The 144,179-nt window shown below is 37.4% G+C and overlaps 1 protein-coding gene across 1 annotated transcript; it reads left to right on the forward strand.

The window, feature by feature from the left end:
* Positions 1-7,983: 7,983 nt before the first annotated feature.
* On the forward strand, positions 7,984-79,922 carry LOC149200678 (uncharacterized). Its single transcript, XM_089401027.1, has 4 exons — positions 7,984-9,028; positions 78,065-78,162; positions 78,271-78,358; positions 79,669-79,922. The coding sequence occupies exons 1-4, from the start codon at positions 8,005-8,007 to the stop codon at positions 79,920-79,922; spliced, it is 1,464 nt and encodes a 487-aa protein (XP_089257153.1). The 5' UTR covers positions 7,984-8,004.
* The last annotated feature ends 64,257 nt before the right edge of the window (positions 79,923-144,179 follow it).

Below are 144,179 nucleotides of genomic sequence, written 5' to 3' on the forward strand. Positions count from 1 at the left end.
CCTGTTTGGAGCAGCGAAACCCTAGAATCCAAAGCTCTAATACCAAATGTTACGGAACCAACCCAAAAAAAGATAGAAAAGATAGATCAAGGTCTTATAATTTAGCCTCTTCGAGGGGGAAACCTCCTTTAAATTACGCAAATGAACAATTCTTGGATGATTCAAATAACAAAACCTCCTTTCTATATAGAGGAGTCAAAGGGGTCGCAATATAATCAAGCCAACCTAACAATAATAATATAAAAGCACAAAAATATCAATAGAGGGATTTTATGGGGCACAATAATAACAATATGAGACAATAGGGGCACAACAATAACAATAAAGGATATAACGACAATAGTAATGGGGGAATCACTAGTATTATAGGGACCTAACACATAAGCACATGACCATGCAACCATCATTCTAGCTAGGATCTAGTCATCAATGCATGATCTCAATAACAACATACACCACAACCTCATGCATGAAAACCACCATCATTGATTCACTATACACTTGACCATAGGCAAACATGAACATGAATAAGTGATGCATAACCATCCACACATATGCCTAAACACATTTGATCAAGCATGGGTGCACAATACTTGAAATCAAACCTACAAGAATGATACATGCAACTGAGCATATAATAATGTAACCAAACATAAAAGAATGTAACCAATCATACTACAACGATACATGTAAGTGAAATAAATCAACATGTAACCAGTCATATACTCATGACGATGCATTCCACAACAAAATATCAAGTTTCAAATGATGAGATCACTTAAACCATGAAAACCATCATGCCAATGCAACAAGTACATCGAATGCAAGTGTGAGAGAAACACATGAAATTAACATGCATTCATGACCAAAACATAGCCCATCAAGTTTGAGGGGTGAACCATGCTCTAATACCACTCTGTAACACCCTCGTACCACATCTACCCAAGCAACGGGCTAGCCAGGGTAAACATGCAACAAGAGGCCACTATGATATGACTTGACCTCCTAAGTCATGTTAAAGAAGTGAAACTGATGGAAACACACCATACAAACATTCAATATCAACTACATGACTCTCAGAAACCAATCCAATAATCTAGACAGCTTGCCCTTGGGTCCCACTGAACATCTAGACAACTTAAGCCTCGATCGCTCTCATGTTGTAGGCATGTCAGCGTCAAGAAACCGAAAATCACTCTGACAGGCTTACCTACTAGCGACCAGAGACTAAATTTGTCAGTGATATGCCAGCGACTTTGGGATTTGAGCCACCTTTTCAAGCCCAGAGCCTAGCTCACTTCCAAGAATTGAACCATCTCTTCATATCAGTAAAATAACATGGAAATGATAGTAGTAAAGCAAATACTTGTTCAAGACCTTCACTCAAACCCTACTAGCCATGACATGCATTTCATCAAACATATCGCGAATATGTAATCTACAGGTGTAAATAAGAGTTTTGAGCATAGGGGTCTCATACCTAGCTGGGAATCACTAAGAATCATTGATGACTCAACACATCAACTGCCATTCCATCCATTAGGTCATAGATACATTGATCATTCAATTGCAAGTAAAACCATGATGAGAGCCACACATGATTGCTGTTATAAAACACATACATAACCAACATAATAGGGACATAAATATCAATGAAATCATAGTCATATATACCACATATAATCCATCATAATACTCATAGAAATAAAAGGAGAAATAACCTTTCATTAATGATAAAAAATCCAAACTCGGGATGGGACTTCCACGTTCCACCCAATCCTAGAATGGCTAAGAAAAACCTCTCTTCATCCATTCACCCTTGTGCCATATTCTAAGCATGAATGTGGGATATCATAGAACACATCAATCAAAACCATCCAAGGCTTCCAGAGGTCATCCACCTCAACCCATCAAATAGTGATTCTACCTCACTATCATACATCACAAAACCATCATTAGATTGGTCTCCATCCAAGCCTTCCAGGGCTTCCAGAGCGTTTGTCCAACCAAGGCTTCTGATACTAGTAACTCAACCCACATATTATGTAGGGCTTCTAGGACTAGTAACTCAACCCACCTAGGGATTTTAGAGAATTTGTCCAACGAAGGCTTCTAGGACTAGTAACTTAGCCCAAGCTAAGGAAACATGAGAACCAACCGAAAACAAACAATGAAAGTAAACCCACAATCACCATGGATATCCAGGAAATGAAAATGCTAAGGAGTCCACTGTCAATCCTGGCCATCTTCCATGTTAACGATAAATCACAACCAAAAATCCACATTTATATGCGATGCATGCCAGAACTAGTGAAGGAAATATAGCAACTCGGTACCTGCAAGAAAATATGATGTAACTATTGATCCTGATTGCCTCTTGTTATTTCCTGCTCTTCCTTTACCTTCTTGATCCAAGAATCCAAGTATACCACACCCACCAAGAGTGCTCCAAGAAAACTCTAAGTCTCCAAGAGAGAGAGAGAATAATGAGAGAGTTCCAAAACTGAACTGACAAAAGGTTACCAATTGATCCTTAGAAGCCTTTTTATGAATGAGGCCTCTATTTTCTTCATTTTCCATTATTTCCCTTCAATTTTCTCCCCACATGCAACCCATGACCTTTCATCTCCCTTTTCTCCCAATTTCCATTATTTTCATAATTAAATGTGCCAAAAATGCCATTTTTCCTTTCCAAAGCCTTAGCCATTGCCTTTGCTAATTTCCTTAGCCATAAACAATCACAAGTGATCCCCATCACTAGGATTTTGACCAACATTCAACTTGGAATAAGTGTCCCATCATTTGTGGTTATTATTTTTCCTTTATTTACTTTTATTACATTGAATTTTCACTAGAGCTATTACAATATCTATGAATAACGAGGAGTATACTAGTAGGTTCTTGGATTTATTGAGGTATATACCTTGTCTTAAGGAGGAGAAACCTAATATTCAGAGATTCATCATTGGGTTGTCGGTAGCATTCAAGGACAAGATTTATATTGATGAGCCTAGATCACTAGAGGAAGCCATAAAAAATATAAAGTGTGGTTATGAGCAATCGAAATATATGTATGAATCCAAATAGGAGTGGAATTGTAATTAAAATGAAAAGGGAAAGTGGGATAAGAAGCGAGGAAGATTATCAGATACAAGAAACAAAGAGAATGTAGTGTCACATAAGAGGTTCAATACAATTGACAAAGGACAAGGATTTTAGTATGAGGAGTAGAACAAGGGTGATGACAGGAAGCCTTTACAATATTAGACTTGTGGCTAGGATCATCGTAGGAGAGATTGTGTGCAACATTAGGGTGGCATACTGCAGATTTACAGTGCTCAAGAAGCACAGACGGTTGGGGATGTTGGACAGAGTATTCCTCAAATTTATGCATCTTTGGATAATAAGTAGGTTGATCAACATGCATATATTATTGAGATGGAAGGTAATATTTGTGATCAAGTTGTTTCTATTTTGATTGACCCTAGATCTAACTATAGTTATATCAGTCATGACCTGGTGGATAAGCGTGGTTTGAATAAAGAAGTACATGCATATTCTTGGTTAGTGTAGTTGGCTACAGGTACTAAGAAATGATTTCATCATTGGGTAAGAGTTTGTGCATTTGAGTTGAATGGTATGTCTACATCAACGCATATGAATGTCCTTCCATTGGGTTCGTACAATATGCTTCTAGGTATGGATTGGTTGTATCTTCATAGTACTAAGGTAGACTGCTATGATAGGGATATTGAGTGCTTTGATGACAATGGAGAGTAGAGATTCTTGCATGATAAGAAGAAGGCGACACGGGTTAGAATGGTTACAGGTATGTAGGCAAAGCACAATTGTAGGAAAGGGTGTGTCTTATTTGTAGTGCATATTTCCAATGACAAAGGTAAGGATGTTGAGGATGCTGAGGTCTTGAACAGGTACCCAGTTTTACAACAATTTCAGGATGTATTCCCAACAAATATCTCAGAGTTATCGCCTCAAAGGAATCGTACAGGATGAGCACTCTAGAGTTAGTGGAATTGAAGTTGCAGTTGAAGGAAATTCTTGACAAGGATTACACTAGGCCAAGTGTGTTGCCTTGGGGTGCACCAATGTTGTTTGTGAAGAAGAAAGATGGTACCCTCAAGTTATTCATCGATTATGGGAAATTGATCAAGGTGACGATTAAGAATAGGTACCCTTTGTTGAGGATTGATGACTTGTTTGATCAGCTGAAGGGAGTGGCGTTGTTCTCAAATATTAAGGGTTAGTTTTTAACCCTCAATCGAGCTATTTTTTTAGCTCCCAAGGGCGCTTGAATGGATCGATTGAGCCATTTTTTTTCCACCAAAACATAACCTATTTCACCAAAAAAATTAACCCAGCTCCATGTTTTTGCCCATAATTGATATTAATACATCGCTTTATATAATTTACATGAATACATTAAAATAATTGTCGAGGCCACCTCAATATAATGATCTTCATCTATGTGTTTGCTGAGAAAAGCCGTAGGTAGCATGTAGAATCCCAATGAGGCATCAATTAATGGCTCCTCATTGAATGTGGATGGATTGATAGGATTGCAGTGAGCAAGTCGATGCATGGGTTTAGTACTGTGACCGATTACATACCTCAGTATATCTCTTGAAGTGTTTGTTTGGATGGGTTTCCTTGTAACACTGGTTGTCATGCTATTCGTTACATGAATGTTCTATGGGGGGGGGGGCGAACGGGGTGTTGCCAAGTCCCATCGATTCATCGGTTGGTGGGGAAATAAAAACACAAAATCGCCGCCCCCCCCCCCCCCCCCCCCCCCCCCCCCCAATTTTTCCACCTTAGTTACTCGATATGCAGAAAGTAAATACCCTATTTATTATTATTGAATAGTTGATTAATGTCAGTAAATTACATAGATCATAAATCTTAGGTTTCTATGTAATCATGTGATTCATGATGACTATATAAATGGGGTGGTACATTGTGATACATTGATATTGTATGGGGGTGATAACTCTAATATAAAATGGTATCAAAGTAAGAAGAGCCTATGAAATGGGAATAATAAAATAAAAATGAGGAAGAAAATGTTATGTTCATAGAGGATAAGATGATGTTGCGTAAGGAAGATTTGTTGCTAGACTTGTTGGAAATGTAACTACTTTCAGTCTTCATAATTGTTGTTGTACTCATTTCAATATGTATTCGATGTAACGAATAAGAAAAAAAATTAAGAAGTTATTCTAAAGCATAGGTTTCATGCTTATTATTGATGGTATTCTAGGTAAAAGCATGTTCGTTATGCTTCTAGGGTTTGTTAGGTCATAGAAGTTACTGTCACGAGTCAAGAAAGTCAACATCATGTTTATAAGACCCTTCTAGGAAAAATGTAATTAAATAAGGAATTATTTTTTAGTCTAGAAAGTCCTGGAAACTCCAAAAGTACACGTCAGTCTTGGCAGCTTCAAGTTAGCCTAAAGAAGGCAATTCAACCCCTTGTAAAGGCTATAAATACAAGTACTTCAACCCCATTTGTGACTTACTCACTCACAAGTTCGATTTGAAGAAGGAAGTTGGATCTATAGGTGGGAAGCAAGAGAAAAAGATAACAGAGGTCTAAAAGAAGAAAGGAAGGATGAAAATCTTGTGTTTGGGCTCTATTTCTCACACACATGCAAAGGATTAGGGTTTCTACAACTTCCAAGAAGGCCAAAATTGCAGGTTCGAGTTGCAGTATCAATTAGCTGGGAAAGAAAGATATTCTAGTTTGACTTCGTTGATCTTGGAAGGAGATGCCTTGATCAAGGAAGACTTCTTGAAGCGTTGACTTATATTTTCTGCAACAACTACAGGGCTAAAGTTGTAGGTCAAAGCAATAGTTCTAAAGCTGGAAAGTCGAAGTTGCAGTTTGAAGTTGGTTGGTGCTAGATTATGGAAAGACATGACTGGAAGGGCTGACTTGGTACTTGGAGGAGGACTTGGTCTAGGGATTGGGTCTTTGCTGTCCCATTTGAAGTAGATTCTATAAGAAGAGAAGATTTTTATGGGATTTTCCCTTCGAGGGGTTTTTTCCCTAGTTGAGAGCCTCATTTCTGCATTCTATGTTGCTACTATTTTTTTCTTGATATTTTTTTGATGAAAATATCTAAATAAAGAACACAAGAAGACTAACTAAATTCACAAGAAAATATTAAGGTTAAGGAAAATTGGAATTAATAGCTGCAACTTTACATTTTTCCAACAAAAATAAGAGAAGGGGAAGAAAATAACATTCATGAAGTGTTGGACATGGAAGTTGTAAGATGTAGGAACAATAGGAACCCATGAAGAAAGAAATGGTTGAAGAATGAAGAGACTAAAGAATGGTTGAGGCTACAATGCTCTTTGGCTTGACAACCCAATGATCTTTGAAATTTAGACAAAAAGGAAATTAAGGCTAGTTTTGTAATATTTATGTAGAAAATGATTAATAAATAAAGAAAAGAGGCTAATCAGATTGTTAGTTTTTTTTTCCTTCGAGTCTCCATATTTAATTTATTGTGTTTATATGATGATATCGTTATTTATTACAATAAATGATCTATCAATTTTTGTTGTGCATACGTAATTAACATCATTAAATGATATAGGTCATACATGTTGTTGGGGTTTTGTATAATCATATCATTTTAATATGACACATGTTAATATGACACTTTTTTTATTAATTATTTTAATAAAAAAATTAAAAATAGCATAACTACTTTTGAGATAAATCTCAATCTTTGTTTTGTTTTGTGATTCTTTTAAAATGTTTATGGAAGTTAAAATCATATCATTCAGTTAATAATTATTGATAATTAAATTAAAATATTAAAGTCTTATTCTAAATGCTATCACCATAATTATATAAAAGAAAACCCAATACCAATAATAAATTTGAGATTGATAAAAATATTTAAACTATGACATTATTCATAACTTAAGCATGAGTGTTAGTCAGATCATTTTTTTTCAACAAAATTGACGTTAGGAGTGCTTGAACCTTGTTTTTGATGGTGGAAATAGATTGAGCACCATAAAAAACTATTAGGGCACCCAAAATCTTGAAACTTGACAATAGTAACCTAAATTTCCAAAAAATCAATTAGATTTATAATCAAAATCATGCTGAAATTTCCATTATTTTTCTAACAAAAATGACACATCTCTAAACTATGCTATTATAAACTAAATACGCGACTAAACCTAAATCATGAAATATAAAACATTAAACAATGTCATTCTAAGTGAATCTAAAAGATTCAAGCTTACTTCTTTTAACCAATATTATTGTCTCAAGCTATTTTAATTAATATGATTATCTCTAGCTATTTAAAATAAATTAATTAACGCATTAACATTTATTTAAAACTTCAAATAGAACAAGTTATTTTGCTTATGGAACAAGTTATTATAAAAGCAAAATAAAATAAAAGTTGAATTAACACATTAACATTGATTTAAAACTTCAAATAGAACACGTTATTATAAAAGCAATATAAAATAAAAGTTGAAAGCATTTTGTTTTGAACGGACAAATGAAGACACAAACGAAACAGTATAAGATTAGAGATGTTATAAAATGTTTTAGTGTCATCTTTTCCTAATTTTTCCAATTCACAAAAAGACCGGAAGCTTAGCCGCATCTTTTCCCTAATCTTTCCAACTCACGAAAAGACCGGAAGCTTAGCCGCATCTTTTCCCTAATTTTTAGACACACGCCATTGTCTTTCTATCTCCCGCTCTATACGCCAATTTCCGCGCCTATCGCTGAAAAGACCGCCACTTCCTTCGCTCAATACGACAATTTCCGCGTCTATCGCTGCAAGACCAGCAGTCAATACAGCAACTTCCTTCACCCCTCCCCTCTCCTCTCCCTTCCTTCCGTGTTATTGCTGTGAGAGCCGCTCTCCTTATAAATATGTACATATATCTAGCAACACAACTCACTCAACTTTGCAGGGCGTTTTGAGTTTCTGAGACGGAGAAATGGATCCTAAAGGCGTTGTTATTGTGATGCTACCGTGCTTCCTATTCATGGTGGTCACTCTAACTGTAAGTGCAGCAGCTGTTAATTTGAGTAATGATTCTGCTTCTTCTGATGATTTTGCTTTTAATGGACGTGCTGTGCTGGACGAGAAAAGTGACAAATTCCGATCATCAATGGACCGTCACGAGAAAAGGGATATTGAAGCTCTTCTGGCTTTTAAAAGACACATCAAATCGGATCCATCTGGAATGTTGTCCAACTGGACAGCAGAGAACTCACAGCAGGTGTGCTCCTGGCATGGTATTACCTGCAGGAAACACACTAGAAGAGTTGTCGCTGTAATACTTCCTAATACCAGATTCGATGAGGATCACGGATTGAATGGTACCCTTTCCCCATTTCTGGCCAACCTCTCCTTATTGCACACGCTGGATCTCTCTGGTAATTATTTTACAGGAGGAATTCCAGCTGGATTCGCGCAGCTTAAAGCGCTGAGAATACTTGATCTTAGCGACAATCAGTACCTGGGAGGATCTATTCCAAAAGCACTGTCTAATTGCACACGCCTCAAAAGGATAGACCTTTCAGAAAGCAACTTCACAGGGACCATACCAGCAGACTTTGGTCGCCTGATCGAGTTGGAAGAGCTCAGCATCAATTCTAATTATCTGGGTGGAAGTATTCCAACTTCTTTGAGCAACTGCACATCTCTCCGTACATTATCCATTTCATTTAATAATTTTACAGGAGGAATTCCACCTGGATTCGGGCAGCTTAAAGCGCTGAGAATACTTGATCTTAGCCTAAATCAGTACCTGCAAGGATCTATTCCCAAAGCACTGTGTAATTGCACACGCCTCAAAAGGATCGACCTTTCAGCAAACAACTTCACAGGGACCATACCAGCGGACTTTGGTCGCCTGATCGAGTTGGAACAGCTCAGCATCTTTTCTAATCATCTGGGTGGAAGTATTCCAACTTCTTTGAGCAACTGCACATCTCTCCGTACATTATCCATTTCAGGTAACAATTTCAGTGGTCCATTCTTTTCCATTGTGGATTCAATGAGAAGCCTGTCTTATCTTGACCTCCCACTTAACAATTTCAGTGGTCCTCTCCCTTCCACCTTGGGTTCGCTGAGAAGCCTGTCTTATCTTGACCTCTCATTTAACAATTTCAATGGTCCTCTCCCTTCCACCTTAGGCTACATGAGAAACCTGTCTTCTCTTAACCTGCGGGGGAACAATTTCAGTGGTGCACTCCCTTCCACCTTGGGTTCGCTGGGAAACCTATATCATCTTGACCTTTCATATAATCATTTTAGTGGTCCAATCCCTTCGACTTTGGGTTACCTAAGAAACCTAGGTTATCTTTATCTTCAAAGCAATTATTTAAATGGTCACATCCCTATGCATTTGGGCAATTGCACTGCACTTACGTCCTTGTTTTTACATGATAATATTTTGGACGGTAGAATACCAAATGAATTGGGGTTGTTGCATAACTTAGAGGGCCTTAGTTTAGAAGAAAACAAATTGTTTGGGAGTATACCATTTCAATTGGGTAATTTGAGCAATCTTGTGGTTATGACATTGCAAAATAATAATTTTACTGGTGAAATTCCAAAGGAATTAGGAAATCTTCTCTCAATCGAAATTCTAAATTTAAATTCAAATAATTTAACTACCATCCCACATAGCATAGGTCAATTAAAATCTCTTACGGCTTTGTACATAAAGGATAACAATATTTATTGCCCTATTCCTAATACTATTATTGGTCTAGTTTCATTGAGGATTTTAGATCTATCTCAAAATAGTATAGAGGGACCAATTCCTAAGAGCTTTGGCAATTACACTTCTCTACAATGGCTAGATTTAAGTGCAAATAGGTTGACAGGGGAATTGCCTAATCACCTTGCATTATTCCATAACTTGGTTACATTAAATGCTAGTTATAATAATATCCATGGTGATATTCCTGAATGGATAACAAATCTCACAAAGTTGAGTTCCTTGGATTTATCCAACAATAAATTTAGTGGAAGAATGCCATTTCACCTTGAGAGACTTAGGGGATTTGCACCCAATGTATCTTCGCTTGGACAAAATAATGAAATAGGTGACATAGGCCTCATTCCATTTGAAGAATTACTATGCAAATGCGCTATCGAATCTTATGTGGAAAACACTTTCTTTGATTTGTCTAACAACAATCTTGTAGGAGAAATACCTGCAAGCATAGGGAGTATGAGCAGCTTGCGATGGCTAAATCTGTCTGGGAACCAATTTGAAGGGTCAATACCTACATCTCTTAGTAACATGTCTGCTTTGGAGGTGTTGGACTTGGCCAAAAATAATTTGAGTGGAAAAATTCCTCAAGAACTCTCTAACTTACACTGGTTGCGGGTACTAGATGTTTCATGTAACAGCTTATGTGGACCAATTCCAACAGGGACACAATTTTCAACTTTTGATGTGGCTTCATTTCAAGGTAATAAATGCTTATGGGGGTGTCCTATAGATCGATGTAGTAATCAAAAGGAAAACCCTATGATAGAGGGTAATAGTACTAGCAATAATCCTCATGTTAAAGTGGGATGGTTGAGTTGTGTAAATGAAAATATGTCATTGTTAGCATTGGCGATAGGAACAGGGATTGGATTTGGGGGAGTTGTTGCTATGTTCATATTGTGGGAGAAAGCTAGGTTTTGGGTGTTAGCTTTAACCCCAAAAAAGCCACAAGTCTTTTATGGAGTGTATAGACTCCCTACATAGTAAGTAAGACATTGTATCATTACATCAAAATATGAATAAAAAGAACTCGTAGCATGTGTTGCTATGTGCTATTAAGAAATATATATATTAACTTGTTAAAATAAAAAAGGCAAAATTATAACCAATAAGGAAAAAGGAAATTTTGCACAATTAAATTATTATGCAAATTATAATACATATAAAATTAGATATTTAAATTTTTCCAATTTAAAAGAAAAATAATTCTCATTTCTTAATACAAAATGATACTTATGAAACACAAAACTGTTGTCATTTTGATGTTTTATATAAATGTTTATATTATTAAATATAATATGGTCTAAATTTTTTTTGATAAGAAATAAAAAATATATATTTTAAGTGTTTGAAAAAATAAAATAATTTATAATTTATTGAAATAAATGATTTTATTCTTGCTTATATATTAGTTTTGAAATATTTAAACACTATAAAAAATATATATATAATTGAAATTTTAAAAAGGAAAAAAAAAAGTTGATTTATGTTTTTTCATTATAAAAAGATATATAATTTTCTTTTATAATTATTATGGATTTGAGAGACATATAATTCTCTCACTCCATCTGTCTCTGTACGTTCACTTGCCTTTACACATCCACTACTGCACCTGCACGGATTTACAACACCATTTTATCTGCACCTTATGTTTTCTTGCTCTAATGGCCATTTTCAAGCCTAATATATGCTCTCCAAAGCGGCTCTCAAGATTGCACTTTTTGTTTTCGGAATGCAATGAAAATGTTTTTACTTACCAAAAAATTAATAATTCAATGCCATTCACATATGGACTTCATAAATAAATGTCTGATTTACAACTGCCGTCAAAATTAAAATATTGCTAAGAAACCGCACAAAAAATTAACCTATTGTCTTCATTTATAACGAACCTCACAAATAGAAACATTTATAACGAACCTCACAAATAGAAACCTCCAACAATAGCAAAATCTTAATTAAAATCTTGCACATTAAATTTATTTTACAAAAAGATAGAAAATACAACATGGAAGGAAGAATAAAATGGAAGTAGGAACAAAAATGTAGGTTGGAATGAAATTGCATAACTAATACAAGGTAAATGTGTACTCATTGCTCTACTACCCTTGCCTTTACCCTTACTCAGGGCTCAGGGATTAACAATGCAATGGAATAATTTTAAAAATATTGGTATGATGAAAAACAAGATGGAAAGGAATATCTTAATTCCAGTGATTTGTTTTGATTTTATGGTCTCTGCATAGAGACATATCAATAGTTGATTTTCAGATAGACATGATCTCTACATAGAGACAGATCAATAGTGCAATATGAGAAGGATTTGTTTGATATCTTCCAAACTGAGTTGACCTTCTCACGGTAAAAGATGTTAATCACATTGTTGAGAATATATGACTCATTCTTAACATATTTCATAACATTTTACAGGCATTGAAGAGAAATATTACTAAAAATAACTTGAGTTTAAATACCCTCTAATGAATATAACTTGGGATTTTCATGTTCATCACAACTCTCTTTCTATATATATATAACAAATAAAAAAAAATTAACAATATTTTTTTTGGAACAACTCTCTTTCTATATATATAACAAATAAGCAAAAAATTAACAATATATATTTTTTTCTTTTTGGAAAAACCGCATTTGAACAAATTATGTATAGAGACAAACACCTGCATAACAAAGAGATTTTGCAATACGTATTCTTAGGGCAGTCTGTGATGTTGATTTCTCTTATGTTGATAGTTGCTTGTGTCATTCTTTTACTTGATTGATTAAATTTGTCTTTTGCTTATTATTATTATGTCCTTCATCATAAAACAAATACCAAAACATGAAGATCATCAAAGACAAATACACGCCAAATGTAGGCTATAAGTCAAGGCTAAAACCTCTCCTAGAGAGGAAAACCCAAACAAATCTCTTATTTTCTTTAGGAACCAAAAGAAATGAGACAACCAAGACCTTTTGACTAATAGTATGACCTCCAACAATCCACCAACTCAACTTCCAAAGAATACTAGTCAATATCTCAAAAGTCAACACGAATGCAGCTCCAATATCCAAGTCAAATGGAGTTTCGGCCTCTTCTGCAACTTCTGAAGTTCTAGGCCTATATCTTTAGTCCTACAACTTCACACATTTTCTTTAGTCATTCCACACGTGTGGATAGACCAAGAATAAATTCTAATTCTCTTCCACTTCGCTAGCCTTGTTTATTCTTGTAATGGAGTAGACCTTCCTTTCTAAGCATTTCACACTTCTTTCTTCCTTAAATTTCAGATTGAATTAGTTCACGAGATTGACGTCATACTAGTTATAAATCTCTACTTATATATAACCTATTGTGGGGTTGAATCATCTTTAATGGAGCCAACTTGCTTGATGAGGAAGCTGAGTTGCTTGATGAGGAAGATGACTTGGTGGAGGAGGAAATAGATACATTTTGATACACATACATTTTTCTTTCTTTGACATAAAGAGCCCAAGAAAGTTCTAAACATCAACAATAACTTATGAATCAACCCTATAAGCCTTCAATGGAGGCTTGAACTAGAAATAAAAATGCATAAAGCATGAAACCCATGCTTACGAATAAATTTTCTATTACAATAAATTTTCCTTTTTCTTTCTTTTGACAAATATATTACATCATGACCAAAATACAATTATGAAGACCGATGCTAGTTACATTTCTCAACACTCCCTCTTAACTAGGGAGGTATTCATAATTGTTCAACTCGTACTAGGTTGATATCAATTTGAAATGTTCTTAAAAAGAGTACAACAACATACATAATGCTTGGGATACCATCACTACCAAGGTATCCTCTCAACATGGGCTAAGGTGTCATCTAGGAAATTTCCACTATAGGTACCATCAGGCTACAACAATGGTATCCATCCAACAAGATATAGATACCATCTAGTCCTCCATGCCTTGACACCAACCCTTACAAGGATCCAGGTATCAATACTAAACCTGAGCTCCACATGATACCCTCCCTCTGGGATCTAGACATCAACTGAGATCTCAATATTAACTAGGCCATGCTATCCTCCCAAGTACCATCATATAGGCAGTTTTATGGTACTTCATCTCTCCTCTCAACCAAATTAGTGATATCCACCAATCTAAGCATTCTCCTAAACTAAACTAATTTCTTGTTGGGAAGAGATTTCATCAACACATCAATTACTTGTTCACTTTTTGGCACGTACAATAGCTTCACAACCCCAACCAATATCAAACTTTATTGTATCTGTTCTTGTATGCTAGCACAAAACTTTAGGGTCTTCAACTATTCTGATGTTACTTAGTTCATCATATTTTCACAAAATACTTCTTCTTCAACTTCTCCAACAACACCAAACTCAGCCTCAACACTTTTACAAAACATCCAATTCTTGTTCACAACTTCATCAATCACAAATTTATTAATCATGAATACAACTCATGAATTACCATCTGTAGTGTTGTAGCCTTTCTTTGATCTCACTCTTTCTCCAAGGTATTTACTATAGCTGTTACAATATTCCCTCCCTCTTAACTAGGGAGTTATACACTTTCTTTATCTGAGCTTCTTCTCTACTAGGGGATAAATCAATCAACAACTCAGCCACACATGCTTTATCATCATATCATTAGATAACTTTCAACCTTTCGGAAGATCATTCCTTCTCACATGGAAACAAGGTCATCTATTAATCATCAATGTACACTTTAATGCTATCAAGATTCTTACAACTCCCTATTTTCATCATGCTCAACATCATCATCAATTCATCAAGTACGTGGTAAGCATCTTCCATATCTTGAAGACTATGTACCTGCAAATCTTCATCAACAAGTACAACCAAGAAGAAATATATAGGAGCATGAAAAGTCAAACTAAGATTATCAAATTATAATAGAGAGAGCATCTAGGGTTACCAAAAAAACTTTGAACTCTAAATATCAAATTCTAAACTTAGATAGCAAAAAGAAAAGCAATCGACTAGGGTTACATTTTCATATCCTAGACTTCTCACAACAACCTTTGCTAGGGTTTTTGTCACAAGCCCTCGATTCCATCATCAAAACTAAACTTTAGATATCAATAATTTATTCCAATCATAATGAAAGCATTATTACATCTAGGGTTTCATTATCATTCCCGAGAGACTTATATCAATTTCTATTAGGGTTTTGACGTAAACCTTATATATTGATTGCCAAAGATACACAACAACTCAACCAAGTTAGGGTTTCAATCATATGGAAGCATATACACCTAGTGTTTCATTCCTAGGTTTAACAATCACAAGGGTTTTGTCATAAACCCTAATTCATCAAACCCTAAAAATCTAGGGTTTCATCATAAAATGTAGACAACGACAACAAACCCAAAAAAACTAGGGTTTTATATCAACAAATCTTAAACATCAAGAGATTAGGATTTCATTATATGTTCTAGATTTTACAACAAACCCTAAGTAGGAGAGGGTTTTATATTGAACCCTAAATATTATGGTTTTACCAAAGTTAACAAAGGATAGATAGTATGAGAAGGATTGATTTGATCTAAAGGTCAATTATCTTCAACAACATAAGAATATTTATAGTGAAACCTTAGACATGAAAGTTAGTAAAACTAAAACGATTGTGTGTTTTTATATGAAGAATATCTGCTACAAGTCTTTAAGCATTCCTTGAGTTGTTCCTTTCACAAACCTAGTAGGGTTTCTTCTGCAACAAGGCTTCTTTCATCATACAAGGTTTTCCTTTGAAATCTGCCTCTGAATCTATCCATAATCCCTATACCTGCAAGTTTAGTCCTTCCAAGGAAAGGATAATGATCAATTAACAAAGGTAAAGCTAAATATATAGGAAATAAAAAATAATAATTATATCTTATGATAATGTGGAATATTCTACTTGAATGATTCCTTTCCTACTATTTATATATCAACATTTCTATATGCGTCTTCAATATTTACTTGACAAGTACCAAAAGTATACAAGTACAAGAGTATGATCTAACAAACTCCAAACCCTAAGATATCAATTCTAGGGTTTCAAATTCAATTCTATACTTAGTAGGGCTTTTAATTTCTTTTGAGACTACCTACAAATCCTATAAACCAAAACTAGGGCTTCTATGAGGGAACAAAATAAAATAGGGTTAGGGTTTCTCAATTGACTAGGTTTTACAAGAACTTTGATGGCAACAACGTTTTCAATATTACAAGCACTAGAACCAAAAAAAGAGATTTCAAAACCCTAATATAATAAGGATTAGATAATTATATAATAAAAAAATTTATACGTACCTCAAGGATTTCTTACCTGAGCCCTCCATGTTTGTTGCAAAGGATTCTTCTAGATGCCTCTTATTGTTCTAATTTCATCCTTGAGGTATTTGTTCCAATCTTGATTTTTAATATGATCTTCAAGGTTCTTTAGTGCAATATCCTTGACGCTTCTTACATCACTTGATTCTTTTCAATGTTCCATAACTTGAATAATAAAGTTGATTTTAGCCTTGATTTATGGTTAGAGCGATCTTGTAGGTGCTACTATAAGCCTTCAAATAGACGTCTTCTTTCAGTGTTATAGATAAATATTTAATGATAGTCTTGTACTACCTTTGGAAGTAGATTTGGTCCCTTTTCTAGTTTTCAATACTTCTCCAAACAAGTACAATCTTCTAGACTTGAAGTGATTAGCATAGAATTGAGGTTGTAAACCCTTTAGATAGGGCTCCCACAACCATCGAAATAGATCTCTCAAGTGGCCCAATATACTTTACAAAAACACACTGTGATTTTTCTATTATTCCTAGGATGGCTTCTCTATCACTTATAGGTCTCAAACTCTTTATATATATGCACATTTCTCCTCAGATATTAGACCTCATATACTTCCTTCGCTGGTTTATGGAGCTATAATTTCGAATCCTTCAAAAGATGCTTCATGTATTCTTTAAATCATTCACTCCTCTCGCTAGGCCTCCGGCCCTAATCTTAGTGTTTATCACTTATGAAGATGCCCAAAATTATGATTTTTTAGTTTGGTCTTCAAATCTTATGAATCTAGTGGTCCTTTTGATACATTTTGAAGTTTCTTGTTCTCCAAACGGTGATCTTCTAGCTACCTTACTCCACTAACCTTAACTCTGATATATTGTTGGGAAATACCTAGGGAAACTTATTATGTTGATTTCTCTTAGCTTGATATTTTCTTGTGTCATTATTTTACATGATTGATCAAATTCTTCTTCTGCTTATTATTGTTGTGTTCTTGATCATGAAAAACAAGTGGACACCAAATGTAGCTAGAAGCCAAGGCCAAAACCTCTCTTGGAGAGGAAAACCAAAAAAATTCTCAGTTTTTCTTCAAGAACCAAAAGAAAAGAGACAACTAAGACATTTTGACCAATAGTATGACCGCATCCAATCCACCAAGTTAGCTTCCAAATAAGACTAGTCAATATCTCCAAAGTCAACAAGAATCCATCTCCAATATCCAAGTCAAATGGAGTTTCAGCCTCCTATGCAATTTCTGAACTTCTTGGCCTATATATTTAGTCCCATGACTTCACACATTTTCTTAAGTCCTTTCACACGTGTGGCTAGAACCAAGAATAAATTTTAATCCTCTTACACTTCACTAGACTTCTTTCTTCTTGTAATGGAGTAGACCTTCCTTTCCAATCATTTCACACTTCTTTCTTCCTTAAATTTTAGATTGAATTATTTCACAATATGGATTTCATACTAGGTCAAAATCTCTGCTTAAATATAACATTTTATGGGGTCGAATCATCTTTAATGGAGCCGACTTTCTTGATGGGGAAGCATACTTGGTGGAGGAGGAACTAGATACATTTTGATACACATATTTTTTTTCTTTGACATAGAGAGCCCAAGAAGGGTCTACACATTTACAATGAATTATGACTCAGCCCTAAAAGTCTTCAATGGGCACTTGACCTAGAAACAAAAATACATAAACCACTCGTGCTTATAAATAAATTTTATTTTATAATTTTTTTTCCCTTTTCTTACTTTTGCTAAATATATAACATCATGACTCAAATACAATTATGAAGACTGATACTAGTTACATTTCTCAACGGTTGCTTGGATTGAAATTCTAACAAATAAATATGAAGCCTTTAGGAAACACAAATTAAAAATATTCTTAAATATAATATGGAGTTTCATAATCTAATAATATTATTCATAGTCACAAAGATAAAGTTCGTCAGTCGCCAATAGGCCATAGTATTTCTCAGAAGCAATCATTAAGCTTTGTGGATGTTTTAAAAATAATTAAATTCTTTTCCACAAATAAAGAGAAAGTGTTCACCCACCCAATTAACCAACAGAAGACATGTTCTTCTTAGGCTCTTTTGGTACCATCATATTCTAGTATGGAAAGATTGATCAATAAATTTTAATTTATTTTTACATATACAACACGCAATTCAATATTTTCCATGAAAAATCTCTCTTCTATGACTGATCCAAAATGGATCCTAGAACACTTTCTAAGTTTTCATGAACTCTTTAAAAATCATACCAAAGATTCAAGTCTTAAAAAGTTCAAGCTATCGGGAGGAATCCTCATGAAAATTGCGAATTGTGATCAACGCGGATCAACGAGGGCCGTCGATCTAGCGCATAGAACGACGGACCATGGTAATGCACATTGACACCAACTAGCAAATGTAGGGATAATTTTAAGCAACAGAAGTAGTTTCCGATATGGGAAAACCTCTCAGAGAAGGAAAGCCCCTAGCACCCAGACCTGAAATAACTATAAAATGCGGAAAATAATGTTTCAGTTCCACCGAAGCAGGATTCCACAAAACGATAGGATATCAGAAGGGCTTCGAGCGGTAAGCGGTTTCAACTGAGTTCCACCCGATGCCATACAACGATTGCCACGCATCCCGGGGAAGAGAGAGAGAACCGCTCACATTGGACGGGTAAACATCATGCTACTCAGCTGCCTGATATGAACGACGATCGTAGGATCTGGGGTCCCCAGATCAACGGTGGAGACGTGTTCTAATGGATGACCAGATTTGACAAGATTATAAAGCAAGGTCACATAGGATTTGAAGTCCGATATGGATGATTCATTGGCAGAAGGTTGTGTTTCGTGGGCATTCTTGGAGTTAACGGAAAAAATGGTCGTTTCAAATATGTCCAAGAGAACTGACACTCATCCATTAGGAAATAGGTGGCCACCTCCCTGTGAGGCGTTATACAATGACTGATGACGCAAGACAAAGGGATTCAAATGGACAGAGGTAGTGGAACCGGAAAGCCGGGAAGCGGAAATGAATAGTCAGGAAGCAGATTGGCTTAAAAGCCACAAACTGACAGAGAGAGAAGTTAAGTTAAGTTAAGGGCAGTAAGCCGAAAGCAGATAGAAGAAGCCGAGCTGACCTATAAAAGCAAAGGCAGCATTGAGCCAGAGTTTAGGTCAAAGACAGAGAGAGTCAGAGAGTTTGTGTACTCCAGAGAAGGCTTGAGAGGTTCAAGCACACCCCTCTGTAATTCCTGTCATGTATGAGTCTCAGATTGGACTCATACTATTGTGACCAATAGAGGTCAAGAGTCAGTGAGGAGAGTCTGTGTACTCCAGAGACTTGGGGGATCCAAGTACAATTTTACGGATTTATACTTGTTGGGTGAGACTCAAATTGAGCTCACCATTGTAAAAACTCTACTTAGAAAACATAATAGAGTGGCCACCATTGAAGGCTGGACTAGGAGACGTAGCCCAGGAGTATTGGGTGAACTCCTTATTAAACTTGTTGTGTTTATATATGTTGCTTATTATGTTTTCCTTAACTACTTCATTGACTATGTATTTCGCAATCTTATCGATCCGTTTCATAAAATAACATAGGCACATCTATGCACATGAGTCTGTAATACCTTATTGTTTGTCTTAGATCAATTTCGGATCAAGTGGTATCAGAGCTTTAGGTTGCTAAGGTTAGACAAGCTTGTGCTAGATTTTTTTGTTGAATGCTAACTAGGACAAAGCTCAAATTAGGAGAAGGAGAATTGGTTGAAGCTAACCTAGAAATTGGAAGAGTCTATCCTAAGAGGAAAATGGCAAAAGAAATTCCCTTGGAATCAGACTCCCAGTTCATGTATAGTTTCATGACCATGAGAGCCATGGTAGAAGAAATGTATAGAGAATTTAAGAAAGGTAGAGATGAAGATTCATCAACCTCCAAAGGAGATAAAGGAACAGAAGAATCTCTCCTCAATGACCATTCTAAAGGCAAAGGGAAAGAAGAAAAGCTTCCCACACATCCTAATAGCCCTAAAAATAAAAAGAAAACATCTTTGATTAAATTACATGTTAAATTTGATTTGTCGATATATGATGGAGAGTTGAATACAAAGAAGTTGGATAATTGGATTAGACAGATTGATGTGTATTGTAGGGTGTATAGCATTGATTCAGACAAAAGTAAGATTCAGCTGACCAACCTATGCCTTGGAGGCACTACCTTGGTATGGTGGGAAGGCAAAACACAAGTTGACATGAAGAAGCATGGTAAAATCCTTTCTATCTGGAGTGAATTTGTTTCTGCAATTAAAAAAAAATTCTATCCACTAGCTTATATGCAACAAGCTATGATGAGTTGGCAAACTCTTCGCCAATTAAAAGAGCAAAGTGTACAAGGCTACACCCAAGAATTTAGAAAAAGAGCTTTGATTCTAGGCATTTCTTTATAGTCACCTGAAACTCTGCTGAAGTATATAGGTGATCTACACAACTATTTAAAGCACACCATTCTCATGTTTAATCCTACTAGCATAGTTGAGGTATCTGTTCAGGATACACATCTAGAGGCTAGAGGCAAGAATGTGAACCCGGAAGTTGGGGGATCATCAAAACCCACTGCAAGCAAGAACAAGGAAAAGAGAAAGAAGAAATGGAAATAGAGGAAGACAAATGTTGTACAAAAGACCAAACCTTCATGCACTCACTGCAAGAAGGATGGGCATGATGACGAACACTGTTGGATTCTGCATCTAGAGCTGAGGCCCAAGAAGTTCGATGGAAAAAAGAAGAAGGCTTCTGCAACTATTAAGAAAGATTTGGTGTTAGACTTAGGGGATGAAACAACAATCACAACCACAGGTATAAAAGGTAAAAATTTTGAAGCATCTACTAGTAATTTTGCACAATGCACTGATAATGAAGAAAATGAGAGGAAAAGACATGAGCTTTTTCATATTAGAGTTATTTCCAAGCATCAAAAGATTGATACTTTGTTTGATAGTGGCTCACAAGTAAACTTAATTTCTGAAGCAATCGTAAAGAAGTTGGGATTACTAACCACACCTCACAAGAAGCCATATCCATTGGGTTGGTTATGTGATAAAGCAAAGCTACAAGTGACTTGACAATGTAAACTTAGGTTTTCTTTTGGGTCAGCATTTGTAGATGAGGTTGAGTTAGATATAGTTCCTCTAGATATATGTGGAATTGTTTTAGGAAGTCCTTACTTGTATGATAGAAAATCCATTTTCTATAGAGCTGAAAACAAGTATCAACTCGTTAAAGATGGAATTGAATATATTGTAAGAGCTCATAAACTCAATAATAACTATACTCTCATAAACTCAGGGCAGATGAAAAGAATTGTAAATTCATGCAAACAATTTTTATTGATGGTTGTAAAGGAAAAGAAACCTGATAAAACCAATGTATTTGAAGGCTGTAATGCTAAACAACAATCTGATTTAGAAAAAGTTGTTTCAGAATATGATATGCTATTTCACTAACCTAAAGGTCTGCCACCCAAAAAGGAAATAGTACATGATATTAATTTGTAGCAAGATGCTCCATTGCCTAACATCGGAATGTACAGGTTGTCCGCTTTAGAGAATGTATAAGTCAAGAAGCAGGTATAGGAGCTGCTCGAGAAAGGGTTCAAAAGACCTAGCACATCACCATGTGGGTCTCCAATTATCTTGGTGAAAAAGAAAGATGGCTCATGGAGAATGTGCATTGACTACCGAGCACTGACTAAGATAACGATCAAAAATCGTTATCCCCTTCCTCGCATAGATGATCTATTAGATCAGTTGAAAGAAGCTGTTTACTTTTCCAAGTTGGACTTGCATAGTGGCTACCATCATGTCAGAGTTGCAGAGCAAGATGCATGGAAGACTGCTTTCAAAACAAAGCAGGGATTGTATGAGTGGCTAGTTATGCCTTTTGGCTTAACTAATGCTCCTGCTACTTTCATGAGAGTAATGAATGATGTACTCAGGCCTTTTATTGATGATTTTGTCATTGTATATCTAGATGACATTCTTATATTTAGTAAAACATGGGAAGAACATTTGAAGCATGTAAATCAGACTCTAGATGTTTTGAAAAAAGAAAAGCTTTATGTTAAGCTATCAAAATGTGAATTTGGCAAAACGTCTTTGAATTATTTGGGTCATATTGTAGGGGGTGGTGAATTGAAGATAAATCCCTCTAAGGTTGCAGTGATTGTGAACTGGCCTAAGCCCAAATCTGTTACCGAAGTTAGAAGCTTCCTAGGAGCAGCACAATATTGGAGAAAGTTTATTGCTAACTTTTCCTTGATTGTAGCTCCCTTACATGCTTTAACAGGATTGAACAAGGTGTTTCAGTGGGGAGGCAAATAGCAAAAATCATTCAACACCTTAAAAGAAAAGATTAGTACAGAACCAACACTAGCACTGCCCGATCTTCAAAGATCCTTTGAGATTGAAATGGATGCCAGTGACTATGCCATGGGAGTAGCGTTGATGCAGCACGGTAAACCCATATGTTATCATTCTGAGACATTTAATTCTGCAGTAGTTAATTATCCCACATATGATAAAAAATTGTATGCATTAGTACAAAGTGTGAAAAAGTGGAAACATTATTTAATGGGCAAAGAGACAATTATACATACTGATCATCAACCACTTCAATATTTACACTCACAAACTAAGTTGCAGCAATCAAGACACTATAGGTGGATGGGTTTTCTACAACAGTTTCATCTTGTCATCAGATATAAAAAGGATATACACAATAAAGTTGCAGATATGTTGTACAGACCAATCGTAAATGCATCTACTATACTTAAGCATAACTCAGTATTGCATGAAAGCTACATTGAATAGTATGCTCAAGATATAGATTTCAAAGATATATATGCAACTTTAAGTCATGGCAAACAAGTAGAAGAATTAGATTATCATGTTAAGGACCAACTCTTGTATCATTTTGGAAATTTATGCATTCCTCAAACCGAAAGAGTAAAGATAATTCGAGAAGCACACACTTCTCTATTATCAGATTACTTTGGGGTTACTAAGTAAAACAGTTGCACAACTGCAAAGATTTTGTTATTGGCCAAAAATGAATGAAACCGTTTCTAGATATGTAAGAGGGTGTACCATGTGTGCTAAAATCAATCCCAACAATAGAAAACTAGGCTTGTACACTCCACTATCAGTTCCTTCTCATTCTTGGGAAAGTGTTTCCATGGACCTTGTTGGGGGAATGCCTAAATCTAGAAAAGGTCATGACTTTTTATATGTTATTGTGGATAGGTTTAGCAAAATGTGTATTTTAATACCTTGTAACAAATAGATTACAGCTGAACAAACAAAAAAGTTGTTCTTTCAGCATGTATTGGTTCATTTTGGATTACCCACTTCCATTGTATCCGATCGAGATTCCCGATTTTTTGGGAAGTTTTGGTCAAGTCTATGGGAATTTATGGACACCAAACTGAAGAAGAGCACAACCTTTCATCCACAAACAGGTGGCCAAACAAAGGTGGTCAACTGGACAGTGATCCAGTTACTCAGAGGCTATTGCAACAAGCATCCCAAGCTTTGGGATGAACATTTATGTTATGTGCAACATTCTTACAACCATGCTAAACATTCTTCTACATAGAGATCTCCTTTTGAGACCTTCTTTGGTTTCACACCAAGGTCTCCCTTGGATTTTGTCTTTGGTAAAGACATAGTGGTTGATGGACATAGTGATGTGGACAAGGCAACCAAGTTCATTGAACAAATCCAAGAGATTCACTAGGTAGTACAGGAACAGCTGGAAAAGAGCCAAGCCATGTACAAGGCAAGGCATGATAAGCATCGGATTGAGCATAGTTTCCAAGTTGGTGATCAAGTTTGGCTATATATCAACAAAGACAGAATGCAAGGTGAAGGTAAGAAGCTGAAGCCAATAAGGTATGGACCTTTCAAGATTCTTGAGAAAATCAGTGAAAATTCTTTTCGCCTTGATTTTCCAGCTTACATGCACATCTATTCAGTAGTTAATGCAGAAAGCTTGAGAATATTTGAACCTTCATTGATTGAAGATCCCAAAGAGTAGAGTCAATTGCCTTATATTAATGATCTGTTGCCTGAATATCTCAATGAATTGTAGGAAGATACAGTTCTGGACAAGAAGGTAAGAACTATGCATAGAGGGGATGTTGAGTACCTCAGGATTGGACTCAAAGGTTCAAAACCAAGCAATGCAAGATGGATAGAAATTGGGCAAGTGAGGAATATATACCCTCACTTGATTGATGCTTAAAAACCAACTTTTGGTGGTCCAAAAGCTTTTTCAGTGGGAAGGCGTGATCTAAAATGGATCCTAGAACACTCTCTAAGTTTTCATGAACTCTTTAAAAATCATACCAAAGATTCAAGTCTTAAAAATATCAAGCTATCGTGAGGAATCTGCATAACAGTTGTGAATTGTGATCAATGCAGATCAACGAGCGTCGTTGATTTAGCGCGTAGAACGACAGAACATGGTAACGTGCGCTGACACCAACCAGCAAATGCAGGGATAATTTTAAGCAACCGAGGTAGTTTCAAATATGCGATTAGCTAATCGCATATCACAGGGCAAACCTCTCAGAGAAGGAAGGCCCCGAGCACCAAGACCCGAAATAACTATAAAATGTGGAAAATAATGTTTTGGTTTTGTCGGAGTGGGATTCCACAAAACCAACAGGATATCAGAAGAATTCGAGCAGTAAGTGGTTTCAACCGAGTTCCGCCCGATGCCATACAATGATTGCCACGTGTCCCAGGGAAGAGAGAGAAAACCGCTCACATCGGATGGGTAAACATCATGCTACTCAGCCGCCCGATATGAACGAAAACTATAGGATCTGGGGCCCCCAGATCAATGGCGGAGACGTGTTCCGATGGATGACTAGATTTGACAAAGATTATAAAGCAAGGTCACATAGGATTTGAAGTCTGATATGTATGATGCATTGGCAAAAGGTCGTGTTTTGCGGGCATTCTTGGAGTTAACAGAAAAAACTGCTGTTTCAAATATGTCCAAGAGAACTGACACTCATCCATTACGAAATAGGTGGCCACCTCCGTGTGAGACATTGTGTAGTGACTGATGATGTAGGATAGAGGAATTCAAATGGACAGAGGCAGGGGAACCGAAAAGCCAGGAAGCGGAAACGAATAGTCAGGAAGCAAATTGGCTTAAAAGCCACAATCTGACAGAGAGAGAAGTTAAGTTAAGGGCAGTAAGTTGAAAGCAGAGAGAAAAAGCTGAGCTGACCTACAGAAGCAAAGGAAGCATCGAGCTAGAGTTTAGGATAGAGACAGAGAGAGTCAGAGAGTCTGTGTACTCCAAAGAAGGCTTGAGAGGTTCAAGCGCACCCCTCTGTAATGCCTGTCATGTATGAGTCTCAGATTGGACTCATACTACTGTGACCAATAGAGGTCAAGAGTCAGTAAGGAGAGTCTGTGTACTCTAGAGACTTGGGGGATCCAAGTACAGTCTTACCAATTTATACTTGTTGAGTGAGACTCAAATTGAGCTCACCATTGTAAAAGCTCTTCTTAGAAAACATAATAGAGAGGCCACCATTGAAGGCTAAACCAGGAGACATAGCCTAGGAGTATTGGGTGAACTCCTTATTAAACTTGTTGTGTTTATATGTGTTGCTTATTATGCTTTCCTTAATTGCTTCATTTCCTGTGTATTTCACAATCTTATCGATCCGTTGCATAAAATAACATAGGCACATCTATGTACATGAGTCTGTAATACCTTATTTTTTGTCTTAGATCAATTTTGGATCAATGACGAAATTACTAAATCATCATTGAAGATAAAATTCATCAGATCGACAACCCATGGTTTACTCACCTAGCTATCAGCTATTCTATTTGGCATAAGAAAATATATAGAGAGAAGGCATGTTAGATCCCTATACTACTAGTGTAACCCATTATTGTTATTAGTACAACCCCGTTATTATATTGTTGTGCCCATGCAATCCCCATATTGTTATTATTGTGCCCCATAGAAGCCCACTATTGTTATTATTGTGCCCTTACATTATTATTGTTATGTCAGCTCTGATTATATTATGACCCCTTAGACTCCTATATATAGAAAGGAGGTCTTGTCATTTGTATCATCCAAGAATTGTTCATTTGTGTAATGTAAAGGAGGTTTCCCCATCAAAGAGGCTTATTTTGAAGGCATTTGTCTATCTTTTCTATCTTTTTGTGAGTTGGTTTCATAACAAGGAACCTCGTCTGATGATGATCAAGCCACTTATCTAGGAAATTCCTATGAAATATATGATGGCAATTTCACAATTCTTTATATGCTCCTTTTCCTCAAAGGAGTTCAAGAAGAAAGCACACATGAGATCATCCCCTATTAATTCACATAATCTTTCTGCAAACTTCTTGAAGGTAACAACAGACAAGTTGTGTCTAATTATATCAGCATGGATCGAAAGAACAATCAAAGAGGAATTGGTGTCCATACCTGAGCTATTTCTAGCAAGAGAACCACAACCAACAATAACCTCTCTAAGTCGCTAAACATGATAGCCGTATTGAGAAGTGACAAAGGATAAAGAAAACGAAGCAATAACTCATTTTTGTTGTTACACAAAAGGAAATAATGTGTTCTATTGGTTTCAAAATTGTAAAGCTCAAGAGCGATAGACATAGAAACAATAAAATCAAACTTATCTCTTGTACTAAAAACTGTCACGTATGAGCAAGTGGTAACATGAAAGCAGAGTACTTCGAGCCACTGAAAGAGTTATTTCCAAAAGCATGCTGGTTGTAAATACTGGGTTAACAAAATTTATCAGTGACATGGGACATATGACACCAAGCCTACAATAAAAGATCCAATTTTTTGTCCAATTAAATGTTAACAAATTATTTTTTTCAATAATAAGAAAAAATAATTTATTCATTTTTAAAGTTAAATCTTATAATTTGCACTAGTCAATGCTAAACAAATAATGATCAAAAGACGAATAAATCGCTAGAGTCATGCCTAGGGAGAGGGATTGATAAGAAGGTGGTCGAAATGTCTAATAAATTTTCTCCTTATTCGTAAAGATAAGGATTTTTGGATATGTGGTATTAGTGAACCATGGTATTGGCCCATGGTATTGTAATTAAACATATTTATAAAATAATAATCTTCATGATAAAGTGAGAGCGAATCTTCATAATTACAAATCTTGCTTCATGATTTTTTTCAATATACATATAACTTGTATATATTTTATAATAGTAATAATAATGATAAAATTTAATTTAATAAAAAAATAAAAACATAAAATATATCATAAAATATATATTTTGATATTTACTAATATTTATTGATTATTTAATTTATATTAATATTAAATATATATGAAAAAAATTATAACATTTTTAATCTTATAATATCAAGTTTATGATATCTCTAATCATATAATGTATAATTTATGATCAATGGATGGATGGATGATCATGTATATATCTCTTATTTTCCAAATATATTTAAGGATGACTGTGATGTGTATTTATTTGTTCGTGGAAAGCAAAATGTTTCTATTTTTATTTATTTATTATAATAATAATATATATATTTTTTTAAATTCAAAAAACAGTGTTAAGCGTTAATTATTTTAATTTATATAACTTTGGAGAATAATATTGGATGAAAAAGTGAAACTTAGATTCACTTAGAAATGAGGTTGATTAATGTTTTAGATCTAATAATTTAGGTTTATTTGATATATTTATTTTACAAATTTTACCAAAAACAAGAATAAGAGAAGGAAATAAAAAATTTGTATAAATAATGTTATATTATTATTATTATTATTATTAGGTGGATGATATAAATTTAATTTTTATAAATATTTTAGAATACTTTTAGCACCAACCACAAATTAAAGGTCGATAATTATCTCAAATCTAGTTATGCTCTTTTTCATTTTTAATTAAATTGATTAATTAAAAAGAGGGTCAAATGAGCATATATCATATTAACATTAGTTATAGTTTTTGGGCATATAGTATTAGTAAGCCATGGTATTGGCCTCATGGTATTGTAACAAATTCTATTTATATGCTACGACTTTCCATGGTAAATTTGCGGTGAATCCCTATGGTTAAGAATCTTGTGCTTGTTTTTTCTTAAATGTATATATGTTTAACTCATATATTAATTATTTTTATAATTAATGATAATAATAATCTAAAACAAAGTTATAATTTAGTTAGTTCTTACGATTTTCTTAAAGTTTAGCAACATGATAAGTATCATTAGGTAAGTGTTTTAATACCTATATACATTTTCCAACCTTTTGATTTATATAGATACACTAGTAGCAAATGTCTTTTGATATAACTGTGAGAAAATCATAGAAAACTAAAGGAACTACTCTTATAAAGGAAATTTTAAAGCGAGTTGAAAAATACAAAGGAAAACATAGAGAAAGGAAAATGATGTTATTGAATTAAGTACAAATGTATAAAATTCAAAGAAAATCAACTACTTCAAATGTAACTTAATATAAAATGTTTAAGGAAATAGTGGTACTAATTATGTGTAGGTGTGAGAAAGTGATGTAGGAGGAACCATCCCATACAATGTCAAAGTTTTATAATGGACCACTTCTACACATTCTTCATGAATCACATGACTATACAAAAACCCAATAATAACTATGACCTATATCATTTAATAATGTTAATGAACTATACACAACAAAAAATGATAGATCATTTGTTGTAAAATAAACAATGATATCATCATATAAACACGAGAAATTAAATGTGGAGGCTTGAAGGTAAAAAACACTAACAATGTGCTTAACCATTTTTTATTCATTAATCTTTTTCTAGATAAATATTACAAATCTAGCCTCAATGGCATCTTCATCTAATTTTCAAATATCCTTGCTATATCAAACCAAAGACCATTGTAGTGATTGATGCCTGTGCATGGTGTTGGAGCATCCTTTCAGTTGGAGTTGATAAAGTCAGGGTGTTGGAGCATGGACAGTCAGTTGGAGTTGATAAACCAAGGGGTCAGAGCCTCCTTCTAGTCATTACTAGTAAACCAAGGGGTTAATGCCTCTTTTAATTGGTGTTGTAAATCTTGGAAGTTGGTGCTTCCTGTTGATGTAATTTTTCAAGACATATATTAAAAGGATTCTGTGGTTTTTGTCCCGAAAAGGTTTCTACCTAAAAATTATTGTGTACTATTCATGTCATGTGATGCTTATTTATGTTTTGATATGATGTTAATGATATTTAATTCTCTAAAGTTAAAAATTAACTAATCGAAGTGAAATATTGATTCACCCCCTCTTAGTATTTCGAACATAAACAAGTTGGCCAACAAGCTTTCAAGGTCACCCACATTAAAGATCACAACTTTGGGAACTCTAATGCACATGGATTCATTCACCTATGATGCATATAAAGAGGCATATTAAGAGGATAAGGACTTCAAGGAGGTGTTTCAACAGTTGTAGAGTCAAAGTCATGTGCACAATGGTGACAAAACTGTTAACTACCATCTTTAGGACAAGTTACTCTATAGGTTGGATAAGTTATGTATTCGTAAAGGTTAAAGATTGTATCCAGTTAGAGAGGCTCACTCATCCAAGGTTTTAGGTGTAACACCCCCTCCTCCTAGGTATACCTAAGAAACCAACCATCCAGGGTAAACATGTGATGAGAGAGGTCACTATAAGGGATTCAGCGTCGTTGGTGACCTTAAGGAAATGGAATCAACGGAACACTTCAACCAAACCCATCCACATCAACAACAACAACCTCATGAGACATGCCAGCCACTCAGACATCCTGTCCCTAAGTCCCACTGATGTTTTAAACCTTTTAACCCCTAATATCTCTCATGCTATAGGCATGACAATGTCCAGAACCCAAAGTCGCTCTCACAAGGCTATGTGCCAATGTCCATGGACTCTTTTCAATAGACTTGTTCTAGTGTCCTCAAGATTTTAGCCACTTTTCTAGCCCAGAATCTCGGCCTGTGCCCAAAAATTGTTATACCCTCCATACTTCATCAAGGACATGATGAAAATACTAATAAATCAAAATCAACCTCAGGATTAGGTCTGAGCATCCCCAGCTGGGACTAACATTCTGTCAAACACTTATCATCAATGCAACCTATAGATCTAGGATACAAGACAAAGGATGAATGACTGAAAGCACTTATGAAATATAACTAGAAGGATCACCACCTTATCCATTGAACAATTATAACATCAATTAGGTCTTGCATCTAACAATTTAGCAATTAAAAGTAAATACATGAAATAACCATGACATGAACCAGTCATATAACCATGGTTATAACCATCATAAAACCATACAAATATCATAGATGTCACAACCACTAAATCCATATATATACAAGTGAAAAAGTAAGAGAATTTAGCTTTTATTAATCATAGGAAAATCTGACTAGGTTTGGGACTTCCACCTACCACCCGACAGTAGACATGGCAGAACCAAATCTCTCTTTTAGCAAGTCACACTCATGCCATATTCCAAGCATGAATGTGGGCTCTCACAAAAGAACCAATCCTAGAATATCTAAGGGAATCCAATGGTTAAACCACCTCCACCCTCATCAAACGATGATCACACTAAAATCTGTGTTCCGATCACAACCAAACCGAACTTGGAATGCCATCTAGAATCCATCACTATCCTTGAGGAATTTTCTATGTTCTTATCTCTTAGGCTTTACAACAATCTAATCTTGGATCACTAGGCCCTAAACTGAGACTAGTCTCTCAAGGTTTACTGCAATCCAAACCCAGATCACTAGGTCGTAAATCGAGATTTCTCCCTCAGGCTTTACTGTGTATCCCGCCAAAAATGGTCAAGGGATTCCTAGGCCTTTGGGAGTGAAACTTGAAACCACCTCCACCCCAGATTCTGAAATCCATCGGACAAACCAAAGCTAAAAAACCGAAGTAAACATCCCAACACCATGGCATCAGAAAAAGGAAAGGATAGGCTAAAAACCATTGTCATAGCCCGACAAAACCATGCCACCGACATCAAGAGAACCATACACCAACATGCAAATCCATGCATGTCCAAACCAGCTAGGAAATCATGCATGCAAATTTAGGTTACCTACAAGTATTCTTGTTGAAGTTGTCTAATCCTTGTAACAAGCCCGGTGAAAATTCCATGGAATAAAAGCTAATAAATGAAAAATAATAACCATGATTGATGGGACACTTATTCCAATCTGGATGTTGGGAAAAATCCTAGTGATGGGATCACTTATGATTGTTAATGGCTAGGGAGATTGACAAAGGCAATGTCTAAGATTTTGGAAAGGAAAAATGGCATCTTTGACACAATTATTTATGAAAATAATGGAAATAATGGAAATTAGGAGAAAAAGGAAGTGAAAGGTCACGGGTTGCATGTGAGGATGAAAATGAAGGAAAATAAAGAAAATAGAGGCCTCGTCCATAAAAAGGCTTCTGAGGATCAATTGGTAACCTTTTGTCATTTCATCATTGGGGCTCTCTCTCATTATTTTCTCTCTCTCTCATACTCTTGGATACTTATAGTTTTCTTGGAGAACTCTTGGAGGGTGTGGCATACTTAGATTTTTGGAGCAAGAAGGCAAAGGAAGAGCAGGAAAGCACAAGAAGGCATCGAGATCAACATCTACATCATATTTGGTTGCAGTTACCAAGTTGCATGTATGATTTCTTCACTAGTTTTGGCATGCATGGCATATGGATGTGGTTTCTTAGTTGTGATCTGTCATTGGAATGGAGGATTTCCTCAATCGACAGTGGATTTCCTAGCCTTGCAATTTCCCAGATAGCCATGGTGATTGTGGGTTTACTTTCATTGTTTGTTGTTGGTTGGTTCTCATGTTTCCTTAGCTTGGGTTGAGTTATTAGTTCATGGAATCCCTGTAATAGTTTGGGTTGAGTTACTAGTCCTAGAAGCCTTGGTTGGAAAAATGCTCTGGAATCCCTTGGTGGGTTGAGTTACTAGACCTGGAAGCCTTGGTTGGACAAACACTCTAGAAGCCTGGCACCAGTTGTGAGTTGAGTTACTAGTCCTAGAAGCCTTGGTTGGAAAAAACAATCTGGAATTCGTGGAAGGATTGGATGGAGATCAATCTAATGATGGTGTTGTGATGTCCTATTGTGAGGAGGAATCACTATTTGATGGGTTGAGGTGGATTTCCTTTGGAAGCCCTAGATGAGTTTTGATTGATGTGTTCTATGAGGTCCCACATTCATGCTTGGAATATGGCAGGAGGGTGAATGGATGAAGAGATATTTGGCTCAACCATTCTATGGTTGGGTGGAACGTGGTAGTCCCATCTCGGGTTGGTTCATTTCATTCATTAATGAGAAATTCATACCCTTGATTTTCATGTGTAAATGTACTGATGTATATGTGGATTTGGATGGTTGATATGTTTATGTTATTTTTGTTCTTATTATGCTGGTGTTGACAATGTTGGACCCGCCAACATGTCAGGGGATATCCCTGGTAAGAAGTCCCAACTAAACCTCAGATCATTTGGAGTAGGAGTCCCAGTAGTGGGTAGTACAATAATGCCTTAATTGCAGTAGCATGCAGAGGTAAGTGTGATATATTTGTCGGAAGCAAGTTTATGACCTTGCGACAAGTCAAGAGAGATGCATGGGGGGTTATGACAGATGAAGGGGAAAAGGAAGTGTGTCCCTTAGAAGCATGTAATAGTACATAACTTGAAAGGAACACATGAGAAGAAGGACATCACGGGATGGAAGTGGAGTAGTCCACAATCCAAGGTGATGAGTTAAACCAACAACACGTCTCCAACAAGATTCATACAATTATATACAAAATAGTTCATAAAAGAATGTGTAAGTTAAATAACATACATTGCTAAAGCAACCAAAATAGTCCAACTGCAATAACAACATATGCATGAAAACGTGTTGGCTATATTATATTATATAAAGTGAAAGTTCCATCCATACATACACCATGACAACCACTAACCCCAATAGTGGAACATTACAATCAACGCTGCCTACTCCTCCAAAGAGATGTACTCGCTCTGAACTGTGGATAAGACAAGGCTCGTCGCAATACTCTCCAAGCCTTCTCTAAGCAATGCCTAGTCAAAATCTTGGCTCCCAAAAGACTCTACTATGAGTTATGAGGTTATATATATAACAAAAGGGGAGACAATTGACATTCCCCTTTGACTCTTTGACTTACCTCATGACTCTTGTTGGGATAGGATCGCATGGGTCAGTTTTGGGGTTAAAAACCCAAGTCTTGATGTAAATTTTGGTAAAAAGATGTAATGTCTCCGCAATTTGTGGATGCACGACACATAGATAGTTAGAAATCAAAAGGGGTTTAGCCCCTTGTCTATGTAAAGTCAAGTCGGTTTTGAGATCCACCCATGGTCCAAGGACCATGGGATTGTGTGCAAAAAGCTATAAATAGGTGTGTCTTAGAAAGTCTAAGCATAATAAAAAGAATATAGATGTAATGGGTCAATAGAAGATAGCATAGAGAAGTGAGTTGTAGAGAAGGAAAAGGCTCTACAGCTGAGTACGCAGAGGCCTAGAGTAGAGTCCGCAACTGAGTGCGCAGACCCCTGCAACTGAGTGCGCAGGGAAGTTTGAGTTTGTAACCTCATATTGAATATCAATAAAGAAGACTGTTGGAGAAATTCATGTGTTCATCTGTTTACTTCTGTTATTTATGTTCGCGATATATGTTGTGATAAAATAATGCCTCAATGAAATAATAACGTATTGATGCGCAACTTTATCGGATAAGTCTTATTAACTAATTGCAATGCATGTTAAGTATTTACGCGAAGATTATAATATATTCTATTATGTTTATTAAGCTCTTAAATAGATCTGTGTGAACACAGATCTAGGGTTAATTTATGGTGTGCATAAGTAGTTAATTCTCCTGTTAAGGATCCACAAAGACCTATCGTAGACCTACGTGAAGGTCTAGAAGCTGTTTAAAGGGAGTTGCAGTGGTGAGCCCTAGGGTCTTATAGATTTGCGTGAAGGCAAATATAGGGCAATAGGAGACATCACATTGATCTCTGGATGCAGAAACTTGGTTCTAGCATCCCCCTATACTACTTCGGGTGAGACTTCAGCTTGCGCTACATGGGTTAATACCGAAAGAGCCAGTAGTGTAGGGTTTTGTTTGGCACAATTAAATCTGAACCTGGGTCAGGAACCATTAAGCCAAAAAATGGTTTTGTTTCCAGGACTGGGATTTGCATAAGGAGATGTGTGATGTCGCATCACTGGAATCCAACCAAGAAGGAAATTGAGAAGTGGTTGGATATGAAGATCCACAAACTCACAGCGCAAGAGAACATAAATCCACACTTGACAAAAAAGCAGTGGCTGGACAGATATTTGTACACATAAATACAAAAAATGTTCTTTTGTACCTTTGTTATTGAACTATACGAGCAGATAGCTAAGTTGGCAGACGGCCAAGGAAGGTGGAGGGTTCATGGTCCAGTAGTGTGGACTCTAGAGCTAGTGCAAAGGTTGGAAGCTTCTGAAGATAAGATCATGCGCGCTGTTGATCACTGGCTTGACCTGATTATAGGAGGATTTGTTACAGAGTTCACAGTTGATACCTTAGTCAGTTACAACGAAGTAGAGTGATGCTTCTTCAAGGGACCATGAGGTAAGTATCTGAGGTCTTTGAATACCTAGATTAAGATGTTATTATGAGAGAAAAGGGTTATGTCGTTGCCTTGATGTTTGGAGCTATGCGAAGTGGGCAAATATTTATAAATCAAGAGAAAACAGGTCCTGAATATAGCCCATTGATTGGACCTCCTTTGAGTGACAACGAGGGAGCATTATGTGCCTCACCATGGAGTGTTGTCCAACTGATAAGACATGGGTTTTTGTGGATACATCATCCATCCACTCCACCTCCACCCTCACCTCCATAACATACACCTTTGCCCACACCACCGCCACCACCACCATCATTCAACATGTTGAATTCAATAAATCTGCCAATTTTCAAGGGTATAGGAAGCAATGATATAGATCAGTTCTGGTTTGTTGCAAATGCTATGGACCACGCAGCAGATCACTGATGATAACATAAAGAAGGTACATTTAGTTACTACCCTGTAGGACTACACGCTGACATGGTATATTAAGTATTGTACTGACCATCCTTTAGCAATGCTAGCAGAGACTAATGATGCTTTAAATAAGGAGTTTAGTAGGCCCAAGTCTGACTCGTAGTCAGTCTTTCAATTTAAGGAAATCACGATGAGCGCTGGTGAAACACCTTGGGAGTTAGATCAAAGGTTAAAGTGTGTGATCTGTGAAGCTAATATGCAGCTCACAGATGGCCAACACCTTGAGTGGTTTATAGCCTCGCTTCTGCCCCACCTAAGGATTTATTTGTCACAACAAAAGATAGGAAGTCAAGTGGAAGCCTTGGAAATTGCGATGAGATTGCATGAGACACCTATTTAGGATGCAACTTTGGGATTCCAGCAAATTTGCTCACATTTGTAGAACCTCTGCTTGGAATTGCATAGCTTGAAAAAAGAGAAGGAGGCTAGGTCAGAAGTGCATGAGGAAGTCTGGTGCCTCAAGTGTAAGAGCCAAGGGCATGATAAAGTCCACTACCCTATCTTCACGAATTATCTTATAGGGGGGACCGATTCCCCTGAGGTAGGAAGCTCTAGCAGGACCAAGTGTGAGGCCCATGATATGGTGCATATTTGCCAGGTGGCTTTAAAAAATGAAATGGATAATTGTAATTTTCTGCAAAAGTTCATTCATAAACCATAACACTGGTTTTGTGAATTCTGAAAACCAGTGGGCCGCGATGAGCGCCACCTTCGTAGCTACAAATTGATGATGGAAAGAATTCCTACCTATCAAATGCAAGTGGAAACTCAGCCCCCAGATTAGGGCACTAGGGGAGCATGTGGAGGATATCAAGGGTGAGGATGAGGCCGAGGAGGAGGAGGACTAGATAGAGGTCACAGAGAGTTTATTTGTTATAAGTGTGGGACACTAGGGCACTACGTGTAGGAGTGTCAGAATAAGACATGCTCATCTTGTCAATACTACAACCAGCCAGTTTGACCACACTATCGAAGAATGCCCTGTGCTGATAGCCAAGATGCAAGAGAAGAAGGCACAACCTCAACAACCTACACATAAATTACATGATGAGAGCCGAATGTGAATATCGTGCAGAGAAGCGTAGTGACAACTGGGGATAATAAGGAAAAATAGCTTGAAGAGAGTGGATGGGTCTGCAAGGCTCCAAAAAAGGAAAGCGAGTTTGATCTAGAGCGCACGAAGGAAACGTTTATGGAAGCCAAGAAAAGCTTCGCTGAGGCATCTACCTCTCGGAGTAAGAACCAGGTACCAGAAACCCATGTGCCTACAGAGATTGGTCCCTCTGTACTCACCATGTTCTTGGAAACTTGCATGAAAATTCTGCATGATAGCAAGGCTGTGAAAGACCTGAAGGAGTTGATAAACAAATGTGCTGGTAAGGAAAATTCTCTTGAAGGACACCATGTAGTCAGAAAGATTAACAAGCATAAATCAAGAACAAGGTGCAAGATGAGGCTCACTGCACAGATAAGCGATTATGAGATGGATCAGGTTATTCTGGATCTGGGGTCTAACACAAACGTTTTGCCTAAACAGACCTGGGAGAGAATGGGGAGACCTGTGTTGCAGTGGTATTCGATCCAACTTAGAATGTCCAACTAGCAAAAGATCATCCCTATGGGATGACTACATGGAGTAATAGTGGATATAGAAGGTGCGAGCATGCTACCCGATTTTGAGGTAATAGAAATTTTTGACAACAACAATACATACCCTATGCTCCTCAGAATTGACTGAGCCAATTGATATGAATGGAGTCATCAACTTGAAGAAAAGAACAATGTCATTCGAAAGGAAATCGCTTCAGGTTGTAGTATTGTTGGACCCTGTAGAAGGACCATGCTATACTGAACCATTCTATGACTATGAAGAAAATGATGATGATTTGGATCAGATTTATAAGATAACTGCGCGAGATCAAGACTGGATTAATCCAACAGTTGATGGAAAAATTGCATGGGACCGGGAAAGTTCTTGTACTTCAGATTTGGATGAAGTATTGGAGCAATGGCAGAATAGGCTGCATGAAGTATCTACATTGTGCTACAACATGATGACTAAATTGTTGTGCTTTGTGTCATTGGAGGTAAGGAATTTACTCTATTATGATGGTTTAATTGACAAAGATAAGTTTTTAGATGCCTTTGAATGAGAAGTTCCTGAGGATCATCGCTTCCAAGCACTATATTTTCACTGCGTGCTACATTCGCACGATGGTGGGGTATGCACAAAGATAACTTTGGTGAATGAAAAGATTACAGAAGGACGATGAGGTTTCGATTTGGTCATCCAAAATTTCGACTGACTAAGAAGTATGATGGGAGAAATGATCTACATGATCATTTTCCAAAATGCACTAAAGCCTATGGAAGAGAGCCGCAGCCGGAGTGGGTGCACCTATTCTATCATACTTTGGATACAATCCCTATGAATTGGTACCTGCAAACCAAGCTCTGCCATGGCACCACAAAGTGGGATATATTAAGGGAAGGATTCTTAATGACCTTCATCTTTGAAGATGGGTTTGAGAGCATTGATGAAGCTCTGTAGGAGGTTAAGCTAGCCATCTTCATAATACCGTAGGATCCTTTGGAGTTGGTTCAGCCAGACTGGAGCACCTAGCTACACCATGCGCTGGAATGCTATAATGTGACTACTGAGGGGGAGGATGAGGATCTAAGAAATATCAATATTCTAGAGGAAAAAGGCCATCACGAAGTTGAAGGTCTGCAAATAGAGAATCCAAACATCACCACGCTATTGAAAACCAAGCAAGTAAACATTGGTACTAAAGCAAAGCCGAAATTCGCAAAGATCGAAGATTACTGGGATGATGTCATAGTAGATAAAGTTGCTAAGATACTTTGCAAGTATTAGGATCTTTTTCCTATGAAGTTTTCGGACTTGAAAGGCATCATAGGTGATTTGGGTGTGATGAAAATCACTTTGAAACTAGATGCGAAGCCCATTAAGCAGGGCGGTATCGCCTTAATCCCAAATACAAGGAAATGGTCTACTTGGAGTTGGATAAGATGCTTGAGGTAGGCATTATCGAACTTGTGGAAGAATCTGATTAGGTGAGCCCGATGGTGGTTCAAGAAAAGAAACAGAAGGGGTAATTAAGGATTTGCGTAGATCTAAGGAAGCTTAATGATGCCTACGTCCACGACCCTTTTCTGACACCATTTACTGATGAGGTATTGGAAAATGTTGGGGGAAGGAGGCCTACTCATTCACTGATGGGTTTTCAAAGCACCATCAGATCAATATTGCACCCTAGGATAGGAGCAAAACAACCTTCACAATTGAATTAGGTTGCTTTCAGTACACTGTCATGCCATTTGGACTTAAAAATGCGCCTGCAATATTCTCTCACATGGTTATAGCAGCATTTAAAAAGTTTATTCATAAGTTCTTGGAGGTGTAATTTGATGACTAGATGATGTTCGGTCTAGTAAAGTGCCACTTAGCAAGTCTGTGCCTGACACTGGATACGTGCTGCAGATACCAGATTCCACTAAATATGAAGAAATGTCTATTTTGTGTCCCCTTTGGGATCTTGTTGGGTCATGTGGTGTGCAAACAAGGATTGATGGTGGACCCTACCAAGATTGAGGTAATTGTGAATTTGGAGGCCCCAAGAAGTGTAAAAAAAGCTGCGTGAAATGCTTGGACATACATGATATTACAGAAAGTTCATCAAGGCTTATGCTCAGATTACCGCGCCCATGAAGAAACTGCTGAAGACGGATGCTACATTCTGTTGGGATGAAGAATGTCAGTGTAATTTAGATGTATTGAAGGAGAAGATGGTCACTGTGCCGATTTTTGTCTTCCCAAATTGGAAAAAAGAATTCCATGTACATGTTGATGCCTCTTACATTGCGTTGGGCACAATGCTAACATAGGCCAGTGAAGGAGAGATGGACCACCCTACAACCTTCACAAGTAGGAAATTTTCAAAGGCCAAGAAGAATTACTCAATGTCAGAGCGCGAAGGTTTGGCTATGTTGAAAATGCAACAAGATGATGGAGCTTAGTGGAAAGAAGTCGCCTTCACTAAGTGGGCCCGCGGGCTATTTTTGGCACAAAGTCTATTTTTAGACATATGGATCATGGTCTATGAGTTGCAGGATGCTATTTGTGGATGATTGGTCATGTTGGTAAAAATAGATGGACTTCTATTTTTAGACATATGGGCAGATTCTATTTTTAGACTGCCAGGCTAAAAATAGAACAGTCGAATATTATTAGCTCTTAATAATATTTAGACTATAAACATTATCTTATCCTCTTGGAGCACTTAAGTTCGAGCTACGGATGTGGCACATGCAACTGTCAGAAGGAAATACGCTTTTCTTGTGGGTCAGTTGAGCTATTGCATGCAGGACTTCAGTTAGAACTCATGTGGTTGAGTTTTGGTGGAGTTGATTGAGGAGTTGATGGAGTTGTGTTCAATTTGACTTAGTTGAACTAGTTGTATTTAGTCTAACTGCAGAATACACTAGTGATGAGTGATGTGAATTAATTATTAATTAATTCACTAATTATTAACTCATAAAGCAACTAAAGAATACATCAGTTAACTCAGTGCATGGACAGTTCAGTGGAGACAGGTGTTAGAGGTGAGTGAAAGGGCAAGACAGCTGTCAGTTGTGACTATAGTTGTGCATGAGATTTGCACATGCATGGATCGAGTATTGCCAATGAGGATTACGTGGTTAAGCCAAGGAAAATGAGTTTGGATCAGCCATTCATCATTATTCTCATGCAGGATTGCGCAGTGGAGGCAGGCAAGCAGCAGAGGAGATTTGAACCTGTGATTGATTCAGATCTAAGCTAGTTTGTGTGTAGCAGGTGGAGATAGTATTGAGTACTTGTGAGGAGTATTGTACTATGTATTGTTACATGTTCTCAATCATTATAATATACAGATAGTTGGGGGTTTTCGGCTGTATGCTTTCCCCGTGATATACTGTGTTAATATGTGTGATTGATGCTTCAATGTGCGCATGCAATTGTTTCTGAATACTGCAAATTGATGATCAATAGTAGAGGAGGTTATGTATTATGCATGCATTCCGCAAATAGTGCATAATCAAGATAATCTCTGTGAATAAGTGTCATATTATTCAAAATTTCTACATGGTATCAGAGGAGAGTTGATCATCAGATCTATTATTCAGAAAGTGATTACATTTTATTTCTTCAGGCAGAGTCTGTAATCGGGCCAGGTAGCCTCTGGATTCATCCTTCTTTTGGAAGGTGAGATATCCGGTGAATGCCCATACATTCAATCTCTGTACGAGAAATACTTTGTTCTCATGAATTTTAGATCAGAAGCGGTTGAGTTTTGAGCTGGTGGAATTCGAATTTGCAGCAGTGTTTTCTTGGTGTCAAAGTTGAAATGTCTTTCAACGGATTGCGATTGGAGTATGCCCTTGAAGGCAGCTCGAATTATATTGCATGGAAAGACAGGATGAAGGCGGTGTTAGATGACAATGGGTTGAAGGAGTTCATAGATGTTGAGGTCCCAAAGCCTACTGATGCTGCTCACAATGAGGCTTGGAAAAAGAAGACAGCAAAGTGTCGAAGGATTCTGTTGGAGGGCATGAAGGATCACATTGTATCCAGCCTGCATGGAAAGGCTCTCCATACTTGATGTGGAAAGCATTGACAGATCTATTCCAAAGCAAGAGCGACCAGAGGAAGTTGGCGCTCAAGGATAAACTCAGAAACATTAAGTGTGAGAAAGGAGACAGTATGCCCAAGTATCTCACAAAGTTCACTCAATGCCGGGATGAGCTGGGAAGTGTAGGGGTGACTGTTGATGATGAGGACTTGGTGAGCTTGGCTCTCCTTGGTCTTTCGAAGAGTTGGCATTCCTATCAGGACTCTGTCAATGGTTGGGAGAAATTGCAAGGATGGGAGAGACTTTGGTCGGATCTTGTGCAAGAGGAGATCAGGCAGAATACCAGGGACGGATCTTCATCAAAGGCATCTGATGAAGAAAATTGTGCTTTGGATGCTGTCACACGGAATGAGTCGATCTTGCGGACAAGATAGACCTTCCTAGAATCTAACGATATCTAGTGACAAGCAAGCCAATCAAAAACTATATTTCTCTAAATATGCATTTATAAACAAAGGCAAACAAGTGTTTAGGCCTACCTTGGGTCCAATGCAAATTTGTGGAAGCCTCGCTCCTTTGATCCAAATGAGCTCCCTTGTTGCGAATCTGCAAACACAAACAAGAAAACAAATTAAATAGCACCTGAAAAGCCAATATCATAAAGCATACCTAACATGATGATCAAGGAATTCATGAAACAAATGACATAAGACAATTTGTTGAGAAAAATGAATCTGATTGTATTAATTCAAATCAAAGAAGAACTTTACAACCTATGCCTTGATGTTGTACAATCTCCTCCCAGGGTCCAACAAGAAGTCTCCTCTACTTTTCACTCTCTTCCCAATGAAGCCAAAAAGGTATGTGATCTCTCCTCTCAAGCTTAACTAGGAAGTCTCAATTCCACCAGAATTTACCCTAAAAAATGTTCAGCTTCTAACCTCCCTAGCAACCAGCCCAATGCCTTAATTTATAGTGCAATGGAGGGAAGTTACTAGGTCCTCCTTCAAAGGGATAAAGCCCTCCTTCAAAGGGATAGCTCCTCTCATCAAGGGATTAGCTCCTTCTCTTTTGGGATGCATGAACCACCTAAGAGCGACCAATCCACGTCAAAATTCCTTCTAGAATCATCTAGAATTAACCCAAAGTGAGTTTTTTAGAATAAACTTGTGCCTTTTTGACTTTCACAGGGGTCCGCACCCACTCCTTTAGGGACAGAGTGGGCAGGTCCGCAGTTTTTGTGAACAGGGGGTGCGGGACCACAGGCAACAGTGAGAGAAAGTGTGGAACCAGAGCTTTGTTGATTTTCAATGTCTTTCTCTCATTTTCAAAGCTTGACTTGAAGAGCTGAGGTCTGAGACTTGCTTAGGAGGACAGTACAAGTGATGATAGACCCATACTGACTGCAAATAATCATGGTGATGATATTTTTGTGTAACAGATTGCCCCCTAAAGTGCAAAGTCTGTAGTAGATGAGGATTTCATTTATCATTTAGGAAGAGTGAAGTACTTTATCATTTCGAGGATCATCTTGTGGAGAGCCCGGTCAGAACCTGTAAAAAAAAATTCAATGCAAGATATATATATGAGATCATATCATCGCTGAGGTAGGCATTCCCATACTCAGATCGAAACCGAACTAGAAAACTAACTACTGCTCTGATATAGGAATGATCTTGTAATACATCACAAGTATATACTCATGTAGACACAGTATGGACGCAACCATCTGTTTATGAATAGTCCACAATATAATGAATACAAAATTTCTCGTAGCCTGGATTGCAGAAACTAGATCCAGGGTCTTCATTTCTACTTCCCGAAACAGTACGATTCTATCCATGCGAATGAATGTGTTGAAGTCGAACATGGTAGAAACCACTTGATTACCAGTCAATGATGTAAATTGTTAACAAGTGTGAGAGAAACCACCAGTGATGTCAATGGCTCTCAAAGTACCCAGTACAATCCATGAGATGTGAATAGATGTGTTGATGTCGAACATGTCACGGAATCCTTTGATCGAAGGTCAATGATGCAACCTGTCATCAAAGGCGAGAAACCTGCCATTGAGGCATGCAAATCCCAAGGTACTGACGATTTCTAGATCATATTTCTAGATAATGAGCTGAAGTCGATAGAAAGCGATCCATCGTAGGTGAGCCCACAACACGAAATCATAGATCAAGTTGAAGAAATTTAGTTGCAAGGACTGACTCAGGGATGGTCAAGATGGATGACAGATATTTTGTAGATGAATGGCTTTATTGGCAGTGACCTCTTGAGCACATAACGACACAGCAGATGGTTTGGTGACAATTGACCCAAAGTTAATACCCAGAAACCAGCTGAAGACTTTCAAATGTGGTTTGATCAACTATTAGGCAAAGGATTTTCCAACCCAGGTGAATAAAAGTGTCGTGTTCAAGAGTGGTTACAAAGTATGACAAACGGGCTCATTTTTCTCTCTTTTCCCCCACCATTTCTGGCAAGTACATCTTTATTTTTGACAAGCTTGAGGAGGATAACATTTGCTTGATTATAAGCTCATCCTTCGGATGAGTCCACTTATTTTAAATTCGAACCCTAAGAAGGAGTGGTTCGTTCCTGTTTGTAATTGAACAGGTCCTTCACTGTTAAATTTTAACGAGTCCAGTATAGGAGAAACTCGGCGTTTTTCAATTTTTAGAGAGTCTGAAAAAACTAAGAAGACTCCAGGGTTGACCTTTTTCGTAAATTTGTCTCCCAAGCCCGAAAAAGTATAAAATAATACTTGAGAGAACTGCTTGATCTTTACGAACAAGGAGTAATTTTCGTAATTAGTGCCCCTGATCCGAAAAAGTAAAAAAGCGATCAACGACACGTCGTTTTATAACCAATATCGAATTTGAAATGACAAAAATCCGACAATCTTTTCATGTTTTTACGGTCAGAAAAAGAGCTGTAAGTGGACTGTCTTTTTAGTTTTGTTTTAACGAGTTTAAAAAGAAAAACTCGGCGATATTTTCATGTTTTAGGAGTCAGAAAAGAGCTTAAAGGTGACTCTAAATTTATTTTTTTTCATCGAAAATGATCGATTTCGCCTGAACAATCCGTTATCCTGAACAAAAATTGCAAACATTACTCATACCTGTTTGAAATGGATAAAAATGTTGCAAAAGTTACCTTTCTAAAGTGAAACATAAACAAATTTACAATTCATTTATTCAAAAAACTTATAAAAAGGGCTTTCGTCAATTCATTTTTACCGTTTGAGATTTGGGTGAGAAAATAGTGCTTTTGTTCAGAAACTTCCCGTGAAGATTGCGGAAAATCCATCCGTCGGAATCGAACGCCGTCTTCTCCAAGTAATCCACATCATCCTACTCTTCAAATTCAACCGTTTCAATTTGTGTTTTAGGGTTTTATTTCATTTTTTAGAGGGTTTTTAGGCTAGAAACCCGCGCGTGGGGGCCCGTAGGCTTAACACTGGCAGCCCGTGGACCCCGACTTTTTTTCAATGGGGAAAAGTCAGGGGTTTGCACCTTCCATGAAGGCAAGGTGCGGACCCACACACTGTCTCTAATAGAGAGGGTGCGGTCCCTGCAGCAAGGGTTTTTAACCCAAAAATTCTCAAAATTGACCCAAACAATTTAATTTCTTGCATTCTAATTTGCCTTTTTGTTGGATGTAGAGTGTACATCATGCTTGATTGGTGAGAACGGGAGCATGAGGACGTAGATCTTGCTGCGTTAAATCACCAACCTTCGATCGATGCATTGAAGGCATGCGGCTTGTACAAATTCTGGGCCATACCTAGCATGAGGGCCCAGGTGGACTTCTTGCAGTGGCTAGTAGACAAGTGGAGCATACAGGACCAATGCTTCTTCATTGGTGGCCACCAGCTCGAAATTGAGCCGGTAGACATATACTTTTTGACTGGTTTGCCTAAGAGAGGTGAAGACTTAACTCTATTCGAGACTAGGCCAGGTGGCCAGTCTGTCGATAGCCTCCGGCTAGAGTTCTGCAACAACCAGGCTAGAGACAAAGGGATAGACATTAAAACCATATCCCATCCTGAACTCATGGTGATCACGTTTACTGTTACCAGACTTTGCGGGAGTGCCGCACTACATATTTCCACCGAATCCCAGATGCGGATGGTAGTTGACTGCTTTCAAGGCACCATCTTCAACTGGTGCGATGCTGTGTTGGCTAATGTAAAAGGCCAACTGACCAGAGCCAAGAACGGACAACTGAAGACCTTTGGTTATGGGGCTTTGATTGTGAGCTTTGGTCTGGAGAGGGTCCCAATGTTAGTCCCACAGCACCTGACTGTTGGAGCTGGGCTTCCTCGAGAGCCCAAACTGATGCGATGGGTCACAGTTATGGCTCGTCATCTTGACGAGGGGACAGAGGTCGTTCGATTTAAACCTGAGTATTTCCATTGGTTGGAAAACCAGGGTTTTGCTATTCAGGACTTCCCTTACGCTGGGGTAGATTTTCGTGGTGACCCAGACATGGCTCTTCCACCAAGAGAGCAATGGGATGACTCAGGTAAAATAATTTTCAACATTTTCCTATTTTAATTTTTTTTTTTTTGTTTTTATGTCGTCCCAAAACTGATAGTAAAAGTTTCAATGTAGATGTGGGTCCACAGCGACCAGTCGCTCTCCGGCCTTACGAGAGGAAACAACTAGCTGCAGTGGCGCCAGCCCCACAGGACGAATCAGCAGAGACCTTGGTCGAGTTGGAGAGTCATCTAGAGCGATTGACAGGGGACATTCCAGAGACCGGCATAAATGACATTCCTCGTCGACTACAGCGCTATGTGATAGGGGTCCTAGGACTTTTTAGGAGGTTCCTTTGTAAGGTGGCCCGTACAGTGGTTTCTTATCGAGATCATCACCAGTGATAGGATGATCGCCTATTGTAGACACATATGACATTTTTGCTTTTTGTACTTATCATTTTTACCGATCATAAGGTGTTTTTCAACCTATGATCGAGGACGATGTATATTTTGACACACTCCTATATATATATCACTATTACTGGCTTATCTTGTAAATCATGTTGTGGAATGCTTTTAAATTTACATGTATGATTATTGCAAATGTCTACTTAACATTCGAGAAGTAATTGCATCTGCTAATGTATTTAAAGATCTTAGAATATGATGATATTCAATATAATCAAATTCACGTTCCAAGAGACGCACTCTCATAAATAATCTCAATAACAATGGATTTCTAATGGCATACACTTTATTAAGCTGTAATACAACAAGTTCAGAATCTAACCTTACTATCAAGCTCTGAATCCCAAATGAAATAGATTCAGATAATAACTCAATCACTGCACTATACTCAGCAATGTTGTTCGTTGTTTGACCGAGGCTTACCCCATGCATAGATACCAACTCATCAGAGGGCGAATAAATAACCCACGCTGCGGAAGAAATGTTCCGTGTATTACGACAAGCACCATCAGCGAAACCAATGTATGTTTGGAGAGGCATCGACATCTGCAATATCAAGAGTAAAACCAAGATAAGCAGGAATAATGACGAAAAACACTCTCTAAGCTAAGCACACTTTTTAAACTAAAACACACCAGCTAGAAAGAAAATTATCCTAACTAAAAATCTCCATACCTATTCTTTAAGCATAATACCTCTTCAGGTAAAGACCATTTCTGGGTTTACCTAAAGAGTCCCCGTCAAAGTTTACCAATTCATAGGCCCATTTTTCTAGCTTTCGCTTGACAACATAGGGACCATGCCACATAGGAACGAATTTTCCAGTGCCTAATTTATCATTAGCTTGATCGTACAATAAGACTAGATCTCCTTCCGAAAAATTTCGAGGGGTCACATTTCGATCATACTGAACTTTAATACGTTTTGCGTGAGTTTCGATCGCCAATGCAGCATCACGTCGATTCTCATTTAATTGAGCCAAGTATAACAAACGTTTTTCCTCTTCGGAAGTGGCTGGAAGTAACATGATGGCCATTTGCAATGACGGGATTTCTCATTCAATGGGTAACACAGCTTCCAGACCATAAACTATTTGGAAAAGAGTGAACCCTGTTGACGTTTTTACTGAGGTTCGATACGCCCAAAGCCTGAAAATAACATGTTATGCCAATTCGACCAATGAATCCCAATGATTCATCGGATCATGATGAATAAAACTTTGTTGATGGATTCAACCAGACCATTAGCTTGTGGATAATAGGGAGTTGAACTATTGTGATGCAAGCCAAGCTGGCCTGTAAGTTCGGTCATCATAACATTTCAAAAATGACGCCCATGATCAGTGATAATCGCTTGTGGAACACCAAACCTAGCAATTATATGATTGAACACGAAAATTGCAGCTGTTTTGCCATCTGCCTCAAATGTAGGCATCGCCTCGGCCCACTTGGTAAAATAATCTACCGCAAGGATGATATACGCATGCCCCCCGGCCGAGTGAGGGTTACATGTAATAAAATCGATACCCCATTTGGCAAAAGGACCAACGACAATTATAGGGTGGAGAGGAGCAGGTGGAGCGCGCATCTTTTGATCAAAAATTTGGCAGTTGTGGCATTTTCGAACCGCGTTAATACAATCTTTAAACAAAGATGGCCAAAAGTAGCCAGTTCCAATATCTTTTGGGCTGTTGCATACCCATACATATGACCGCCACACGCTCCAGAGTGACAGTCATTTAGAACCCTTTCAGCTTCCTCGTGAGTTAAACAACGTCGAAAAACAGAGTCCGCCCCACGGCGATAAAGAGTATCTCCAATAATTCTAAATTATTGGGACTGGAATCGTATTTTTCGACATTCTAACCTTGAAATTTCTGGCCAAAAGGATTGGGTTTGGAGATAAACGGTGATATCCCCATACCACGGATCTAAAGTGCTGATTAGAAACAAGGATTCGTCCGCAATGGGCTCCTCCACCACAGTTTCCGTGTCAGCACGCGGGAAGTCACACATTAACTCCGCAAAAACTAAAGATTTCTTAGACTTAGATTTTTCAAATTCCAAGTCGAACTCTTGCAGGATCACAATCCATTTGGATTACTTTCCCCCTAGCAATTGCTTGGTCAAAATGTAGATCATAGGGTTGCAATCAGAAAATACTTTAGTTTTACGTAGTAAAATGTAGTGTCGAAAACGTTGGACAACTTGAACAACTGCCAATGCCAATTTCTCCACATGTGAGTATTTTAGCTCAGTTGGATTTAAAGTTCGACTAAGGTAATATATCACATGTTCAGTACCGAATTCGTCTTCCTGAACTAAGACCATTCCAATGGTGGAATGAGAGGCGGCGAGATACAAGAAGTAGTCCTGGTTGTAGTTGGGAGGATGCAATAAGGGTGCATGGGTCAACACGTGTTTTAGTGCATCAAAAGATTTCTGAGCTATCTCATCCCAATAGAATGGAGTATTCTGTTTCAACAACCGGGTAAAACCCTTTGTAACCTCAGCGTAGTTAGGAATGAATCATCATAAAAAGTTTGCTTTCCCTTGCAAACTTTGGAGTTGGCGAAGACTCGAAGGAGGAGGCAATTTGACAATAGCTTCAACCTTCGAGGGATCGACGTGAATGCCGGCTTTCGAAACAACAAACCCCAACAATTGACTCGTTTCTATACAGAAAACACACTTGTGTGGATAATCCGATAATGCCTACACCTCATAAAGATTTCTCGTAAATGGATGAGATGATCAGCTCGATGTAATGAATGAGCAGGCAAATCATCGAGATAGGGTTGCACAATGTGCTTGATGTCATGAAACGCATAAGACATGGCCCTTTGAAAAGTTGCCCCAGCATTCTTGAGCCCAAAAGGTAATTTGCAATAAGCAAATGTCCCCCATGGACAAATGAAAGCCGTTTTTGGTTGATCGGCAGGTAGAATATTGATTTTATTGTATCCAGAAAAACCATCCATGAAGGAGAATATTTCGCTGCCGGCACAATCATCAATGATTTGATCGATATAGGGAGTTGGGTAATTGTCCTTTGGACAGGCTCGATTAATGTCCCTATAATCGATACATATTCTTATTGTCCCTTACTTTTTGTTAACCGGAACAATATTCGATACCCAATCCGTTAACGGAATCGAATAAATGAAACCTGCTTTGAGTGAATTTTCAACTTCTGCTTTAATAGCAGCAGCTTTTCTCGGGTGAATCTGACGCAAACGTTGCCGGACGAGTTTAGCGTCCGGGTAAGTCTTGATTTCATGAAAAACAATCGCGAGGTCAATTCCTGGCATTTCCTCATATGACCAGGCAAACACGTCGCGGAATTCTTGAAATAGGGCCTTATATATTTGAATTTCATCTTTTGTACATGAGGCACCTATATGAATGTTTTCAACAATCCCAGGCTTAACCGAAATGTCAATAGGAATAGTTCGAGAAATGTTTCCCAAATTCAACTCTGAATCAGGATTTTTCATTGGATTCTGAGGTCCCTTGACATATTCAGTCGTAAAAATTGATGAAAAATCATTTTCAAAATGATCATCCTTGGGTAAAAACGAAGATCTGTGATGGAGATCTTCCCATGGTAAATCATCTACACATAGGATTTCACGAATTTGCTCATCAGAGTGAACAAGTTCGGAAAACGTTGTTGAATCCGAGTTTGTTGTGAAAAGTGATTCCTCATGGACCACATTCATTTAGTCAATTTTGGTTGAAGATGGGTTGGAAAATGACTGCACGGCCTGATACGCAATTTCATATGGACTCGAAGGCATAACATCACCAAATAAGTCTATCTCAGATTTAGAAGGTACGATCCAAGGATCATCATAAACAATGGTGTCTGACGAAATCATATGAATGGTTACGATCTTTCCATTGTGACGAAACTTTATAACCTGAAAGACCGATGAAACGACAGCTGTCATAGCATAAGACCAACTATGACCCAAGAGAAGGTTGTAATCTAGAGGGGCATCAACCACCTCCACATCTAGATTAATAGTTTTTCCTTCAACCCCTATAGGTAAATCCTGTAGAATGCCAAAAGGATGAAACCCACGGCCATCAAAGGCCTTTAGAATCGTCGGGGATTGATTTAGTGAAGGAAAACCAAGCGATCTCCAACACTGTATCGACATAATACACGTTGAGTCTCCCTCATCAATCACAGTCCTATGAATAGGTCTGTTTTTTACTATCACTGGGATCTGGAAAGCCATTTGATGAGGTAAACACGGTGTACTATTTTCTAGATCGAAAATTATTAGGTTCGAGTCCTGAACGTCAACAGCTCCTATAGCCGACAAAAGTAATTTACGCTGTGCTGGACATGATTGCAGCACTTCCAAAGCCAACATTGCTGAAGGTGAAACAGCTAAATCCTCAACAATGTTATAGTTCTAAGACACTCTCGCATGTGGATTGAAAGCTGACTTTCAAAGTATACCCTTGGCGGGTGGTTTGATTACTAAGTCTGGATTAGGTTTCTCGATCTGTAGTGGATCGGAACCGGGAGCTAAGGTTGATGGGTTAGAATGAGAAGATTCTGCTTCTTTACCATCAACAGGACTTTTACTACCATAATCATGCGATCGAGTCACAATCCTAACATGGGACATCATTAGTATGGGTTCTTCATTGGCATTCTAGGAAGAACCTATCATCTTACTGTCTTGACTTGGAAAAGGATCCTTCAAAATAGCAGGCGTTTGGGAACCTTTGACAATATTTGCAACCTCTGCATGATGAGGGCAGTCTCTTGTAAAATTCTCTTCGTCACAAATGAGACAAGGATAACGAGGTTTGTGTTTCTCATCATTTGATTCAGCTTTTTCTGGTTTCTCTTTTGAATTTTTGTCTATTTTATTTTTCTTCTTCCCTTTCTTCTTACCACCGGATTTTGATTTAGCTGTGGATGACTCTACAACATGAATATCGGTGGAAATCTCCGCGGAAGAATCTCCTGTCGGGGAATCTAGCAAGGTTATGATAGGAGAAGAATTCTTGGAAGACTTCTTCTTACTTTTGATGTTAACCATACCAATCATACCATCAGTGACATGAGACCCTGAAGGAGCTGCAGTGATTTGATTTTGCTTAGGAAGATTGGGGATTTTCTCATGTAACGTACCTGACTGAGTATAAACCAAGTCAAGGTACTGCGCTTGAGAAATTACTTGCTCCTCAGTAACGACTCCGACCTTAGCTACATCCTCAGTGATATTTGGCAATAAAGATTTTACAAACCATTCAGCTAAGATCTGATCCGGAATAAAAACCTTCACTAAACGCCGTCAACGTCTCCATTCATGAATGTGATCTGAAATGTAAGTGGACGTCGACTGCTTTAATGAAGTTAGTAATTCCGTGCCATTGTCATATCTGACTGGCAACTGAAAATGAGTTAAAATCGAGGTAGCTAACTGTCTAAAGTTATAAAAAGTGGCTCGTGGTAACTCAACGTACCACTTGGCCGCAAGACCAATTAGAGTGCGCTGGAAAAGCCTTAGACGGATTGAATCATCTGAAATGGAGTTAGACGCACACCAGATGTGATAAGTCATCACATGGTTCGACGGGTCCTCTCCTAATTTGCCTTCAAACTTAGGAATATCACTAGGCAACTTATTCGGCATTGGCGGCCAAAACGGAAGATAGTTAATGGGATCGTTCGTTAGGCGCGACAAGTCAGGCAAGTCCAAAGTTGCGATAAATGGTAACTGACGATTAGGGTCCCTAAAACTCTAGGTCATGAGACCAACCCCAGGAGGAGGATATCCAGGATAACTAGGAATAGGAATTGCATTTGGGATATTGTATCCTCCCGGAAAACCAGGATTAACCGGACCATACTGGGGTTGTTGAGGTTGTTGATATGTATACCCAGGGTATGGTTGATACTGATAGACTGGCTGCTGCACAGTAGGACCGAATTGGTACTGTCCCTGGTACGGTTGATAAGTAAATTGTGGTTGACTTGTGACAACCGTACTTGAACCAGGTTGTCCTACAGGCATCTGAACTGAGGTTTGAATTGTGGATCCAGACTGAGGTAAAGATGTCTGAGGAGTAGATACAGGAATAGTAGAAATCAGAGCTGTGTCGATACTCCAGAAGTAGGTGGGGTAGATTGAACAGATGTTGCAACAGTTGCAGCAGCCGTTTGAGGCGAAGTACGAGGTGTACTAGGCCCAGGATGAGAAACTACCGAAGGTCCAGAAGTTTGAATAGTAGATTGGACAGGTTGCTGGGGTGAACCAGAAACTAAGGGTTGTCCAGTTTGAGATGACAATTGTACATTCGTTTGCAAGACCTATTGACTTTGCGATGGATCCCACACTAAATTCATTCCGGGGTACGGACCCATAACAGGTTGAGAATATTGAGGACCATAACCGGGTTGAGGGTAGGGTTGATAATTCAAAGGTACATTTCCTATTCCTTGAACATATGATTGACCGGAGGGTGGTTGGAAACCTTGGTTCGAGTACTGACCTTGGGGTTGATACCCTTGAGGCACGTACTGATACTGGGGTTGACCTTGAGGTACATATTGATACTGGGGTTGACCTTGAGGTACATATTGAGTCTGGGGTTGACCTTGAGGAACGTACTGTCCCGTAGGTATGTATTGTCCTTGAGGTTGTCCCCCAGGCGCAAATTGGGTACCTTGAGGTTTCCCCCCAGGCGATAATTGAGGATTTTGAGGCTGCCCCCTAGGCGGTAACTGGCCACCTTGAGGTTGAAGATTAGGAATAGTACCTGACATCATGAGAATATCTTCTACACTCAACGGCTTAGTACCATTGTTTCCAGTTAATAACCCTTGTTTAATGGGTTAAGGAGATGCTCCCGCAAAAGTACCAGAAAGTGACTGATACCCAGAGGGAACAGAAGGACCGCCGTACAAAAAGGATTCTGGCGATTGAGTAAATATGGACGACTGGCTTAACATATTTAACGGAGGATAGTAACCTCTAGGTGTTGGGTGATAAGGAATACGAGGTGGTGAAAAACTTAGCCCTGGGTTTTCCAAAAAATTTGTCAATGAAAGATACCAAGCACTGCTCCTAGGTGGACTGTAAAAAATTGATTCTTGCTCCCTTAGTTCAATAACAGGTTCATTTTTAGGGATAGGGATGCCTACTTCTTCTTCTGGAGTAGCAAGTTCTTCGATAGCTATAAGTCCAGAAGGAAGATTTTGGGTAATTATTCTTTCTACCCTGGGTGAACCAGGACCACTAGAAGTTGGAGAGGTAAACCCCGATGTTGGAGTAGCAGCAAATTCACTTTCAGGCTCGGATATTTCAGGTTCCTCACCTATATCACTAGTAGATGAAAAGCTACCAGTAATTTTGGAAACAGACACTGATTGTGGATTATAGTCTGCTACTAAAGCTTGAAAATCAGGATGTACCACCAAATAAGACTCTCCTTCTTTAGGTGACCCAACTCTACTGTCTCTAGGAGTTACGAGGGCTCTTAACTCTTTAGGCTGGCTCGGTGAAAACTCAGGAGGTTGGCCCCGAAGTCTACGGGACTTCCTCGGTAATTCAGCCACGATTAAAAAATTTTAACTACTTCACACGCAAACAAAGTAAAATCTCAATGAAAACCACCTAAAGCCTCTAAAGAACCAAACAAATTTGAATCACACGCCTAAAGAATCTAGGAGATCAAACCACACACAAACAATAACTTTCCGTACTAAAAACACTAGTTGGTGATGAAGCCCAACGTTGCAGAGTTCAATACAGAAATGGCGGTTGGAACAGTTACCCCGGCAACCTGCTTAATGAATAGACTGGCACAAGTTCCTCCACTAAACCGTCTCGAGTGAAGAGAACCCCCCAGAAAATCCAAGTGAGTCTAGCCGACGTCTGCTCCAGGTACAGTGGGATCTTCCCACCACTGTCACCTTAGGAAGAATCCTATAGAATATGGTCACTAAGGTTACCAATGGAAACAAATATACCTGGGGGAACAGTCTATGATACGACACGCATGCAAGGGCAGAGTAACAAGCTCAATCCCCTTGAAGGCTCCTTGACATAATCCAAGGTTTACCAACAAGTGACCCTAGGCTCCTCGACAATGGTTAATCCGAGGTTTACCGTTTTTAATACGTGAATATCTGGCGTCGTTCCCAATGAGGAAGGATTGATTCCCACACTGGTTCGAACACGATCTCGTGCTTCTCCTTTAAGAGGAGCTTTCCCAGAGCATAATTGCAACAATTGGATTTCTCTCCTACCGCAAGATACATCTACTTGTTTGTTTTATTGTCTTGGAGAGTTAATTACTCCCTACTCCAAGACACTAGCCTAAGCTATGTTGGTGTATCAGAGCCCTAGAAACAAAAATAGTACTAGATAGATTTTACTTTAAGCGTTATTTTTATTGGTTTTTGTTTAAGTCAAGAGGTGCGGAGATGAAACTCGTGATGTGAAGACTCGACTCGAAATCACTAAAAAATGCACTTAAGATGATTAAGAAATCTTTTCCCTTCAATGAACTTCTAGCTAGGAAAGAGTTTGAGAATGCAGATACTTGTAAACACAAATCTTTCTTATCAAACAAATTAAAAGAAGAGCTTTTTGTCTTTTCCAATGCACTCAAAACGAGACAACTAGTTATTTTCACAAAAATTTCCCTTTTCTCTTAAAAACACTCAACCACTACAAAAATAAACTTTTTTCCAAAAGAGATTTTTTATTTTTTATAAAACACTCAAAACTATGGAAATGACTAATCTTGAGATCTATAAACTATAAAAACCTATTTGAAGTCAAATCTTACAAGATGTCTTTTTCAAGGATGTTTTACTTAGCTACAAGAAAACTAAGGACTAATTTGTCCAGAATCACAAATCAGTGAAAAAACAACCAATTTTTGTTTTCTTTTCTAAAAATGAAATCCAAACTTTTAACACAAGCTTTTTCGAAGTTTCGTAAAGAGAAAACACAAGGTGGATTCCTCAACAAAGGTAGATTTCGCAAATGGTCAGACTCATAAGAAGGCTAGTAAAAACCAAGGTGATCTGAGGTTTCTACAGCTTCTAAGCTCAGAGCTACTACAAGACCAAAATGAAAACCAAACCCAACAATCAAAACTTCTAGGAATTTCACCTAAAACCCTAACACCAGTGGAATTAACCTAGGAAAAGCTTCTGACAAGTTATATGCAGGTCTGGGCAGGGGATAATAACATCTAAACAAAAACTAAGCTGACTAACAGAGAAAATCTTAGGTTTTCCAAAATTTTGACAGGGTCCATGGGCCCACAGTTAACACAGGTGTGGTACCGCTCTGTGCTAAAAGCAAAAGTGCAGATAAGTCTACACTATGTCCCAAGCCAAGGGTGCGGTCCTCTCCCAAAGTTATGAAAAACAAAAAATAATCCTAGATCTACTAAATCTACCCAATTCCACACACAAGCCAAAAACAGAAACAAAAACACAGTTTCTCAGGTCAAAGTAAAAACAAGGAAAAAATCAAGTCCCTAGCAGAGTCGCCATTTTGTCACACGGAATGAGTCGATCTTGCGGACAAGATAGACCTTCCTAGAATCTAATGATATCTAGTGACAAGCAAGCCAATCAAAAACCATATTTCTCTAAATATGCATTTATAAACAAAGGCAAACAAGTGTTTAGGCCTACCTTGGGTCCAATGCAAGTTTGTGGAAGCCTCGCTCCTTTGATCCAAATGAGCTCCCTTGTTGCGAATCTGCAAACACAAACAAGCAAACAAATTAAATAGCACCTGAAAAGCCAATATCATAAAGCATACCTAACATGATGATCAAGGAATTCATGAAACAAATGACATAAGACAATTTGTTGAGAAAAATGAATCTGATCGTATTAATTCAAATCAAAGATGAACTTTACAACCTGTGCCTTGATGCTGTACAAGCTCCTCCTAGGGTCCAACAAGAAGTCTCCTCTACTTTGACAAGTTTCACTCTCTTCCCAATGAAGCCAAAAAGGTATGTGATCTCTCCTCTCAAGCTTAACTAGGAAGTCTCAATTCCACCAGCATTTACCCTAAAAAATGTTCAGCTTCTAACCTCCCTAGCAACCAGCCCAATGCCTTAATTTATAGTGCAATGGAGGGAAGTTACTAGGTCCTCCTTCAAAGGGATAAAGCCCTCCTTCAAAGGGATGGCTCCTCTCATCAAGGGATTAGCTCCTTCTCTTTTGGGATGCATGAACCACCTAAGAGCGACCAATCCACGTCAAAATTCCTTCTAGAATCATCTAGAATTAACCCAAAGTGAGTTTTTTAGAATGAACTTGCGCCTTTTTGGCTTTCACAGGGGTCCGCACCCACTCCTTTAGGGACAGAGTGGGCAGGTCCACAGTTTTTGTGAACAGGGGGTGCGGGACCACAGGCAACAATGAGAGAAGGTGTGGAACCAGAACTTTGTTGATTTTCAATGTCTTTCTCTCATTTTCAAAGCTTGACTTGAAGAACTGAGGTTTGAGACTTGCTTAGGAGGACAATACAAGTGATGATAGACCCATACTGACTGCAAATAATCATGGTGATGATATTTTTGTGTAACAGCTGCCAAAGCAAAGAAGGGGAAGGAGAAGGGTTCTCTTTCCGAATCCATTTCTTCCAATGATGGGAAGAAGGTTGACAAATCGAAAGTGCGATGCTTTCGTTGCCATGAGGTGGGCCATTATGCTACAAATTGTCCACGGAGGAAATCCAAGAAGGGATCCGGGAAAGGATCTGAAGGTGAGGCACTTGCTTCACAGTTTGAGTTGGATTTCACACTCTTCGCATGCATGGTTTCATCCATGGTGGGAAGTGGTTGGTTTCTTGAAAGTGGAGCTTCTTTCCACATGACCGGTGACAAGAGTTTGTTCAGTACTTTGGAGGAGAAAGATCTCTAGATACTCATAGCGATGGGTAATGATGAGAAGTATAGTGTCTCAGGTGTAGGCACGGTTATTTTTCAGAGGGAGCATGGAGCTCGTCTTACCTTGACCGATGTCAAGTATGTACCAGGACTGGAGAGAAACTTGGTGTCGATCGCGATGCTGGAACACAGAGGCTATGATGTAGTCTTCAGTAAGGGAAAGGTTTTCCTTAGACACATCATCACTAGACAGGTGAAGCAGATTAGTTCACGGGTCAAGAACCTGTATGTTCTTGAGGTTCAAGATGCATGCAAAGCCTTGAGCAGCGAGGCAACTGATGGAGACTTGGTGGTTGAGAGGGAGCGTATATTACCTCTCAACATGCAGAGCCAAAAGAAGTCTCAGACGATTGTGGAGGAGCCACGATTGGTGCAGCAGCTTCAGGAGGTTGTGGAGCAGCCACAACAAGGGAAGCTGAGAGGAGATTGAGTAGGGACATCTACTCATGCAGAGACCTCCAGTAGGGGGAAACTTCGAGCCAGGTGGCCAATTTCAAGAAGGGAATCAAGTATTTTTGAGGCTGCAACCATATAAGAAAACCTCACTCAAAGACAAGGATTGTCAAAAACTATCTCCAAAATTCTACGGACCGTATCAAGTACTTCAGCGCATTGGAGAAGTGGCCTACAAGCTAGCTTTGCCACCCATTGCAAAAATCCATCCAATTTTCCATGTCTCATGCCTCAAGAAAGTGATTGGGAATAATTGCAGAATTCAAACCAGTCTACCTGAATTGGATGAAGAAGGGTCAATCTAGCTCCAACCTGAACAGGTCCTAGACACACGAGAATAGCACATGTGTGGCCGCATGATCAAGGAATTCCTCGTCAAGTGGAAAGACACCTCTCCAGAAGATGCAACCTGGGAACCAACCACTATTCTTCAGTAGTTTCCGCAGCTTCAGCCTTGAGGACAAGGCTATTCTTATGGGGGAGGGCATGTTAGGGTCCCACCCTAACCCCCTTATTTATGTAGTAGGATCAAGTCATAGTTATAGTTATGTAAAGAGTAAATAAAGCCCATATTAATAATTGTAAGTGGTTAACCCGCATTTAATGACGGGACCACAGTTAGTTGCAAATGGGCCATGGTATTAGATAGATGGTATTAATAAGAACCATGGTTTTGCTCCATGGTATTGCATGTATGAGTCATATATAAAGGATAGAGACTCCCTGCGAGGAGCATCGTGTCTTATTTTGTAATCAAGCTTTGCTCTGTTGGAGGTTGCCCCCTCAAAGAGGCAAGTGAACATTGCTTTTTGAATAATAAAATACTTCTTGTTATTTCTCACTGTTCTATGTTCTGGGTATATTTCTATGCATATTTGGTATCCTTGTATCGTCTTGCAGGTTAAGAGCATAACATATTCATTTTATGGTCGAAAGAGGTATCTCGACTTATTGAGAGTAGGAGAGGTTGTTCCTTTAGAGAAGCATATAGAGGCCTCTACTTTAGGTTTTCTCATTTAGGTTTTCCCCTTTCCCTCTTCTACTGATTGGATAAGCGTGAAAATATTGAAATAAAAAGAATCGAGTATGGGCATTACGTTTCCTAAATAGACACAAGTATCATGGTTTGACCAAAAATCTCCTTACGATGGATCATATTTTTTATCAGAACTTAATTGACCAAAATATGTAACCAACACAAAGAAGGAGGACCGAAGGTTAGCCAAATATTGTAGTATCACAAGAATCTTTTCAATTTTTCCACCTTTCCTTTTGAGCCAACAGGGCATCTTCCTACAAGCTCTTACAAAACAAAATAAAAGAGAACACACAACAAGGAAACAAAACCAAAATACAAAATGGAAGGATGCTAACCAGAAGATGATGCGAAATCAAAATGAGAAAACACATGACAAACTATAGAAAATGAATGCAGGAAATTAAAGCTAATATAAAGAATTCTGTAATAGAACATATAAGAAATTGAATAACTTGCAAAACAATTTGAAGGTATTTCATGCCAGCGGAAAGATAGGACATAGCCACTACTTCTAACCAGCTCACATTCTTACCTTTTTGATGAAAACCATCATTCAACAAACCTTGGAAGCTTCTTGCGAATGTGTCTTCAACTACACCAAACTCCTTAGCGAGAATGCGGAAAGATCGAAGCTTGGAATTTGCAATAGAGCCTACCAAGTAAGATTCTCTAACAATTCGGCAACTGGGTTGTAAAATTCGTGAAAATCCTCTTGAAAACCCTGAAATATTTGAAAAGATGAATTTTAAATTAGACGCACAGGGTTACGATGAGAATCTTGCAAGGGAAAATAGATCTGATCATATTTAGCATGCATGTCAAGACAGTGACCATTTGACATAACCATCAAGGAGTGCGAAAGTGCCTCAACTACTTGACAAGTACCCGGATCGTGATATGTTAAACCATAGAGATCAAAAGGTGTAAAACAAGTGTCATCGGATGTGTTGATGGGAAAATAGTAAGTTGAATGATAATCATTAGAGACAGAATCATGATCAGATGGGCTGATTAAAGCATCATATTCCAAGTTTGTATTACAAAATATAAATCAACTTGAATAGTTTCATAAATGCTCTACATAATAGACTCATCTTCCTTGCATGATGACTGTAACAAACCATTTTCTTGTAACTAGTTACACACTACACTAGTATTGTAATAATCAAAAGAAGTAAAAAGGAATGATAGTATAGGAAACACATGAATCCAGTCAGGGTAAAATGAATGAAGAAGAATTTGATTCGTCAAATAATACATGCATTCACTAACACTTAAGAGGATCTCAGGTTTGATAAACAAAAATATTAGCATCATAATATTCACAAGAAGGATTAGGAGTTTATTGTTTTCAAAAGAATATTTAGAATAATAAACTTTATAGTTCCATGCTTTTGTGAGAGACACTCTCTCCAAGCCTGCATTAAGAGAAAGATTTTTGCATGGAGATGAATCACCTGAAATAGGAACTTGAATCCGATTAGAAATCGAATCTTGAAAGTTTAAAATATTATATCTGCAGTGCCAAACATATTTCAAGAAGGAATTTACATCGAGCGAAACTATGCAGAAAGAATAATTTTGTGAGGAAAACCGGACTTGAGTTAGTTCATGGATCTTAACAGATTTGCGAGGTCTTGAAATAACCATCAACAGAAGTTGAAGTACCTCAACTCCCTAAAAAATCCTAAAAATTTCAAGGATTATAAAATCACATTTTGAATATTGAACCAGAACGTGTATGGTGTGAGGACAACTTCTTTCATTGATTTTAATGAGATCACTATCAACTGGATGGATGCCATCTTTGTCACTAATTTGATCAGATTTACAACTTTGACAACCGTATTACTCAAGTCAAAAGATTATTCTGATTGCAAGTCTAGAGATGTATGAATCAAAGAAATTTCATGAGAAATCTTATTTGAATTGTTGTCTTCATGCAAAACAAGAGATGATACATGATGGAAAGGGTACTCAATAATCTGATTATTTTCTCCTTCATCATGAACAATATCACTACCTTGTGTCAATTGAGAAGTGACCTCATCCGATGAAGAACTTGAAGAGCTTGGATTATCTTCATCACATGTAGATGCATCACAAATAGGTGATCACAATGAAAAATCAAGCTGGTAGTCCCGGTTTTTGGATCCAAGGGAAAATCTATGTGTATATGTGCTTTATGTGTTATGCTCTCGCATTGTTTATTTTCTGTGTTTTATAATTCGTATGCAAGTAATTTGTGTACGGGGTTAAAATCTACAAAATTAAAGTTTCTTTATGTGATTTTTACCTAAATATCTCTCAACATTCATAATATGGATCACAGAAGCCTGATTTCAGAAGAAGAAAAAAAATAAAAACATTTTCTTCAGTTGGATTAAATCACAGATCTGATTCTGTAAAATCAAAATCTTCTAGAGGAATTGAAAAATCATTTGGTGCACGTGGACATTCATCATTGCATACATTAGAAGAATCACCATCATCATAATGATTGTTTCCCAAGACTATGGATTTGAACAAATTGATTTTATTTTATTCACTACCAAGATTAGAAGATTGAAAATAATCCAAGAATGTAAGAGTATCATCTTGACATGGAGGATTTTGAAAAAGAGAAGAAATAATGAAAGATTATTCACCTTCCTTCTCCTCTACCCGTGTAATGTGACTACTTTGAACCTGATCGCAATTTGGACCAACAAATTGAAAATTAGGAGAGTGTGAAAAACTAGTTGGTGGAGCAGATTGATCAAGTGAATAATGGTACAAAGAGTCATGGAATGTAGATGATAGAGGATGATGGAAAACCAAATTAGATTCAAGACTAGAGTTATGAATGTTGATACCATCTTGAGGAATGGAAAAATTGGCTTTCACCATAGGCTTTATGATCCATTTTGAGATTTCCTCTATTGGATTTGAATCATGAAAAGAAGAAGGAGGATAAGAAGATGTATTAGGAATTTGATGTGCATATCTCCCAACTTTACTATCATAACACAAAGGCACCCTCATCAGAACTAGAAAAGGAAGGGGACAAGGAACAAAAGGAGTGGTCAATTCCTCCTTCGAAATTAAGGGTGTATTTTGATTTACAAGAGATGGGGAGGAAGAGACATCAGATGGTTTGGATTCACCGTGAAAAGAGATATGAACCAAATGCTCAAAATTTTGTTTCAAGAAATCCCAATCCATATCTTCTTCAGGAAATTCGTAACAAAGGTGAACGAATCAATTAGATAAATCCTCAACTGATTCATCAAGCCCCATTCTAAGCTAATTGATTCTTTTATAAACATCTTGATAATGATACCTATCAAATGTTAAATGAATCTCCTCGATGAGATGGTTAAGATAATGAATGGAAGTAGGTGGTAGAGTGTGATATCATCGGTTAACTCAACCTTCAAGGGTGAGGCAGAAAATAATAGAAACCACATCTTCACAATCAATTTCATAATATTCACAAAACATGAAAAAGAGATACATGCTCGGCAAAGGACATCTCACCCTCTCCATCAAACTTGAGTTGAGACAAGTCATGGAGAGACTCATCATGGATTGAAATTTCACTAGGGCCAGGTTAGAAAAAAACCCTGGGAGTATGATTTGAGGATGAGCCATTTTCAATAAGAGATTCAAAACATACTCAAAGGGCTTAGCTTGTCATCTAGTCCTCCTTCTAGCACCATTTTGTTGACAGTGTTGGAAATATGTCAACCAAGGGGGTATCCCCAATGTGAAGTCCCATTTAGACCAGACACCATTTGGAATAGGAGCCCCATCTGGGATATCAGCTCGACTACCATGTGTTCTTATAGGTTTGCCTTGGCTACAAAGTTCAACACAAGAGAGTTATGCACAGGTAATATTGGATCAACAAGTAAGTATGTCTGGCAGGTGTTTGGTTGTATGCGTGTCAAGACTCTTATACTGCGGAGAGAAATAAAAGTGAGCCTCTAGGAGAGAGGTAATAGTACCACCATAGTAGAGACATAAAAACACAGAAAATATTTGTCTAACATCCAATGGAATAGTCCACAAAGATGCGACGGTCATTATAACCATTATAGACAAGGAAGATATGTCTAACATCCAACATAATAGTCCACAAGGATGCGACAATTATAGTAAACATTACAACACATTTTCAATATGATAAGTACAAAAATAACCAAAATAATTCAACTACTTTAGCATAGATGAAAGAAAACATGAATTACAAACATCCACAAAATAGTCTTACAAATATTCATAATCCATGCAAGAAGAACGTGTTGGCCATGAGGCTTATGATATTAAGTAAAAGTCACAAGACACATGTATACAATGAACACCACTAACCCCAATAGTGGAGCGTTGGAGCCACTCCTTGCTCCCCAAAAGAACTAGCTTGTCTCTCTAATGCCTTGTGGGAGGAGCCAAGGTGAAAATTCCTTTGCTCATACAATGAGGGTGTATATATAACCAATGGGGAGGTGATGCTTCACCTTCCTTGTGACTCTTTGACTACCCTCATGACTGTTTGACTTCCTATGACTCTTCAACTTTACATGACTCTTCATATTTTGTACATGTCCTTTGGACTTTCACTTTACAATACATTTTCGAATCATAAATTACATAATCCACAATAATGATGTGGCATGTGACGATTCATGACATGATGTAACATGACACTACTGACATGGACTTATTGATGATATGGCAATGTAAATCCATTCTTGTTGATCATTATATGTGTATTCTTGAGGATGGTCTTCTATCCTCCTTCATATGGCTTAGAGGTAAGGAATCTTTAATGATATCAAGTCTTGAGATGTGGTCACAAACTAGTGTCCCTTTGCTTCTTCTTGATTGTTCACCTTGCATAATGAGATACAAAGATGCCTTTTAACATATTTCCATCCTTCATCTCCTTCTTCATCATCCTGTCATGGTATGATAGGGTACCTCCATATGCAATTCACTCATGACGAGACAACATCAGTCCAATAAATCTCTAGTCTAAGATGGTGCATGTTGATCCACCAGCCAAACCAAAACTAGGTGGAAGGCTGAGGGAGAGGCTCAGTGACTACACATTTGTATAGCTCAAGAAGTCAAGGGTCAATATTGAGCCTTGAGACTATGCAATGCGCTATTTAGGCTAGTCTGAGGAAGAAAACTACGCAATCTGGGAGCTCACTGAGCTAGGTTGAGGGGTTGAGCATTGATTCAGCTTATTGCACAGTTTTGGAAGGTAGAGGAGGCTAGGTGATTACATAATTACATAGCTTAGTATCTCAAGGGTTGAGATTGAGGCCATAGATTGTGAAATGTGTAGTTGAGGCTAGGCTAGAGGGCTGAATTGTGCAATTTTGGAGGCCTAGGTCCAGGCTTGAGCACTGAAACTACGTAGTGCATAGTCTTGGGAGGTAGGAACTATGAATTTCTTAGTTTCAAGAGGCAAGTTCACAGCTAGAGGGTTGAGACTCTACAATTGGCAATTTAGGAGGGTCGGATGAGTCTATGTTTCTTGGTCGGAGAGCTTTCAGAAATTAACCAAGTGTAAGATCGATGAGGTTGATGTGAATAGTGATAAGACTTGACTATGATCACACACTTAGAATACTTGATGAAAAAACAACATAGATCATCCAAGGCACATGAATAACATGCTTCCCTTAGTGCGACAACTTTGCGACAACTTACGACATGTGCGACACTAAAGGTACACTTTGTGACGACCATGAAAACACTTGTTCCACAACTCTTACAACTTTGGGAATGAGTGTGAAAGATGTTTACATGGTAGGATCAACTAAGTTTCACAAATATAACCCCTTGAAACCACCAAGACAAGCTTTTATACATCATGCAATTCTTAACATGCGAAAATACAACATTTTTCTTTTCTCACAAAAGGGACCAAAACACTTAGAGAAAACACATGGAATGGATTTCAATGTTTGTGATGACAATATAAAAGACCAAGGTAGGCTCCGAAATTTGGTTCAGACCAAAATTTTGGAGATTGTTGTAGTAGCAACAACATTACCTTAATATTTTAGCTCTCTTCTTGGACTCAAATACACCCTTTGGATTAAGGCAGGGCCTAGGTGAGGGTGAATGTTGGAAACATAATCCATAGGGGATTATGTAAATTATAATATTCATTTGCGTGGAAATTGAAAAGCCACAAGTGAACACGAAGAGTCATGAGAAGTAGAAGAGACCTCTTCATATATGAAACCAATTTTCATATTCTTATGTATTTATGTGTATCAGATGACTAATATTTTAATTTCATGTCTATCTAAACTTTCAAAAGGGCCGAATGTGAACATAAAAATGGAACCAACCATGGTCTTTGGCCCACATAATGATGAATATTTCTAATGGAAATAAATTCATATCCCTGAAGGATCAAGTCAATGAGAAAAGACAAAAGTCATACTCCTCAAATGTGATGATAAAGGGAGGGAGATGGTTACATCGAAATTTCAATGTATTCATTGTTATTATAGTGAAGATATATTAAATTGATTTAAATTTTGTCATTATTTTTAAAATTTTATATACTCCCTGTTGGGAGTGTAAATGCAAATGGAATGGGGTCCTTGGAGGCTACGCCCAGCACCCTGAGTATGCACTAATAATCTAAATAGGGAGGACAAAACCTGCCCTCTCATGCATGTGCATGCAGTATCACAATTGGTGGTGGTTTTATTTAATGTCTTCGATGGGTGGTGAGACATTATGTGGTGAGTGGAGAGGAACCAAGGTAAGGTCCTTGGCCTCTTGGTGCAGTTCCTCTATTCATTTTGAGTGCATGAGAATCTTAGCACTGTGGGTTGTAGTGGGCTTCGAAGGTTGGAAAGGAGGTTAGGTTGGCCAGTGTAAATGAAGTTTGAAAGCTTGGGGTTCCCTGGATGCTTTTTCTTATTCATGGATACTAGGAGATTACTTTCTAGAAGAGTTATTGGGGGTTGATAGTCTCAAGTGCAACGCTAAATCTAAGGTTATTTCTTTTCTATTCTTAGTGTTGGGGAAAAGTAATTGCCTATCATTTAATTTGTCAACCCGGGGGTTTCGTAAAAGTTGCGAAGTGTGCGTGCACTATATATGCTAGAAATTATCTTTCAGTTTAGATCAATCTAACTACAAAATAACAAAAAAACCAATTCATCTAATCTATGAAATCAAATAATAAAAATGAAATTCAACTAACCTATGAAACCAAAAACAACTAATGTATACTTAGTTACTCCAACATCCAATTATGAAGTGTTACCTTCTTGAGATGAGGTGTAAGAAACTATTTATACATTAACTTCTAATGTCCTAGAAAAGAAAGTAAAGTGTGCAGAAAATAACTCAGTAATTGCATGTATTCAATATTCAACCATTCAATATTGAAATATGATTAAATCAATTTCTGGAAATGATCTTTAGGAATATCAGTTAATGCAATTAAATGAGGATCTTAAAAGCAAATTAAAACAATCACTCTTAACCTCTCACATAGGAAAAGATATGAAATAAATAAATCTTAATCTATGAAACAGTAAATCTTAATCTATGAAAAACAATAAATCTCACACATTATAGATGGCCAATCCAAAAGCATGACGATGGAAAGTGAAGAAGCTCCATATACAAGCATAACCAAATCAAAGTGAACATCACTCATGAGCATGGTACCAAATCCAAATTATATATTCAAAACATGAGCATTTCCCCAACTTTACGCATGCCTTTCAAAGGAAAAGGTTCTCCTATTTATACAAAAACATAAGAAGCTACCCTATTTAATGAGGATCCACTAAAATCTCATATAGTTACAACCAAATAGCTCATAATGAAACTCATATCCCCTAGTTGTCTCATAGAGTTCTGATCCAAATAGGAAATGATGAGACACCTCATAGAGTTACAATCCAAATAGGACACATATTCTTCTTTGACCTTTATCCAAATCTCCTTTGAAGGGAATTCGAATTTGAGCATTGTAGGCCACATAAGGGTGCCTTCGAAGCTTCCAAATAACCTACACATGTCATGAAACTCAAGCCATATATATAGATACATGAAACCATGTTCATTTCCTAGTTTTTAATCATAAATTCACTTTAAACACATAAAATAAATAACTTTGGTAAATAAGGATTCTAAACCATATATTTATGAAAATGGTGGCTAATGAAAGGTTATATGGTTATGGAGATGTGATATGTGAGTGAAATTGTTGGGTCCCTATAATACTAGTGATTACCCCATTAATATTGTAGTTGCATCCATTATTAATATTGTTGTGCCCCTATTATCCCCATATTGTTATTACTGTGCCCCATAGAATCCCTCTATTGTTATTTTTGTGGCTTTATATTATTATTTTTAGGTCGGCTGGGTTATATTGTGACTCCTTAGACTCTTATATATAGAAAGGAGGTTTTGTCATTTGTATCATCCAAGAATTGTTCATTTATGTAATGTAAAGGAGGTTGCCCCCCGAAGAGGCTGAATTCTAAGGCATTGATCTATCTTTTCTTGAGCTGGTTTCATAACAGAAATGGTGGCGATAAATGTGAAAGATGATATCATTTTGAAGACATTTTAGAGGCCCAACACTTATTTTCCTTATTTATGTGTTTCATAGGGTCTAGGTATGTGCACGAGGGCTTAACTAGTAGAGCAATACCATACCATGTGGGTTCATATTGGGGGATATATGTTGAGGAAAAAATGACATATTATATTGGGGGATATATAGGGGGTAAAGGGCTTTTATATTGGTACGTATAAAAAATGGAGCTCAAAGTTAATGAAAAATATAAATGGGTATAAAAAATGTTAATGAAAAAATGGATACCTATAATATCTAGTGAAAGTAAGGGTTTTTAAATTAGGAAGGTGTATTGGGTTATTATTGGTAGGGGGTTAAACAATGTTATTTTTAAAGGTATTTTTTAGTATGTAGTCAAATTAAGGGTATTGTTTAATATGCCACGAACGGATGTGATATGTCCAAGGTTTATTGAATGAAGCCCCCATGGGTATGTGTGTCTAGGGAACAAATATTTGTGTCTGTATTTTCGTCTATGGCCTAGGGATTATGGAGAAGTTTATTAATTTGGCATTGTTTTTTTTGTTTTGGCAGCCCTATTTAAGGCTTAAGTTGGGGTTTGTGAGTGCTATTTGAAGTGAATTACAAGGGTCCTGAAATGTTGGGTTGTTTCCTTGGAAGGATTTCCATCGGTTGTCGAATTTGTTGTCTAGTTTCACACTTCTCGGTTGTGAGTTCTTTTGGTCTTGGTTTTATTTTTATCGTATTCAATGATTAATGGAAAAATGGTCTTGACTGAGGAAGTTTCATCCTCTGTCTCAATTAGTGAGTCTTCTATAAAGCTTGGGTCATATTCCCGGAGATTTTGTGATGATTTGGTCTACTGGAATCATGGTCTTGTAGGAGGTGGCTTACATCCATTCTCTTGTTTTTTTCTAGGTAGAGGCATTCATAGCAATTTCAATAAGTGTTCCCCCCGAGTATCAGCTATGCTAAGAAGATAGAGAAGGAGGTGCAAAATGGTGGGAGGTGGCAGAGCTCAGCAAGGGAAATGAGGCGTGAGACTCTGTGCCCATGACTTGGCTGCCACATATTTCAATGTTGTTTCACCAAACTCAGAAGGAAATTCATAAGCTTGAGACCCATGTGGGGGAGAAAAGACAAACTCTTTTAGATTCCAAGCTTTTTGAGGACATGTCAGCTTGGGTTCCTAACCCTGGGCATACTAGGGGAAAGAGGAAGCAATAACTAAACTTTGTGGCTCTTTGTTGGAAAATGAAGACCTTGTTGGTTCTGGTCTTGAAGGATAAGCAAGTGGAGAAGTACAATATTTGTGCATCCCTGGAGGACATCAAGAGGATGCTCAAGAATCAAAGGTTTTTCCAAGATATGATTGAATCCCACCTGGTGCATGTGGAGAGCCATATTGCCTGTGATTCAAATGGTGGGGACTTGATGGATCTTCTTGGTTCTAGTGCGAAGACTCTGAAAAATATTTCATCCTCAGACAATGATCATTGAGCATAGATGGTAGGTGGTGCATTATGTTGGTCTTCTGGTAGTTATTGGCCCATTTATGTAGGGAACTTGTTATCTCTTTTGGTCTCCTTTTTGTGTCGGCATAGGCCGATCGTGGCATTGTGATCTTCATGGTGGTTTTGGGATCATTTTGTAGAGAACTTGTGATTTCTTTTGAGATATTTGTTTTATGAAAATGGTTGGACATGACAATTCAGTCTCAATTTGGTTGTTTGTGTACCAATCATGGTAATTTTTTAAGGTCTTGTATGTTGAATTCTCGTGGGAACTTTTTTTGTTTGAAAGTTATAGGCAACACTTATACTTGGGTACTCTATTTGTTATATATATGTATGGGATAGTTGAGTAGCGAGAGAGTTCAACACTAGCCTTGTCCTCAATGTAACTTGGTTATGTGAGTCTTTTGGTCCTCTGGTCGTTAGTGGCAACAAGATGAGGAGAGGTTTTATCCTCCATGGTCACTTTTGAAATCCATGTAAAATTGTTTTCTAAGTAATATCAAAGAATTAATTAACACACCCACACACACACATATATGAAAAATTCTTAAAATGGAGAAAGAAAGAGTTTAAATTAATCTTAACAAAATTAATATAATCAATTCAACCTTGAAAATTCATTGGGTCTAGCTCAAATGGTTGAAAGGATAAATTGTTATGATATCTATCCAAACTCATATCTTATTTATGACATGATTAATCTTCATCATGACCTCCTAAATTAAGAATTTAAAAGATTTAAAATTAAAAACATTAAAAGAAAAAAAATTATTGGAATTGCAAATATCAATTATTGAGATACCTTCTGGCTGAAAAGATAAATTGTTATCATCTTTATCCAAGTTCAAATCTTATTTATGACATGATTACTCTTGATGATGACCTTATTTACGACATGATTACTCTTGATGATGATGACTCGAAGTTCAAATCTTATTGTTATGATATTTATCCAAGTTCAAATCTTATTTATGACAATTCCCTCAATTACAATTCGAGAGGTGCCTACAATTCGAGAGGTGCCTGGTTTGACACTGTAAATGTGAAATTTTTGGCATTGTGGTATGCAAAGACAAAGACAATTCTTAAGGGAAAGACAATAAATTGAAGAAAAACAAAACGAAAATCTGTTTCAAAGAAAAAAGAAAAGATTACCTGAGATTCATGTTGCTAGTGTTTGCAGGTGGCTCACCCTCTGTATATATAAAATTCGTGACGTTTTTAGTGAAATCCAGGAAGGGAAGGACAAGTAGGATCAATCCCCATGTTCTCCAATGAAAAAACATGCAATGTCTATGAAAATTTGTTTTTCCTCTTTATCCAGGGTGTCATAACTAATTTGAAGTGTGCTTTGAATATTGCTGGGAAGTATTTTGGAGGTTTTGTGCAATTAGGCTTTCCCATATTCTAAATCATATTTTCCAGTATTTTGGGTTTTTGTCCAATTAGGCTCCAAGAACTTTACGATATAAGGGAAACCCATTGTAGATATCCAAAAATTATTCAACCACGTCCTCAAATCCCATGCATGGGAGAAAAAGAGCTCTTGCGAGTGCTCTCGATTAAGGCCTTTCTCCATGTAAATGGAGGACTCTTCTGTGTATCAACACCTATTATTTTTTTCAAAAGAATATTAATACCTAGTTATTTAATCAAAACATGACTTGTATCTGGTTGACTTCTGTGATTTTCAAGTGGCGATATTATATTTTTCATTTATTATTTAAATTATTTAAAGAACCAATACCGTCATTTGAATCGTGGAAAGATGAACATGCAACCAGTTTTCCTCCTGTCGTTGATTTTTTAGTATTTCCTCACACCACACCACATATTATAAACAATACCCCCTTAAAATCAATTATCAATTTATTGTCTTTTTATATAGCTAACTATTCATTGACTATTTGTCTTATTGTATGGTGTTTTATAATTTTTTAATAAATATTTACCTATAAATATATCTAAACCTTAAGATACAAGTCAAGTGAAAAGCCACTAGCATCCACCAACATAAGAAACAAGGGGAAGTGGATGCCAAAACATTATACATTCAGGAGTTTTTTGGTTTGAATTTGTTTATATAAGAATTACTAAATTTTTATATTTGTTGTTTAAAATTGATTTTTTACTATATAAATGATTTTAGTTATTTAGAAAGATTTTGGGATACTCGGATTGTGATCTAGCACGAGATTCTATAAATTGTGGCAAACTTTCTTCAATTCCCCCTCATTCACTTAATCATACTAAAATGACTAATCGAGGTGTTTTATAAATAGAGAACATGAAACCACAAGAAATGATGCAAAGCTAAAGCTCTCAGGCTTGTTCTATATGAAGCCCTATAATTATAATAATACTTGTAACGCTGCAAGAAACTCCTAGAACCAATATAATTGCAACAACCTGATGAAATAAATATGAAAGTAGATAGAAGAAGCTAATTCTAACTCATGGAAATTATGACCATCAATCAACAACTAAGAAACAACATATTCAAATCATCTATAGGAACATCAAACTATCCCAATGTTACTATACTTGACTAAAACATCAAAATAAATGATAATGGCTTAAAGAAACATAGAGAAATATAGTACATAAGGTACAAGAGGGGTTTCCAAAGGGTTTGCGGGTGGGCCATCCCAAGGTGCTCAAGAACATTGAATAAAATCAACCAAAATGATTTTTCTTTCCATTAATATAAAAGTGGCATTACAGAAGTCTGAAGATAAAACATTACAAGACTGCAAAACAACAATATTGTTTTTTCCTCTTCAAAATGACTCTTTTCCACTAGCTTGAGTTCCCATATTATAAAAATTGTTGAGAGAGAATTCTCCTTACTAAGGGGATTGTTTTTCCTCCAAAAATTCTAGAATCATGGTAGTTGGTTCCCTATGGCTAGTTTCACATCCACCTCTTCTCTAATTGATGATAAGTTTGATTTCCTAGTGATATTTTAGTTGTATATTTATAACCAATGGGAAAGGTTGCCTATCTTCATGGAAGGATACTAGGAGGTTTCTTGAGGAGCTCATTGTCTTTCAAAAACATGTTCAAATCAGGATGTGAAGGTTATCAAGGTTCACACAAATCATTAGTATAGTTAAATCCCTTAAGAATTCACCCAACATAATAATAACATGAAAACTAGAAAAATGCATAATAATCAAGGTAAAAAATGCATGTTGTTTCTAAGTGATATAGGTTATAGATAGGCCTTTAAATGTACAATTCAAGGGCCCATCATACCTCCCTACTTAATTGTTCACCCATCCCTAGGAAAATGTACATTTAACCTTCCTAATCCTTTAGTTATTCTTCCCTCATTTCCTTGGCAACTTTGTTGGCATCCCATGTTATATATCTAGGTCATTCCTTTGATAGATAAAATCTTGCTGCATTCTCTATTAGTTTCCATTCCTCTAATTCTTATTATTGACCAATGTTATATGCCATTATTAGTAAGAAGGGGGATTGAATCTTAGTTTGATCCACTATATGCCCATTCTTTATATCATCCTTTTTGTTGGGCGCGAGATCCCCCAAGGGCAGTTTTAGGGCTAAAAGCCCATATTTTGGTCAAATTTTGTAATCCAAGTGTAAAGACTCCGCATTTTGTGGTCGCAGAGCATGTAGGTGTTAAAGAGTCATAGGGTTGTCCACCCTTATTTTGAAAATGTAATGTCGGCTGTAGAAGATCTACCCATGGTCCGCGGACCATGGGATTGTATAAATAGAGCTAAGCTCTAAGTATTTTAGAAATCAATCAATGAAGCAATGAAGATATGATGTATGAGAGATAGCTCTGAAGTAGAAGTCTAAGTCTTGGGTCATAGCGTAGGTAGAGGCTCTGCAGCTGAGTGCATAGACCCCTGCAACTGAGTGTGCAGGGTGGGTCGAGTTTGTAATTGTTTAGAATTATCAATAAAGAGAAGTATTCTACAATTTATGCGTCTTTATTTCCCGTTTATGCATCTTGTTATATTAGGTATGAATTTCACTTATAATTCTTATATCATGCATGATTAAATGTAATTGTGTTGGATAAGTGAACACAAGTAAGAACATATGTTTACACAGAGCTAACTAAGATCGGTTGATAAGATAAGTAAGACACTTAGCCTGGTTTTGGAAATATCATAGTTCACTGCCCTAGCAGCATGAAAGTATATCAACCCAAGGTTAGGGCTGTGCGAAAATTGATTGTACCCTTTTGCGAAGGTACTGAATGGTGGAACAGAGGGCTAAGCAACCTACACGAAGGCAGGTATAGCTGGAATAAACTGACATCACATCCATCTCAAGGGTGCGGAAACTTGGTTCTAGCATCCCCCCCATACTGCTTCGAGTGAGACTTCAGTCCGCACTCCGCGGGCTAATGCTGAAAGGGCCTGTAGTGTAGGGATTTGTTTGGCTAACTAACGTTGAACCTGGGTCAGGCCCCCTCAAGCAAAAAAATGGGTTCATTGCCGAGATCGAAATCTTCATAAGAGATGTGTGATGTCGTATCACTAGAATCCAACTAAGAAAGAAATCAAAGGCTAGCTGGACAAAAGGATTCACAAGTTCACGGCTCAAGAAAATAGAAACCCTCAACTGTCAAAAGAACAATGGTTGGACTGATACCTATATATGGAGATCCATGAAATCTTTTTTGCCTCCTTTCCTACTGAGCTATACGAGTGGATCGCGAAGCTAGCAGATATCCAAGGAAGGTGGAAACTTGATGATAATATTGTGTGGACCCCAGAGCTAGTGCGAAGGTTGGAAGCATCGGAGGATAAGATCGCCCACGCTATCGATCATTGGCTCGATCACGTCATAGGAGGATTTGTGACTGAATTTGCAGTCGACACCTTAGTCAGCTATAACAAAGCAGAGCGACACTTTTTTAAAGGACCATGAAGTAAGTACATAAAATCTTTGAATACTTGGATTAAAATGTTGTTGTGCGAAAAACAGCTTATGAAAATACCTTGATGTTTGGAACTACGCGAAGCTGAAAAAGTTACAGAAACGAAGGAAATAAGGGTTCGGAGTATAACCCCTTGTTTTCACCTCCGTGAAGGGACGAAGAAGGAATAACAAAGGTCTCTCTGCGAAGAGCTATTTAGTTGATAAGACAAGGATTCCCGCGAATGCCACCTCTACCCACACCACCTCCATATTCACCGCCATCACCTCCAACGTCACCCGTACCACATCCACCTCCACCATAGTTCAGTATGGCAAACACAGTGAAGTTGCCTTTGTTCAAAGGCTTGGAAAATGAGGACACGAACCAAATCTGGTTCGTTGTAAGGGCTATATGGGAAGCTCAAGGTGTTACAGATGATCATATAAAGAAAGCGACATTAGTTAGTACTCTACAAGATCACGCGCTAACCTGGTACATTTAGTACTCCAATGATAATAAGAATGCTAGAGTAGCGGAAATCCAAGCAGCACTAAATAGGGAATTTAGCAGGCCTAAATCTGAAGTGCAATCAATTGTGGGATTCAAAGAGATTGCGATGTGACCAAGCGAGACACCTTGGGAATTGGATCAAAGACTGAAGTGTCAAATCCTCGAAGCCAATATGAATTTGATAGATGGACATCATCGCGAGTGGTTTGTGGCTTCGCTACTACCCCACTTAAGGACCGTGTAGTCGTAGAAGAAGATAACAACTCAGGTAGAGGCCTTGGAGATTGCCATGAGACTCCGATGCAAGATCCTAATCTAGGAGTTCAACAGATCCACGCGCAGCTGCTGAATCTATGTCTTGAGATTCAAAATCTGAAGCAGGACAAGACGATTCGACTAGAGGTACGCAAGGTGGTATGGTGCTTGAAATGCAAGAGTCAGGGTCATGACAAAGACCATTTCCCGGTTTTTGCAAATTACCTTGCAGGAGGAGGACCGATGCCTTTAAGGCCAAAAGCTCAAGCAAGACGTTGCGCAGTGCCTGCCCTATGGTGTGTTATCTGTCAGGTAGCCAAAAAACATGCCACAAATAACTGTCACTTGCTTCAGAAGTATGTGAAAACACCACAACAATTGTTCTGCAACTTTTGCAGGTCTGTAGGACATGATGAGCGTACTTGCAGGATCTATGAATTAATGATGGATAGAACTACTGCCTACAGGGTTCAGGCCAAAACATGGCCCCTTGACTAGAATGTAGGGATGGCGCAGACAAGATTTCAGGGGCGCGAAATAAGCCGAGGTGGAGGAGGACTTGATAGAGGTTGAGGACAGTTGATTTGTTACAATTGCGCGGGACCATGACACTATGTCCGCGATTGCACTAATCCAACGCACTCGTCGTGCAAGTATCGCACATTGTTTGGTCATGAAACAAAATATTTTCCTATGTTGATAGCTAGGATACATGATAAAGGCGTGCTACCACCTCCCCCGACTCAAAACTTGCAGATGATGAGGTCTGAGCCGTGTGAGGAAGATCCAAACATAAATATAGTGCTCCGGAGTGGAATCAAAATGGGAGATGACAAGGGGAAACAACCGAAAGATAGTACATGGGTTCACAAATCCCTGACAAAAGAGGCTGAGTTTGATTTGGAGTGTGCTCTTGAAGCACTCATGGAAGCTAAGAAGAGCTTCGATGAGGTCTCCATTTCAGGAAGCAAGGATAAACCGAAGCCGAAGATGGACCCCTCTATGCTCACAAATTTTTTGGAAACCTGTATGAAGTTACTGCGCAATAGTAAGGCTATGAAAGGGTTACAAGAACTCATCAATAGATGTGTTGGGACCATGCCAGGTGAACCATGCGCAGTCCAAAATATCGGTAAGCATAAAACATTGACGGGGCATGAAATGAGACTCACCTTGTAGATTAGAGAATACGAAATGGATCAAGCCATTCTAGATTTCAGCCGTGGAAGCTATGGAACTACACTAAACATACATGTACAAAACAAAAAAGAGGAGCCTTGGCTGCTAGGGTTGGGCCCTAACCCAAGAGCTTCAGCCCTCTGAGTTAACTCAGTGCTAGCTCAAAACAAAACTCATTCTTATTACCAAAACAACAAATTACATCAATAGAACTTTCACAAGTATTGCAGCTCAAAAATATCTTAGAGTTTTACAATAAAAATCCCCATCCTACTAAGGTCCTAGGCCTCTCTACTTATACAACTGAATTCCCTAATGACTTCCTTAAAATTAGGGAGGCTCGGCTCCCAAACTCGAGATAAACTAGTGCTTTGTCTCTCACTTGCTCGGTTACCTTCTAATCCTCATGATTTGGCTATTTGCACTCCGAGTTGATGTGATGAATGGAGGAATATTCGAATGGAGTAGTAAATGAGGAGGAGTTACCTCCTACAATCTCTCTCCCTTTTTCCATTCAAGTTTTGACCTTAGTCTTTGCCAAAATTCCTTGATTTTCTCCTTTAATCCTGCATTCAATGCATATTAGTCCACTAAGCATAATATCCAACTCTAACTCACCTCATAAACAAAATATAATCAAAAGCATGTAATAAGTTATGAGAAAAGTTGGTTTGACTAAGATAAGAGGTGAATTAAGGCCCATATAATTACCCAATGATGAGGCTCATTAACAAGACAACCACTACTAGATGCACTACGAAAATGGAATGTAGGTTACAAATTTTAGTTTGTCCACATATTTTTGAGGAATCAAATCAATTCAATTATAGAATGTGAAGAGGTCATCAACATGGGAAATGCCTTGGTTTAGTTGGAAAGTGAAGAGACTAGTAGCATGATAAATCAATTGTGAGAACAACAAAGAAACGGGGCTTCTTTCTTTTGCTTCTAGCTCTTGGGATTTTGGGCTTCGGCTTTGGATGCAACACGATTTGGAGAGAGTGTGATTGGCTATTGTACAAGTTAGCGAGAGTGTGATTGGATATTGTATGAGGACTCTGAGGACTCTACTCTCTCTAAACTAAATTACTCCTATAATGATTTTTGATTTAGTCATTTCAATTAATTTAATATAGTATCCAAAACCAAATGGTCGAGGTTGTGCTCTCTGTAACAACAATTTTGGTTATGTAGTTCGTATTTGGGTGTGAAAATACCCCGTATTGCGTCAAGTAGTATCATCGTGAGTTTCTCTCCGAGATTTTCACCTTGATTTTCTTAGAGTAACAGGGTCCCAAAAAACCTTGTTCAATGATTTTTGGGACACAAAACCTGTGTTGAGATCTGTCGATGTCGGTGAGACATTTACAACTTGTGAGGATTCCATCAAGGAGAAGAGGTGTAGGATGAGGAGGTGCAAGGAAGCGACTCTGGAAGAGTTAAGAAAAAGAATAAAAGAGTTGGAGCATAAAATAAATGGAGATGGAAAAGCAGATTCAGAGCCCGAACAACAAATAGGTGAAGAACAAGATGTTGAGAAGAGAGACCCAACAAAAAGGTTTATTTCATACTCTAGAAATAGAGGAATTACAAGAGATGAATTTTATTGTTATGATGGTAATATGAGAGTTGATATGCTCATTTATTGGATTGGAGAAATCAAAAGATATTTTGAGTATGACGATGTTCATGATCCAAATCAGGTGAGATTTTTCATGATGAAGTTGAATGGTCATGTTTCACTATGGTGGGATATGATATAGAAATACATAGTAAATAATCAACTAGAAATGATTAAGACTTGGAATATGGGCACAAAGATCAAGGAGAAATTTCTACATGTTTATTACTAGCAGAATTTGTATAGACAAGAATCTAAGACAAAATAAAACCTATGTTCATGAGTACACCAAAGATTTTTCTAGACTCTCACTTCGATCTGATATAAAAGAACCATAATTCCAAAGAGTTGCAAGGTATGTGAATGGAATAAAATACTTAATTCAAGACGAAATGAGTATGCATTATTTCTGGATTGTTGATGAAGCCTATCACATTTCCTTGAATTTAGAAGAAAAAATGAATAGTAAACACATAATAAAGGTAGAGGAAGAGGTTTTAGAGGTAAAGGTAAGACGGGGATTTATAGAGGCATTTGAAGGGAGTAAGAATCCACTAGTGGTCAAGGTGGTAGAGGTGGAAACAATGTTGGAAGAGGAAGAGGAAGTTTTGAAAGTGGAAAGGGAAAGTATGTAATTACTTGTTTGAATAGTTGGTTATGCCATTTGGGCTAACTAATTCCCATAGCACATTCATGAGGCTCATGAATGAGGTCTTGAAACCATTCTTGGGAAAAATTATTGTAGAATACTTGGATGACATTTTAATTTTCACCAAAAGAAAAGAGGAGCACTTGGAACATGTAAGAGAGGTGTTACAACGATTGAAGGAATAGAGGTTGTTGATAAACTTGAAGAAATGTACATTTATGCAAGATGAGTTAGTGTACTTGGGATTTATAATTTTCAAGGAAGAACTGAAGATGGATTATGAAAAGGTGAAGGCTATCTTGGATTTTCCAACACCTGAATCTACTTTTTAGGTGAGGAGCTTCGATGGATTGGAAAGCTTCTACAAGAAATTCATTAGGAATTTCAAGTAGATTTATTCACCTCTTACTGACTGCATGAAAAATGGAAATTTTAAATGGAAAACAACAATAAGAAAAATGTTTGCAGATGAAAAAAAGAAGGTGATAGAGAAACCTATTTTGGTTCTTCCAAACTTTGATAAAGTATTACAAGTTGACTTTGATGTGAGTGGGACAACAATTGGGGTAGTTTTAAGTCAAGAAGATAGACGAATAACATTCTTCAGTGAGAAGTTGAATGATGCTAAGAAGAAGTATTATGTATATGATCAAGAATTTTATGCTATTGTGTAGGCTTTGAAGAAGTGGATATACTATTTTTTTCCCAAGGAATTTGTCTTGTTTATTGATCACAAGGAATTACGATATATCAATAATGAAGGTAAGTTAAATCAAAGGCATTTTAAATGGGTTGAATTCTTGAAAATTTACACATGTGTTCTCAAGCATAGATTTGAAAAGTCAAACAAAGTTGTAAATGCTTTGAGTAGGAGAGTGTTTCTACTTAACACTTTTTCACTAAAAGTCGTGGGTTTGTAAAGAATGAAGGATTTGTATACATAATATGTCCAATTTTGGAGAATCTTTAATATCTTGTAAAGCACCTTGGAGTGTGGACAAAACCATGTTCTTGGATTACCATATCCAAGAATGGTTTTTATTTAAAAATTAACAATTGTGCATTCCTAAAGGGTCAATGAGGTTGAATCTTATTAAGGATCTAGAGGGTGGAGGCTTAAGTGGACATTTTGGAATGGACAATATACTAAAATGTTAATAAAGGAGAGGTATTTTTGGCCTAGCATCAACAAGGATGTCAAAAAGTTTATTAAGTGCTATAGATTTTGCAAACTAACAAAGGGTAGACGTTAAAATATGGGGTTTTATACTCCATTGTTGGTACCATAAATGCCTTGGGAATATGTGAGCATGGACTTCGTCTTGGTATTGCTAGGGACACAAAGGAAGCATGATTTAGTAATGGTTGTTTTCGAATGGTTTTCAAAGATGAAACATTTCATAGCATGTAAAAGGAAAAGCGATGCTACTATAGTGTTTTCTTTATTCTTCAAAGAAGTAGTGAGAATTCATGGTTTTCCAAGAACCATTACTTCAGATAGAGATACAAGATTCCTGGGTCACTTTTGGAGGATGCTATGGAATAAAATGGGGTATAAATTGTTATATAGTTTAGCCTATCCTCTACAGACAGATGGAAAATTTTGAAGTAGTGAAAAAGAGTCTTGGAAGTTTGATGAGAAGCTTAAGTGGTGAAAATTCCAACTGTTGATATATGGTCTTGGCACAAGAAAAATTTTCATACAATGATTTGGTTAATAGGTCGAATAGCAAGATTACTTTCCATATTGTTTATGGTAGGTCACCAAAGGGTTTTGTAGACCTAATAAAGTTGTTGGATTTGGAGGAAAGGAAAAGTGTTGATGCAAGTGATTTTGTAGACAACGTGTAGTGGATACACGAACATGGGAAGAAAATATTACAACAAAGTAATGACCAATATAAGGATAAAGTAGATTTAAAAAGGAGAGAAGCTTTTTGCAAAAGGAGAATTGGTGATGGCGCATCTACAGGAATAAATATTTCCTAGGGGTATCTACAACAAGTTGAAATATAACAAAATCGGCCCATGCAAAATTCTTTGAAAGTTTTCTAAAAATGCCTACAAGTTAGATATGTCAAGAGACTTTGATATCTCTCCAATATTCAATGTGGTTGATCTATATGAGTTCCATGAAGGACAAAATAGTGAAGAGATAGGTACACCCATTGAGTGGAAGGAACAATTAGCAGTTAAACTTGTTGAAGAAGTGGAAGAAATTATGGCCACAAGGATTCGAAAGAAGACTCGCCACAGGGAGTATCTGGTGTATTTATTCAAATGGAAAAATAGGGGATTTGAAGATGTGTCATGGGTGGTTGAATAAGAGATAGCATGCCTGCAAGGTGCTTTAATATTTGAAGTAACTACCACATGAGCTGGTAGCTCATATTTTCTTACCAAGGGTGTCTAATGCAAGAGCATCCTTAGCCTCGAGAAATCCTCATCAACCAAACACAAATTTATGTTTGAGTTCATAATGTAGAAAAATAAGTATCTCTACTCCCATGTATTTTGAATTTTCAACACTCTTATTATATTAGTTGTTGATACACCCAACTGATAGTTTTTTCTACTTCTGTAGCTACGTTTTATCAAAGTGACGATTACTTTTAAGTTGTTGACACTCAATAGATCATGGACTAATACTCCTATTGCATGGAGTTTTTGACATTCTCAAGATCATGTGTTAATACTCCTATTTCATGGATTTGTTGACATACCAAAACCAGTAGTTGCTACTATAGGAGAATCACTACTAGACATGCTACGAAAATGGAATGTAGATTACAAATTTTGGTTTGAAAGCTTAATGTGAGGAATCAAATCAATTTAGTTCTAGAATGGGAAGAGGGCAACAAAAAGGGAAAATACTTGGTTTACTTGGAATGTGAAGAGGATAGAAGCGAGAGAAATAAATTGTGAAAACAAGGAAGAAAAGGGGCTTTTGGATTTTTCTTCTGGCTCTTAGTCTTTTGGGTTCTAGCAATGGTTGTTGCATGATTGGAGAGAGTGTGCTTGGTGATCTAGGTGATCAGAAAAATGCTCAAAAATGAAAGTGCTTGAAATAGCTCAAAACTAGCGCCAAATCGTATTGTTCATCGTCTTGTTTCCATCGTCATTTGAATTGCCTCAATCTAAAATTGTATGAGAAAGTTATGATGTTCTAAAGTTTTTCCAAACAACTAAAAAATTAAATAGTAGAGTTGACTGGGATGCTGATTGGGAAATCCATACAAAGATTTCATCAACTGACTGTGTAGGGTATGGTGTCAGATGGGCCAATCCCATGCAGACACATCGCATGGTCATACAAGCTAGGTTGGAAAGATTTGATTGGTTGGTGTGTTTTGTTTGTGTCCAATCACAGGCTGCCACATGGCCCAATAGAAGTCCACCATGTGGCACATGCTTGTTGGCTAAAAATTTTGAAACGGGGTCGAAGGGCCTCAGTGTGGTTCAACCCCAGACCTTTGGTAAGCTAGCACAACGCCTTACCAACACACCATCGCAATGGTTCTTAACATAACATGGTGGGTGTTTTTATTTGAAAATGAGTAATGTCATGTTTGGGGAAGAGGGACCGGGTGGGTAGCCCTGGCCCCTGGTTTTATATTCCACCACATGACCAATGCGAAGGAGTGGAAAGCAGAGGGGCAGGGACTAGGCCTCAATCCTAGTTTTATGTGCTGATCACATGACCACCATTGGGAGGCTACAACAAAGGGGGTGGGTAGATAAGCTTCGACCCCCAGTCACCAACCAACCCTGTAACCAACGGTTGGAGCAGCAGAGCTAAACTGGTAGAGTTGGGCAGTTAGCCCTGTCCTCAACCGTATGGGCCATACGACCACCCATTGGGGCTGAAAATTTGGCACTTAAGGGGTTATTGGAGGAATTAAAGAAGCAACATTTTGCACCTTTTTTGGCAAGAATTATGACAACGCTAGGATAATTTTTCGCATGACGGTCATCAAAAGTCAGAATACATAGAATGGTTAGCCAATTTTGTGGAATTGCATAAGAGATAATAGAGCTTGGTTCAAGGAAGCATATCTTTCTCATTTTTTAACCTTTTTGAGCTCAAGAAGAGCCTAGATAGGGGTTTTTGAGCATTCTGAATCCATTGGCAGCACTATTTTTTCAATCTGACAATGTAAACTGATGTAATTTCATATTTTATTATATAATTGAAGAGGCCCAACATTGGAAGTTGGTCCTGGAGATGTATCCCAGGAGGGGTGAACTCCGTTACCAAATTGTTGCATTGTGTTGTTGTTTATCGTTCATTTTTATCTATTTTATTTCTGCAAACTAAGCTAAAAACACCAATTTTAGGTGCTTTTGCAACTTGATCCATTTCCCACAAGACATAGACTTGCAATTTTTTTAAGAAACCTTCACGTTTTTAATTTCAAATTAGTTTGGTATCATAGCATCATTGTTTGAAGGTTTGACTATGTTTACAAATGTTTTCTTGATGTTTACAAGGTTAAAGTTTAAAAGAGGAGAAGGAGTGCTTGAAGAGCCAAATCCTCAAATTGGTTCAAGGAGGTCACAAACTCCTTAAACTCCACTAGTCATGGCATATGAAGAAGGAGATGAGATGATGTCTAAGGATGATAGAGCTTTCAGAAAGGATTTCTATGACATGTCTGAAATGGTGAAAGTTTTATATGAAGAGAGGACAACAAGGTTGCATGGAGAGAGTTCAAATCAACCAAAAGGTAATGGTGGTGATGGGAACAAGCCTACACCTCCACCTCCTCCTTCACCTCCACCATCTTCTCCATCCTCATCTGTATCTTCATCTCCTTCACATAGTCCTCCAACATCTCCAAAGGTACATGCTAAGTCTCCTTTGTTAAATCTTGATGTCAAGTTTGAATTACTTATGTACAATGGGGAAGTAAATGCTAAAAATGTGGATAAATTGGTTCATCAGATTGAAGTCTATTGTAGGATTCAAAGGATTAAGTATGATGTGACCAAGATCCAAGTTTTTGATCTTCATTTAGAAAGTGCAGCTCTCGTCTAGTGGGAGGCCAAAACTCAAGAAGACTTGAATAAAAGTGGTAAAATTATCTCTTCTTGGAATGATTTAGTAGTTGCATTAAGAAGGAAGTTTTATCCATTAACTTACATGTGAAAAGAAATTATGGATTGGAAAATATTTAGACAAGCTAAAGGTCAGAGTGTTCAAAGTTACACACAAGAATTTATAAGAAGAGGTTTAATCTTGGGTGTAATTTTTCTTCACAAGACACTCTCCTTAAATACATAGGTGGATTACATAGTTATTTGAGACATACAATTCTTATGTTTAATCCCACTAATATAGATGAAGTATGTATTTAGATAACTCATTTAGAAGTAAGAGGGAAGAATGTTTGTCAAGAGACTAGTAAGAAGCCATTCAAATATGGAGACAAAGGAAAGGGAAAGTTTAAAGTTAGAGGAAAAAATAATGCTACAGTCAAGAAAGAGAGAGAGAAACTCACATGCAAACATTGTTCAAAATAAGGACATGATAAAGACCATTGTTGGAAACTACATCCAGAAATGAGACCAAAGAATTTCAACAACAAGGGGAACAAAATACTGCTGCAACAACTCAATAAGATCTAGGATATTATTCAGGTGATGAGACCAAAATCACAACCATCGGAATGAAAGGTAAAGATTATATTGCAAGTACTATTTCTTCTAGTAATCCTATTGAGTCTCAAAATGATAAAGAAAGAATTGAGATTTTCCATATTAGGGTCATTATAAAACATACAAAATTTGATACTTTGTTTGATAGTGGATCCCAAGTTAACCTTATTTATGAAGCTATTGTCAAGAAACTAAACCTCATCCTAAACCTTACCCTTTGGGTTGGGTATGTGAAAATGCCAAATTGTAAGTGACAATAAAATGTAAAATTAAATTCGCCATCACTGCAAAATTTATTGATGAGGTATAGCTTGATGTTGTACCACTTGACATATGTGGAATTGTTTAAGGGAGTCCATACTTGTATGACCGAAAATCCATATTCTATCGCCGTGAGAAAGAATATCATATTTTTAAAGATGGAATTGAGTATATTATTAGAGCACATCACAAGAAGATGAAATTATCTCTTTTAAGTGCTGGTCAAATGAAAAGGCTTGTAAATGCTAGTAAGAATTTTTTGTTGTTGATGATCAAACCCAAAGATACTAATGAATTTGAAGCCTTCCAAGGATGTGATGCAAAACTCAAGCATGATTTGGTTGAAGTTGTTAACACATATGACAAGATGTTTCAGGAACCTGGAGGATTACCTCCTAAAAGAGGAATCCAACATGAGATTCAATTGCAGTAGGATGCACCTCTTCCAAACATTGGCATGTACAGAATGTGAGTTTTGGAGTAGAGATCAAGAAGAAAATTCAAGAGCTATTTGACAAGGGGATCATTAGACCAAGTACATCTCCTTGTGGGTCTCCTATTGTCTTGGTTCCAAAGAAGGATGGTACATGGCACATATGTGTGGATTTTAGAGATTTGAACAAAATCATGGTAAAGTATCGCTATCCTCTTCCTCGTATTATTGATTTTCTACACCAATTAAAATATGTTTTTTATTTCACTAAGTTAGATTTGAGAAGCGATTATCATCAAATCAGGATTGTTGAAGGTGTTATTTGGAATACTTCTTTCGAGACAAAACAAGATTTATTTGAATGGTTAGTTATGACATTTGGGCTTTGTAATGCACCTACAACATTCATGAGAGTTATGAATGATGTGTTGAGACCATTCCTTAATTATTTTGTCATAGTCTACTTAGATGATATTTTGATTTTTGGTAAGACTCATGAAGAGCATTTCAAGCATGTGAAACAAGTTTTAGATGTCTTAAAGAAAGATAAATTGTATTTGAATGTGTTTAAGTGTGAATTTGGGAAAACCTCTTTAGTTTATTTCGGTCATATTGTTGGAGGGGATGAATTGAAGATTGATCCCTCAAAATTTGAAATCATTGTGAATTGGCCTAAGCCCAATAATGTAACAGAGATTAGGATATTTTTGGGAGTAGCCCGATATTGGAGAAAGTTTATTGCTAACTTCTCATCTATTGTAGCTCCACTACATGCTTTGACAAGTGTGAAACAAGTCTTTCAGTGGGGAGGCAAGCAACATAAATCCTTCAATACATTGAAAGAGAAAATCAGTACAACACTAGTCCTTGCACTTCTAGATATTAAGCATCCATTTGAGATTCAAACCGATGCAAGTGATTATGCCATGGGAGCAGTTTTGATGCAAAATGGTAAGCCTATTTGTTATATTTATGAAACATTTACCAATGCAATAATCAACTATCCAACTTATGGTAAATAGTTGTATTCTTGGTACAAAGCGTGAAGAAATGGAAGCATTATTTGATGGGTAAGGAAACAATTATTCATACTGACCATCAACCTTTGCAATATTTACAATCACAAACCAAGCTGCAACAAGCTAGACATTTCAAGTGGATATGATTTCTACAATAGTTTCATTTGGTAATTAGGTACAAGAAAGGTATATACAACAAATTTTTTGATGTGTTGTCAAGGTCCATTGTTAATGCATATTTCATTCTTAAGAATAACTCAATCATGCATGAAAGTTATATTGAACAGTATGCTGAAGATGGTGATTTTAAAGATGTTTATGCAACTTTGATTTAAGGAAATCATGTCGAAGAGTTGGATTATCATCTTCATAACAGGTTGTTGTATCATCTTGGCAAGCTATGTGTTCCATAGGGTGAAAGAGTCAACATCATAAGGGAAGCTCATACTTCTGTTATTGTTGGTCACTTTGTTGTAGGAAAAATAGTTGTAAAATTACAGAGGTATTGTTATTGGCCTCACATGAATGAAAGTGCTTTAATATATGTAAGAGGATGTTCTATTTGTGCTACTAGCAAGCCTAGCAATAGGAAATAGGGTTTGTATACTCCAATTCCTATTCCTTCTTGTCCTTGGGAAAATATATCTATGGATTTTGTAGGAGGACTACCAATGACAAAAAAACGTCATGATTATTTATATGTTGTTGTGTATCATTTCAAAAAAATGTGTGTGTTGATGCCATGTAATAAATAAGTCATATATGAACAAACCACAAATTTGTTCTTCCAAAATGTATGGGTACAATTTGGGTTTCCCACTTCTATTATTTCTTATCGAGATTCTCGATTTATCGAGAAATTTTGTTCAAGTTTATGGGAACTCAAGGACACGAAGTTGAAGAAGAGCACAACATTTCATCCACAAACTGATGGCTAGACAAAAATATTGAACAAAACAGTAGTACATATCCTTTGTGGATATTGCAGTAAACATCCTAAGCTTTGGGATGAACACTTACATTACATCCGGTGTGCCTACAATAAATCCAAGCATTCATCGACTCAGACATCTCCATTCGAAGCATGTTTGGGGTATTTACCAAAATCTCCCTTAGATTTTATCTTTGGGAAAGATGTTGCGATGGATGGACACAATGATATAGACAAAGCCAAGTGCTTCATTGAACAGATTTAGTTGGTGATTCAGATGGTACAAGAACAATTGGAGAAGATTCAAGCCAAGTATAAGGTAAGACATGACAAGCATAAGGTTGACCACAACTTCCAGGTGGGAGATCAATTTTGGCTATATATCATCAAGGAAATACTTCAAGGTGAAGGTAGAAAGCTCAAGTCAATCATATAAGGTCCTTTTAAAATATTAGAGAAGATTGGTAATAATTATTTCTGATTATATTTTCCACCACACATGTTTGTGTTGTCATTAATGTGGAAAACTTGATACTATACAAGACTCCTACGATTGAAGATCAAGGAGAGAATGTTCAGATTACATCCATAGAAAAAAAAATTCTTGAATACTTAGAATATTTGCATAAATATATTATTCTTGATAGAAGGATAAGAACTTCATGCAGAAGCAATGTGGAGTATCTTCTTGTGGGGATCAAAGGAACTAATCCAAGTAAAGCCAATTCGATTGAGGTCGGAAAAGTGAGGGAGTTGTACCCTCACTTACCTGCTATCTGAAAAAATAATTTTGGTGGTCCAAAAGCTTCCAGCGGGGAGGAATGATATATGGGATCAGAAGAATCCTCAAAAAGGAAAGTGCTCAAAATCGCTAGAACCAATCGTAGTGTTTGTCGTCCTATTTCCAACACCACTTGAATTGACTCAATCTAATGTCATATGAGAAAGTTATGATGTTCTAAATTTTTTTCCAAATAGCTAAAATTTCAAATGGTAGAGTCGATTGGGCTGCTGACTGGGTGATCCATGTGATGAAATCATCAGCTGATTGTGTAGGGTAAGGTGTCAGATGGGATAATCCTATGCCGACACATGGCAGGGTCGTACAAGTTGGGTTAACGAGATTTGATTGGTTGTTGTGTTTTGTTTGTGGCCAATCATAGGTCACCACATAGCCCAATGGAAGGTCATCATGTGGCACAAGCCTATTGGCCAAAAAATTTGCAACAGGGTCGAAAGGCCTTAGTGGGATTCAACCCCTATACCTTTGGCAAGCCAACACACTGGCACAATGGTTCTTAACATAACATGGTGCGTATTTTTATTTGAAAACGAGTAATGACATGTTTAGGGAAGATGGGTCAAGCAGTTAGCCTTATCCCCCTAGTCTTATATTACACCACATGACCATAACGAAGGAGCGGAAAGTGGAGGGGCGAGGACTAAGCCCCAACCCTTTTTCTATGCAGTGCCCACATGACCATTGATGGGAGGCTACAACAAAGGGGGTGGGCAGATAAGATCTAGTCCTCGGTCACCAACCAACACCGTAATGAGAGAGTTGAACAGTGGAGCTAAACTAGTGGGGATGTGCGGTTAGCCTGACCCCAACCATATGGGCCATATGACCACTTGTTGGGGCTAAAAATTTGGTGCTTAAGGAGTTATTGTCCAAATTAAAGAGGTGACATTTTTCGCCTTTTTTAGACAAATCCCACTGGGGCCAAGAGAATTTGTCACTCGACGACCAATGGAAAGATAGAATACGTAGAATGGTTAGCCAAATTTGCAGAATTGCAGAAAGAATAATAGAGCTTGGTTCCATGAAGCATATCTTGCTCATTTTTAACCTTTTTGAGCTCAAGAAGAGCCTAGATAGCAGTTTTTGAGCATTCTGAATCCATTGGCAACACTAATTTTCCAATTCGAGAAATTTAAACTAATCTAATTTCATATTTGAGCATATAATTGTAGTGGCCTAACATTGGAAGCGGGACCAAGAGACGTAGTCCAAGAGGGGTGATCTCCATTATCAAATTTTTGTGTTGTGTTGTTGTTTATGGTTCATTTTCCTTTGTCTTATTTTTGAAAACTAACCTAAAAACACTAAGTTTATATGCTTTTTCAACTTGATCCATTGCCCACAAGACATATACTTGCATTTTTTTAAAGAGACCTTCAAGTTTTTAATTAAGATCAACTAGTTATTGTACGAGTTAGTGAGAGTTTTTTGGTTGTTGCATGGTATCACTGTGTAACAACATATGAATTCCAATTAATTTGAGGACTGCACTCTCTATGATTTAAATTTCTTGTATGTAACATCATATTCTGAATTAATATAAAATATTTGAAGTCTATTTTGATTTCTCATGTGCAGGCTTAAATCACTCTCTATTATGCATTGTGATTTAGTCATTTGAATTAATTTAATACATTATCCAAAACCAAATGGTTGGGGTTGTGCACTCTGTAACAAATATTATGGTTTTGTAATTCATGTTTGGCTTCTGCTAGACCTAGATTTGCCTCAGGCTGAAAAGACAAGGTTCTAGGTCCACATCAAACCACGCTCAGCGTCGTAGCTAGCCCTACGAGGATAGGAGAGGGCTCTCTCCGGGTCAATCTCAGCAAAAGATAATCGATGGGGCTTGAGATGACTAATTTAACAACTGATATTAGGCTAGGTATGAAGTGAAAATTTTTTATTTGAGTTTTTGGGGGTTTTGTTGGAAAAAAGGGACAGGAAAATTTTGGGTCCGGGGATGAGGCCTAGTTTTTGCAGAGTTCTGATTGGGGCAAGGAAGGAAATCGTTTTGATGCTTTGGATCGAATGAATGGATGGATCAGACTGGTGAGAAGCTAAGGAGGGCAAGAGGGTCTCAAGAGTCCTCCTCAAACAGATGAAAACATGAAGAATTAAACAAAATATCCAGGCAGAGCATAGCAGTCCAATGAATTCTACCTTAATCACTCATTTGTTTAATTGCAGAAGACAAGAGAAGGGAAAATGATACACATAAACATCAATGAACATACAAGTACATAGAGAAAAACACCATCAAAACATAGAGCCACATGGATCCCAATCAAGTGCTGCAAAACCTTGGTCCTTCCTTTGCCAAAATTGCAGAAATGAAATGTACAATAGGGTGCCAAGCAATCCCAAGTATCCAACCCTGAAAATGACTGAGAAATTACATGATATAGACAAGCCTAACTCCTTCCCATGCCTCTAGGGGTCGAGCTCATCATTCTAGGAGCTGTTTGAACCAATTCTAAACAAGGAACTGAAATCTAGGTAGTCAAACAACTTACCCCTATATGCTAGGAAACTTATTCATTCATTTAATTTTCACATTTTAGTGAATGAATCCTCTAGAACAAGTAAAAATGAGCCAATATTACATCAAGGTTATCAAATTACATCATGAAAGATCAAGAGTAACATAAAAAAGCAAAACTGGTCAAAACTGGGCGAATTCCTGAGCTGAACAGTAAAAAATATGCAAAAATCCTCTATGCGTCACGTCTGATTCTCTATGCATCGCACCACTTTGGAGCTCATTTTGAGGCCCTTCCCAAAGTCCAAATTGAGCTCATGATAGCGTGTTGGAAATCCCTACCTGTCTGCTTTCCAACCCAAGTGTAATTTCTAGATTTGGATGTCATTTTCCCCTCCAAAAATTCAATCTCCCAAGACTTCTTCCTGTGTGTCAAAATAGGGGCAGTGAGGTCAATTTTTGAGTGTTTTTTGACCTTTTTAGGGCTCAAAACCTACCCAAATTTCTTGGCCATAGGTAGGAAAGAATAATTTATCATGAAAAATCTAGAAATGCAAATTTTTTTGGATTTGGAGCCCTCTAGCAAAAGCGAGCGCCACGTGGCGCGGCGCATAGGGAGGAAAACCCTATGTTAAAAATTTATGTGCATAGCGCCTTTTTGCAGACAAGTTTTGAGGGCCTTCCCGAAGTCCAAATTGGGTGTAGGATAGATCGTGGGAAATATATTTGAGTATAAGTTCCAACCCAACTAGAATTGTTCAATTTGGAGTTCATTTACCTGGTCAAAAGTCAAATCTCCCAAGACTGGTTAAAATGTGCCAAATGAGGCTGCCTCAGGGAAGAGTGCTGTTGCAGTCAACTTTTGAAGGTGTTCCTCAACTCCAAATTGAGATCATCATAGCGCATTGGAAATATATTTGTGTCTAGTTATATTTTGACTCATCAAGAAAGTCATTTGGCCAACCAAGCTAGGAGAAAACTTGATTTTCCCAAGGTCACTTCAGAGGTGCATCAATTCTCTTGAGGCGACTGTATTTTTGACATTTCTCTAAAACCATGACACCTGTGTAAAAAGTGAAGGAGGTTTTTCTTCCTTGGACTATTGTGGACAAAAACCTCTCTCAGTTGTTTCAAATTCATCTTTACTTGCTTAAAATCATCATTTGAGTAAAACCTACCATGATGTGTGGAACAGGGGATTTGTCGAAATGAAGCGAAATGAAGGGGATAAGGGGCTTCTAAATTCTTGAGAAAATTTTTGGAAGTAGAGAGGGATGTTAGGAAGTAGGGGAAAGTGGAATCTCAGAAGTTTAGTGAGGGGAAGGGGTCAAAAAGAGCAAAACATAGGCCTAGCCTAGAAAATTGCCAAGTTGTAGCAAGAAACTAGGGTTTGTGCGAAAATGAGGAATTTGGGGGATCTCAATGATGGGAAGTGTTTAATAAAGTACATTAAGGATAGGGGAAGGTGTATGAACATCAGGATACAAGTTTTGCTGATGATTTGACCATCCAAGAGAAATTGCCTTCAAAACCCTAGGAGAGGGAAATGACCTTACCTAGGCGCAATTGAAGCATGAACAAGGCATAAAATAACCCAGTGGAACCTGGCATGATGATGAAAACCCTCTAAATGATGGTACATTCTGCCGAATGGTGACATGAAGCTCTTGGGACAACCATTAGGGTTTGGGAATTTTAATTATGAGACTAGGAATTTTTGTGTAGGGTTAGGGTTTGAGGTTTTGGATTTGAGAATTTGGGAGAAGGAATTAATGAACCTAGGGGGTAAGGAAACTTAGGGAATGATGAAAACAAGGGAGAAAGGAATGGAGGAGAGACTTTGGTGACAAAACAATGATTTTGAAACCCTAACAGCAAGTTTCCTTGAGGTAATTTAGGAGGTAGGTTTTGATGTTTTTGTTTTAACCATTATCATCCATAAACCACCATAACCTATCACAAAATTGGATGAAACACCAAGATGGAGGCTCTACCTAGTGAATCCATGCGAATTATTGGCAATTGGGAACAATTCTTAGCAATTTCGAGCCTTTTGCTCTGTGCGCCGTGCAGCACGCCCAATGCGCCGCGCCTCCCCTATGCGCCGCGCCTATGCAATTTTGAACTAAAACTTTAAGCCCAGTGCCGCGCCAATTGTATGCGCTGCGCCAGTCATCCAATGTGCCGCGCACCTATTTTTGACCAACTTATCCCAATTTCTCTTGCGTACCTCCAAACACAATTTTTCTTTGCTTCCAAGAGTGCAAATGAACTTTGCAATTTGAAGAAATGACTTATAAACTAGGAGCTTTTAAGTTTTGGCTCATAAAACTCACTTTCATAATATTTGCGAATGACTTTATCTTTACACTCTGTTTTGCTTCCTTTATGATTTTTTGAGCTGAGTGATGAAACTCTTGTCTTTTTGTGCATGGATAGCTATCATTGGATCCGGCTGCACTTGAATAATTTCACAACTGAAGGAGCTTTGAGAATTACATATTTATTACAAAGATAAAATGGACGATTTTTCTTTAAAACAGAGTTTTGAAGAAGAATCATGATCAAGCATATTGACGATGAAATTTATATCATGAAAACTTATTTCGAACCTCCCTCATGTGCCTACTGGTAATTATTGAACAGTTTGAAGCATTTATTGACAAAATCGTAATGAAACCCTAGACCTACTTGACACTAAAACCCTAAAGACAACTTTTGCAACTTTGATGAAAAGACTGTATATGTTTTTTTAAATGAAGAGCCTGCAAGTAGATAACATGAGGGGAATGAGTGACAAGGCCCTTTCGTCAGATTATGGCATGCTCGTAGTGGATTCCAGATGATTGAGCTGAATGAGACACTTAAAAATGAAATGCAATAAGAGAAATGATCTCTGACGGAGGGATGACCAGACCGAATCTAACATTGGCTCCAATGGGAATGGTAGCTCCTTGGAGGTGCCAAGAATGGCAGATCTTTGGGAGAGCAGACAGTGCCTTCATCCATTGGGCAATGGAGTCAAAACTCAAGCTAAAATGCATGACTGAAAACCGACACAAACTAACCTAACAACAAGATTGAAAACTGACTCACAAATGACTCATGACTGACTTAACTAAAACAAGAACTTACAAAGCTTATTGAAGGGCAGTAGTCCATCAAGATTTCAAATCATGATGAAAACCACCTGCATACTAATGAAATATGTACAATCATGTGTAATGAGCTTTCCAATGTAACCAATCCAGCAGATGGCTACATACCAAATTTCTGCTCTCACTTTTCTCGAGCAGGCGGAACGATGAACCTGTAGGCAACTCAAAATAACCATTGAAACCAAAGCTTATGATAATGAACCAGGCAATATTTATCTTTTCTAATGCTTGCAGAAGAATGCCGAAGGGATCTTGAAAATCCTGAAGCACTGGCTTATCTTGAGATCCAGCTGCAAAAATACAAGTACTCCCTCCATTTTGATCTGAAAGAACAATTTATTTCTGAGGGATAGGAATGCACAGAGAGGTATGTGCTTCTGCCATCTGAGTAACCGTGAGAAATTCTGGCATATTGTCTCTCTCAAACTCAACCTCATGGTCTAGGTCATTCTTAAACAGAAAACAATCTTCAAGATTATCAAACATGATAGCCTTATCATCTTTATGAAAGAAAATATTATCTGTTTGCTGATCTATAAAGCTAATTACAAGACTGTCATCATTTTCAAAAGAGGAAGAAGTTCCACCATCACCTTCTTGACCATGTGCACACTGCAGATCTGCGTTAAATTGAGTTGTAACATGACCTTTCAGTAGTTGATCTATTTCATTTTCAGACAAAGGAGATAAGACTTTTTGTTTCGTTTTGCTCAAGCAAGTATTGTCTTCTTGAAATAACATTTCTAAACATGAAAAACCTGACTAACAGTCCTCAATTCCCTGATCTTCTGAAATTTGAAAACATTGTTGATCATCCTCATATGACATGGAAATCAAATTATCATTTACCACTGAGTTATTGAAAGAATATTTTTCACTTACTTGAACAAAGATCTCATCTTGTTTTTCATGAACTGACTGGATTACCTCCTCATGAAGGCTTTGGTCAATAACTTTGTCTTCTTCATTCCAGATGATCTCAACAGCAGAGCTCTCCTTCATGGGATTCAGAACAAGGTACTCTTGATCATCACGATCTGAATCTAGATCTGAACTAACCGACTTGACTTTATCACATTCTAAGATTGAAACTTGACTTTCCTGCATGTTGTCTTCTTCTATGGACAGATCTGAAATAAAACCTTCTCTTTCATCATTTTCCATTGTGCTAAGATCTTGATCCGGCTGCAAAGTTTCTTGAGCATCTTGATGGGAATCCTCTAGGTTCTCTTCATGTTGGTGAAATGGACTTTCATACAGGGCGTCCATGATCTCATCATCCATGAAGTCATCATCTTCATAAAATTTCTCAAGATTTTCAATAAAACTATAAGCATGTTTGCAACAGTTCTGAACTAAATTTAATGATGGATAATATTCTTTATACCTTTCAAAGAACATGGCATGAAAATCCTTCAAACAGTAAATACAAGCAGGTGGCAAACTTTCATACCAAGATCAGGCTTCACCTTCCAGAGTGGCCATGAATATCTTCATCAAGCAATCTTCAGGGAAATCAACCTTCAACTTGCGAATATGTATGTGAAATCTAACCAGATGTAAGGCAGCATCCTTCCTATCATCATTTGTAAACATAGGCAAATTCTTTTGCCAATCTACCTTAGGAATTTTATTTGGAAAACCTAGAATGTAATCTCATCTCATGGGAGCGTATCTTCTTGCAACCCGCTTCATCTTGAAAATCTTAAAGCCACTAATCTTCCTGCAGTGGAGTCACCATGAAGCATTGATTTCTGGATTTTTCGGTGAATGGAGTCGCCGGGTGAATGATTTCAGCCTATCGAATTCTAGACTCATCACCCAAAGTCTAAAACGATCTGATGTACTGGGGGGTAATTCACAAGTCAAGTGTCATGTTCACAAGCTAGACCGAAGATTGACTGAAGCAACGTTTATCTACTTTCGCTGATGCAAAGAAAAAGCATGTCGAAGGCTACCTGGCATAACTTCAGGCTCCGTCTGTAGCTTGTAAAACAAATGACATCAACAAGAAAACCATTTTCTTCCCCAGTACGGTCGCCACTATGTTAGAGCCTAGATTTGCCTTAGGCTGAAAAGACAAGGTTCTAGGTCCACATCAAACCACGCTCAGCCTCGTAGCTAGCCCTACGAGGACACGAGAGGGATCTCTTCGGTCAATCTCAGCGAAATATAATCGATGGGGCTTGAGATGACTGATTTAACAACTGATCTTAGGCTAGGTATGAAGTGCAAAGTTTTGATTTGAGTTTTTGGGGGGTTTTGTTGGAAAAAAGGGACAGGACAATTTTGGGTCCGGGGATGAGGCCTAGTTTTTGCAGAGTTCTGATTGGGGCAAGGAAGGCAATCATTTTGATGCTTTGTATCGAATGAATGGATGGATCAGACCGGTGAGAAGCTAAGGAGGGCAAGAGGGTCTCAAGAGTCCTCCTCAAATAGATGAAAACATGAAGAATTAAACAAAATATCCACGCAGAGCATAGCAGTCCAATGAATTCTACCTTAATCACTCATTTATTTAATTGTAGAAGAAAAGAGAAGGGAAAATGATACACATAAACATTAGTGAACTTACAAGTACATAGAGAAAAACAACATCAAAACATAGAGCCACATGGACACCAATCAAGTGCTACAAAACCCTGGTCCTTCCTTTGCCAAAATTGCAGAAATGAAATGTACAATAGGGTGCCAAGCAATCCCAAGTATCCAACCCTGAAAATGACTGAGAAATTACATGATATAGACAAGCCTAACTCCTTCCCATGCCTCTAGGGGTTGAGATCATCATTATAGGAGCTATTTTAACCAATTCTAAACAAGGAACTGAAATCTAGGTAGTCAAACAACTTATATGCTAGGAAACTGATTCATTTATTTAATTTTCATCTTTTAGTGAATGAATCCTCTAGAACAAGTAAAAATGTGCCAATACTACATCATGGTTATCAAATTACATCATAAAATATCAAGAGTAACATCAAAAAGCAAAACTGGTCAAAACTAGGTGAATTCCTGAGCTGAACAGTGGAAAATAGGCAAAAATCCTCTATGCGCCGCGCTTGATTCTCTATGCATCGTGCCACTTTGGAGCTGATTTTGAGGCCCTTCCGGAAGTCCAAATTGAGCTCATGATAGCTCGTTGCAAAACCCTACATGTCTATTTTCCAAACCAAGTGGAATATCTAGATTTGGATGTCATTTTCCCCTCCAAAACTTCAATCTCCCAAGACTGCTTCCTGTGTGTCAAAATAGGGGCAGTGAGGTCATTTTTTGAGTGTTCTTTGACCTTTTGAGGGCTCAAAACCTGCCCAAATTTATTGGCCATAGGTAGGAAAGAATAATTTATCATGAAAAATCCAGAAATGCAATTTTTTTGGATTTGGAGCCCTCTATCAAAAGCGAGCGCACGTGGCGCGGCGCATAGGGAGGAAAACCCTATGTTAAAAATTTCTGTGCGTAGCGCATTTTTGAAGACCCGTTTTGAGGGCCTTCCCCATGTCCAAATTGGGTGCAAGATAGCTCGTTGGAAAGGTATTTGAGTATAACTTCCAACCAAACTATAATTTTTTAATTTGTAGTTCATTTACCCTGCCAAAAGTCAAATCTCCCAAGACTGGTCAAAATGTGCGAAATAAGGCTGCCTCAGGGCAGAGTGCTGTTGCAGTCAAATTTTGAAGGTGTTCCTCAACTCAAAATTGAGATCATGATAGCTCATTGGAAAGCTCGTTGTGTATAGTTATCCTTTGACTCATCAAGCAAATCATTTTGCCAACCAAGCTAGGAGAAAACTTCATTTTCCCAAGGTCACTTCAGAGGTGCATGAATTCTCCTAAGGCGACTGTATTTTTGACATTTCTCTAAAACCATAACACCTGTGTAAAAAGTGAAGGAGGTTTTTCTTCCTTGGCCTATTGTGGACAAAAATATCTCTCATGTTTTTCAAATTCATCTTTCCTTGCTCAGAAGCATCATTTGAGTAAAACCTACCCCGATGTGTGGAACAGGGGATTTGTCGAAATGAAGCGAAATGAAGGGGATAAGAGGCTTCTAAATTCTTGAGAAAATTTTTGGAAGTAGGGAGGGATGTTAGAAAGTAGGGGAAAGTGGAATCTTAGAAATTGAGTGAGGGGAAGGGGTCCAAAATGGAAAAACACAGGCCTAGCCTAGAAAATTGCCAAGTTGTAGCAAGAAACTAGGGTTTGTGCGAAAATGAGGAATTTGGGGTATCTCAGTGATGGGAAGTGTTTGATAAAGTACATTAAGGATAGGGGAAGGTGTATGAACATCAGGATACAAGTTTTACTGATGATTTGACCATCCAAGAGAAATTGCCATCAAAACCCTAGGAGAGGGAAATGACCTTACCTAGGCGCAATTGAAGCATGAATAAGGCATAAAATAACCCAGTGAAACCTGGCATGATGATGACAACCCTCTGAATGATGGTACATTTTGCCAAATGGTGACATGAAGCTCTTGGGACAGCCATTAGGGTTTGGAAATTTTAAGTATGAGACTAGGAATTTTTGTGTAGGGTTAGGGTTTGAGGTTTTGGATTTGAGAATTTGGGAAAAAGAATTTGGGAGAAGGAATTAATGAACCTAAGGGGTAAGGAAACTTAGGGAATGATGAAAACAAGGGAGAAAGGGATGGAGGAGTGACTTTGGTGACAAAACAATGATTTTGAAACCCTAACAGCAAGTTTCCTTGAGGTAATTTAGGAGGTAGGTTTTGATGTTTTTGTTTTAACCATTATCATCCATAAACCACCATAGCCTATCACAAAATTGGATGAAACACCAAGATGGAGGCTCTACCTGGCGAATCCGTGTGAATTATTGGCAATTGGGAACAATTCTTAGCAATTTTGGGCCTTTTGTTGTGTGCATCGCGTAGCACGCCCAATGCGTCGCGCCTGTGCAATTTTGAACTAAAAGTTGAAGCCCAGTGCGCCACACCGATTGTATGCGCCGCGCCAGTCAGCCAATGCGTCGCGCACCTGTTTTTGACCAATTTCTCCCAATTTCTCTTGCTTACCTCCAAACACAACTTTCCTTTGCTTCCAAGAGTGCAAATGAACTTTGCAATTTGAAGAAATGATTTATAAAATAGGAGCTTTTAAATTTTGGCTCATAAAACCCAATTTCATAATATTTGCAAATGACTTTATCTTTACACTCTGTTTTGCTTCCTTTATGATTTTTTGAGTTGAGTGATGAAACTCTTGTCTTTTTGTGCAGGGATAGCTATCATTGGATTCGGCAAAGGAGACCAGGGCTGCGCTTGAAGAATTTCACAACTGAAGGAGATTTGAGAATTACATATTTATTACAAAGATAAAATGGACGATTTTTCTTCAAAACAGAGTTTTGAAGAAGAATCATGATCAAGCATATTGACAATGAAATTTATGTCATGAAAACTTATTTCTAACCTCCCTCATGTGCCTGTTGGTAATTATTGAATAGTTTGAAGCATTTATTGACAAAACCCTAATGAAACCCTAGACCTACTTGACACTAAAACCCTAAAGACAACTTTTGCAACTTTGATGAAAAGACTGTATATGTTTTTTTAAATGAAGAGCAAGTAGGTAGATAACATGAGGGGAATGAGTGACAAGGCCCTTCCGTCAGATTATGGCATGCTCCTAGTAGAATGCAAATGATCGAGCTGAATGAGACACCTAAAAATGAAATGCAATAAGAGAAATGATCTCTGACGGAGGGATCACCAGACAGACTCTAACAACTTCTACAAGACCTTGGATTTCATCACATCACATAACCTTATAAGAATGGAAACTTTCCATGCATAAATACTAGATTAGCTATATAAATTTCTCGAAGAAATATCAAAATTAGTGACATGTTTCATATAATGTGTTTAGCCTTAAAATGTATAGGAAATTCCTCTCCAAGCTACAAATCACATAATTTTCTTTTGCACTTAATCACACCTTGTATCTGATAAGGTGGAAATTTATAGTCAGCTACTAGTTTCGAAGTCATATTAAGTGAGCTTGAGCAATAGTTAGAAACAAAGCTAGTAGTCAAAGCCTACAGCTAGAGTCAACTAGCATCAGAGTTTAAGATGTAGTCAGAGATAAACTCATGTTCCATGAAAAAAATTTGGTTTATGGTCATCCCAAAACCACCTGTTGGTTTGTGGTCCTCCTTAAACCACGACTTAGTAGAATACTTATTGCTTCTGCTATATAACTTGTGGTCATATTCAAACCACCATTTCAATAGTTTGTGGTTATCTTTAAACAATTATTAGAAAGCACTTCCATTTAGTAGAATACATCAACTTCTATCCAGGTTATGAATTACTCTAGGAATTGAATCAAGCCATGTTCTACAGCTAGTGACTAGCCTTAAACTACTATTTATATAAGAATTTGGCTTCTATTACCTTTTTGATTTGCGATCTTCCTTAAACCACCACTAGTAGAAGACTGCGAACTTTTCTAACCTATTTGATTTGTTACCTTCCTTGAACCACTATATTTATAGATCACATCTAGCCATTGGTTGTTATTTACCTTCATATTTTAGCTCTCTTCTTGGACTCAAATACACCCTTTGGATTAAGACAGGGCCACGGTCGGTGTGTATGTTGGAAACATAATCCATAGGGGATTATGTAAATTGTAATATTCACTTGCGTCGAAATTGAAAAGCCACAACAGAACATGAAGAGTCATGAGAAGTCGAAGAGACCTCTTTGGATATGAAACCATTGGTCATAATCTTATGTCTTTATGTGTATCATATCACTAATATTTTAATTTCATGTTTATTTAAACTTTCAAAAGGGCCAAATGAAAACATGAAAATGGAACCATCCATGGTATTTTGCCCAAACAATAACAGATAGTTCAAATGGAAATAAAATCATAACCCTGAAGGATCAAGTCAATGAGAAAAGACAAAAGCATACCCCTCCTCAAATGTGATCAGAAAGGGAGGGAGATGGTTAAATGAAAATTTCAATGTATTCGTTGTTATTATAGTGAAGATATCCTAAATTGATTTCAATTTTATCATTATTTTTTAAATTTTATATACTCCTTGATGGGAGTGTAAATGCAGATGGATGGGGGACCTTGGAGGCTACGTCCACCACCTCGAGTATGCACTATGCATTTAAAGAGGGATGGTGTAGCCTTCCCTAGCATGCATGTGCATGTAGTATCATTGTCGGTGGTGGTTTTATTTAAGGTCTTTCATGGGCGGTGATACATTATGTGGTGAGTGAAGAGGAACCAAGGTAAAGTCCTTGGCCTCCTGGTGTAGTTTATCTATTCATCTTGAGTGTGTGAGAATCTTGGTGTTGTGGGTTGTAGTGGGTTTCAAAGGTTGGAAAGGAGGTCATGTTGGCCATTATAAATGAAGTTTGAATGCCTAGGGTTCCCTAAATGCCTGGTCTTGCTCATGGATGTTGGGATATTACTTTATAGAAGAGTTATTGGGGGATTCTAGTCTCAAGTGCAACGCAAACTCTCAGGTTGTTTCTCTACTATTCTTGGTTTCCTTATTTAGGTGTTTCATTGGTCTAGGTATGTGTGTCTAGGGAACAAATCTTTGTGTATGTATTTTCATTTCTAGTCTAAGGATTCTATTTGTAGAAGTTTATTAATTTGGCATTGGTGTTTGTTTTGGAGGGGCCATTTAAGGCTTAAGTTGGGTTTTGTGAGTCCTATTTGATGTGAATTACGAGGGTCCTAAAATGTTGGGTCATTTTCATGGCAAGATGAGAATTAGTTGTTGAATTCATTGTCTGGTTGTGCACTCCTGGGTTGTGAGGTCTTTTGGTATTGGTGTTGTTTTTATCTTGTTCAATGGTTAATGGAGAAAGGGTATTGGTCGAGGAAGTTTCATCTTGTATCTCAATTGGTGGGTCTTTTGTAATGTTTGGGTCATATGTCTAAATATTTTGTGACAATTTGATCTACTGGTATCATGGTCTTATAGGAGGTGGGTCACATCCATTCTCTTTTTTTTGTAGGTAGAGGCATTCATAGAAGTTGTAATAAGTGTGCCCCCGGAGTCTCATTTATGCCACGAATATAGAGAATGAGGTGCAAAAATGGGGGGAGCCAGCAGATCTTAGCCATGGAAATGAGGCGTGAGACTTTCTGCCCATGACTTGGTTGCCACATATTTCAATGTTGCTTCACCAAGTACTCGGAAAAAATTGTAAGCTTGAGATCCAAGCGGGGGAGAAAAGATGATCTCTTTCAGATTACAAGCTTTTGGAGGACGTAGGTTTTGGTTCTTGACCCTAGGCATACCAGGGGAAGCAGGAAGCAATAAGTAAACTATGTGGCTCTTCGTTGGCAAATGAAGACCTTGTTGGGCCTAGTCTTGAAGGATAAGAAAGTGGAGAAGTACAATGTTTTTGCATCCCTAGAGGACATCAAGAGGATGCTCAAGAATCAAAGGTTTTTCTTGGATATGATTGACTCTTGCCCGACACATGTGGAGAGCCATATTTCCTATGCTTCAGATGGTGGAGACCTAATGTATCCTCCTGGTTCTAGTGTGAGGACTCTGACAAATATTTCATCCTTGGATAATGATCATTGAGCATAAATGGTAGCTAGTGCATTATGTTGGTCTTCTAGTAGTCATTGGTCCATTTGTATAGGGCACTTGTTATCTCTTTTGGTCTCATTTTTGTGTTGGCATAGTGTAGTCATGGCGTTGTAAACTTTGTGGTTGTTCTGGGCTCGTTTTGTAGAGAACTTGTTATTTCTTTTCAAATCCTTGTTGTATGCAAATGGTTCGACGCGTCAACTCAACCTCAATTTGGTTGTCTGTGTATTGGTCATGGTAATTTCTTAAGGTATCTTGTTCTGGAATTCTCGTGGGATCTTTTGTTGTTTGAAAGTTGTAGGTGGCACTTATACTTGGGTAATCTATTTGTTATCTATGTATGGGATAGTTGGGTAGTGAGATAGTCTAGATCTAGCCTTGGCCTCAATGTAACCTAGTTATGGGAGTTTTTTGGTCCTCTAGTCATCAATGGAAACAAGATGAGGAGAGGTTTTATCCTCCATGGTCTCTTTTGACATCCATGTAAATTGTTTTCAAAGTAATATAAAAGCATTAATTCACTATATATATATAGATATCATCATCAAAATTCTTAAAATGGAGAAAGAAAGGGTTTAAATTAATCTTAACAAAATTAATATAATCAATTAAGGCTTGAAAATTCATTGGGTCTAGCTCAAATGGTTGAAAGGATAAATTGTTATGATCTATATCCAAGCTGGTATCTTATTTATGATATGATTAATCTTCATGATGACCTCATAAATTAAGAATTTAAAAGATTGAGAATTAAAAACATTAAAAGAAAAAGAATTATTTGAACTGCAAATATCAATTATTGAGATATCTTGGGGTTGAAAGGATAAATTATTATGATCTTTATCCAAGTTCGAATCTTATTTATTTATGGCATGATTACCATTGATTATGATCTCGTAAATTAACCTCGTAAATTAATAATTTAAAAGATTGAGAATTAAAAATATTAAAAGAAAATGAATTATTGGAATTGCATATATTAAATGTTGAGATATCTAATTAGGTTTAATTGCAAATTTTACCAAAAATTATATAATCAGACGTTGATAATAATTTGTGGGAAAAACTAAAACTTTAAATATTCATTAAATTTAGTATTTAATTTTTAATTTCTCTTGTTGTAAATTATTAAATTTTCATATTCATATATATAAAAGAAAGATGGAATATATAAAAAATAAAATGTTATTTTAATTATTCACATTTTTAAACATTTTAAAAATTTTTCTTTTTAAATTAGTTCATTCCTTTTTTCTATTCTTTTGATACAACAAGTTTAGGTATCATTACAATAAAGTTTACCAATGTTATTTGCACAAATTGAATTTAGGTGAGAAGCATAACAATCATTCCTCACAATTAATTAATAAACTCAAGTATATTAGGTAAAATTGCATTCCTTAAAAATAAAAATAACTTAATTTAAACTTATGATTTGAATATTTTTTTAGTTGTTTTATTCAAAATTTAATTAATTTGTTTTTAAATTGTTAGAATTGTAAAATTATAGATTGAAATTTTACAATATAAAATGATGATTTTGGGGACAATCGTTTCTAGTGATATGATGGGAAGAGAGCTGAGGGGAGTGCGTAAGGAGCTACAATCAACCAAGAGACAACGCACAGTTACAGAGCCATGGCCCCAGGAGGGGGCCGCGAAATGGACCCTCCCTTTCCACCTGAGCTAGCTACATTCTGGGATCTAGTTGCGGCATGCAATAAACAGCCAACATTTGAAAACCAGTGGAAGTTTTTTAAAGAAATGGAATCCATCCCCATAGTTGCTCTGGCGAATGAAGAACCTTGCAAAGTGGCTTTAAACCTAGAAGAACGAGGGCTTATTGGAGAGTTCACAGGCTTATGGCCCTCGCCTAAATCTATAGACGCTTGGGTGCAAAGGAACTGGCAATCACTGGTCAAGGAAGGAATAAAAAGCCATTTCGTTGGCAAAGGATTCTTTGTATTTGTATTTGAAGCAACAGAAGATAGGAATCTCATATTCAGAAATGGCCCGTACTTCATGGGGCCCAGGGTTTTTATATGAATCAATGGACACCAGACTTTGATCTGATTCAAGATGTGCCCTCAACTGTTCCGGTTTACGATTGCCCCATCTACCTCTGCACTGCTGGAACCCTAAATCCTTAGAAACCATAGGCAAAAAACTTGGTAAATACATCGATCGAGAAGAAAGAAGAGATCAATACTCCTGTGCGAGAATTTGTGTAGAATTAGACCTGGAGGAAGGTCTCCCTGAAGCTATTAAACTCACGGTGGCTGATTGGAAACACATACAAGTGCTAGACTATGAACAACTCTCATTTAAATGCCGACACTATGATGCAGGTATGTTCCCTCTGCGGACAGAGGCAACTCCTCTAGCCCTAGAGTGGGTCTAGTCACAACAAAGACAATACTAAAGCAAATTTCCTTAGAAAGTTGATGCCATGAAGGCTTACCTTCAAACCATTGTTCGATGAATTCCCTATTGTGTTTCTCAAAACATGTAATGGTTAAGAGGCTGGCTAATAAAACCACTCATCATTGCGGTCCCTCAGGAAAGGAAAAACAACCAAGTGAAAGCATATGATTGGCCAAAGAGATGGTGGTGATGGAATGAAACAACCAAGGCTCATCTAACAGAAACCAACTGATTAAAACAACAATCACGAGATGTAAATCGGGTGTGGGTTCATTTTTACACAAGCTTGAACCATGGAGAACTCTGCTTGCATTCGGTTTCATGTTTACACAAGCTTGAAATGAAAAACTATGCTTTCTATAAGTTTGCATGCCCCCAACATAATGACTCAAATCAAGGTACATGACCCCCAAGCTTCATTTCATTCGACTAAGTGAATGGAATGAAGGTTCACTTGCGAGATCTTAGAAAGACTCAACTAGGATTTTACGAGATCTTAATAAAAGACTCAATTTGGAAAAGGGAGTTGCTTCATTTTTAATGAGGTTGACACAATAAAAGAACTGTCCTCAAGACCCTTGTTTCATTTTTTGAACGAGCTTGACACAAGACGAGGAACTATGCTCAGACTCTTTGTTTCATTTTTTAACGAGGTTTTTAACAGGAAGTTGGGGTTGAGGAGCTGCAAGGTCTTCCATAACTTTGGAAGCTTTATCCATAAGCGAACAAGGGTGAAGAAGATGCTCTCCTTCACATAACCTACAAGGAAATATAATCTTCCCTTTCTTCTTACCATCGCTAGCCAAGAGTGTAGCATCGACATGATCTCCAGAGGTCAATGGGGATGGTCGATCTAGATTTTGAGACCATACCTATAAGACTCTAGAAATGCCAAAACAGTCTCAAAGGAGATGGTCACTCTTACAGAGCCTGCAAGGGAATTTGACCTTTCGTGGAGGATTAGAAGGTTTCCTTCTAGGAGGAGCATTAAGAGTAATAGCCGCACGATTGACCCCTTGCTTAGCTGACTTCTTCTTCTTTGTATTCTTCTAATTCTTCTGAGCCTCCTAGTTACTATATTTTAAACTTTCACTAGGCAAAGTAGAAGAGGAAGGTGATGAAATAGGGAAAGAAGGAGAGGGGTCAACCTTAGAATCATCATGTCGTGATTCGAATGAAGGAGATGGTGGGGCAGGAGTTGAGACACTCAGGATCACTGAGGTAAAAAATAACTAGACAGGTAAACCAATGGTTAACCCAGGAAGGGACAACATTGCCATATAAGGAGCACTAGCGTTTCCAAAAGAAGGAAAAGGACCAGGATTCCCTTCCGAGGGGAATCCTTGACTAGTAGACTCTGGAAAATGTCTCCATTGGAATCAGCCCTAAATAATTACTAAGGAAGATAAATTTTATCAAGAATATTTCCTGGGAAGTTAATTTTAGAACACTGAAACAAAACTTTACCTTTTCATGTTTCAAGAGTCGAGAAAAGGATGAAAGGTGACTCTATCGCTTTCGATTGGAAATGAGCTCGAAAGAAAAAGTGCTCAGATGATCCTTTTACTTTTAGAGAGTTGAAAAGGAATGAAAGTGACTACTCTAGAACTCTAGGCAAAAGGTTTACTAGGAAAGCGTGAACTGCAGAATACCTCCTGGCAAACCAGGAAGTACGAGTAGCAAATCTCCCTGAATGTTGTGTTCAGTGTATCAAGTCTGCAAGGCGGCCAACTCGACTTCCTATGGATGACAGGATTGCAACCTAGTGGGGTCTCCCATCATATTCACAATGGTATAGGGAGCACAAATCCGTACTAGCACTTATCGAATCACAAAAGGAGGAATCACCCAACCTTAGTGAAAACAACAACCACTAGGTTTAAAGACGCCAGAACACGCCTCTAGCCTAGACCTCTAGATATGAGCATTAATTTTCAATGCTTCCTTCGGTTAATTCAATAAAATTTAACGGTTTATCTCAAATTAGATCTAAGTTTCAAGGCCCTACCGAATGTATCTTCAAAAACTCCTAGAATGCAACTAAATGAGAAAAGGAACCATTCCTTTTCAATGAACAACTAACTAAAGAAAAGTGAGAAGTTCAATTCAAAGCAAGCAACAAGGTTGACCCATTGCTTAGCTGACTTCTTCTTCTTCGTATTCTTCTAATTCTTCTGAGCCTCCTAGTTACTATATTTTAAACTTTCACTAGGTGAAGTAGAAGAGGAAGGTGATGAAATAGGGAAAGAAGGAGAGGGGTCAACATTAGAATCATCATGCCATGATTCGAATGAAGGCGACGGTGGGGCAGGAGTTGAGACACTTAGGATCACTGAGGTAAAAAATAACTAGACAGGTAAACCAATGGTTAACCCAGGAAGGGACAACATTGCCATATAAGGAGCACTAGCATTTCCAAAAGAAGGAAAAGGACCAGGATTCCCTTCCGAGGGGAATCCTTGACTAGTAGACTCTGGAAAATGTCTCCATTGGAATCAGCCCTAAATAATTACTAAGGAAGATAAATTTTACTAGGAATATTTCCTGGGAAGTTAATTTTAGAACACTGAAACAAAACTTTGCCTTTTCATGTTTCAAGAGTCGAGAAAAGGATGAAAGGTGACTCTATCGTTTTCAATTGGAAATGAGCTTGAAAGGAAAAGTGCTCAGATGATCCTTTTACTTTTAGAGAGTTGAAAAGGAATGAAAGTGACTACTCTGGAACTCTAGGCAAAAGGTTTACTAGAAAAGCGTGAACTGCAGAATACCTCCTGGAAAACCAAGAAGTACGAGCAGCAAATCTCCCTGAATGTTGTGTTCAGTGTATCAGGTCTGCAAGGCGGCCAACTCGACTTCCTATGGATGACAGGATTGCAACCTAGTGGGGTCTCCCATCATATTCGCAATGGTATAGGGAGCACAAATCCGTACTAGCACTTATCGAATCACAAAAGGAGGAATCACCCAACCTTAGTGAAAACAACAACCACTAGGTTTAAAGACGCCAGAACACATCTCTAGCCTAGACCTCTAGATATGAGCATTAATTTTCAATGCTTCCTTAGGTTAATTCAATAAATTTAACGGTTTATCTCAAATTAGATCTAAGTTTCAAGGCCCTACCGAATGTATCTTCAAAAACTCCTAGAATGCAACTAAATGAGAAAAGAAACCATTCCTTTTCAATGAACAACTAACTAAAGAAAAGTGAGAAGTTCATTTCAAAGCAAGCAAAGCAACAAGCAAGCAAATGCAAGAATGGTACTTTTTGTTATCTTGCAAGCAAACCAATCAAGAGGAAAGAGTTATGCTTCTATCTTTCACTAACTTGCAAGAAATCTAATTAAGAAAATGAAAAATACATCCTTTGCTTTTCAACGTCTAAATGTCAAGAATTTACTAATGCAAAAGATTGTTCTCATTTCCTAATGCAAAATGAATGCAATATTTTGTTTTTTCAAATAAATGACAAGCAACCAAATGAAAAACTCAAAACAATGCTAGTTTTAAGTCTTTTTCAAATGAAATCATTCAATAAGTAAAGAGAAACATTCTACTCTAGAATGAATCAAAGACTCAAAACCAAGAATATGTTTCTTCTTGCAAAAACTAGAAAGTTGTCTCACTGACCGGGAAGCAATGTGATCTATGCCAAAGTGATGGAAGGAAACCAAACAAAAAATACTTGCAAGTATTGATAACCAAATGTCACATACCAGTTAGGAAGATGAAAGAACAATTGCTAAGGAAAAGCCTCAAACAAAGCAAGGGATGGCTTCGAACACCGCTCAAAGGTCCAAAGGAACAAGCAACCCAAAGGTGAACAAGTCACACAGTTCAAAAGGAGAGATCTCAAGGGAAGGAAACAAAGAGTCAAATATTCTAGAAATCAACAATTTGACACACAATAAATAGGCAGAAGACAAGCTCAGAAGGATAGGACACACTGGCCAATCAACAAACAAAACCTCAAAATTGAAACCTACAGCAATCTTCACGAGCATAAAACTGACAACATGTGCCGACAATAAAATGCCTCACCTCCTTAACTAGCAACTTTGTGACGTCATCGCCAAAGTACACCAGTTAACAATGCCAAGCCAATTTCAGAGCTCTTCGCGACTGTGAGGCGATTTAATCACGCCAAACAACAGAAGGTGCAACTAATCAGATAGCGCAAGCACGACTATCTTCGCAACTGTCACAAAAAAATTGCGATGACCCTAAAACAAAGGAAAAATTGCAAAATCCAGCTAAGGGAAGGCCAGACCTATCACTTATGACATAGGGAAGACTACCAAGGGTAGTCAAAGAACCCATAACATGAATAATTCATCCCAAATGTAAAGGATACAATAAACAAACAAAACAAACTTAAATCAAGAGACAAAAGAAAAAGGTCCCTTGTGTAGTCGCCAGCTTGTGATGCAGGCAAGTTCCCTCTGTGGACAGAGGCAACCCCTCTAGCCCTAGAGTGGGTCTAGTCACAACAAAGACAATACCAAAGCAAATTTCCTTAGAATGTTGATGCCATGAAGGCTTACCTTCAAACCGTCATTCGATGAAGTCCTTGTTGTGTTGCTCCAATTCTCATTCTTCTAATCACTTGTACCTAAAAACAACATACAAAGCGCAACCATAAACATAATAGAGTACGACAAAAACTATCTACTTAAATAATAAAGGAGCATCAAGCTATCATTACGCAATTCGAGACATGATATAGGAAATAAGTTGTTGATTTGTATTAATGTAAATTAAAGTAGTAATTACAACCAAGCCTTGACGTCGTAAGCCTCCTTGAAGGGTCCTGTCAGCATGTCTCCACAAGCATTCACTCATAGACTGTCTCCCCAAAAATGAACAACTCTCTCTCCTACCCAAAAGGCTAATGATAGAACACTCTTACAATCAAGTTAACTCCACTCAAAACCATCCCAAGCTAAGTTATATGAGAGTCTACTTCCACACTCTAGCAAAACTCTCTACTTTTACTATTGAATTCTTGAACTCTGAAGCTAACTGATCTTAGTCATGGAGGAAGTATTTATAAGAGGATGAGCTTCCATAAAATATGGGAGAAAGATCTTATCTCTTTGAGAGGTTGCACAAAAGGTGGAACAACCATCCCAAAGGAGAGAGGTGAGCTCATCTGACCCTACAAACAACCCTAGGATTGCCCATGAAGTTGTTACACTTCGAAACTTCAACGAGTTGTTTAAGAAACTTGCCAAAAGTAGCTCATCGCGAGTGCAACACAGAGATAGAGCGAAGACTTTGCTAGGGCTAGTGCAATCTTGGCCATCTTTGCAGGTGGAACAACTGTTGTCTCACGATGACCCAAAAGCATAGGTAAAAAGGGTCTGCTCCAGTAGTGAATTGAGGTATTATTCCTGAGATGAAAAAGAATACATTGACATATAATTTGCAACATGACACAAGGTAGATGTCAATAACACGGACCGACAGTGTCTGGCATCAAGGAATGTAGGGTCAGTGACAAATTATTGTGTAACAAGCACTGCCATGGCTATGGTCACTTTGCCAAGCACTGTAAAAAGAAAATAGAGGATGGAGCTAAGAAGGAGAAAGGAGATCAATGGACTCAAGTATAGAAATCAGGAACAACTAAGAAAAACAACAAGAACAAAGGGAAAGCCTTGTCCACTGGGAGGGGTGCTCCCACCAAAGCCCAAGCTGAAGGAAGCACAGCCCCTCCAAGAGAAAACATACCCACAAACCCCTTTGAAATACTCAGCACACCAGGAAAACTTCAAGATCCAGCAGACAAAGAGGTTGAACAACATGCTAACAATATGGAAGAAAGAAAAAGGCAAGAGGAAACAACCCCTCCCCAAACCGAAACCCCAAAAGGTGCCTCTAGCTCCCCATCCTATGCAGATATGAAAAGGAAGAAGATCCCAGATACATCAGGATCCTTAGAAGATGAAACAAATGAGAGGCCCTCGAAAAGAGTGGGAGGAAATATCACAAAGAGGCCAGAGAAGAGGAAGCAGAGAGACAAAAAATGCAAGGCAGTTAGGCCACTATAGAGATGTCTATTGGCAGAAATACCAAAACCAGGCCTCCCAAGGGAGGTGTTGCCCCAACCCATAACAGTAAATAATGCGATTAGTCTCTTGGAACTACAGAGGACTGGGGAATCCATCAAAATCGGAAGCAGTCAAGAGCCTATTGAAATCAAAACTCCCCGAGATCCTCATGCTCCAGGAGACTAAAATAGAAGGTGAAGCCCTTCTGGAACTCAGCAAAGCAAAATGGAAAACAAAAGCTGGAAAAGTGGTAAGTGCCAGAGGAACATGCGGCGGGATAGCCACACTCTGGGAGGCAGACAAGTTTCAGCTTGAGAGCTCTTTCCAGACGCAACACTGGATTTACACCAAACTCCGCCACCTCCCAAGTAAGATAAACTTTTCTCTCTTTAATCTCTATGTACCTGTCCTCTATACAGAAAAGGAAGAATGCTGGAAAACACTGACTGAATTTCTAGAAGCATACTCCCTCAAGAACATAATTATTGCAGGAGACTTCAATCTAATCCTTGACCCAAAGGAAAAAAGAGGAGGAACCAGCAGTAGGGACCGCTTTCTTCCCTTGGTGGAAAATCTAATTCAACAATGGGATTTACTAGATTTCAAGCCAAAAAAAGGGCTTTACACATGGACAACTAATAAAACAGGGAAGAAGCACATATCAGCAAGGGTGGATAGATTCCTACTCCAGAGCTCCTTCCTCTTCAAGAAGATGATCATTTCCACGAAAATTCTGCCAAAGTGGAAGTCAGATCATAAACCCATCCTCCTCCTGCTAAAAGAAGAAGAAAACCTGGGGCCAATCCCCTTTCGATTCTGCCCACTATCAGAAAATAGAGAAGGGTTTCTGGATACATTGAAGAAGGCATGTTCCATCCATTTTCTTGGTTCGCCCAACTATGTGTGGGAGAAAAAGATAAAAGCCACCAAAGCAGCCTTGAAACAATGGATAAAAAACCCACAAATTCCCCCACTACCCAATGAAAACAAAGCACAAAGAAGTTGCTAGATCTGCAAATGGGCCTGGAAAAGCAAGTCATAACCAGCATAGAAATCCATAGTGAGCAAGAACATCAAACCAAAACCCTCCAGACATTTAGAAAGGAGGAAGAATACTTGAGACTCAAGTCTCGCAATCTCTGGCTTGCGTTTGGAGACAAAAACACACCCTTTTTCTACAAGCAAATTCGAACCCGTCTATCTAGAAACCACATTGCTAAAATCACCTTGCCAAACGAGGTTGTACTCAAAGGAACAACTTAGATAAAAGAGGCAGAAACCTCTCATTTTCAGCTGCTGTTCAAAGAAGAAGGTGCAGTGGATGGTGAGGAAGCTCATGACTTCCTCAAGCACGTCCCAAGGTTGGTAAACGAGGAGGACAATGAAACACTCCTTAAGCCATTCACTGAAGACAAAATTAGCAATGTAATATGGAAGATGGAACCAGACAAAGCCCCAGGACCAGACGAATTCTCCATTCACTTCTATAGAATCTGCTGGGACACTATCAAGGCTGATTTGTACCGAATGATCAAAGGCTTCCTCCAAAAAGCCAAAGTGGGAGGAAGCACAAATTCCACCTTCCTAGCTCTAATTCCCAAAGAATCCAACCCAAAGGCAATAGATAGATTCAGGCCAATCTCGCTTTGTAATGCGTCCTACAAAATCCTCACCAAGTTACTTACAAATAGAGTAAAACCTTTTCTAGAAAAACTCATCCCAACCAACCAAGGAGGGTTTTTAAAAGGCAGACATATCCTGGATAATGTGATTCTGGTGCAAGAAATCATCCACTCCAGCAATCAACACAAAGAGAAAGGTATGCTCATCAAACTAGACATGGCGAACGCCTTTGATCGAGTAAGGCACTCTTTCCTCCTCCAAGTTCTTTTTGCATTTGGATTCAGTTCTGAATTTGTTAAATTAATTAAAGCATGCATTGGAGAACCTTGGATAGCCCCCCTAGTAAATGGCAGACCGACAGAATACTTCAAAGCTTCGAGGGGAATCAGGCAAGGCTGCCCTCTGTCCCCCTTCTTGTATATTCTGATGGCAGACTCTCTCAACAGAAAGCTCACAGCTGAGAAGCTCAAGGGGACTCTTCCTGGCATCAGGGCCATAACTGGAACAACCCCAATCAATCATGCCTTGTTTGCTGATGACTCCATCCTTATGGGGGGAGCCTCCATTAAAATAGAAAGAGCCTTCAATGGAGTAATCCAAAGCTTCTGCAGAGTCTCCGGAGCAATGGTCAACAAGAGGAAAAGTGTAGTGTATGGTTGGGCAGTAGACCAGCAAACTATACTTAGGATTGCCCAAGCCCTGGGCTTCACCGACTATGTCTCCTGGGAAAAATTCAAGTACCTTGGCCTGCCTTTAACCTTGGGTACCAGTAAGGCCCCTCATTGGATGGAAATTATCAGCAAAATTAAGGCTAAAATGACTTCTTGGGGTGGAAAGTGGCTCACCACAACAGGGAAGCTCACTCTGGTCAAGTCAGTTCTCTCATCCCTTCCTATATAACAGGCCTCGTTCCTTTTAGCTCCAAAATGATCACCCAACAACTAGCAAAGTTGATTCAAAACTTTATATGGCAAGAAGGAAAGGGGAACCAAAAAAAAATTCATATAGTAAACTGGGACGTAGTGAAAAGGCCAATATTTGAAGGTGGACTACAGGTAAGAGATCTTGGGTTAGCCAATTTGGAAATGGGAGGCAAGATCCTCTAGAAAATATATTCAAATCAAAGACACCCTATTAGTTAAGTTCTAATTAAAAAATATCTGCACAGACTCTCAATAAGGAATATGGAAGAAGGAGCCTCCCACAAAGGAACCATGTTGTGGAAGCTATGCAGCCAAGGCTGGAAGTTTTTCAAAGAATAGCTCTATAGAATACCAGGAAACGGGAAAAGAATTAGACTGTGGGATGACAAGATCATGGGCCTCCAACCCCTAAATCTTGCACCGGAAATTGCAGACCTACGCAACTGGCTCATTCAAAAAGGTATCCATAATCTTGTTGACATCTGCACTTGGGATATAGCAGGAAACTAGAGTAATTGGGCCTTCTAATGTCCCCCTGACTGGATACTCCCTCAACTCCATATATAACTTGCTAAACTTAATGGTTTTGCTCTTGTGCATCTCCAGTTGAAGGACAAGTGAGGTTGAGGGAAGACAAGAGCTTACTCAGCAAGGCAAGGTTTTGCATCTCTACAAGAATAGCATCATCAAATCGACACTACAAAGCTTTGGCAGCATGTTTGGGACCCATTTGGACTCCCAAAAATCAACTTCTTCTGCTGGACTCTCATGCATAAAAGGACTCTCACTGGAGATAATTTAGAGAAAAGAGGAATCATTGGACCCCACAGATGCCCTCTCTGCTGCAAGGCTCAAGAAATGATCAAACACTTATTCATAGACTGCCCCTTCTCTCAAGAAGTCTGGTTTCAAGCAATGATGGGGCTCAACGCCCAAATCCCTGAGTAGACATCAGTTGTTAGTCTCTTTGCAACATGGAAAGAACGCTATCCACACACTCTGAAAAGCAAATCTACATGGTCTAAAATCTGGAATGCAATCCCAAAATATATCTGTTGGGGAATCTGGTTGGCTAGGAATGAAGCCATCTTTAACAATAGACTTCAATCCACCAACTCAGTGTCAATCAAGGCCAAAGCTCTGCTGCTGGAAACTTTTGAAAACAAACCTTATAAGCATGACAGCTCCCTATTACCTGAAGAACTGAGCTAGCTAGGTGAATCCTTGAGATGGGTTAGCATAAAAAAGAAAATCTCCCTGCCTAGCCATAATCTAGAGTGGCAACTTCGGAATTCTGAGGAGGACTTTAAAAAGTGGTGGAAAGATTAGGGAAAAGTCACGATATTCTTCGATAGAGGCTCCAAAGGAAACCCGGTGACATCAGGGGTAGGAGGAATAATTTACTCCACAGATGGGCAAAAAAAGGACAGGTTCAGTTGGGGTCTAGGACAGAGCACTAATAACTAGGCCAAGATTCTCAGACTACTCAAAGCGTGTCAGCTAGCTTAAAGGAACAGAGTGGAAAATCTTCAAATCTTCGATGACTCCGAAATCCTGATAAAAGTCCTTAATACTAGTGACCAACTCAATAGCTCTGCTCTAAACAAGACCCTTGAAAGAATAAGAAATATTACTCAAAATTTCACTTCCTGCTCATTCTACCATGTCCCAAGAACTCTTAACAAGGAAGCTGACATAATGGCTAACAAACGGTGTCTTCTAGCTCAAGGAATGTTGAAAAGAACGAAGAAGAAGTTGAAATGCACCCAATTCCTTAACAGAATAGGTGAGTGGTACAAGGATAGGTTAGACAAGGCAGTGGGCCTTAGTCCCAATGCTTTTGTCCAATTCTGCTTTGAGGGCAGAAGAATTATGCAGATTCAAGGCTTTGGCACAGGTAATCGGATCGTGGGATGGTTTATCCCTGAGTGGAGTAGACAGGTAATTGGTTTATTGCATGGACCATCGAAGGTATGGTGATTAAACAAGGCACAAAACAGAAGTCAAACAGAGAACGATTGCTTTTATGACACGGGGAGTGGTAAGTGGTCTTCTCACACGCTTATGGAGGTTGGGCAGTATTCCTCATTTGGACGCGATGTGCTTGAGGGACTGACGCGTGGCTGGGAAAAACCGCCCTTTTCACGTGCTTCAGAGGTGTTAAGGGTCGAACAACGAGGGATGCGAAAAGCGTTGGATCTAAGCAAATGAAGATCTGACAGTTATCGTGCTTGGAACATAGTGGGGTGTTAATGAAGCGGGAAGCGGTTTGCAGTTTTCATCGCACTACTTATCGTTGTTGGGTGGTTTTTTTCTTAATCAAACATGATGTACCTGAGGGCTCGATGGGTGGCGGAACAAAACTGTCCATATTGCGTGCTTCCGAGGTGTTAAGGGTCGGATAATAAAGGACACGAAAAGCGTCAGATCTTGGCAGGTGAAGATCTGACGGTCATCGCGCGAGTATCATGGTGGGGAGTTAATGACACGGGGAGCGGTAAGCGGATTTCATCGCACCGCTTTTGGTTGTTGGGCAGTTTTTTATGAATCGACGCGATGTACCTGAGGGCTTGACACGTGGCGGGACAAAACCGCCCATATCGCGCGCTCCTGAGGAGTTAAGAGCCGAATAGTGAAGGACGCAATAAGCGTCAAATCTGGGCAGGGGAAGATTTATGGTTATCGCACGTTGAACAAGGAGGGAAGTTAACCCTGACGTGGGGTCAGGAACGGAAGAATAGCTTGGCTTATTGGAGGTGGGGCCAAGTTATTTAACAATATAGTTTAAATTGGGCGGGCAAGTATAGGCTTGGGATTAATATTTATCCGAGAATTATTGTAAGGTAGGCAATATTCAAATTACCAAAGGAAAGCGGAAATGTAAGAAAGGATACTCAGAATCCAAGAGAAAATCAAGGAACACTCAGCCATACCAAAAGAATCAAAAGCGATAGCTAAGCTCTGATACAAAAGCCAGAATATGAGGACTCTAAAAGCTAGAATCTCTCAAATGACTATAATCGAGGTTGATTGGCCATGCCCAACCTCTCCTTATAAATAAAACTCAACCATTTCTGTTAAAAAAAAAAATGATTTTTTTCTAAAATATTCAGTGTATTTATACTTTCAAAAATACAATTTCATTCAAACTATATAAAAAAGCTCTAATCGCAATTCTTTGGAAAAATCCAAAACATATAATAATGAATTTTTCACATTGAAAAAAATCCAAATCATATAATAATTAATTTTTAATTTTAATAATCATATAATAATTTTTATTTTTATTTTTAATAAATTTGTGAAAATTTCATAGGAAAAAAAATTAACAAATTTAATAAATATTAAATTTAAAAAATACAATAAACAACTTTTCATTTAACTATTTAAACTTATAAAAAAAACTTGAAACTTTTTATTTAAACAAATCTTTATATTCTTGTAAAAAAATTTAAAATCTTAAAATATTATAGTTTCATTAATAATACATTTTTAATTTTTATATTCATATAAAAAAATTAAACTTTACACCTTTCAAACGACCATGAAACTTCTCTTTTAAACCCATCTCTATAGTTTGGTAAAAAATAATCTTAAAAAGATCATAATATCATGCCAATACAAAATTTCTCTAATATAATATTTTTAAATACATTTTATATTGATATAACAAAAACTAATTTAAAAAAAAATCATATAAACATATACATTTGAAATATATATTAAAAACAAAGATGGAATCTAATTTGCATCCCAACTGTATCGAAAGTTAACACATGACCGATATAGGTCCTTGATAGCTAAAAATCAATCAACCATCCCAATTGTATCCAAAGTTGAGAAATTACACTTCGTAAAAAAAAATCAGTCAAACTTCGTAAAACAAACTCATTGATTCAACAATATCCATAGAATGTGTTGCTAGTTTCCAAGATGAATATTAATCTGTATGACATCTATGAGGAGGGACGCCTTTGTTTTTTATGAGCCGGTTGTTAGAAGCAAGGCGAGGAGATATTATTTTTGATGAGCGGCTAGATATTTGATAACAGCAACTCAGCGTTGGTGACATGAGTGGCTGGAAGCAGATCGGTACTTCCACGGATAAGGATGTGGTTTTCCACAACCAAAATTTGCAAGGTCCAACCAAAAGTAAAAAGAGCTAGATAAGAAGAGGGAATTTAGTAGGTCTTATGTATGTCTTCCACAGGGCGAAGAGTAACAAAGAATATGGAACCACTGACACAAGAAGTTCATAAATCGCAACAAAGAATATGGAACCATTGACTACCTAGATGGGATGGTTCCATGGCAGATGTTCTGTGGTCTCCCGTAGATGGCCATGTCTTTGGAATTTATTATCCCATTTGAACTTTTCGAGTGCTAAATTTACAACAAAATTAATTGATAATATTTTTTTCTATCATTCTTTTCAACTTGAAATTTTTGGGGTTTCAGTGTCATTTCTGAATAAAATGAACGATAACAAAATTTTGTCAGGTGGGTCAATTGTTCCTCTTTAAAAAAATGAAACTAATCACTCTTGAATGCTCAGTCAATCTTCCAACTTTCATTTTTCCTTGCGACTGCCTGACATTTTTAAAGCTTAAGAGATTTCATTTGACACAAATATCTTCTTCTTTTTTGTAGTTTTAGATACCTTATAACCTGCTTTCTATAATTTGTCTTTATTACTGATCACATGGTTGAACAACTTGTAGCGAAATGCCTTGTTATTGAAAATTTAACAGTGACATGTTATCCGCTAAATAATTTGAAAACTTCTGCTAAAAATCTCAAGTATTTGTATTTTATAAGAATTACATCATTGACAGTGCTACAGCTACCTTGGAGATCAAAGCTCTTCAAAATAATCGTACTTTGTGAGTTCACTACTATCGGAGAACAAAATCAACACTCAAAGCTTGTTTCGTTCATTACTAAACATCGAAATTTATACACATTTCTAGCTACAGATGAACAATAACTGTGCCGGATGATACTGACACTAGCCGACTACAATCACTGTTGAACAGTGATCGGCACCGTCTGAACAGTGATCGGCACCGTTTGAACAGTGAGCGGCACCGTTTGTGATTAATACCTGACACCTGCCCTTAATCACGATCTACATGTTAACTTTCCTGTTGGTCTAAGTCTCACCTAGGCTTACAACATAATTTATATTTTCTACAATGCACAACTTACTTCTACACATTCCAAATTTAGCCTTTCCAAGAGGCTTGGTGAATATGTCAGCTACATTTTCATTTGCAGTACAATATGATAAGCCAATTTATTTTGATTTCAATTTTTCTCTTACAAAATGATGTTGTGTGTCAATGTGTTTTGTCCTTGCATGATATATAGGATTGTTTGACAATTTGATAGTGCTTTGGTTATCACATCTGATCATTGTAGGTGCTTGTTGTTTTTCTCCAACATCTTCAAGTATCCTTCTAAGCCATATTGCTTCACAGGTAGCACTGCATAATGATTTATGCTGATCTTTAGTGGATGACAAGGAAACAATTGGTTGTTTCTTACTGCTCCATGATATTGGTCCTGAACTGATATTGAACACGTATCCAATAGTAGATTTCCTGTCATCTAGATTTCCAGCCCAGTGGGAATTAGAATAACCTGCCAACTCAACATCAAATTCATCAGTATACATAATACCAAAATTAAGTGTTCCTTTCAGATATCGAAGGAATTTCTTTGCTTCTTTCTAGTGGCTTTCACAAGACTTAGCCATGAACTGACTAAGTATTGTGATAGAGTATGCTATATCTGGCCTGGTAGTGGTGAGATAGTTCAGACTTCCCACCAGTTGACGATACAAAGTTCCATTCACCTCTTTGGTTCCATCATCACTGCACAATTTTACATTATGTTCTAAAGGAGTAGATGTTTCCTTGCATTCAATCATATTGAACCTTTTAAGGATTTCCCTTATATATTTTCTTTGTGTGATTAGTGTCTTACCAAATTCCCTCCAAACTTCAAGACCTAAACAGTAATGCAATTCACCAAGATCCTTCATCTCAAATACACGTGACAACTGAATTTTAATTTCTTCAATCAACTTGCATGCATTTCCTGTTATGATAATATCATCAACATATACAGATATTAAAGCAACATTCCCACCTTCATCTTCCTTGATGTACAAGTTAGGATCACTTTTGCTTCTCATAAAACCTTTCTTATAAAAGAAAGAATCAATTTTCACATACTAAGATCTTGGTGCTTGTTTCAAACCATATAAAGCTTTCTTTAACCTGCAAACCAGATGCTCCTGTCCCTGTTTTAAAAACCCTTCAGGATGAACCAAATGAACTTCTTCTTTTAACTCACCATTCAAAAATGCAAATTTGACATCTAACTGATACATTTTCCAATTATATTTTGTAGCTAATGCAATCATGATTCTAATTGTGTTGAACTTAGCTACAGGTGCAAAAGTATCTTCATAATCAATTCCCTCCTTTTGTGAATATCCTTTTGCAACCAATCTAGCTTTATGCTTATCAATACTTCCATCAACATTAATCTTGGATTTATACAACCATTTGCATCCTATGGGAACTTTGTTTTTAGGCAATTCTGTTAATTCCCATGTGTCATTCTTCATTATAGAGTTATATTCTTCATTCATTGCATCTCTCCATTCTTCATATTCTTTAGCTTCCTCATATCTTGAAGGTTCTACAACATTCATAACAAGAGACATTAATGCATATTCTTTATACCTTACAAGTACTTGACTTTGGCGTGATGAACTTCTTGGAGTTTTACTGCTTTCATCTTTCTTTCTACTTTGCGTAGTCTCCTCTCCTCTTCTTGGAGTGTCATGAATTCATGATGCTCCTTGATCTTGAACTTGTACCTGTTCCTGTTCTTGTTCAACACTTGTATCTAATTTGACATAATCATCAGTATTATGCCATACACTAGTATTATTCATTTTATCACCTTCATTTGCATTCTCATGAAACACCACATCCCTACTTGCAAGTAGTCTATGAGTACTAGGATCAAACAAATTGCATGCTTTCTGATCATCACAATAACCAATAAATATGCATTTAATTGACTTTTCATCGAGTTTTCTTCTTTCATCTTTTGGAATCTGAGCAAATGCGTTGCAACCAAAAACTCTTAAATGACTCACTTTTCGTTTGTACCCATAAATTGCTTCAAAAGGTGTTTTAAGCTCTAAACTTTTGGTTGGACTCCTATTTTTCAAATAAACAATAGTATTAATGGCTTCAGCCCAAAAACCATTAGAAATATTTTTACCTTGAATCATACTACGTGCACATTCAACTAGTGTTCTATTTTTCCTCTTAGAAACTCCATTTTGCTGAGGTGTATGTGGCACTATAAATTGTTGTAGAATCCCATTTCTTTTACAATATTGATTAAATTCTCTTGATTTGTATTCTCCCCCCTGATCAGATCTCAAAATTTTTATGCAATTACCAATTTGTTTTTCCACCATACTCTTAAACTTTTTAAAGTACTAAAAAACACCATTCTTCTTTCTTATGAAATAAACCCATGTATACCTAGATCTATCATCCACAAAAATAAGAAAATAACATGCTCCACCAATAGATCTAGTTTGCATAGGTCCACATACATAAATATGAATTAATTCCATTATTTCCCCTTGCCTTTTTTCTTTATGTATAGGAAATTCCTCCCTATGTTGCTTTCCAAGTGCACATGCTTCACATTCAACATGATCATTCTTCAAGACAGGAAGACCTTCAACCATTGTGTTCTTTTGAAGTAGCTTTAAATCATTGTGATTTAGATGTCCATACCTTTGATGCCATAACTTTATTGTTGATATTGTTGTAGATACCAATGCTTAATGACTTTTCCTAATCGCATCCAACTTATACAAGCCTCCAACTCTAGTACCTATGGCAATAACCTTGTACTGATCTTGAATGTCTTTCACTACCCACTGTGATTTAACAAATTCCACCTTCAAATCTTGGTCAGGAATAGTAGAAACATATTTTAAATTCTTTTTGATATGAGGAACATACATCACATTATGGATCTATCTCTCTTGTCCACTAGGAAAATTCACACCTATTACTCCATAACCTTGAACTTTAAGTGATCTGTTATCTCCTAGATAAACATATATTCCATCAATGTTTTCATAATATTAATCAAACTACTCCTTATTACAAGACATATGGAGTGATACACTAGAATCAATGAACCAAGCATTCACATAATCATTTTCCACAAACAATGCAGCATTAGAAACAAACAATTTAAGATTTTTAAATCCATCACTGATTGAGGTGTCTTTGTCCACAAAATTTCCATTATGCCTTTTGTTTCTTTGCCTAGACTCATTATATTTCCTTTTATAGCAATCTTTAGAATGATGCCTAGGTTTGCCACAATAATAATAATCATCATTTCTCTTATCATGGGTTGGAAATTTAGACTGTGTCATACCTTTCTGTTTTTCTTGAAAATTGCTTCCTTTGTTCTTGTCCCACGTCTTGCCTCTGTATGGATGTTTTCCCTTGGCTACCAATGCCAAATCTGAACTACTAGAGCCCAAATTAAAGCTCTTCATCCTCTCCTCCTCTTGTAGAAGAGTTCCTACCAATTCATCAAATGTAGGGGGCTTCTCTCTAGCTGAAAGACTTGAAACAAAAATTTGATAATCTTGCACTAAGCCATTTAATGTGATGGTGACAAGGTTAGTACTAGACACCTTTTAACCAATATCTCCTAACTTATCACTTAAAACTTTGACACAAGATATGAAATTGCTTATATTTTCATTTGCTTCCACTTTTAGAGATAAAAGCTTAGTCTTCAAAAACAAGATCTGGTTTGTATTTGTTGTTTCATACAAACCCTTCAGCATATCCCATGTTTCATTTGATGTCTTGCAATCTCTGATGTGAGGAATAATGTTGTACTTTATGGACATACACAACAACACCTTTTCTTTCGTCTCCCTTCTCTCCCAATCTGAAATAGAAGCTGCAATAGTGGGTTTGGGCACATCCCCACTCACAATGGACCACAAATTATAACCTTCTAAAATAGTTAGCAACTTGAATTTCCAATTCACTTAATTTTCTCCATAAAGTTTGTTTGATTCATTCAAATAAATATCAGCCAACAAATTTGACATGATGGAAATAAAAACTTTCTCCAATCACCAAAATGCAACCAAATCCACCAGATCTAAAGCCAAATGCACCCAAATTCACCACATCCAAAGTAATCTCATCAAACAAAAGGCATCATAAAATCTCATAAATTTTCACCATAAAGAGAATAAAACCTGCTTATATTAAACTTCACTTTAAAAAAGAAAACTCCTTTTTCCTTTTAATAATCCTCTCACCACTTAAATTTTCTTCTTCTTATGAAAACCTTATCACTCCTTGAATCACACAATAGTTTTACTTTATTCTCGGATTCCCAATACCATTTCAAAACAAGTTATAAAAAAAACATATATTCCTGGTCAGCATTATAAAGACCACCGCACAACAAACTTGAATATCATATTATTTATTTATTTTCCTTATAACCCCACTTGCTCTTATTACTCTTTATAACATCAATATGCTTTGCTCCCTTTTTTTAATAATTTAAAAAATACTTCACAAAAATTTATATTGCAGAACCACATATTGCAAAATGGCAAGAGTACAGATAATTTTACCACTGTAAATATACCAAGGCCCTCTACAACGTGGTGACAACAACGAAGCAATTTTTTTTTAGCGGTTCCGATAGACAACTACAAGCTTGTATGCTTGATTGACTTGTAGCAACTTTCACACAGCAGTATTCGCCTCAAGAATGACGCTCTGCACAACAAACTCTCTCACAACAAACACTCTGCACAACAGACTCTTTCAACAAAGCTCAATGCATACAACCCAGCCTTCACCACACTTCACACAAGCTTCACTACTAGCAGCTTTCACACAGTAGTATATGCCTTACTACTGCAACTTCTACACCAGCGAACCCTCACACTCTCGCTCTGATACCATATCAGAGAACAAAATCAACACTCAAAGCTTGTTTCGTTCATTACTAAACATTGCAATTTATACACATTTCCAACTACATATGAACAATAACTACGTCAATTGATACTCACACTAACTGACTACGCTAACTGTTGAACAATGATCGGCGTCGTTCATGATTAATAACTGACAACTACCATTTTAACTTCTCTCATAGTTCTTAGTCATTTCTACTACCCTAAAGAACTCCCATAGAGAGTATTAACGAGGTAAATACTTTTGTGACCTTTATGCTAAGGTAAATACTCACTTGAAATTTTCTCTTTATTATGGAGGAGATTGACAAGGGCAAACTTAGGTGGCAAACTTGATCCTTCCCTTAGACAACGTCAAAGTGGTGTATGTAAAGGTTTCAAGATTTAAAGAGCAGGAAATTGCTCTGCTGGGTTTCCTTCTCAGAAGTGCTCTCTCTGTGAACAATTACACAGTTTCCTTCTCAGAAGTGCTCTCTCTCTATGCGATTAATTACACTTAGTCTACCCATATACCCTCAATATATCCATAAGGAAATATTTTTAAAACGACTTCTGAGCTTGAAAATATTTTATGGAAAAACATAACAGAAAAACATGGTAGCCATTGCAAGGAATGCTTTCTTTAGATGGAAAAGATGTCTTCCAATGATAAATGACGTTTTATTTTGGTCAAGCTTCATTGAAACATTTAAAAAAAAAGTTCAAGGATTGAATTATTCTTAGAGATAAAGTTGTAAATTTTTGCATAATTATTAAATCTACACTCTGCTTTTATTATTATCTGATGTGGTTTTACCAATTGTTCTGGTTCCTCAGGTTTGGAAAAACCAAGTGTAATATTAATTTAACAATATGTCAAAGTTCAATTTACCGAGTTTTCTTAAGTTAATGGTTAATCTAGTTGATCCAATTGCTTTATGCAAAATAAAATTCAAATTTTATTATATTTTCGATTCAGAATTCCAAGCGGAAGAGTTGAAGATTTTTATAATATATGGAATTCAAATTTTGTTGTCTTAATTAATTTTTAAATATCGATTTAGTTTATATAAACATATATCAGTTGTTTCATTTTTTTCTTTTTTCTATTAAGTACGAAAAAGCATAATTTTCTATTAATATCAGTAAAATAAGATATACATATGCCATTTATTGTTCATTGTTCATAACATGAACCTAACTGGAACTGTCGGGATATACAAATCACCCTTAATGATATCAGTACAAAGAGAAAGGTCCATATACAACAAGATTTACCTGATAAAAAAACAAAATATTCATGAAAACATATCTAAAATAGCAGAGATAAGAAGAACATGTAGTTTGCAAGCACCCCACATCATCAAAAAAATAAACAAGATGTTGCAAATATGCTCAGATGTGTTCTATGGATAAGAAACTGAAAGGAGAAACAGATTGAACAGATGCCATATATATTGATTCTTTCATACAATTAAACGAGAGTTATTATTGACATATAAAATGACTTTAAATTAATGTTTCTTTGGACATGCTTCTCTAAACAATTTTCATATTTACACCATTGAAAATGCATTGCATTCGTTGATTTTGAAGTACTAAACACCGTTCCCATAGGCAATATAATCACTAATAGCTGAGTGAAATTATTTTAGCGGTTTTGGATAGACAATGCAATTATATTAATATTTTTTTAATTTATTGTTATTATTGATAGTAAAGAATTTGGTTAGATAGAGTTAATAATAAATTTAATGAGAAAAATGTCAATGTTTTAATGTATTATTATTTTAAATTTAAATAGTTAGTGTTATTTGTAAATTTCTGTAAATATTTTTAGAGTTTTTATTGGACTACATATGGAATATTATTATGTATTTGAGGAAAAAAAAATTAATGAAATCTCTCTTATAAAAATTTATAGTGTTTTTTTAATTTTTAATAAGAAAGAGAGGTTCAATCCATTTTTGCTAACTAGTTGTCATATGGGTGAAAAAAATCCACAAGAAATAATGCTTAAATATCCATGAATCGGGTGAAAAAATTCCACAAGAAATAATGCTTAAATATCCATGAATTTAAGAGATTGTTAAAGATAGAGTAAGAGATAAGATCAGAATGCTAAAAACAAATTGCTAAGTAATTGTAAAATTATTTTAGCACTCTCGTTGTTATAATTAATTGTAAAAAATTGATTACTTAAAAGGCTACGATGAAATTAATCAATAAATATTAGTGTTCTAATACATTATTATTATCAATATAAATAATTAATGTGAATTGTAAACCTATATAGACATTTTTATCATCCCAGTTGAATAGTTAGCTCCCATTACTCTATATCGGGGGTATTATTATGCATTTGTGGTGAGAGAGGATTTAATAAAATCTCTCTTTTATGAATGGTTTTTAATTTGTAGTGTTCTTGATTTCTAGTGGGAAAGAGAGACTCCATTGATTTTTGCCAAAGAGGCATCATGTGGGTGAAAATATTCCAAAGGAAAAAATTCTTAAAGATCCATGAATTGATTTTTTGTAATATATCCTTAATAAGTGATTAAATACAATTATGAAAATAAGATAATATTGAAGAGTTGAGGAAATATTTTTTATTATGTTTATGGGAAAAGAATATTCTAACACCACTGTGTAAAAAAACCCTTCTCTTAATCATTTTAGGGTATTTAGCTATGATGCTTTGTACTTGTTCCAAATGAGAATAAGAGTAAGCCATATAAGAAAGTTGAAAGAGTAAGCCATATAAGAAAGTTGAAAATTGTATCCTTATTGAATTTAAAAAATATTATAGGCATTGGAACTCAAACTAAGAAGGTTATGTATAGTTGAGATGTCGTATTTAGATAAGTCGAAGATGATTTCAAACAAAAAATCCTACTAAGGTACAAATAACTAGAAAGAAAAAAGTTGAATTGAATGATGATGAATCAAACTCTACATAAGAATAGGAATTGGAAGAAGAAAATCCACAAACTCTAACACTAGGAAGATTTGTTCAAGAAAGAAAGCAACTAGAAAGATATACTCCACCTCATTTCTATTCAAATTTCTCTTTCTTTATCACTGATAATGATCCTATAAGTTTTAGAGAAACAATGGATTCACATGATAGAAAATTATGGAAAAAGGTTATGGTTGAAGAAATGAAAACCTTGGACAAGAATGAAGCTTAGGATCTAATGGAGTTGCTAGTTGGTAGAAAATCCAGTAGCAACAAAAGGGTGTTTAAAAGGAATTTGAATGCAAAGGGGAGAGTGGAGAAATACAAAGCTTGAATAGTAGCAAAGAGTTATTCTCAGGTAAAAGAAATTGATTTTGGTGATATTTTTTTCTCATGTTTCCATGTTAATTTTTATTACATTTCTTTTTTTTTTTGTTGTTGCTTTTGATCTTGAAGTAGAAAAAATGGACATGAATACAACATTTCTACATGAATATTTAGAAGAAGAAATCTACATGAAGTGGCAAGAAGAATTTTTTGTCAAAGGAAAGAAAGAACTAGTATGTTGGATGAAAAACTCCCTTTATAGGTTAAAACTATATATATATATATATATATATATATATATATATATATATATATATATATATATAGATATAGATATAGGGTAAAACTATATATATATATATATATATATATATCTAGGGTAAAACTATATATATATATATATAGAGAGAGAGAGGGGAACAACATGGCTCATTTGTGACTAACTAGAAATAAATAGATATGAATATTAACCTTATTTAAAGGTGTTTTTATATTTTTTCTAGCATCATTATTGTGTACAGATAACAAAGTTTGCATGTATCTTTTAGAACATGAATATTAGAATAGTCTTAATAGAGCACACACTTTATATAAAATATGACACACACACACAACAGACTGACACTTACCAAAAACCTCAAACTATAATATCCCCATCCCTTTAACTCCAATTATCACATTTGAAATTGTATGTGCATTTTGTCTTATATGAATAATACACTTTAAAAGAGTTCCATATCAACTATACCTATGATATATTCTTTGGAATTTTCCTGAAGTTCATGACATAAATGTCCATGATTATAATACATAAATGATGTAAATGGTCATGATTCTTTCTTTTATTACATTCTTGTTAGTAGCTTGATGATATACTTCATGCAGTGCTCTCACAAGATAGTGAGGAGGAGTCGTTAATAGACACTTAAATTTTCCTTTATTGTTTAAAATTTTCAGGTTTTAAGGTTTTCTATGGCCACCACATAAAAAAATGTCATAAATGAAAAAGTTCTAACTCATATACTAAAAAATTTTGTATTTTAAACTTTAGTTCTTCTAATAGGAATCATTTCTCAACTTTCTTCAAAGAATATTTGAAAATGCCCAAATGACAAACTATAAAAAAAAAAGAGACTCAATTTTACGTTACTTTTTTATTTTTTAATCTCAACAGATTATTTTAATAAAGGATAGCATTTACAAATGAGTTTTACAAACCCCAAGATCCATGAAAATGGGCTTATCCAAAGAGATAACAAGTGATATCTTTATATTTATTTTTTCATAAAAATTTATAACTATTTAAATTTAAGTCACTTACATTATTTATGTTTATTATAATAAATTGATATACATTATTATGTTAATAAACAAGTTTATTTTAGAATATGGTTTTCAAAATTTTAATTTAAATATCAATAATTATTAAGTAGATGGTAAAAATTTAATCTCTGCAAAATATGCTACAATATTCATAAATCAAAGATTGAGATTTATCTTGAAAGTAGTTATGCCTTTTTTGTTTTTTTAATTAATTAATTAATTAATTAAAAAAAGGTCCTACCATGGTAATGGTCCATAATATTGTAAAAAAAACTATTTATAAATTAAGATTCTCCATAGTAAATTGGTGTTGAATCTCCATGGTTAATAATCTTGTTACATATTTTTTAAAATATATTATTCATATAATAATAATAATAATAACAAAAAAAAACTTAATTTTTATGTTTTTTCTTTCAAATTTTTCCATGTGAAATGTATTTTGAGGTAAGTGTTTGATGCCTATCAATATTTATTATCAATTTAATTTATATGGCCATTCTAATTTATACATAAGCATATGCCCCATTATCATTCAAAAATTACTATATATTATTCACTTAAATCAAGTGGATTATAATTGTAATTAAGCTATAACTTATTTTTTATAAGATATAACTTAAATATATTATACAAGTATTTTAATAAAGCATATTTTATAGTAATAAAAAAATTGTAATTTAAATTGCAATTTTATTTTATTAAGACTAAGATGGAATATTATTATAAAGTATATAATTTCATGAATTCATAAGTTCTATTTAAATTGGAATCATTTCTTATTTATTTTTATTAAATTTAAAATTATTTTTTATAATAAAAGCAATAATTTAATTTTAAAGTTATGATTGTGTGTGAAATAAGGGATTTTATCCACATAATAATTTGGTTAAAAAAAAGAGTTTATAAAAGTATGCATACTCTATTCCATCTAGATTTGAATGATAACCTTTTAAGAGAAATTTTTAATAATAATGACGTGATTGGGTCGAGAGACACTTTGCAACCCAATATGGTAGAGATGTTGTAATGTAATGTTTAACATTTTGACTAAGTCAAATTACATAAAAATAAAAATAAATTAAATTAAATAAAATAAAAACATTAATGTAATGTAATGTAATGCAATTGTTTAACTTGGTCAAAATAAGATTATAAAGAAATAACAAAATAAAAATAACCCTATAAAAATAAAATGAAAATGGCCCATGACATTGAGAACCCATGATATTCCTGTGGAATATATCCTATTTAAAGGGGAAAATTAAACCAGCCTAGATCCATATTGATCCAGACTTATGCACGAACACAACAAAATACAGAAACACCCATATACACAAATATGTAGCATAAATAATATTCTATTTCATTAATATCAAATAAGTGAAATATGCTTACATACAAAAATAAAAATAAACTAGCTTGGACGATGGTAGCTTATCTATCAGAAGAGATGTGGCGGCTATATGCCTCAGAATTGTGTTACAATGAGGCTCAAAGGCCTATTTATTGTTGAGAAACACTGGAAAACCCTAAACATCCAAAAACGTAACCCTAGGAGATGAAGCTCTAAAACTATGAGCCCTGTTTGGGTAAATTAGTACATCAACCTCCCAAGGTCGTAAGTTTGGCATATGATCTCCGTTTGACTATCATAATACCTCGTTTCAAAGATCTTGAAGAGGAGGCCAAAATATTTATTAATTGGTTTGGGACTTTTTTTACCCCTCTATTTTCTCTAAAAAAACGTCTTTTACTTCATCAAAATAACTTTGGAAGTTTAGGACCCAAAAAACTGCAAAAAATAGTAAGTTTTGATACAATTAAGGAAACTCGAAAGAAAAAACGGTGGGTGTCCAAGTGGAATAGGTGGGTGGCCACCAATATCGAGCTGGATCAATCCTGCCCCCTTAGGAAGCAATGGTTCCCATTGCGTTGAGTGCCTCCATGAGATGGGGAAACTTCTGCTGAACTTGGTCCCCGGTAAGCCACTTGACTTGGTGCAGGAGTTGAGCAAATTTGATAACTCGATAAAGTTGGATCTTCTACTGGCAAGTGTTCTTGATCTAAGTTTCCATGATTCGATCATTTGTGGCATCTTCCATGCAGTCTGGATTTAACTCTGTTGGTGTGAGTTGTTCTGCAATATCTGATGTGTCCAGTAATGGTGGAAAATATGGTCGAAGGTGGTCCACATTGAACACTGGGTGTAGGCCAAGGAATGGTGGAATGTTGAGCTCGAAAGTATTGTCCCCTACAACCTTAGTGTTGGTGTAAGGATCATATCAGAACGAACGGAACTTGCGGTGGGGCCGAACGAGGCGCTCCTTCTGCAAATGTAGTCAAACTTTGTCACCCACCTAAAACTTGTGTGGCACCTGATGTTGATCATGATGTTGCCTGTACTTATCATTGGATATGTGTAATATGTCATGGAACTATGTCGGATGTGCTGAATGCACTCAATGAAGTTGTTAGCCCTGTCAGCTTTAGACTGGACATGAGTCGAATCTTCTTGAGTAGCTGCAAATGGTGTGGCCACATTAATGGGACATACTAGCTAGAATCCCAACCTCACTTGAAAGGGGTTGTGGTCAATTGAGCTATGGAGAGCTTTGTTGTAACTGTGCTGAACATAGTGGAGACTTTCATCCCATGTGCGTGGATGCTTTGAGTTGTATATACGCAGAATGTGTATCGATCATCTTGTTGACAACCTCTGTTTGGCCATCAATTTGGGGGTGGAAAGTGGACTTAGTGAGCTTGATATCCAACATCGACCAAAGACTTGACCAAAATGTACTTAGGAACCTGTTGTCCTGATCTGAGATAATGGATTATGGGATACCAAAATGTACCCACACTTGTTCAAAGAAGAGCTTAGCAGTGGCTTCTGCTGTGATACTCTTCTTGCAGGCCGCTAGAATGGCCATCTTAGAGAATTTGTCGACGACCACAAAAATACAGTCGTTGCCATGCTTAGTAGAAGGAAGGCCTGACATGTAATCCATGGAGATGGATTCCCAAGGTCGACTAGGAGTAGGCAGAGGAGTATATAGGTCTTGCTTATTGATGGTCGGTTTGGAAATGGCATAGGCAGTGCAGGATCTGATGTACTTCCCAACATCCTGTCAAAGGTTCGGCCAATAAAAATACTTTTGTAGCAATGCCATTGTTTTCTCTACCCTAAAATGTCCAGCAACCCGACTATAGTGTGCCTCCCAAGTCATCTTGGCACACTCACTTGAAGGAACACATATGTGTCCCAGGTGGCATAACAGTGCATCCTAGAGGTGAAAATTTGGAACTTTCTTACCTTCCAAGGAGTGTTTGGTATGTGTTGTCGAATTTGTAACACTCTTGTAAAGATGTGGCCCCCCGCAGTCTTGTGCCCACAAGAGTCGAGCACAATGTCTAGTGCCATGACCATTGGTTGGCTGAGGTAGTCTGTAAGATTGGTGGTGTTGCCCTTCTTATACTTCAAATAGCACTGTTGCAGGTATGTGGACCATTTCTGATGGTAATCATTCTGCAACTTCCCTTGTGTCTGTATGAACTCTAGGGGTTAGTGGTTTGTGTGGATGACCATTTCCTTCCCCAGAATGTAAGGATTTCATTGTCGGCTAGCCTACACAATGGAATACATCTCTTTTTCATATGTGGGATATATACATATGCACAACTTCAACCTATGTATATACATAGCTTTCGTATATGCACATATATTCTATATGTATACAACTTTCATATATATGCATATATGGAAGTTGGGCATATACGAAAGATACAATATGCGTATCTTCTATATGTGCGTAACTTCCATATATACACGTATAAATAAGTTTCACACATACGGAAGATATACGCATATACAGAAGATATGCGTATATATTAAAGTTTCACATATACGAAAGTTGCGCATATATGGAAGATATGCGCATATACAGAAGCTATGCAAATCTTCATCCTTTATATATGCACAAGTTTTATATATCTGTATATCTTCCATATATGCACAACTTCTATATATGAAATTATTCCATATATGCGCTTCTTCTTTATAGGTGCATATATGGAAGATATGCGATACAAAATATGCACATATATAAAAGTTGTGTCTTTCGTATATGCGCAACTTCCATATATGCACAAATTTCATATATGCACATATCTTTCATATAGGCACAACTTCTGTATATGCACATATCTTCCATATATGGACATACATGTGCACAACTTCAACCTCTGTATATATACAACTTCCATATATGCGCATATTTTCTGTATATACACATATACGAAAGTTACGTGTATACAAAGTTGTGCATATATGAAGGTTGTCATATATGTATATTATGGAAGTTTTGCACTCCTTTTGTATATGCACAACTTCTGTATATATGCATATATGAAAGTTTCCATATATGGAAGATATACACATATACAAAAGATATGTGATACAAAAGATGCACATATATAAAAGTTGTGCAACTTTTGTATATGCATATCATTTATATACGCACAACTTTTGTATATTTTCATATCTTTCATATATATATGTAACTTACGGGAATGCATAACTTCTGCATATACGCATATTTTCCATATATGGGAAACTTATTGATCTGAAAATGGGGCACTTGGGCTTCTTGTATAATCTACAAGAACCTCTCCCACTCCCAAAGCTTAAATATTCCCAAGTCTTATTGATTAACCAATGCAGAATTAAGAAATGCCTGAAAATAGAGTTGTATGCTTATATTTATTGTTGGTTGATTATGGTGCTTTAAAATCTATTGTGTATGCCAATATGTAAATACATACAATAAATACTAATGCAACAATAAACAATCACACAGAAACAACAATTTAATTAGGAGTTCACCTACAACGCTTGGGCTACATCTCCGTGAGCTCTAGTCAACTCAACTAGGCTCTCTGGGATTATGGTATAAGTCTTTTTTACAAGCTCTTGGCTTAACTCTTGCTATTTTACACAGAAACAGTGAGTTCAGACACCATGTTATTCCCTAGCTCTTGAAGCTTTGGCTCTTAGCTCTTGGTTCTGGCTCTTTGGCTCTGGCTTTGGCTCTTCGGCTCTAGCTCTAGCTCTGGCTCTAGCTCTTCGGCTCTGGCTTCTTTCTACCCTTTATCAGTTTACAGCTCTTTGGGCTTTTCACTTGAACTCCAAGTGACTCCCTTGGCTACGTTTTTGCTTCTGCGCTGCCTCCTTTGCCTCAGCTTCTTACTTTGGCTTCACTTTCAGCAACAAAACCCCAACAACAATCTCATCAACCAACAATCAACCTTTGCCTCTGTCGTTCTGTGGATTTTAAGCCAAATCAACATTGTTGGTTCATTTTCCCTTTCAAGCTCTCTGTCTTCCTGCCTTTTTCCACTCAAATCCCTTCTCTGAATGGTAGTAATCATTTCTAAATGCCCTTAGGGATGGTGGCCACCTATGATGCAACGGAAGGAACCACTAGCACTTGAAATCCCCAAATTTTGGAATTCTCGGCTTACACAGGTAAATGCATTAACACAGGAAAAATCTACAGAAAACACTGTTCATAGGTACTTCAAATGTCCTCAAATCTAGTCTATTCTCCTATCGAGTCCACCTGTGAGTCGCTATCACATGTCACAAATGCCCCTATTCCAAGGTTTCCCTTCGTATTTTAAAAATAAGTTAAAACACTAAAATCCCGCAAATATGGCCTTGCGTGGATTTGAAATGACATTCAATAGCCTTAAGGAACCCTTTCGAGTCCGGTTTATCGCATCAGAGCTTTATCCTTTGTATTTCGTTTGATAAGTGAAATACTCAAATGCAAAGGAATTGGAGTTTTCCGGACTTCAAAATATATATAATATCGGCTATAATGTTATCAGGTCCGATCAATTGCATCGCATATATGTATCTGTATATAGCTCCGTGCCATTGCGTATCTCCGATGCGATATTGCGATGTGACTTGTCGCAATCGCATATCGCACATACCCCAGGCCATTTAAGGTGCGCTCCACTGTAGTCGCCAACTGCGATATCGCTCCGTCGAAATCGTCGATTGCGATTTCGCGATCACAATAATCATATACCATGTTTTGATATCCGCCAACTGCCACCACCGATTGCGATTGCCGATCGGATCTGGACCGTTGATCGGCCATATCCGACAACTCCTGTTCATTATCCCTTTGACCTCCAATGGGCTCGATTTTCGCTGTTTTCGCATGTTTTTAAGGCTTGATAGTGTTATCTGCCTTATCCAAAACTTCTCCTTTTGTGATGGATTTTTTTTTGGATTTTTAGAAGACTTGAAGATTTTAGAGGGTTTTTAGGATCCCTTTTTAGGGGATTTTGCTCCTTTTTCCAAAGGATAGAGGTAGTTTCATTTTATGATAACTTCTGCATCCTAATTCAGTTTTTGCCCATTCAAGTTGCAGTAGATTTAGAATGATACGATCTCTGCTATGGGGCTAGTTCCAGGAACTTCCTTGGACTTTCAGTTTTCCTCTATGAGGACCACTAGACTTAGGAGTCTATCCAAAATCAAATTTGGATCATGCCTCCCCACTAAAAGAACTTTTGGTCTCCAAAAGACTGACATACTGATCTGAACAGTAAATGAGAGTGACGCGCCCTCTTCTTTCAGCCTCCCTACACTTTCCTTTGCATAGTGCTTCTGAACAAAAGTTTCTGACCACTTCCCCTCCTTGGATGGGCTGGTCTTCCTGGGAAGAATTGTCTTCCTCCTTGCCTTATTGGAGAACTTCTGCTGAAATGGTCACAGAAGGTAGTTTGAATTTCCCTACCCTGATCATTGATCCAAGGTGGCTCAAACAAATATGAAGTTCATCTGCGCCACAAAACTTTCATTTGTACCTGTTTGAAAGGCTGCCAACAACAACAGAAATATAGACAACAAATGGATGGCTTAAACTCCTGCTTCAACAAAAGAATAGATTTCACATCTTGTGAACACCTCCATTTCTTACATCTGTATACAAATGATGTTGTTGGGTAGCGGATCCCCCACGTAAGGGTTTTGGAGCTTAAAGCCCACAATTTTGGGTATTGGTATTGTAAAGGCTCCGCGAAGTGCACGAAGTATAAGTTGTAACGAGTCAAGACAAAGGGTAGTCCGCCCTAAAATATTGTAAATTAATCTAAAATGTGTCGATCTACCCATGGTCTACGGACTGTGGGAATTTATAAATAGGACGAGGCTCTAAGTGTAGAAGGCAGCTTTTGGTTGAGATCAGAAGTGTATGGGTTTTCGAAAGTAATCTAAGTCTGTAAGCCTGAGTCGTGAGTCGTAGTAGTAGAAGGGGCTCTGCAGCTATGTCCGCAGAGGCCTAGTAGAGTCCATAGTTGTGTGCGCGGACCCCTGTTGTTGTGTACGTAGGGTAGGAAGTGGATTGTAATTGGAATAAGCATTAATAAAGATAAGTTGGTTATGAAATATTACGTATCTGTTCTATACTCTGGTTTATGCATCTGTTTATGATTTATGATTGAGCGCATGTCTGTTTATGTTAAATAACTGAAAATAGTGGGCTTACTTAATTTAATTCAAGATCTATAATAATACCTAGCACAAAAAGGGTAAAGGACATTCACTCTCATTATCTTAGTCATGTGAAGATAGTTGCACTGAGAAAACGGTTGCGCAGAAGTATAACAACGCGTCGGATCGGTTCACGAAGCTCTCCAGACCTCATCAAGACATCCCTAGGGTGCTAAAACCTAGTTCCAACACCCTCCCATATTACCTCGGGTGAGACCTCAGTCCGTGCTCTACGGACTGTTGCCAAAAGGGCTGATAGTTCGGAATTTGTTTGGCTAAAACACTCTGAACTTGGGTCAGGCCCCATTAAGCCAACAAATGGTTCCGTTGCCGAAACCAGGATTTGCCTAAGGGATGTCTGATGTTGGAACATTGTAACCATATGAAGAAGGAAATTGAATATTGGTTGGATCAAAAGCTTCATGAGTTCGTGGTACAGGAAAACAAAACTCCACAGATATCTGAGAAGAGGTGGCTGGATCACTACGTATATACAGAAATCCATGAGATCTTCTTTCTATCTTTCTCTTTAGAACTGTATGATTGGATCGCAAGGCTAGCAGTCAACCAGGGAAGGTGCAAGCTTGATCAACCCATAGTGTGGACCCCAGAGTTGGTGCGTAGGCTAGAGGCTTCAGAAGATAAGATCGCACGAGCCGTAGACCATTGGTTGGATCGAATAATAGGAGGGTTTATCACTGAATTTGTGATAGACACGATTGTCAGCTACAACGAAGTAGAAAGACGTTTTCTCAAGGGACCGCGAGGTAAGTACATCAAATCATTGAATACCTGGATTAAGATGCTGTTGTCTGAAAAATGGGTGATGCAAATACATTAATGAGTGGAACAACGCAGAGAAAAAAGGTCTACAAAGGTATCGAATGGTTAGGAAACAATCCTTTAATTTCACCTCCGCGAGCGAGCGAGGAAGAGTGCACAAGGAGTGCGGTCAGTTTGATAAGGCAACACATTCCGCAGTTACCATCCCCACGAACACCACCACCCACGTCACCTCATTCACCTCCATCTTTGCCCACACCACCTCCACTAAACCAACATTTTAGCATGGGAAGCGTAATCAAGCTACCTGTATTCAGAGGAGTAGGGAACGAAGATCCAAATCAATTTTGGTTTGTAGTAAGAGCAATATGGGAAGCACACGGGGTTACAAATGATAACATTAAAGAGGCCACATTGGTAAGCACGCTACAGGACCGCACATTGACTTGGTATATAAAGCACTCGAATGATCACCCAAATGTAGGAATAACGGAGATCCAGATTGCGTTGAATATAGAGTTTAGCCACCCGAAATCCGAAACGCAGTCGCTCATCGAATTTAAATAGATCGTGATGCTTCCAGGTGAAACCCCTTGGGATCTGGATCAGAGACTAAAGAGTATGATCCGCGAGGCTAATATGACACTAATAGATGCACAACACCACGTGTGGTTTGTGGCATCTTTGACACCACACCTGAGGATGGCACTGTCACAATAGAAGCTCTCAACCTAGGCAGAAGCATTGGAAATGGCGATGAGGTTGGATGAGACTAAGATACAGGATCCAGGGTTGGGAGTCCAACAAATCCACATGCAGCTACAAAACCTATGCTTGGAGATGTAGAGTTTGAAGCAGGATAGGGAACCCCAACCGGAAGCACGCGAAGAAGTGTGGTGCATAAAATGTAAAGGCTAGGGTCACGATAAGGATCACTACCCAGTATTTGTGAACTATTTGATGGGAGGAGGACCAATGCCATTGAGGCTAGAGGCTTAGGTGGGGCCAAGTGCGGCACCCACACTTGGTGCGCAATCTGTCAGGTGGGAGGAAAGCACAATACGGACAACTGTCACCTATTGCAGAAGTATACGCAGATTCCGTAGCAGTTATTTTGTAATTTCTATAGATCAGTAGGCCACGATGAAAGAAACTGTCAGAGCTATGAATTATTAATGGATCGAATGCCTGCCTATAGGATGCAGATCGAGGCGTGAGGCTAGGATCTAGCCGTAGCCATAGCGCGTGGTGGATTTCAAGGGCGCAGATGAGGATGAGGAGGAATGGGACCCGGATGAGGGTGCAAATAGTTAATCTGCTACAATTGTGGGGGCCCTAGGCACTACTTTCATGACTATACGAATCCGACCAAAACATGTTGTCCGTATTGCTATCAGTTTGACCATGAAGTAGTAGATTGCCCAACGTTGATCGCACAGATGTGCGAAAAAGGGGTGCTACAACCTCCTCCGACACAGAATATCCAAATGATGAGGTCAGAATCACGTGAAGAAGACCCTAATGTGAACATGGTACTCATAAGCAATGCGACTACAAGGGACGATAAGGGAAAGCAACCCGAGGGCGATACATGGGTTCACAAGGCTCCTACGAAAGAACTTGAGTTTGACGTGGAGCGTGCAAAGGACACATTTATGGAAGCTAAGAAGAGCTTCACGGAGGCCTCTACATTAGGTAGTGTTTGGTCAATTTAGTGAGGTCTAAATTGCTACTTTAAAATGTCAACCCGGGGTTCGTAAACTGACGAAGTGAAGTGTACTATATGTACTAGATAACCATTTCCTTAGTCTTTTGTCGTTTTTAGTTTTTTAAGTTTGTTTTTGGATTTATCTTTCCCTAATGTGAGATGATGAAAAGGTGATAAAGCAAGTGAAATATGGATGATTATGGTGATCTCTAAGTGGTTTTTCAAAACTTAAAAGAAAGAAAGCTTTAAAATAACTGCAATGAAATCAATTCTAAAAAAGAAATAAAGACATCAAACAATGAACTAATGACATCGGCCCAGTATCTTTGTTGCTGAATGAAAATGAAAGTGAAATCTACACTAAATTCAATTAAAAGTAAGAACAACTAATCCACACTATTTCAACTCTTCAACTCAATCTTCCTTGTGAAAAGATATCATGAAATGTTAAGCAATGTGAAATCTAAAAGAAGTTAAACTGCATAAAAGAAACTAATCACACTACTTTAACTCTCTTGACCTTTTGCCTTTCAGCTTAATTTACCCTGTGAGAAACAATCATGAACAAGTCAAGCAATGTGAGATCTAAAGCAAACTAAATCAAGCTATAATGAGTGATATTCTGGTTCCTAATAAAGTTATTTGATTATAGAAAGAAACCGTTAACAGATGAATAGCATGATATCTAAGAGCAGAAAATAAATGTACAACTTAAGGAAATGACAGTACTGGAAATCAAACTTCAGAAAACAAGAGTCAGCGACAAAGACAAGATGATCTCGTATGCCAATAGTTATAAAAAGAAAAGGTGAATAATTGCCCCGGGCTGCCTAAGAAAACCTGCAGAAAACACTGATCAGTTGTAACCATAAAAGAGCAGCAATGAAAATGTAAATCAACAGAAATCAAAAAGCTTTGTTATGTACAGCTAATATACATGATGAAATAAAACGCAGCATTTAAATGACAACTGTACAGCTAATATACATGAACAAAAAAAAAAGTAATGCAAGAGTTAAAGGACAACTGTACAAGGCTTTAGTGAGCAGGGGCCCTCTGCCACTTCAGCCGATTCAACGAACAGCTACAAGCTTAAGTTTAAACCAGTCTTCTCATATATTAAACAGCAACGTAAAAGTGCAGTGGGGAAATACAACAACTTCAAATTACATTACAAGAGATTAACTTTTACAGTGTTCATGGACGCGTTATTTATAAGGAAAGAAAGCTAAACAAATTAACTAAATCTACGCTATTAACCACGCTGCCAGAGACACGTAAATCCTCTTCAGCCCGGATCTAGGTAACTGTCATCATGTTTATTAAATCTGAGAGGTATGGCTGTTGGATTCACGCTACCAGGATGTCTTCGTGGCTAAGGACTATGCCACGTAGCTTCACGTGCTCAAAAACAGAGCTACGCAGAGCCGTGCCACCGCTGAACACTTTCGTTGACTATCCTTTGCCCCTTGTTTGACCGCGGGCTTTTATGGGCGTGTTGGATGATCTGGAGGGACACGTTCCATGTCCTTGACTCCTGTAACTTGCCCATGTGGCTCGTTTCTTCAGAGGACACCTGTAGCATGGTGTTTGACAAAACGGCTGCGGAATCCTGTGCTGGCTGCAGAAACCTGGGTCGGCTGCGGAAACCTGTGTCGGCTGCGGAAACTGAGAAGCTTCCGCAGCTGTCTGAACAAAATTCTAAACCAAACAACAGTCATCAGCGTAGTTAGAAAACCATGTCAAAAGCTCTTTTTTAAACTAAAATACAATGATTTAATCAACTTGGTGGATGAAATGAGTGGAAAAAGAAGGCTGAGAGGGTGTATAGGAAGGTGCAGGTTCGAGGCTCAACATACCCCCACTGTGAAGGTGTTGCATGTCCTCATGCAACCAAAACTTAGTTATTTTCCCTTAATCCATATGCTCTGAGGCTTCTGCAAGAACATCTAGCCCTCTTCTTTTTCTCTTTGATGCTAAAATGGTCCTTGGTTTCCTCACTAGACATTTGAACTTAAGATTAATCAATGCCCTGCTCAACTTTTTACACTTTTTCTTCAGCTTCCTGTTCTTCTTTTGCCACAGTCCTAAATGGAGCATAGTGTTATCATGGACAATCTTGTCTACCTTACTCTGCTCTTTGAGTGCTTCGTTTTCCTGTTTGATGTGCCTATTTAGGACTTCCAATTCAAACACTTCCTGTTTTAAAGACTGTACTTGTGCATCAAGTGGCAAGGTGGTGCTTGGTCTTGCAGCTGATTGTTCCAAGGACTCTAGGTAGTTATATACCTCTTGCTGATTAGGATCTACTTCAGGTGTCTTTCTTGGGCTAGGCTCAAAATCAAAATCTAGTGGAGGAGGAAGACTGTCCTCTCTTTCTGGCCGAAAAGGGCTTTCATCACGTGGAGGACTTGACTCAATGTCTGGCTGAGCTGGAGCTTTTTCAGGCGTTTCTTCACCTAAATCAATAAAGTGTGATTGTTTTTCTTGGGTTACACTCTTCTTTCCTTTTAGCCTACTGCTCCTCCTCACGTGTGGACTAGTGCTCTTTTCCTGTGCACTTTGTTTTCCTTTTTGTTTCTTTGTTATGGCAGCAACTTGAAGATGTACTAATCTTTCTGCCAAAGTTTGAGAATCTTCCTCTATGGATGGTTCAGGGGATGGATAGGTTTCTTGAATGGTTATTTTGCCTTTGTCCTTCTTCTGTTTCTTGTTTTTAGCTCCCTCTTCTTCTTCTTTCTGAATAGTTTCCTGAATGTCTATTGTAGGAGAGTCTTGGGCTGTAATATTCTTTTCTTTCCTCCTACTTCTCTTTGGAATTTTTGGGGAACTGCTTCCAGAGGCTTCAGTCAGTTCTTGGAAGTGGTTTCTTGTCAAAAACTTTTCCCAAGTATCCTTAGTGTTTTTCAACTGATCTTCAATAAGGATTTTTATGAACCCGTGATGGTAATGATGGGGTTCAATATTGCCTACGTGTTTTTGAACAATAGAGCTCATTTTCTTCAAGCTTGATAACAGAAAATAAGGCAAATTAAGGGTATAACCTTCCATAAAATTCATCATTAGCCTGGCATGATACATGTACATGGAACCAAAACGACCCTCGCATGTGATAAATTTCTGGATAAGTAATAACAGAGTGGACCATTCTTCTTTTATTGCATGCACAGGGATTCCTTTTGTAAATACAGAGGTATCCATACCTGGGTTTTGGAGCATGATTCTCCATCCTTGATCGTCCACACTTTTGTTTTTGAACCACCTTTAACCTTCTTGTGGGAGACTTGTTGCAGCTGCTATTGTGGCCTCGGTCACTGTAAATTTTAAGTCTCCTATCTCCACTGCGTGTCCATTAAAGGACCGTGCAAAGGCTTTAGTCACTTCTTTGTTATAGCCCCTGAACTTTTGAATGAATCTCAGCCACCTTGCTTTCTTCAACGACTCCTTCATTTGAGGATAACCCTCCAGGTATTTTGGTCCTTCCGGTTCAGCTCTTAGTAGTTTTCCCATTCTCGGCTTTAAATTTCGACTGAAAATTCTACTGCGTATGAAGGTTCAGGAAAAAAAATGGGCTGATTATGGGATTCTTAGGGTAACTGGAGTGGCCGTAATCGAAGTTCAGGATGTATGTGGTGACTGTAGCCAGGGTTTGGAGCAAGCTGTAATGGATGCAGCAGAAATGGAGAATAGGGAATGGTATGAGTACCGAGGGAGTAAAGGGTAAGCAACAGTAACGAGTTCAACATCGAATGCATGTGGGAGTGAAGTGATAAATGGGCAGAATAACGGCTGAGTCCTTTTGGATCAGATGACTTGCGCACACGTCTCAGCAGACGGCTGCGGAAATTATGGTGAAGGAGAGCCGTAGTACAGTAGGTCACGTCTCAAAAGTACGGCCAATAAATGGGAGAGCAGTCCATCTCGAGTTTAAATTTAGAATGATCATGGGACCGTTAGAAATGAATGACATCGTGGAAGAGGAGTGGTATGGGGCTTGCCGTATCAAATCATTGCATTTAGTGGAACTTGCCATGGTTTAATAACTATGCATAATAATGACTTTGAATTGTTATTTGGTAGAGATTTTTGATCATACCTTTGGAAGTTTATCATTTCTTGATTAAGGCTTCTGACCCATTGTTGTTCTTTAATCTTGAAGATGCCCCATGTCTTTGCTGCACTTGGTGATGATGACACTAACCTTTGACTGTGATTTTTTTTTTAAACAGAGTGATGCCGACTATAAAGACAGAGTGATGCTGACTGCGGAAATCGTTTCTGGCTGCGGAAACTGGTTCTGGCTGCGGAAACGGTTTCCAGCTGCGGAAACGGTTTCCAGCTGCGGAAACTAAGACAACACCCCTTTAACTACAAAAAGATAGTTAGAGAAGAACTAACTAAATAAAATAGTCCTGAGAGGGACTTTTATTGATGGAATGAAATGAAATGAGTGGAATGAGATGGAAATGAAGTGGAGTGAAGATGGAGATGAAAATGAGATGGATGAACTGAAATGGTAAATGAGGTGGAGTGAAGATGGAAAGAGAGAGAGATTTTTTTTTATTTTTTATTTTTTTGGAAAATATAGAGTGTCAGGTGCCCCTGATTTTCACTCTACATTTTCTGTATAAGACTGCCAATCTATGATTGGTTTTCAGGCTTATACAAAAGATTTTTTTTTTTTTCAACTGAAAGAAACAAAGACTAGGCTGATGGAGGAGAAGGATTCCTCTCCACCAGCCTCATTGCAGAATTTTCTTGAAACATTTTGACAAATTCCTCTTTTGAGAGTGGCTTATGATAAATTTTCAATCGGTGGCCATTCACAATGAGAGGAGTTTGAAACTCATCAATGGTCTTGACTCGAACTGCTCCATTGCTAAAGACTTCGTCAATCTCATATGGTCCAAGCCAATGAGTCTGAAATTTTCCTTTGAAGTCTTTAAACTTGGAATCAAACAGTAACGCCCAATCTCCCTTTTGAAACTTTTTCTCTTTGATATATCTGTCATGCCACTTAGTTCTTTGATGCTGAACTAGATCAGTCCTTAAAATTGCATATTGTCTTATTTCATCTAGCTCATTCATCTGCTCCATTCTGTGCTTTTGGGCTTCTGATAGATTCATCCCCAACTGAACTGCCATCTTGAAAGTCTTGACTTGAAACTCAATGGGGAGCAGGACTTCTTTCCCATAAACAAGTTCATAGGGAGAATGTCCTGTTGTATTCCTCCATGTAGTTCTATAGGCCCATAAGGCTTCAGGAAGCCTTTCTGCCCAATCTCTTCTATGTAGATGAACAATTTTGGTGATGATGTTCTCAAGGACTTTGTTTGTAGACTCCACTTGGCCATTTGCTTGCGGATGGTACAGAGTAGATTTTCTATGCTTGATTTTGTATTCTTCCATCAGCTTCTCCATCAAATTAGATGTGAATTGACTTCCCTGATCTGTTACAATTTCTCTTAGGACACCAAAACGAGTAAAAATATCCTCAAAAAGAAATTGAACAACTGAATTTTCAGTGGCAGAAGGCAATGCCTTGGCTTCTATCCACTTAGTAACATAATCAGTGCAAACCAATATATACTTCTTTTGTTTAGATGGTGGATTAATAGGTCCAATGAAATCTAAAGCCCATTTTTCAAAGGGTTCGATGAGTACCTGTGGCTGTAATGGCATTTCATTTGAAAGAGTCTGTCTCCCAACTCTCTGGCAGCTGTCACACCTTCTAACATATTGTTTTGCATCTTTGAAGAGAGAAAGCCAATAATATCCTAAAGAAAGGATTTTATAAGCTGTCCTCTTGTCAGCGAAGTGCCCACCGCATGGCTCATCATGACATGCCTTGAGGATGTCAGGCATTTCATCTTCCCGAACACATCTTCTGATCACACAGTCTAGCCCTGTTTTGAACAATTCATTAGAAATCCATGAATAACTCGAACTCTCCAGAATAATTCTTCTCCTTTCATTAGGAAATAAATGTGGAGGTAGTTTCCCTGTAACCAAATAATTAGCAATATCTGCATACCAAGGAGTTTTAGTAGTTACTGCAAACAAATATTCATCTGGAAACTTATCCTCTACAGGAGAATCTTCGTTAGTATTTTGGATTCTAGACAAGAAATCAGCTACCGTATTTTGTTTCCCTGGTCTATCCAATACGGTAATATTGAATTCTTGTAAAAGTAAGAGCCATCTGGTAACTCTGCCATTAGTAACAGGTTTGTTCATTAGATATCTAATTGCAGAATGATCAGTATGGACAAAAGTTTCATAGCCAGTTATATAGTGTCTAAATTTATTGATTGCATGAACAACAGCTAAGAACTCTTTCTCAGTCACAGTATAATTTAACTCAGTGGGAGTCAGATTTTTACTGGTGTAGTAAATGGCATAAGGAACTAAATCCTTTTGTCCCAATACAGCTCCTAGAGTTGTATCTGAAGCATCTGTAGAAATATGGAAAGGAAGTTTCCAATTTGGTCCTCTCAAAATGGGTGCTTTAGATATTCTTGTTTTCAAAGTTTCAAATGCAGATTGACAGTTAGGATCCCAATTGAATTCACAGTCTTTTGTAAGTAATTTGAAAAGTGGAGATGCTATCTTGGTGAAGTTTTCAATAAATCTTCTATAACATCCAGTAAATCCAAGAAAACTTCTAACATCTCTTTGACAATTTGGAATAGGTAACTTGGAGATGACTTCAAATTTTGATCTATCAACTTTAATCCCATCTCCCGAAATATGATGTCCTAAAACAATCCCTTCAGTAAACATCATAAAACATTTTTCATGACTTAATGAAAGATTTGTTCCTTTACATCTTATAAGGACTTTTTCCAAATTTTCTAATGCCTCTTCAAATGAATTACCATAAACTGTAAAATCATCCATATAGACCTCTACACAATCATGGATTAGATCGGAAAAAATTCCTAGTACTGCCCTTTGAAATGTAGCAGGTGCATTACATAATCCAAAAGGAAGTACTCGGTAGGCAAAATTTCCCCATGGACAGGTAAATGTGGTCTTGTCCTGATCTTCAGGTGCTACCTGAATTTGATTATAGCCACTAAAACCATCCAAAAATGAAAAATACTTTTTGCCTGCTAAAGTATCTAATACCTGATCAATAAAGGGTAGAGGAAAGTGATCCTTCAAAGTTGCTTTGTTCAATTCCCTGTAATCAATGCAAACCCTCCATTTACCATTCTTTTTAGGTACTATAACCAAGGGAGAAACCCATCGGCTATCTGAAATTGGATAAATGAAGTTTACCTTGAGTAGTTTTTGGAGCTCTTCTTTCACTATCTCCCTAAGGTTTGGATTCATCCTTCTCTGAGGTTGTCTAATGAGTAATGCAAGTCTTAGGATCGATACCTTTCATATCGGTATACTCCCATGCAAATGCAGTAGAATGCTTTTGCAAGAGTTTGGTTAACTTTTCTTGTTGTGATCTTTCCAAGTTTCTGTTGAT

This window comes from Pinus tabuliformis, chromosome 2_1 (genome assembly GCF_031772625.1).
Source record: "Pinus tabuliformis cultivar Carrire ecotype Pingquan chromosome 2_1, CPIR1, whole genome shotgun sequence".
NCBI classification, from domain to species: Eukaryota; Viridiplantae; Streptophyta; class Pinopsida; order Pinales; family Pinaceae; genus Pinus; species Pinus tabuliformis.

Bases quoted from the DNA above. Each gene is read 5' to 3' on its own strand.
- LOC149200678 (XM_089401027.1), top strand. From the start codon at position 8,005: ATGGATCCTAAAGGCGTTGTTATTGTGATGCTACCGTGCTTCCTATTC. The intron at 78,163-78,270 runs GTAGTTTTAAGT...GCTATTGTGTAG, and splicing joins TGAGTGGGACAACAATTGGG to GCTTTGAAGAAGTGGATATA. The intron at 78,359-79,668 runs GTAAGTTAAATC...CCTACAAGTTAG, and splicing joins ACGATATATCAATAATGAAG to ATATGTCAAGAGACTTTGAT.